The sequence below is a fragment of the Pecten maximus genome, chromosome 3 (assembly GCF_902652985.1).
Source record: "Pecten maximus chromosome 3, xPecMax1.1, whole genome shotgun sequence".
In the NCBI taxonomy this organism is placed as follows: Eukaryota; Metazoa; Mollusca; class Bivalvia; order Pectinida; family Pectinidae; genus Pecten; species Pecten maximus.
In genome coordinates this window covers 32,067,180-32,211,358 of record NC_047017.1, presented here as the reverse complement: position 1 = coordinate 32,211,358, position 144,179 = coordinate 32,067,180, and the positions used below count along the sequence as shown (strand labels likewise).

Here is a 144,179-nt window from a genome sequence, read left to right as displayed (position 1 = left end):
ATGAAGAGTATTTGATTCTACCATATCTGAGAGTAGAGAAGAAGATTTTTGAAATTTCAGTCAATTTGACCCTTTTTGGACCTGCCCACCAGCCCCTGGGGGTCAACCAGGGCCAACATGTACATAACATCAAACTGTAATCCCATGCTGATAATTTGAACCAAGTTAGAATGAATTCCAATACAAATCCAACAAATAATAGTCAAAATGTGATTTCCTTATATAAACTATAGTAAAGTTTACCCCCCCCCCCCAGGGGCAAACGTGAGACCCCAGGGTCATGCAATTCACAATTTTGGTAAAGCACCTTAAGACCCTTTCATCTATAAAGAGTGTTTGACTCCACCATATCTGAGAGTAGAGAAGAAGATTTTTGAAGTTTTAGTCAATTTGACCCTTTTTGGCCCCACCCCTCAGGCCCCTGGGGGGTGGGGACCATATAATTCACAATTTTGGTTGACCTTCAGCCATACAAACTTCCTGCCAAATTTCATTGAATTTTGTTGACCTTTAGCCATACAAACTTCCTGCCAAATTTCATTGAATTTTGTTAAGTGGTTTTGGAGAAGAAGTCGAAAATGTAAAAAGTTTACGGACGCACGACGGACGACGACGGACAAAAGGCGATTAGAATAGGTCACTTGAGACTTCGTCTCAGGTGACCTAATAAAAACTAATTCCATGGATTTTGTTAAATATAAAGACTTGGTTCATCAACCTCATACTTGAAATTGTTCATTATATATACTTTCCATTTTCAGTTTTACTTCCCAAAAAAACCAAATGAACAAGCCTTATAACCACCAACAATGTATCAGATGGAGGATACAAACAAAAAGCTACCAGACTCTTCAATGTAATTTTCAACAATGTTTTCATTACCTTTTAAACTTCTCAGGGTTTGTCCTTTTCAGCTGATTAAGCAGAGCATCGTCCTCATCATCCCCATCAGGCTTCAAGCTGCCATCTCCCTTACACATCTGTGCGAATGTTGAGTACACATCTAAGAGACTCAGAACATTTTGTTCAAAGGTTTGAACTCATTATGGAACCCTAAGGTTTAAAACATTAATACCAGGATTTCTGCTAACATGGTCATGCCAGAAAAATAAGGTAGGTAGGAACTCTTTATTTTCTATTAAAAGTAGTTTTTACTATTATATATATAAGGTTATATACTAGTAGACAAGTAATTCTGACTTGAATAGTCTTTCCTTGAAAATGGTCAAAAAGAAAAAACTTCAGAGAAGACACAAAAACACAAGATCAGAAGGGTTAGTGGAAAAACAGGTGTTTTTTTTGTTATAACATTAACTGTATGGGTTTATCTTTCAATGTTATAACATCAACTGTAAGGGTTTATTCTTCAATGTTATAACATCAACAGTAAGGGTTTATCCTTTGATGTTATAACATCAACTGTAAGGGTTTATTCTTCAATGTTATAACATCAACAGTAAGGGTTTATCCTTTGATGTTATAGCACATAAATTAAGTTTGCTAGTTAATACAAGATGAACACAGGTTCTCACTGTACCGTTATAAGCTGTGACTGGAACAGTCGAGCAAAGTGGACATGGTTAGCAAGCTCTGTTTTGAAGTTTACAAGTGCTCGTATCTTGTCTCCGAGGAAGGCAGCTACTGACCATCCAGAACTCATGTGGTTGGCTTCCCATTCTCTCAACAATTCATAAAATGTGTCTCTGTTTACAAAAACTTTAATATTACTAATATACAAACAAGTTTGAACACATTTTAGGGCTGTGCAAGTAAAAAAATTGCCCCACTGAGGTATTTTATAAAAATTCTAAGCTTGCACAGATCTTTGAATTGAAAAAAAAAAAAAACAGAAAATAAATGTTACTAAATCTTTAAATGTCGTGTTAGAATGGTAATTCTTTAAAGATGTTTCTATTCAAAAAATTCAAATTTATCTTTTTATCACTAAAAGAATATGGCATTATTAAAATACTCCATGTCCTGTATCAGTGACAAGGCATACATATACCAAAATTAACTGTCGTTTGTATTTACTATATCCTTTATCTGTTGTTTGTATTTACTATATCCTTTATCTGTTGTTTGTATTTACTATATCCTTTATCTGTTGTTTGTATTTACTATATCCTAACAAGAAAGCAGGATGAAACCAGCATAAATTTTACTTTAATAGACTATGTCTGCAATATCTACTACAATATATCTTTCACTTTTTGCAATATAAGAAATTTTACCTTTGTTTCTTGAAGAGGTGGAAACTGGCATCATTTGGGAAGTTTTTGCGGTTGTCTGTTTCTGCTTGGAATGATACACCTCCTATTGGAGATTTGGGGAAGGCAGGCACAGGCTATTGATCAATTAATTAGTAAATTAATAACAATCTAATCAGTATTTTCTTTTATATATGATCAATACACTAGATTACATTAAATTTTCTTTTAATTTAGATTATCTATACATTTAGAATTTAGACACTAGGATTATTGTTGAAGATGATAAAGATCGTTGAAAGCTACCTTGGGCCCCAGATCATGTTCTAGGATCATCCAGTCTGTAAGTGTTTCAGAGAAGACAGCTATTCTCTGGTTTTCTGACAGGAGTCGCAGAGTGCATCGGTCTAAACACCTCAGAAAACTGAAAATAGATAATACTCGGTCAACTACAAATGTATATACCTTTAAAAGTAATGGGCTTAAAATGAGATTTAAACCTCAGAAGACAGTTTCACAATAACAGCTGATACTTTCAAATGAAATTTCCAATTTGAGATAAAGTTATCTAAATTGTGATAGTGTAACTATGTCCCTACAAAATTCCTAAAGGGTTCATATCATTGCAATGTTACACACCCGACTTGTGACTCCAGTACTTTGACAGCAAAATAGACAGCATTGTGAACAGAGCAGAAAAAGTTGGTGTCAATCATATCTGGAACAAGATAATGAAAATCATTCATGTCGTTTGTAGTCATGGACTTATAAATTAATATAATACCATAGCAATTAATTGTATACTTTTATCCACTTTTTTAACAGTTTTATTATACTTGCAATTACACAAAAACATCTGTTGTATGGAATTAATGTATATTTTCAGCAAATCACCTGATACAGTTGTTGTCAGTTAATACTGCTTACGAACTGTATTCTTAAGGAATGTTCAATGGTCAGTAATGTTGATTTCAGCCACGTCCCATTAACATAATGCCTGGTGATGACTTACCCAGCCCGCCAGTACTGGAGACAAGCTCCACATCAGCACTCCGGGACGTCATCAGCTGTACCACAAAGTAAATCTCCACGGCAAGATTGGGAAGCAAGTTATCTGTATCATAAAGCACATTATCATTGGCAAGATAAGACAGGAGTATGTCTGTATCATAAAGCAGACTATCATCATACAGTAACATTGACATTGTGAAACCATGTTGCATTATACCAAATACTACACAAAACAACCAACTAAAAAAGACATGAAGGTCTTGTACGATATGGTGATCAAAATACAATAGGATATTAATAGTAATCATCAAAATAATAAATTCACATGATTGTATATTCTACTTGCATAAAACCGCCAGGTGCGGGGCTTGCTACACTATTGGCAGTGGGAGGGATTTCATACCCTGTCGGAGAGCAATAAAGGCAGTGTATGAATGTTCGTTCTAACAAGGAACAAGGAGCTTTTGTTAACTGATTTAGAGGAACATGTAGATCTTTTCAAAGGATTAAAACAACGAAAACTTTCTCTTTAACATTCTATCTTACCATGACAATGGTATTATGGGCACATTATTTCCCAACTCAAAACTCTTTTTTCAAAAATAATGTCTTTCTAAATATGAACAAATTCATTGCTAATACTTACAAGAGGCCCATGGGCCTTAACGGTCACCTGAGATTTGAAATATTTCAGTTTATTTAATTGACCCTTTTTGCCCCCCCCCCCCCCCCCCCCCCCTATCAGCCCCTAGGGGTCAGTCAGGGCCAACATATGCATATTATCAAACTTTCATTCCATGCTGAAAATGTTAACCAGAATGAATTCCAATAGAAATAAAACAAATAAAAGTCAAAAATGTTATTTCCCTATAAAAACTTTAGTAAAGTTTAGCCCCACCCCAAGGCAAACTTGAGACCCCAGGGTCCTGAAATTCACAATTTTGGTAAAGAACCTTCAAACCCAGCCATCTATGAAGTGTATTTGATTCCAGCATATCTGAGAGTAGAGAAGAAGATTTTTGAAGTTTTAGTCAATTTGGCCCTTTTTAGCCCCACCCATCAGCCCCTGGGGGTCAGTCAGGGCCAACATGTGCATGCCATCAAACTGTCATCCCATGCTGACAATGTTTACAAAATTAGAATGAATTCCAATAGAAATAAAATAAATTAAAGTCAAAAATGTGATTTCCCTATATAAACTATAGTAAAGTTTAGCCCCTCCCCAGGGGCAAACGTAAAACCCCTGGGTCATGAAATTTACAATTTTGGTAAAGCACCTTAAGACCCTTCCATCTATGAAGAGTGTTTGATTCCAGCATATCTGAGAGTAGAGAAGAAGATTTTTGAAGTTTTAGTCAATTTGGTCCTTTTTAGCCCCGCCCATCAGCCCCTGGGGGTCAGTCAGGGCCAACATGTGCATGCCATCAAACTGTCATCTCATGCTGACAATGTTTACAAAATTTGAATGAATTCCAATAGAAATAAAATAAATTAAAGTCAAAAATGTGATTTCCCTATATGAACTATAGTGAAGTTTAGCCCCACCCCAGGGGCAAACGTGAAACATCCGGGTCATGAAATTTACAATTTTGGTAAAGCACCTTAAGACCCTTCCATCTATGAAGAGTGTTTGATTCCAGCATATCTGAGAGTAGAGAAGAAGATTTTTGAAGTTTTAGTCAATTTGGTCCTTTTTAGCCCCGCCCATCAGCCCCTGGGGGTCAGTCAGGGCCAACATGTGCATGCCATCAAACTGTCATCCCATGCTGACAATGTTTACAAAATTAGAATGAATTCCAATAGAAATAAAATAAATTAAAGTCAAAAATGTGATTTCCCTATATAAACTATAATAAAGTTTAGCCCCTCCCCAGGGGCAAACGTGAAACCCCTGGGTCATGAAATTTACAATTTTGGTAAAGCACCTTAAGACCCTTCCATCTATGAAGAGTGTTTGATTCCAGCATATCTGAGAGTAGAGAAGAAGATTTTTGAAGTTTTAGTCAATTTGACCCTTTTTGGCCCCGCCCCTCAGGCCCCTGGGGGGTGGGGACCATATAATTTACAATTTTGGTTGACCTTTAGCCATAGAAGCTTCCTGCCAAATTTCATAGAATTTGGTTTGTGGGTTTTGGAGAAGAAGTTGAAAATGTGAATTGTTTACGGACGCACGACGCACGACGGACGACGGACGACGCACGACGACGGACAAAAGGGGATTAGAATAGGTCACTTGAGACTTTGTCTCAGGTGACCTAAAAATGTACCGGGTAACCCAAGTGATTTTTGATAGTTTAACTGAATTTGTTCGCTTTATCGAAAGCTGCATCAAAAATCACCTCTTCTGTTATGAGATGTAAGCCGTCAAAACTGGTGACACAATGAATTTTCGGCTAGGAATATATTGTTTGGTTGGTTTCATTTGCTTTCGGTCTGAAATTTTGTTGTTGTTGCTTACTGTAGACTTATAAACACCGAGATACACAGCCAATAATCCAGTCTTCGATATGGGGTGGGAATTTGTTATACAATACATAGAGAATGTGGTTATTGTACTTGTTATTTCCTTAGCCTATTACTCAAACCATTGCTGTTTAGTGTTTAATGTTCCACCTTGATTAATAAGAAAATTTTATGCCTTAAGCTTGACCTAAAATTTGAGCATAATGTTTTATAACTGAATATTTTAACCTTAATGAAAAAAAATATATATACAGTATATATAAACCATTATCAAACCTTTGAGACATGAGGAATACAGTTCTGCGAGGACATCCAGTTTATCTTTGTGTGTCACAGATGAGGGGTCAGCAACAGTTATCTCCAGGACAGAGGTTGACCTTTCCAAAAGCTTTGAAGGTGTCATAGGGCCACCAGGAGATGCTGACAGCCTAGTTAGCTCTCCTTGTTGAAGTCTCTTGGCTTTTTCTTGTCTGTAAAACATAAGAATGGTTTATCTATTTAAAGAAAACATAAAACGAGACTTTTTTAATATTATATCCAGAAATTCATACATTGTCAAGACAAGGCTTTGTTAAACTTATCAATCAACAGATCTGATACTTTCACTAGAATTAAGGTTAGTCCCATGCAAATCCAGAGTCATTTGAATAATGGACAGGAGACACATCATATGCATCTAGCTTATGGAGAGTTGAGTCTCCTGCAACAAATTATGCTCATGACAAAATTTGGTGAAAATCCCAATATCAGTACAGAAATATTTTGAAAAGTTGATCTCTTTTTTCTCTCTTCTAGACACCGCTCCAAATGGGACCAGGCCTTCCATCAACAACATTCAGTCTCTTCCATACAGTAATGCTTTCAAGTAAAATTTGATCAAAATCCACTAGGCTTAGAATGATTTATATACATAATTTTGAATGATATACACAGCATGTGTGCCATGGCAGAAGTACAGTGGTCCTTTAATGTACCATGTCATCTGAAAAGAAGCCTTACTTTAATAGTTCACGCTCCTCTGTCAGGGACCCTCTCCTATCTGTCAGTCCTGAAGTTTCACCAACAAGCATGTGGGTGTCAGTTGTACTTTGTGCGGAATCCAGGAAGATCTTGTTGTTATGCCATGCCTTGTTGCCTTGGATTGGTGTGGGTTTGATGCGGCGTGAGGGCACCTGGTTGGAGTCTGTGCTCTCTTCAGATAAAGTCGTAAAACTGATTCTACGAGACTTTGTTATCACAGTTGGTTTTGTGTTACCTCTTGGTGTTGCATCAAAGTTCGGTGAATTTTTCATGTATGGCGTACAAAGTATTGATTCCTCTTTCTGATCATGTTTTCTAATAATAAAAAAAAACACACGCCATGATTTACTATGATCATACATTCATTAACACATGTGGTATATATTTCCAAATGGCAATTCCATAAGTCAAATGTTAAAAAAAAGAAGATATACATAGTATCCATGAGAGTTAATTCACCACCATTAACACTGAATATTTTGTCCATATACTATGATAAAGCAACTTTACATGACCATAACAATATTTACAGGATTTCTTTTGTGTTGCTGAAGTTCTTTGGTTGTACTCTTACCTCTTTTATGGACACTATACATTTCTATTTGAAATAAAAACTTAACAGGTAGTATTTTCCAATGCGACAAATAATAATGACTAAGTCTTCACATACAAAAACATCCACATGTACAGCCTCATTATATTCCTTCAGGGAATTTCCTACCATAGAATAGGGGTCTGTTAGATGGACCCATTCGCTTAAAGAAAATCTTGTGAAAATTCCCAAAATAAAGGTCAATTTTTCAAGATTAAATATGCTTGATGTGAAAAGACCTCTTACAGATGTAAATACCAAATGAAATAATAATAATAAAAAAAGAATTAATGTAATATTTATTAAGAAGAACAGGAATGTCACTTTCCTCTAGATCTGTTTTCCTAATTTCACATTTTGTTGAGTGAAAAATTCCAAATTCAGTGAATCACAGACCAGGAGAAAAAAATTGTAGGAAAATCCCTATACTTTTTAATCCATAGATGGCATTATTGACAAGTTTTATTTAGTTCTATTTCTAATGTTTTAACAAGAGTACAGGACAGCTCACCTGACATTATCTTCCATATCACCTCCCATTGGAGGGAAGTCATTGACACTGTTTAGACTAAACACTGGGGCTGGTTTTGTTATATCAGTTCTATTAGCCGAGTGACGTTTTTTTCCACTGGATCGTTTTCCACTACTAACAGGTAATGGGGAAGGTGAGTTATCAAATGAGTGATCTTTCCGTCCAGCAGAGTATGGCGAGTTCTTTTTAGAATTTTGATTAATGTCCACATCTGGGGAGACAATAAATTCCCCCAGACTAAACCTCTGCTTTGCTCGTTGACCATGACCATCTGGTGTGGCATTCAGCTGTCTACTGCCACAGTGTGGCGACTGGCGCTGGTCCCTGCTCCCTGGGGTCCTATGCCCTCTACCTCGTCCAGATCTCTCTGTTGATGACGGGGTGTTTTTCCAAATTCCAGGTGAATCAATAGAAACATTTGGAGAAAATACAGAAGCTGATGTATCACGGATATCTTCTAAACCGTCACCAGGACTTGATCCAAATAACTGTATCCTCTTACCACCATCTTGCCTTCGAGAATGAACAGCCTTTTTAAGTTTTTGAGCTGACGGTGTTTTGGCAGGAGATGGATTTGCAGAGCGATTGGATTGAAGAAGATGGAGGGTCTGGTCACGAAGATAATTAAGAAAAAATGGCACAAATTCTTGGTCAAGTTTTGAATACTCCTTTAACTGGTTCGGTACAAATTTCTGAAAGTAATAATAAATATAAGAGTTTTAAAAGTTAATTGTATAATAGTATAGGTTATGTGATGCAAAAAACCTTAACAGCAGCATAGTGAAAATTTCATGTAATTTAGTTATAGATTGTCTTGCAAAAGTGAGACAGTCTTTATTTTCCGAGCTATTCACAAACTTTGGAAGGGTAAGGATTTTTCGTCTGGTATTTTGCAGACAAATTAACAGATGGAATAGAACTTAAATATGGTGGGGTTAAGTGTTTTAGGATAAATAAATATCTAATTAATTATCCATATCCATATATATATAAGTAAGGTACTTATGTGTCCTGTCAAGACCGTTTTATTTTGTCTATAAACCAATATCGTATCTCAGAGTCAGACTTAGAAATTAGTTTTCTGATTGTGGTACAGACCATGTTACAACTTACAATCACAGGGTCATGTCTAGTCTTACATTAAAAATAGCCAAAAATACCTATACAAAAAGTCTTTATACATGTATATAACTATTTCTGACTATCTTTTAACATAAGACAAGACATGCCCCTGGGTTACAATGAAGATATAAACATAACATCGTGAGAGCCGTTTTATGAACATAACCTTTCGTGATTAGTTTCTTCGAGATAAAAGAATCGTGTCATATTAAAAGTATATGTTAATCAAGGGAATGTAAATAGTAAATTAAGTCTTACACGATCCGTTCGATTCTTTAACCAGAAAACAACGACATCAGAGGGTAATTTGCTGATCCAAGAGAAGTTCCAATACAGCGGCCATGTTCCCGCCATCCTTTCAAAGCGAGACTTCCGGTGACATATTATATATTTCGGAATACATATAAAAACATAATATAACGGAACCGGAACGAAACGTATACCGTTTCTTCAGTAAGATTTTACGGGCTTTTTAATTAATGTTATCATTCAGAGTCGTATTTCCAACTACGTAGCTCTGTCTAATGAACATATATGCCAGTATTGCAAAACTGCAAAATTACAGGATACTTACTAATATACATATCACATTCTAAAACAACAATTCAATATGAAAGGAAACAATGTCAACTCACAGGGGCTTGGCACGATTCTCCAAATGATGATCCATATACATGTATATATATATATATGCATTATAGTGTTCGTGAAGTAGTCTTCCTTCGCCAATTGTGTTACTATATGATATATATATATATATATATGGAAAATTGTGCCAAGCTCCTGTGGGTCATCCGGTGTACCTAATGAGTGACCAGGGAGTGTCCAGGGACATTTTGCACGCCCAGGAATTCGTTATTGGAGATTTTTTAATAATTTTTTCTGTAACATACTTATGAGACCATTATCTAACACCATGCAAAATTTCACTTCGATCGAATGATTACATAATATGGAAATGCACCTCTGAAGTTGCAGTGCAGCGTGCACTCGGGTGTCGGGCGCGCCCAGGAATTCGTTAATGAAGATTTTTTAATTTTTTTTTCTGTAACATATTAATAACATCATTATCTAACACCATGCAAAATTTCACTTCGATCAAATGATTTTATAATACGGAAATGCACCACTGAAGGTGCATTAAAGCGTGCATTTGAGTGTCCGGGGCGTATTTGACACGCCCAGGAAGCCGTTATTGAAGATTTTTTTTTTTTCGGTAACATACAGATTATACCTTTATCTAATATCATGCAAATTTTCACTTCGATCAGACGAGTGCATAATACTAAATTTTACCATTAAATCTTACGATGTTACGATGAAGTTGCCCTGTATTACGGCTGCGGTTGGCACATGAGTGTCCAGGGAGGTTTTTACACGCCCAGGAAGTCGTTGATTTGTATTTTTTGATTATTTTTTCTGTAACATACAGATTATACCTTTATCTAATATCATGCAAATTTTCACTTCGATCAGACGAGTGCATAATACTAAATTTTACCATTAAATCTTACGATGTTACGATGAAGTTGCCCTGTATTACGGCTGCGGTTGGCACATGAGTGTCCAGGGAGGTTTTTACACGCCCAGGAAGTCGTTGATTTGTATTTTTTGATTATTTTTTTCTGAAACATACAGATTATACCTTTATCTAATATAATGCAAAATTTCATTTCGATCAGACGAGTGCATAATACTAATTTTTACCATTAAATCTTACGAAGTTACATGGAAGTTGCCCTGTATTACGGCTGCGGTTGGCACATGAGTGTCCCGGGAGGTTTTTACACGCCCAGGAAGCCGTTAATTTATATTTTTTTATTATTTTTTCTGTAACATACAGATTATATATTTATCTAACACCATGCAAAATTTCACTTCGATCGGACGAGCGTATATTATTGTATTTTGTTACTGAATCCAGCCTTCGGTGATCACTTCATTGTCCAGGCCATTTTATATCTACCTGTGATCTGACAAAGTAATTCCGTAGCGCCGCCCACCTGCGGTGTGACCGGTAGTTGTATTGGTTTACATAACAACTTGACATGTCCCTGTTAATTGAAATATAACATATTGCAACCCGGAATAAAATACGAATAAAAACTTACTATTTCATCAGTTACGATTATTCCTTCAGTTACAGTTTCAGTTCCGTAATTAGAACGTTTAATAACATCGTAAACTTTGAGTTCTAAAATAAATACGAAAATCATACATTCCAAGTTAAATACGAACATTATTTTTTACAATATAAATAGTTTTAATGAGTGACAAACCCGCGTGTTCGGCTAATCTAGCTAGACACTCGCTAGATAACGTACAATCAGAGGCAAAAATATATTGTTTTAGTATTCTAGTACAATTAACGACTAAAAATAAATATATCAATTATTTATCAATCTCCTGCAAATCAAATAGAATATAACGCATTATGACAGAATTAATTGTAACGTTATAACTCCGTTGCCATACCTGATAAATGTATTAAAATCGGCTATGGACTTATTTAACATGCCCGTATTCTGGTTCGCCCAATAGGAGAAAGTCGGAGGTTTGATTTTTGCGGAAAGGTTATAACAATGTAAATTGTAAATAGAAAAACAACCAAGGACCTTTTAGGGTCGTTCAAGGATTACCACACATATAATCAGGAGAATTAATTTTAAAATTTGCTCTGAAAAGGTCATAGTTAAGAGAGCTAGCACGGTTCTTCAAACGGCTATGCAGTATTTTTAACATGCGGGAGCCACACACCAAGATGCCTTTATTATTGGACACTTCCTAGGTATATTTCTTTTAATGAACTTCTAAGTAGACGAATCCTTTAATATCTGGATCGTTCCAGTTTGATGGACGACGGAAAGAAGGAAATACGCATATTTTCTAATCGAAAGTTAGGTTGTCTCAGATGATGGGAATCTAAAATATTACGGATTCCTGCTAATCTTTCTGGCATGATGTCACAAAGAACATTTATATCTATACCATTTTTGGTAGAGAAGAATAAAGACATTTTCTGCGTTTCTTCTATAAATCGGCAAAAGTTCCAGCCTATCACAAGGAGACTTAACACGAACACACCACAGCCTCCCAAAACACACATACGCACTCACCACACGCATGTATGTCGCACGCACGGGAGGCTGTCCTTAAATGACCTTAGCTGTTAATAGGACGTTAAACAAAATAAATCAAACCAAATTATGTACACGTCTCTAATATGTCAATTGTGGAATTCCAAATCTGAAACCTGAAATAAAATACTTATAAAAACGTATTATTTCATCAAAACCATGAATACATTCTTACAATTTCGAAGTGATCAATAAATGCATTAATATTTTATAAAACAATAATTGACCGAGTCAAGTGAAAAAGATCATCTATCGGTGACTCCGCCCACCTGCGGTGTAGTCTAATTGGATTAGTTTATATAACTTTGGCGCCTGTCTAGCTGTCAACTAACCCGCGTCTCCGCCTCACTTGTGTTCAATGGAAGACGAGTGACAGATGACGAAAGCCATCAGTAGGCGGAGTCACGTAACTAACAAATTAGGTGTCGTGCTGTTTGTCCCTCACCATCAGTTTGCTTATTTCTATTCTAATATAAAAAGAATATTTTGTTGCTACCAGAAACATGAAAAAATAAAGTCATTTTATTACCAAATGTAATTTTCTGCATCTTGTACTGCTGCAACAACACGTGTACAAAAATGACCGTTTGTTGCCCGAGTGAATAATCATCAATTACTGTTATTGATGACTACGTAATACCACCAATTGGCTTTTTGAAGTGCAAGTTCTATCGATTTAAGTTGTGCATTTTCGAGATTTTTTAACACATTTCGTGAAGGGGTCGGCTTTGAAAAGGGCCGTTTTTAGAGGTACTGATCGTTTATTGTCGGAACAATGTGGTAGGGTAGGGTTTATCTAGATCCCAAGAAGATGGTTCTAATCACACTAGGTATCAGCCCAATATGGTCGGATAAAAATAAAATCAGTGGCCTTTTTATTTTGGATATAAGGGACTTAAGATTTTTAATTGATCTGTCCTTGGTTAAACAAATGTAGGAGTATAGTATGTCCCTGCATGTACAAACTTGTACACATTTATCTTCCCGAAATGGCACGAATTATCACCTTTTATTTCAGTTAAAATCCATCGACCGTTTTTTTCTATTATTTGATACGAATCTCGTATCATGATTCACAATTTGGTTGCAGACTCTAACTTTGAAATACTGCAATACATTTTAACAGATTATAATATTTTTTACACGCGGACTCCTCTGTACACTCCATGTAAAACATTTATTTCATACAGTTTTCGATGCCATTTCACATTCTTATCCCATATGCACGTTCTTTTTATCATTATATCAACAAGTTTTTATCAGTATTTCATTTCGAGTTTCAAACTTTGAAATAGATTTTGAAGAACTGTTTATTGGATATAGGACAGTTTCCAATGGCAGTTGACTGTTTTATTTGTATTTCATTTCAGATTTCAAACTCTCTAATTTATATGATTATAATATACACGCATTTCACACGCATTTCAAAAGAATCATATGTTAGATATGGTTTTTTTCTTCCTTTAATTTCTCTTAAAAGTCTGTTGTCTAATACCTTTATTTAATACATTACTGTATCATTTTCTATGTTATACTACTTGTACTTATACTTCCTTGCTGTGTTAACAATCAATGTTTGAAATGAGAAAAACAATAAATAATATACTTACACGAAAGAAACATCTACATATGTGTACATGTATTTGTTTTAATTTACTTGTATACTTTAATTCTTACTACGTTTCTTACGACGTTGAAACAGAATCCCATTTTTTAGGCAAATATATCTTTTATAACCAAGAACATCAAAAACTTTATAATCATGACAAAACAGTGAATGCTGACTTTCTAAATTACTGATATGATTCTAAATTTTATTTCTTAATGACAAAGGAGAAAGTACAGCCGGTTTTAGCTAGCACAATATTTAACCTTTTAAAGAAGAGACAGGACAGGAAAAAGGGTAAGAAATGCCAAGACAACTGCCAAAAAAATGAAAGTTTAGGATACTCTAAAAGTAAAATTTGTTTTTTTCAAAAGGTCTCACACAAAGTTTAAACACTCTAAAGGGAATATTGCAATAGAAAAAAATATATACAAAATAAATTGATTGTAAGCTCTTATAAGATTTGTAATTATACTGTTAAAAGAAATAATGCTGCATATTAAAAACAAAAATCACACTGTACATAGCATTATTATCAGACAATCCTGTCAGAATTTTTCACATCAGAATAGTTTTACAGCAGTTTATTAAAAAATGTAATTATATAAATATCCAATTGAACAATTTATCAATAACTAAGTAACTAACAACAACAAAAATTAACTAAAAGTCTAAAACAGTTAGTATATATAACTCATGTAAAGGCATTCAATAAATAAATATCATAAAAAATAATACATTAATAAAGATGAATAGATCATGACTTACAATAATTACTATGCAAATTAAAATGCATGAATTGGTTAAGATATTAAGTTATTATCAAACATTTAATAAATAAATATCATAAAAAATAATACATGAATATAGATGAATCAATTATGAGTTACAACAATAACTATTATGCAAAGTACAATGCAGAAATTGGTTAAGATATTAAATCATCATCAAACATTGTGACATTATTCAGTAAAAAATACACATAATATAAGTTTTATAATAAATAACATCTTCATCTATAATCAAATAAATAATGTTTTAATGCAAAGTGAGGAAATTATTCCAAATAGTATATTCTGATTTTATACTTGAAAAACTTTATCATAAACAATATCTTAGTGTTAAGAAATAAAATAAAATTATGGAGAGTCAAAAAAATAAAGTAAATGTGTTACATATAGCCAATATATTAGTTATACTCATTATAAAATAAATAAATAATGGACTCTTTGTAGAACCGCGTCCTCATCGCAGTCTGGTAACATTCTTATTTTAACAATAGAGTTACTTCCCTTCCAATCTTTGGAGTACACTACTTCGTAAGATTTAACGGTAAAATTTAGTATTATGCACTCGTCCGATCGCAATGACATTTTACATGGTGTTAGATAAAGGTATAATCTGTATGTTACAGAAATAATAATAAAAAAATATAAATCAACGACTTCCTGGGCGTGTAAAAACCTCCCTGGACACTCATGTGCCAACCGCAGCCGTAATACAGGGCAGCTTCATCGTAACATCGTAAGATTTAATGGTAAAATTTAGTATTATGCACTCATCCGATCGAAGGTAAATTTTGCACAATGTTAGATAAAGGTATAATATGTATGTTTCAGAAAAAAATAATCAAAAAATATAAATCAACGACTTCCTGGGCGTGAAAAATACGCCCCGGACACTCACGTGCTGACCGCAGCCGAAATACAGGGCAATTTCATCGTAACTTCGTAAGATTAATGGTAAAATTTAGTATTATGCACACGTCCGATCGAAGTAAGATTTTGCATGATGTTAGATTATAAGACTCTTTCATATGTGTGTATGTAGGATAGGGATATTCCACCCGAGGGGTCACAAAATGTGGTGAAACCCGAGGCTTGCCGAGGGTTTTACCACATTTTGTGATCCCGAGGGTGGAATATCCCTATCCTACATACACACATAATGAAAGAGTCTTTTTCTCTCATATCATTACCGAATTTCTGGCGAAAGTGTCCCTCAGCCATCCATTTTCTTCAATTTTTTAATTTCTTTATTTGACGTTTTTACTAAATATACTTGTGATATTCTGAAAAATCAGACCCTATTTTGACAAACTATGTTTGAACACAAATTTCATTCATTTTGTGGTTAAGTGATGAACGAATGAACAATTCGCCGATAAAAATTACCGTAACTTGACCGACTTTTACGTGGCCGTGATCAAATTGTCAACATCCGAGAAGAAGAAGTTCTATCAACAATACTGAAAGCCAACGCTGAAATGAGTTTTCCAACTTCACATATAATTTGATTTGCACCTCGACATATTTAATCAGTTCACAGAACACACTGTACTTTTAAATGTCAAGTCAATTTTTTTTTATAAAATACTACGTCACTGCATGACGTCACGACTGTCATTGGAATTCCATTCATAGTTCAAGGATATTGAGAGTGATGTCGATCTCGATCGCCATGACGCGGCGATGTTTCGTGGCTGGTAATTTTAAATTCACTGTGATTTTGGCAACTTCGTGTGTGAACCAGCGAACAGTGACTCTATACGAGTATCCGATCTTTTCTGTGACATAGGATTATATGTGTTTAACCGGTTGTCTTGATGGAATGACGAAGGTATGTCAGTCGATAGGCTAACGATGATCATATTGAAAGGCTAGGATGGGAGTTAGTTTTCATGGTTACTCTACACAAATATAGACTCTGAGTTACAATTAAAATAAATATTTTTTTATGAACATCGAGGGGTGTCATTTTTACCGAATGTTCGTTCATTTAAGAGCCAATTCCCAACTTCCAAATACACAGGTTACTGAGTAGGCCTAACGGTTACTGACAGTACAGTAGAGTAAACAAATTCCAGGCCCCCCTGCTGACGCAAACGGAACCGTTTCATAGGTTGTGACGTTTGACATTTTCTTTTTTATATTTTTTTATGTATGGCTTTTATTTTACTTCCTCTCATTGCCAGGTGATTGTGTGTGTTTACATGTTTTTAATGACAAATGACAAATCTGTCGGGTAAGCCAGTCTGTACTGTACTGACTGTTAACAACAGGCCTGTAGGCGTAGTCTAACTGTTTGTTACAGTAACGGAGTTATATGTTCGCTCAGATGAAATGTCTAATCGTTTAACCGTGTAGCCCTATTGATTTACTGCTGATATGATATATATTTATCAAAGAATGTATGTATTTTTATAGTTAAGTCCAACGTTTCAAAACCGACACCGACGATAAGGACTGTCGGATGTGAACACAAGCAGACGACGTTGTGAGAGTTGTCCCCCTTGAACGCAGATCAATCCGCGCGCGTGAAATGCTATGTAAGATAGATTTATCTTACATAGCTATCTTACATGGGCAAACTCTATCCAACATGGCGAGATATGAGAGAAAAAGGTTTAATCTGTATGTTTCAGAAAAAATAATCAAAAAATTTAAATCAACGACTTCCTGGGCGTGTAAAATACACCCCGGACACTCCGAGTGCACGTTGCACTGCAACTTCATCGGTGCATTTACATAATATGCACTGGTCTGATCAAAGTGAGATTTTGCATGGTGGTAGATAATGGGACAATATGTACGTTGCATAAAATTTCAAAAAATCTTCATTAACGAATTCCTGGGCGTGAAAAGTATCTCCCTGGACACTCATTACTCCCTGGTCACTCATTAGGTACACCCGGGTCATCTAATATTTAAGGCATCCTAACCCATCTATTTAACTGTCACCAAGATTGCATTTATGTTGAGTTTTATCCATGTAAAGTCCGAAATTCAATATTGATAGGATTAGTTATTTGTAATATTTGAAAAGATATGTAATTTATTTTGTGCGATTCCAAATAAAGTCACACTGATATTTGAACAGGATCATTAAATGACGTGCCCCCGTGACCAAACATCGGGATACCCTGGTCGTATTGTTCCGACATCTTTCCTGCCATTTTAAGATATTATATCATCCATACCATTATATCAGGAAATATATTCTATATTATCTATCATCATCCACAATTGCATCCCGAGATCAGAGACAAAAATATTGAAAATTGTGAGATCCCCGTTCAATATGTATTGTCACATAAACACAGACGTGCAGGCTCCTTTTTTTTTAACGGTCGTATTACCCGGTTAATCCGGATTCTGAGATGGTCACCCAAATACCCGGACACCTGAGATGGTCACAGCTATTCCGGACACTGATATTTATCTAATAGTCACAATCACCAACTGTTCCGGACATTGAGACGGTCACCCAACTATTACGGACCCCGAGACGGCTATCCAACTATTCCGGACACTGAGATGGTCATCCAACTGTTCCGGACACTGAGACGGTTACCCAACTGTTCTGGACACTGAGACGGTCACCCAACTGTTCTGGACACTGAGACGGTCACCCAACTGTTCCGAACACTGAGACGGTCATCCAACTGTTCCGGGCACCGAGATGGTCACCCAACTGTTCCGGACACGGAGATGGTCCCCCAACTGTTCCGGACACGGAGATGGTCCCCCAACTGTTCCGGACACTGAGACGGTCACCCAACTGTTCCGAACACTGAGACGGTCATCCAACTGTTCCGGGCACCGAGATGGTCACCCAACTGTTCCGGACACGGAGATGGTCCCCCAACTGTTCCAGACACTGAGACGGTCACCTTACTGTTCCGGACACTGAGACGGTCACCCAACTGTTCCGAACACTGAGACGGTCACCCAACTGTTCCGAACACTGAGACGGTCACCCAACTGTTCCGGACACGGAGATGGTCACCCAAATACTCCGAACACCGAGATGGTCACCCAACTGTTCCGGACACTGAGACGGTCACCCAAATACTCCGAACACCGAGATGGTCACCCAACTGTTCCGGACACGGAGATGGTCACCCAACTGTTCCGGACACTGAGACGGTCACCCAAATACTCCGAACACTGAGACGGTCACCCAAATACTCCGAACACCGAGATGGTCACCCAACTGTTCCGGGCACCGAGATGGTCACCCAACTGTTCCGGACACGGAGATGGTCCCCCAACTGTTCCGGACACGGAGATGGTCACCCAACTGTTCCGGACACGGAGATGGTCACCCAACTGTTCCGGACACGGAGATGGTCACCCAACTGTTCCGGACACTGAGACGGTCACCCAAATACTCCGAACACTGAGACGGTCACCCAAATACTCCGAACACCGAGATGGTCACCCAACTGTTCCGGACACGGAGATGGTCACCCAACTGTTCCGGACACGGAGATGGTCACCCAAATACTCCGAACACTGAGACGGTCACCCAACTGTTCCGGACACTGAGACGGTCACCCAACTGTTCCGGACACGGAGATGGTCACCCAACTGTTCCGAACACTGAGACGGTCACCCAACTGTTCCGGACACGGAGATGGTCACCCAAATACTCCGAACACCGAGATGGTCACCCAACTGTTCCGGACACTGAGACGGTCACCCAAATACTCCGAACACCGAGATGGTCACCCAACTGTTCCGGACACGGAGATGGTCACCTTACTGTTCCGGACACTGAGACGGTCACCCAGCTGTTCCGGACACTGAGACGGTCACCCAAATACTCCGAACACCGAGATGATCACCCAACTGTTCCGGACACTGAGACGGTCACCCAACTGTTCCGGACACGGAGATGGTCACCCAACTGTTCCGGGCACGGAGATGGTCCTCCAACTGTTCCGGGCACGGAGATGGTCCTCCAACTGTTCCGGACACGGAGATGGTTAACCCAACTGTTCCGGACACGGAGATGGTCACCCAACTGTTCCGGGCACGGAGATGGTCCTCCAACTGTTCCGGGCACGGAGATGGTCCTCCAACTGTTCCGGACACTGAGACGGTTACCTAACTGTTCTGGACACTGAGACGGTCACCCAACTACTCCGTACACTAAGATTACCACCCAAATACTCTTAGCGCTAAGATGTATCTAACGGCCACACTCACCCAAATACTCCGGACACTGAGACGGTCACCCAAATACTCCGGACACTGAGACGGTCATCCAACTGTTCCGGACACGGAGATGGTCACTCAACTGTTCCGGACACTGAGACGGTCACCCAGCTGTTCCGGACACTGAAACGGTCACCGAAATACTCCGGACACTGAGACGGTCACCCAACTGTTCCGGACACTGAGACGGTCACCCAGCTGTTCCGGACACTGAGACGGTCACCCAGCTGTTCCGGACACTTAGACGGTCACCAAACTATTCCGGACACTTAGACGGTCACCAAACTATTCCGGACACTGAGACGGTCATCCAAATACTCCGGACACTGAGACGGTCACCCAACTGTTCCGGACACTGAGACGGTCACCCAAATACTCCGAACACCGAGATGGTCACCCAACTGTTCCGGACACGGAGATGATCACCCAACTGTTCCGGACACTGAGACGGTCACCCAACTGTTCCGGACACTGAGACGGTCACCCAGCTGTTCCGGACACTGAGACGGTCACCCAAATACTCCGGACACTGAGACGGTCACCCAACTGTTCTGGACACTGAGACGGTCACCCAGCTGTTCCGGACACGGAGACGGTCACCCAAATACTCCGGACACTGAGACGGTCACCCAACTGTTCCGGACACGGAGATGGTCACCCAACTGTTCTGGACACTGAGACGGTCACCCAACTGTTCCGGACACGGAGATGGTCACCCAACTGTTCCGGACACGGAGATGGTCACCCAACTGTTCTGGACACTGATATGGTCACTCGACTACTCCGGACACTGGGATGGTCATTCAACTACTCCGGACACTGATATGGTCAACTAACTACACCGGACACTGAGACGGGCACTCAACTGCTCCGGACACCGATCACGAGAAATATGTAATTATGGTCATGGCGGTGACCTTATTCCTCAACCTTCTCCAATCAAGCTGAATTGCTTCTACCGGACTAGTATTCTCCAATGACTCTGTATCGGTCCAAAAACCTACGTATAATCTCATATCAAGAAATAACACAACTCCGAAATAAATTGCAAAGGCTCGACCACGCCGAGTGCTAGTTCGTTTATTATCGACAAATGTATCCAATACTCTTATACATCAACATACATGTACACCACTCTCTGAATTTAACCACCAAAATCTAAGAAAATATTAAACCCCTGAAATAAAATTCCTCCTTCTCCCCTTGTTCCTGACAATACACTGGAAAAATTCAAAATACATACTCGTAAAATAAAATAAAATACGTAACACTAGCACAGGTGTTTAGCCTTCAACGTGGTCTCGCTGAATGAACAATGCACGTGCGCTACCTGCACACCTGATTTCTTACTCGGGAACTTTCGGCACTTTCCGCTACCCGACACGGGTACGCCACCCAGCGGCCCTCTCCATAATAGGAGAAAACAATTTCATTCTAATTCATTGCATTCAACCGAAAGAAATTATATTTCTCCAATGACTCTGTATCGGTCCGAAAACCTACGTATAATCTCATATCAAGAAATAACACAACTCCGAAATAAATTGCAAAGGCTCGACCACGCCGAGGCTGAATCAAAGAAAGGGAGAAGGAAGATCTTTCACGGAAAAAAAAACAACAACAAAAAACAACTTGTTATATGCCTATATTCTTAGATACTAATAATCTCTGCTCTAAAGAATCTTTAACATAGCCATCTTTGGCGTTTTCGGAGCGCCATCTGCCGTGTCGTTTGAACATTCTGTCCGCGATACCCGCGTTCGCCGCGCTGGTAGCTCCACCAGATCTAAGACTATGCAGGCCATACCGTTTAATATCCGAAACAAACGGACTAAAAGCCTCAATAAACAACTCTCTCATTCTCGTGTAAGATAAAGGTCTATTACCGCAACGAAAAACATACCCGCTGGATGTTTTCGATATCGTCTGAAAAATGAAATCATCAGAACTCAGATTACACATACCGAAAAACCGTTCGATATTAGACACAGGGCACAGCCGAGTGCCCGTTCGCGCAATAACTACATGATCCCCGTCTCTATAAATGTCAGTCTTACTCTGATGAATTTCAATCAACATATGTGTCTCAAACATCTGAAAATCACGTTTTTTCAAAGCCAAAAGCTCTGAAACTCTACCCTAATAAGCATGCACATACAGTTCGCTGATTGTATAAGTTAATGTCACCATTAAATCTGTCAAACATCTTCCCTAAAATCTCCGGAGTAATTGGATCCTTTTTAACTTTTGGGACGGATAAACGTCTCTTAGCTCCTTCCAGAATGTTCCTAACTAGATATGAATCAGTTGGCGATGGAATACCCACAACGTTATGGGCCCACTTGATACTGTAAAAAGCTGTTAAAACAGGACTGGGAGTACTCACTTGCTGTACTAATGACGCGATATATAACGACACCTGAATAGATTTGGCGGGAAAGCAGTCCCTGTCCGTCAAACCGTTGCTTTTGGCCCACCTCCTCCATCTTAGAAACCCGTGATGATACATCTTAGCGGTTGCAGCGGCTTTACACTCTGTCAACAAGTCCGGTAGTAAAGCTACACTGTCGGCTAATTTACCCGGCAAACTCGATAGATCGTCTTTGAAAGCCTGCAAAAACATATGTATAACAAAATCTAAATAATCATGAAAGCATAGAATTTTAGCAAACACAAAGAAAATAATACAAATCACACTCAAGTCTCTTTCTACTAACAGTACCAGTACATACATTTACTAGCGTCCAACCTAACTATACCGCCACCAGCTACTACATATTAGTATTGCCACCTCGAAAGTCCAGCCTCAAAGCTAGCATTTTGAACGGGAGGTCCACGTTTCCGAATAAGAATTTATTCCCTCTCCCGGGGTCATACGATTCCTTGTTAGTAGGACAAATTCACCATACCCACCACCTCGCTAATGTACCCGTCACCAGTAGGACATAAAAAAGGCCAAAAACTCGCGGACCTCCATAACGGTACCACCATAGTCCCATACGCACAACACTGGCGCATATACTTTAGTACTCTATGTACAATACACACTGGGGGTACAAACCACCCGTTAATACCGAACCAATCGGCAGTAAAGGCATCTACACCATGCCCGCTCATATTCCAATGACGGGAATAAAAAATGGACAGTTTTGTGTTAACATGATTAGCAAACCAGTCAATCTCATGAGGGCCCCACAACCCTTCAAGCCACTGGAAAATATCATCAGAAACTGACCAATCATCAGAATCTACCAATCGGCTAAAACAATCGGCCTGATCGTTCTGATCCCTAGGGATCCATTCAACATCCAGTGAAATATTTGCCTTCAAACAGGCATTACAAATAGCATAAGCGATATCCTGTAAACAAGGCTTCATACTGCCCCTTGATACTATACGTACCACATTCTGGTTATCTGTGAACCACTTAACTCTTTTGTCTCTAAACACATGTAATATGGACAAAATAACATTTTTCACAGCGGCAAGTTCCCGCCAGGTAGAACTTTGAGCCTTCTCTGTATCCGACCACATCCCATGAGCGGTCCCATTGGGCGTATCTACCACATAACCACCATATCCAGAGCTACTAGCGTCGCTATATACAACAGTATGAGAGGAATAATCTTCACTAAAATTCTTCACATTCAAATCATGTATATTATCCCTCCAAAACTTTAACTGTTTCACACTCTCATCAGACAATGTGATGGTACCTATTCCAGGACATACATGTAGCTATGTCTATACTTAGACTTCTGGTCATAATGTATACTACGTTTCCTACCACATATGACATTGATACTATCTGCCCTACGGTAGAAGCTACCTTACGGACATGAACTTGTCCAGACTTACACGTATCCCCTAAAACATCCAGTATATACCTGGTCAGTTTGTTTAATCTGGGCTCTGTGATACTTAACGTACCTTCTACAGTATTGATAAAATTTCCCCAAAACACCAAATTCCTAACAGGTAACCAGGTCGACTTTTCGGGCTTAGGTACAAATCCACTAGCTATCAGGTCAAGTTTGACCTGACTCGCCATGCGTGCGCACTCATGCTCGTTACTATGAACGCCCAACCCGTCATCCAGGTACATGAGTATTTGTTTACCTTCACCACGCCATTTCTTAACTAAAGGTCTGGTCACTTTCGTGTAAATATAACAAGCTGTACTCAACCCAAAAGGCAATACCATGAACTTAAAAAATCTTACTTTGCTCTCATATTTCCATGAAAAACCTAAAAACTGAGTGTGTGGCTCAAATATCTCTAAATGATGATATGCTGAATGAATATCAAATTTAAAACAGTAACTCCCTCTCTTGATAAATTGCATTGCAGTTCTCATGTCTTCAAATTTCACACTCGCTTTCCACAAATGAGTATTCACATGTCAGGACACCCCGGGCTTTTATGAATTAGTTGTAGACACTGTCAATAGTTTTGGGAATGATAATATTATTATATGTGGAGATTTTAACCTAGTTTTAGAACCAAATTTAGACTACGATAATCATTATAAACATGTAAATAATCCTGCAGCCAGAAATAAAGTCTTGGAAATCATTCAAAGCTATAGTCTAATTGACATTTTTAGGGAGCATTATCCAGAAACTAGACGCTACACTTGGCGAAAAGTAAATCCTATAAAACAAGCAAGACTGGACTTCTTTCTAATCTCCGAAACTCTTCTTCCTAGTGTTAATAAGTCCAGGATTGAACCAGGCTATAGATCTGATCATTCTATTCCAACGTTATCTTTGACTTTGAATGAATTGAAAAAAGGGAAGGGGCTATGGAAATTCAACAATTCTTTATTATTTGATTCTGAATATTTGGAAATTGTTAAATCTTGTATTGAGGAGGTTAAGCTGCAGTACTGTTTACCTGTATATAATTTTGACTCTCTTAAAAATATTTGTAACAGTGATATACAATTTTTAATAAATGATCAATTATTTTTGGAAACATTACTTATGGAAATAAGAGGTAGATCTATATCCTATTCATCTTTTAAGAAAAAAACAAGCTAATTTACATGAGGACAATCTTAAGGTGTCCATAGAATTATTAGAGACGGAAACTGATCCTGACCATGAAAAATTAGACAGATTAAGAAAGGATTTGGAAACGATACGTGCTAAAAAAGTTAAGGGTAGTCTAATTAGATCGAGGGCTAAATGGATTGAGGAGGGGGAGAAACCATCATCATACTTTTTAAACCTAGAAAATAGAAATTTCACTTCTAAGATCATACCTAAAATACAAGCAGATAATGGTGATATTATTTCTAAACAAGAGGATGTTTTGTCTGAAGTAAGATTATTTTATGAAAACCTATATAAGTTTAGAGAGACCGATAACATTAATCTAGAATTACATTTAGAAAACTGTAATATTCCAAAGTTAAGTGATATTGATTCTGATAGTTTAGAGGGTAAGATAACTTTTGAGGAAGCGGGGAAAGTGCTTAGAGGTATGAAAAATAATAAGAGTCCGGGGTCAGATGGTTTTACTTCAGAATTTTTTTTATAATTTTTTTGGAAAAATTTAGGTTGTTTTGTCGTGCGCTCTTTGAAACATGGTTTTTTAGCTGGTCAGTGTTCAGTTACCCAAAGACATGGAATTATTGTATGTATTCCCAAGGGAGATAAGCCTAGCCACTTCTTAAAAAACTGGAGGCCAATTACACTCCTGAATATCGCCTATAAAATTGCTTCGGGGGTAATCTCACAAAGAATCAAAACAGTATTAAGTAAAATTATCAATGAAGATCAGACAGGCTTTTTATCTGGTAGGTATATAGGCGAAAATATCCGTACAGTGTATGATGTGATGCAATATCTTAAGGATTTAAATATTCCAGGTATGTTGATGTTAGTAGATTTCGAAAAGGCCGTTGACTCGGTTTCATGGAAGTTTATTGATAAAGTCTTAGAGTATTTTAAATTTGGGCCAGAAATAAGAAAGTGGATAAAATTATTTAACAATAATGTATATGCTTCAATTAATCAAGGGGGAAATCTATCAGAACGTATCAATAATGAAAGAGGTTGTCGTCAAGGGGACCCAATAGCTCCTTACATTTTTATTATATGTGCAGAAGTGCTAGCTGCAAGAATTAGAAATAATAATCTTATTAAAGGTATTGATGTAGATAATGTACCAATTTTAAATGTACAATATGCTGATGACACCGGGTTGATACTTGATGGGTCAGAGAGGCCACTTAATGAGTCTTTATCAGAGCTGAATAATTATGCAAAAATTTCTGGGTTAAATATCAATACTAGTAAAACTCAAGTTATATGGTTAGGGAGCTGTAAATATAGTGATGTAACATATAGGCCAGATTTGAATTTACAATGGGGAAAAAATAGATTTACATTTTTGGGGATTGAGTTTTCAGTTGACTTGGATCAAATACCAAAAATGAATTTTGACAAAAAAATTGTAAAACTCAAATCAATTCTTACATCGTGGAAGAGGCGGAGCTTGACTCCGATTGGTAAAATCAATATTATCAAGTCTTTATTAATCTCACAACTAAATTATTTATTCATTGCGTTACCAAACCCACCAGAAAAAATTATCACTATGATAAGTTCTTTATTATTTGACTTTTTGTGGAATGGTAAATGCCATAAGATCAAAACAGACGTTATTATTCAAAATTTTGCAGATGGTGGGCTCAAGATGGTTGACGTGTATGCTTTCATTCATTCATTAAAGCTGGGTTGGATTAGAAGATTATTTATGTCTTCAGGCAAATGGTATCTGATACTCAAGTCAACTCTAGATTTAAATAAGCTATATAGTTGTGGGAAAGAGTTTGTAAAATTATGCATATCAAGGTGCCACAATAAATTTTGGAAAGATGTCTTTAAAGCATGGGATAAATTAAACTTTTCTGAAGATATGAGGCTAAAAAGACAAGATTGTATTCTTAAAACACCTCTTTGGTACAATAATGACATTAAAGTTAACAACAAATTTGTCTTCTATCCCAACTGGTATATGACAGGTATCTTAACTTTAAATGATTTGATGAAAAATTCTGAAAATCTAGCCTTTCTTTCTTTTGACGAATTTATACAAAAATTTGGAATTAATACTAATTTTTTACAATATCATGGATTAATATTGGCAATAAAACGCTATTTAAGAAATCTCGAGTTAAAACCAGAGAAGCTTTCACACCCTTTTATACCACAATTATTAGAAATATTTTTTAAGAACAAAAAGGGTGTGAAAGACTTCTACAGGTTTATAATAACTCCAACAACAACTCCTACAGGTACTAGGAAATGGAATTTGAGCTTTAACTTTGATAGAGAAATGTGGTTAAAAATATATAATCTTCCCTTTAAGGTAACAAAAAAATCTAAATTGATATGGTTTCAAGTCAGAATTATTCATCATATCTTAGTTACAAATACCTTCCTTCATAAGATAAGAATAAATCCTAGCCCTATGTGTACTTTATGTAATATGGAAAGGGAGACAATTATACATTGCTTATGGGAATGCAAGGAGGTGCAAACTCTTCTTCATAAATTTGAAACTTTGTTAGATTTGTTGTTTATACCTTTTGCATATAATAAAGACTCATTTCTTTTTGGAATAGTTTTACAAAATTGTAGTTCTGTTGACAACAAAATTTTAATCATTATGAAACATTACATATATAAAACCAGATGTCTTAGCAATTCTTTGAATATCAATGCTCTCATTAATGTAATTAAAGATAATTTTGTAGTCCAAAAATATATGTATAACAGTCTTAGTGACCATGGTAAAAGACAATTTGATTTAGGCTGGAGGAAGTGGAAGCCTTTATTGGATCTATGAGTTGTATTAGTCTTTTACACATCTTACCCTGGTCTTAAACTTATTGTTATATACACTGTATTATTATATAAATACAGGTAACTTACTTTTCTTTTACTTATCTTCTATTATTGTATATCATAACACTGACTGTTGTGGTTTGTATCGCTGACTAGCCAGTGATTTATCAGTATTTTATCTTTTAATACATATTGTATTACAATATTCTTGTACATGCATGTATGCAATAATTACATGTATGTAATTAAGAAATGGTACCTCCTCCTCTCTCTTCCTTTCTCTCCCTTCCTATCTGTCTTCCTTAGTGTGTCTTCTGCCTTTCTGTCTGTGAGGGTGTGTGTGAGGATGCGTGTGTGTGTATAGGTGTGTGTGTATATATATGTGTATGTATGTACATGTATGTTATGTATGCAGGATCTTCCCTGACACTGGATTCATGCGTGCTATACGCAGAAAATCCATCAAGGCCTCCCAAACTAAACGTCTCTGCACTCTGCATCCTTAGGATGTACTGTTAATTCTAAAATCTGTCAGTTGAATGCAGAAAACTTTTTTGATTTTTTTGATTTATTTATAAAGGACCTTTTATAACAAAATATGAGGGAAAATCCTGTTTATGTTATGTTTATTTACGCTATGTTGTACTATGTTATGTCATGATGCTACATATGCAAGTGTATTTGTTATGCCTCGCTATGTATGTATATATGTGTGTATGTGTGTATGTATGTATGTGTGTGTGTGTATGTAGGTATGTAGGTATCTATGTATGCTTGTATGTATGTATGTATGTATGTATGTATGTATGTATGTGTGTATGTATGTATGACCTATCATAGCATACACAATGATCTTTTGAATGCTGTGGGTGCGAGTGTGCAAGTGATTGTTTGTTGATGTCTATTTATGTATACCATGTAAAATGTTTGAAAATAAAAGAAATATAAAAAAAAAATATTCACATGTCTTAAATCTAAAATTAAACGCTTTTTGCCTGAATTTTGTACAGAAACTGTCAATGGATTGACAACGACAGGAGGAGTGTCACACTCCACAATTAACGATCTAACTAATAAATCATCAATCGCCTCTACTACAAAATCGCTCTGTCTAAGAGCCGATACATTGTTTGTCAAAATTGCAGAAGGAGGTTCCGTATAAAATTAAGGGTATCTTATAACCTGATCTTAAAGTTTCAACAATGAACTCGCTACTACCAATCTCCTCCCAGAACTTAACATTGTTCCTCAATCTACCCCTAACGATTATATTTGCTTGGCCCTGCTCGTACTCATAATAATCTTCAGTAAATTCTGAAAGTTTATTATCTACTGGTAATTGCGCATGACCATTCAAAAGATACTTATCTTTCACAAATTGCCCCTCATCACGAGGCTTTGGCCGTCCAGCTGCCGCTGCTGTTCCTGTCGAGTATGATTTCTAATTGGATGGACACTCGTTCCTCCAATGGTTGAAAGAGCCACAGGAATAACAGGCTCCATTTTGTCCCCTCCGTACGTATGGCCCCGAGTTTGCGTGGTAAACGGGAGGTCCTGAAAACCATTCCTGCACGGAGGGCCCCCGAAAGGGCTGCTGATGTCCACCAGAACTATTGCCGCCATGCCCCATGTTATACACACCACTCCGACTGCCAGACTGTTTTTTAGTGTTAGCAGTTTTTGCCTTCCTCTTCTTGATGGCCCTGTTTTCTGCCCTGTTGATTTTGCCTTCATCCTCGCTGTCGCTGGCAATGGGATTGGCCTCATACTGTCTAACAGTCTCCCATCCACCTTCACTCGAATCGGCTATTTTAATTAACTTATTTCGTCTTGAAACTTTCTCTTTCAGGCCGCGTAATAATTCGCGAGAATATGAAAACTTGGAATTGTCTATAGCCCAAAGTACCTGGTCAAACTCTTCTTCTAATTCAGTGTTAAAACCAAACTGTACTCTGTTCCCTTCGTACTTCCACTTGTACGTATGTTCAGTTTTTATGCGCTTGACTTGAGAGGTTACTGCTACTGTCGCGCCTTTCACTTCCTCTCGAATATCGTCGAGTTCCTGAGACAATTTTGCGTCTATAGCGCTAATATTCTGAGCTTGTGCCTGAACAGCATTCCAAATGTCTCCAAGACTTATACTGGAAGAACGTGAGGCACTCGAGGTGTCACAAAGATGTACCTATATGGCTATATATTGAATGGACAGGTGATGGAAACACGTGTGCTGGAACAGGCTCTTTATTACATAATATATGTAGTAATTTACACACCTGTAAGAATATCACTTTAACCGGATTGGCCTAGATTTACGTGACGTGTGTGTTGATGAGACAGAAGACGCTTACTATTCTGCGCCTGGGTTCATTCTGTTAGTTAACTAAATTACAACAGAACAGTTTGTAATAAAGACGTCGTCACGTGATGTTGACGAGACGTGATATTGACGTGACTTGGTGATGACGTGATTTTGACGTGACTTGATCCTGACGTGACTTGATGTGGACGTACGAGACGTGATGTTGACGTGACTTGATGTTGATGTGACGTGATGTTGACGTGACGACGTGACGTGATGTTGACATTATACTTTGAACTAAGTATTGTTCATTAAAAAAAAATTTCCTCTCAGGAATCTGGATCAGCAATCATATATGTTTTTTTGGTTTTATCAACAATGTTTTTTTTTATAGATATGTATGTTAAAAAGATACATTTTCCATTAGGAAATAGATAGGCTGATATCTGTAAGTATTCATAAATATCAAACAAATATTACATATTTTTTCTCTTCAATTAACAAATATAATCAATGATTAAAAGCTCAAAAATAAAAAATAAAATATTGATGATTTGCATGCAAAATGTGTAAGTGTTTTTTTCTCCAATCAACAATATAATCAATGATTAAAAACGTCAAAATGAAAAAAAAAAAATGGAAAATTATTGATGATTTGCATGCAAAAATATATTTGTGTTTTTAAAGATTTTTTATTAATTATTTTTTACAGTTTCAATCAGAAAGGAACTTTGTGAAATCCCGTGCAAAAGAAATGAATTTTATTGTAAATTTTGAAAAAATTGTAAATATTCTCGATGGTATTAAAGAGACTTTTAAAAAACACACAATAAATTAAAGAAAAATTAAAATGATAAAATAAAACTAACCATCGCTCATCCTGATTTGAATACCCCCATCATCATACCACCAAAACCTCAAATTACACCTGAACAAGTCATGGAAAAAAAGAAAAAAACTTTCAATAGCAACGAGGATCTGAAAGTAGATGAGAAATTTGTTGTAACTTTAGGCCTTTTACAAATCCCTTCAGGAGAAGGCAGAACTCATTTAACGAATTTAACAAAGATAAAGAATAAGCATAGCATGATATTAATAAAAGCAAAATATATGTGTGCTGCAAGAGCGATTTTAGTGGGTTATGCAAAACAATGTGTTAAGGATAATGATAGTGTCAAAAAACAACGTATAAAGCATAAGCTGAGTTCTTTTTGATTACTTTTACAAAAAGCTATGTGTGATAGAGATTATTATAAAAACAATATGTAGTAAATCTCTAAAACAGACTGTGGCTGCCAGAAACCTGATGCTTAAAGTAGGCTTACATTCAAATAAACCTGTTGCATTATGTGATTTAAGAAAATTTGAACTATTACTGAATATTGAAATAGGTGTTACTAGTTTAGAATGTCAGAACCAATTGATTAAATATGCCAGAAGATAAAGATAAGAAAATGATGTTTCTATATCATCATGATGAACATTATGATACCATTGGAAGTATGTCTGGATTTTTTAATCAAAGTTCTTTCTGTAAATTTTGTGGAATACTATATTGTATTAAGAATAGACATAAATGTGAACATCATTGTAGGATATGTTACAATGAAGATTTTTTTTAGACTATTAATTTCCTACCCATGAAATTAGCTGCTTTACCTAAAGATTTTGAATTGAAAGAAATGCAAAAAGGTTACTTTCCATATCTTTTCAATACTAGCGAAAAAAAAGATTATGTAGGACCTTATCCTGATGCGAAATATTATTGTATAGATCAAAAGTCTATAGCAGGTATACAGACATTTTTAAAGTGGTATGAAACTAAAAAAGAGGAAGGTTTTTATCTTCAAAAAGAATTATTTGATTATCCTCATTCTGATGTAGATATATTAAAATGAGCCTGTTTAAAATAATGAGATCTAATGATAGAAAATTCTCATGTGGGTCCTTTTCAGTTTAAAACAGCTGCTGGTGTAGCCATGCACACTTGCAAACATAATTATTTTTATGTTGAACTATCTGATATTATTATAACTGAACAAGATGTAATTGATCAACTTCACATTCTAAATAAAAACAAACCAGCTGGACCAGATGGTATTTTACCAGTTATTATTAAACATATCTCGCCATCTTTAGTGTATCCACTTAAATTATTGTTTAATAAAACATTATCTACTGGAGAAATCCCTGATATTCTAAAAGTTGCTAATGTTACTGCACTTTATAAAGGAAAAGGTGAAGTTAGTGACCTTAATAATTATAGACCCATAGCGGTCACATCTGTCTTTATTAAAATTTTAGAAAAAATTATTTTTAAATATACATATAATTATATTTCAAGTCATAATATGTTAAGTGAACATCAGTCAGGTTTTCGACCCACCGACTCTACAGTTAACCAGTTAACTGATATATATAATACTATAAGTAGTACATTAGATCAAGGCAAAGATTTGCGCTTTGTTTTCTGTGATATAAGTAAAGCTTTTGATCGCGTATGGCATTTAGGTCTATTACATAAATTGAAATCTTACGGTATTAAAGGTAAATTATATAATTGGTTTAAGGCTTACTTATCTGACAGAAAGCAAAGGGTAATCTTTGAAGGGTATCAGTCTAGCACTAAACCTATATCGGCAGGAGTCCCTCAAGGATCTGTCCTTGGTCCATTTTTGTTTCTTCTTTTCATTAATGATATTACTAATAATATAAACAGCAATATAAAACTCTTTGCTGATGACACCTCTCTATATGTAATAATACAAAATAATAATGATTTAGATACACCTTCTTCACTGCTTAATAATGACTTAGCCTCTATTTCTGACTGGGCATATAGATGGCAAATTCTCTTCAATCGTAATAAAACAATAGCTATGAACTTCAGTCGTAGACAAAACATTGACTATCCACATCTTTTGTTTAATAATAATCTAATTGTACAAAATGAATCTCATAACCACTTAGGGCTAACCTTTAATAGTAAAGGAACATGGGCGGACCATATTTCTAATGTGTATCAAAAAGCTAACTCTAGATTAAGTTTACTTCGTGTATTAAAAAAATTAGTTGATAGGAAAACCTTGAAAACTTTATATACTTCATACATAAGACCAATATTAGAATATGCTGATGTAGTTTGGGACAATTGCACTCAAGCCGAATCTGATCTTCTTGAATCTATTCAACTGGAAGCCATGCGTATAATAACAGGTCTCAGAAGAGGTACTTCTCACCATATCTTATATAATGAAACTCAACTAGATCCTTTAAGTAAAAGAAGACAGAATCATAAACTTGTATTAATGTTCAAAATTATTAATAACTATACTCCATTGTATCTCTCTAATATTATACAACCATATTTAAATGTAAACAATATATACACCTTTAGAAATAACAGAGTATTTAATATACCACAGTCACGAACTAATAGCTACATGAAAAGTTTTTTTCCTTCAACTATGACTATGTGGAATTCACTTGATATTTCCATTAGAGACTCTATTACAATTTCTTCTTTTAAATGTAAGTTAAAAACTACTAATGATATAACTATTTCTGAACTTTTCATTAATTCTGCTCCCAGACAACTTAACATAATTTTATGCCAACTTAGAAATTTTAAAAGTGACCTTAATTATGATAAACATTTTGATCACCTGATTGATAACCCATCCTGTGTATGTGGTGCTCCTAGTGAAGATTTAGTGCATTTTTTCTTTCAATGTCCCATGTATTCCAATTCTAGGCACCATATTCTATCCATCTACAACTTGTTAGGTTATATAAATCTTCAATGCCTAGTGTGTGGCATCATTAATGCTCCTGATCATTTAAATATCTCTATTCTATATCATGTAAACTTATATATTAAATCCTCAAAACGTTTTTCTGTGTATAAATAAGAAACTATATGTAATACTGTCTTTAGTAGTAATACAATTATATACATTTACTCAACTATTATAGCAAGTTTGTTATGTTAAATATTCATCCTTATAACATTCTAGTATGAAAGTATGAATGAATGTGTGTGAGTGAGTTATTGTTGTTTATTACATTACATATAACTTTTCATTTTAGGCTTGGTGGAAATATGTTGTGTCTTCACTTTATCAAATAATAGTTTTGTTTTCTTACTAAGTAATTTTGAATAGTAGTTATCTCTATAATTATAACACCTATTCTATTTAATTTCATGATGAACATATAATTCCTTACAGTAATCCCTTTTTGAATTAGATACTATACATGTAATGATATATAATTTCTGTAGAAATAATAAAGTGAAACATATCATCTTTCTACCAAGCCTAACCGGAAGTAATAGAAGAAGACTGATATAGGCATTGCGCCTGTTGTCTTATTCTTTTGACAATACTTTGTATTTATTTATATTTGTATTGTTAATAAAATATTTCTGAAATGAAATAATTATTTTATGAGAGAATTTCACATTTTAACTCTAAAAAATGTGGTTAAAGTTAAAGCTATTAAAATCAATGGTCAATATATATTGTAGATGATTATGTCATAGATGTAGAATCAATATCGAAAGCTGAATTCCTAAGATCCGATTTTGGTAGGATACCAGTACAGGGATATACCGCCGGAGTAGCTTATGGAAAGCATTCAATGGTTAGAATGGGTATAACATGTGACAGGAAAAAATATTAGACATGCACTCAATAGTCATGGAGAAATCAAGACAGGGAAATATTTTGTAGATAGCATATGCGATAAAGAAATCTGTGAATTTAATGGGTGTTATTATCACTCTTGTGAAACTTGTTTACCTCATAATAGAGAGAAAGCAATATTTTCTCACAATAAATTGAATCAAAATGTCAATTTCCAAAACCATCAAAATTAAATTATATATCTAGAACAATGAGGATACACTGTTCACTTGAAATGGGAACATACATTTTTAGAGGAATAAATAATTTTGAAATGCAAGAGTTTGTGAGAAATCCAGACAGATTAGCATGTTAACATGGTAAAGCGATTGTTAGATATGGAATTTATTTCACACGAGTAAGTTATTTTTTAAAAGTTACAAAAGACACGAACTTTAGCGTGAAATAAATTCCATATCCAACAATCACGAGTCGTGTGACCTGTTTCTACCACACTAATATCGGCTTGAATCAAAGTGTACCGGTGACGTCCGGGACCCGGTGATGTGACGTCATTCGATTATTGCTGTTGTCAATAACAATTGCAGCTTGGGTCAATGTTCGAATTCTTGACCAATCAAGAGACCGGAAGGTCATATACCACTACTGATATTTTATCCAACAGTCGGCACAAACACGGCATATTGTGATAGAAATACTATACTAGCATACCAAAAGTCAATATTTACATTTGCACTGCAGCCCCACAGTTTTCAACCTGAAAAGATAAAATCAAAAGAAAATACAGTTCAAGAAAGGTATGTGACTTTTATATCTGAAACCCAAGATACAAGGGGAGAGAATTGATGGCTTCTATATGCTCCCACCCGCAAAATTCGGCAGGCATTCAAGATGGCGGCCAAATTTGGGGAGGAAAAAACTCATAGAGCCAGCATATATCTCCTTATATTAACCTCGCGTGAATATATTCTTTATTTTCAGGTAAATATAAGATTTTGTCAAATCCTCTGAGCGACCTTTAGACCAATCAGAGACAAGGAAATATCAAAGTCATATAACAAGACTTGATGTTAACGAGACGTGATGTTAGCGTGACTTGATGTTGACGTGTCTTGATGTTGATGAAAGGTGATATTGACGTAGACTGGATTACCTGCCGTAGTTTTTCTTTTCTCCACTAGGCTTCGCTTCGAAAATACGTATTCATGAGCGCAGCCTAGCGGAGAGAAATGGTACTAAGGCAGGTAATCCAGTCTAATATTGACAAGACGTGATGTTGACGTGTCTTGATGTTGATGAGACGTAATTGTTGATGAGACATAATGTTGATGTGACGTGATGTTGATGTGACGTGATGTTGATGTGACGTGATGTTGATGAGACATAATGTTGATGTGACGTGATGTTGATGTGACGTGATGTTGATGAGACATAGTGTTGATGAGACGCGATGTTGATGTGACGTGATGTTGATGAGACGCGATGTTTACATGGCTTGATGTGACTTGACATAGTCAATAAAGCTGATGTTGATGGTAAAAAAATAATGTGTTTTTGGCACAAATCAAACCGTTGATGGAATGAAATGACAAAGGATGATTTTAGTTTCGGTCCTCAAGATCACATGCAAAAAAAAATGTACAGTGGCTACGACCTGAGGGTCACTAGAACTTGTTGATTAAGATTAAAAAAAAGGCCCTTTCCTCTCTGTTTTTTCCATAGGTCTCTATGCAAACCGAGGCTTTTTATTGCTATAGAGAATGGCCACATATGTATCTATATATAGACTATGTGTATATTTCTGTCGGCTATAGGCTCTAGAGAGTCGCCATATATGTATAGAAATTTGTATATAGGCTATAGGAAGTCGCCAGAAATGTAAAGAACCATCAATATTTCCATATGCTATAGAGGACCGCCATATGTAAATTCCCTAGACTGAAAGTAACCAACTAAATAAATATAAGTGATTTATTTCACCATTTGAACAACTTTCCCTACAACAACAAACTTATCCTATACAAGGAAAGAATGAGTATGAAAATCAGTTAAACAACACGTATATGCAATAATTTGGACAAAATAATAAGTTAAGAAAGGACAGATCTATTCACCTTTGGGAAACGTATGGTTACTTATTTCGGCCGTCTCGCGTTGTCGCTCTCCTTTGAGCTTTCGCTTGACCACTAAATGAAATGACTCTTTTACTTATAGTTTGGTAATAAGTGCACGGATGTTACAGATAATAACGTATTGGTATGCGTCCAAAGAATATATCATTTCAAGTAGGATTTTTATTGTTGGGACCAAATTTTCACTTCGTATTATCCGAGTTTTTCAAGTTAACGAAGTTCCACTGTAATCTTTTCAGAGGTTCAAAATCTCGACACCATTCAACGACGTCGGTGGCCATATTTCTGTCTACATTGTCACTCTGCCGGCTACAGAAACAGGGTATCATAACGGATAATATAATTTGATAAAATAGATATCGATACAAGGATACTTGAAAATTACATCTGAAATGTAAGTAGAACTACTAAACTGTTGCCATATATGTATTGGATATATGGACTTTAAAGTGGAAAACAGATAAACAATTGTTACCATGAGATATTCTGTTTATCTGTCACTCAGACTGCATTCATACCAACAATAAATACAATCCGGCTCATTGGTTAGTAAGGTTAACAAGACGATCGCCACGTAACGTCAACTATCAAATGGGATGCAGAAGTGATCAATGCACACCGATGTCACGTGACTGTGACGTCAAAGTGATACTTTAATTAAGACAGCGAGATGTTCTAACTACTTATTTACCAGTAACCATATATTTTCATTTACGATTTCAATATAATGACAATGTGATATATTGATGTACATGTAGTAAAGCAAAGCTTTATGTAAATAGTCTAATTCTGACTAATAACAAGTTATACTGTCTTTTCTTCAGGGACAATGAAGGTTCCAAGATTCCTAGTACTACTTTGTACTTTAGCCCTCGCTCTTGTCTACGTGATGGAAGTACGGCGCGTCGGTAATATGACTATCGACGACAACACATCCGGAAACAACGCCGACGTGAAGGATATTGCTTCACGTGAAACAATGTCCAGTTCACATCGGATGCACGTGCGAAGGTGGCTAGTGTTAATGTACGTCAGAAGGTGGCCAGTGTTGTCTCACGTGCGAAGGTGGCTAGTGTTGATGCACGTCAGAAGGTGGCCAGTGTTGTCTCACGTGCGAAGGTGGCTAGTGTTGATGTACGTCAGAAGGTGGCCAGTGTTGTCTCACATGAGAATGTGGCTATTGCTGCTGCGCGTGAGAAGGAAATCAGTGTTCCCTCACTTGAAAAAGTAGAAAGTGGTAGTTCACATGTGAACGTAACGACCATTACTAGTGAGTCGAAAACGAACTTAGTTGGCAGTAACGGTATCATCACGTGGTCCCCAGGGTCGGTCGGATGGGCTAAGGAGGCCGACCATTGTGACGTTGGTAAAGATTACGCGTTGGGTCATCTACGAAGTCCGATTGACACTCCTATCTACGTGTATAAAGAGGATATTGACGAGGTCGTGTCTGGGTCGATACTAAAAACCGGAATATGGGAAAACGAGCTGGTGGAGAAGTTACGAACATACCTTAGTAGGGATCCTGACCTAGTCATGTTAGACATTGGGGCTAATGTTGGGGTATTCTCTTTGATGGCAGCCAAGCTGGGAAGGAGAGTTTTCTCTATCGATTGTCTCACCGGAAACGTCCACAGACTGTGTGCCTCTGTTTCGGCCGGAAAGTTATCAAAATATGTTACCATCGTCCACAACGCCATGTCAAATACGCGGGAAAATGTGACATTCGGTAAATATCGAGGAAATATTGGAGCCACTTATGTGAAAAAGCTAGACAACACCAATACTGACCAAAAGGATGTTGTTATGTCCATTCTATTAGATGATTTGTTAGGTTTATATACATTCAAGAAAGTTATGATAAAGATTGACGTGGAAGCATTTGAAGCAAATGTTTTCCGCGGAGGTGAAAAGTTCTTCTCCGAAGTGCAGGTCGATTATCTCTTAATGGAATTCAAATATCACCGTGGCAGAAACAGCGGGAAGTTCGTTTTTGATTTCTTATATAGACACAATTTGGTCCCAATGTTGAAAGCAGGAATAGACCGGAAGCCGTCGTCTCTAGAAGGGACCTTTACGTGGCCAGAAGATGTATTGTGGGTAAGGAAGGATTTGGAAAGTCAGGCTTCCCTTTGATGAGGAATTGCTCTTCCATGTAACATTTGTATTATCGTGGCGTTGTAGTAGTTTTCCCTTGTTTTCAATTATGGATGATAATACGAATAAGATAGCGGTTTGATATCGCCACATCCAGAGACCTATATATGCCTACTATCGGTCTGATATATCTGAACCGAGAGGCAAATGTTCTTCTGATACTCGGTCTAAAGGAAGTCGTATACTCGACTGTAGTGTCAGGTTCTATGTTCTTATGGGCGTTGTTGGTTCGATAACAGCTTTCTAATTAAAAGTTCTTCACGTCGCTTTGATTGTAAACATAATATTATATTCATATATTATTCACTTTGTACAGCGTCGTCGGGTACCCACGGTTGAGTGCACTACGATACGCTACACGTATCACTCGTGGGTCAGCTTAGTGAAAAAGTATCGTTTCAATGACGTCAGTCTATGAATAGAAACCAATCATCATACTTTATTTCCTCCGGTTGGAGATTTTAAATACAAGGAAATCGACATAAAAAAGTAAATGAACAGAGGAATTAGAAGAAAACGCGAAAAAAATATGTATATACATCGAGATGCAAGCGCGGCATTGAAAGGGATTTTCATGTCCGCGCGAAACAGTTACGTTGGGTTAAGTCAAGACATTACGACAGACATCGCGTAACACGAGCGACAAATCGAACAGATTTCATGAGGAATTGTTCATAGTCTGTATCGTCAATGAATGGAATTCCTGTATTGGCTCCTAATATGGTGCGGGTGAAGGCAGTAGCATCCATTCTCTCAATGAAAAGGAATACAGTTGGACCGAAGGTAATGAGAATATCTTCCATAAAGCTTTGTTTTAGAGCAATATTGGCTATACAATCAGCACACAGATGAATTACTGCGACGTCATGAGACATTGTGCAGAGTGGGCATTGTTCATCGGCAAGGCCACTAGGCAGAGCCAACACAGAACATATATAATAAATGTTTTGCATATCGGACGGAGACTCCGCAGCATGCCACAAGCTATATAGGTCATATGAGCAATGAATCTTTTGGAAAAAGGAGAAGTCATTATCATTTGCCATACGTTCCTTGAGAGCCGAGTTTCGTAGGACCTAATAGTGGATTTCACTATGCGTTTCCATTGGGACTTGGTTGGAAATATGTAAGACCGTAGATATGTCTCCAAATGATAAAGAAGATTGTATTTCCGGAGTACTTTAACTATATCAGGGAAATATCCTTTATGGTTAGCTGGTGTGTTGGGTAACACTGAAATATATAAATGTAGACGTATGGTAAAAATTTGCTTCGGCAGATAGGATTGGTCCATAGCTATCATTTTTTGTAGAAACAGTAGTTTCCTCCGGTCGACTTCTGCTGAGATTCTGAAAAGACCAAGTATAGGTTCGGCTATATCTGACCTTGTACGACGTGGTAAACCAAGTATGAGTTTTACAGCGTAGTGTTGAAAGCAAGCAATCTTGGAGATTTCTGTTACAGTGAGATTAGTCCAATGTTCACACCCATACAGAATCGACGGTAAAACGACTTTCTTGTAGAGACTGGTTTTAACAACAGGACTTATTGCAGATAAGGAGGGAGCTACACCAACAATAGAATGTAAGGTTCTTCTACCTTTATCACAAGCGTTGGTGATACGTTCGGCGTTAGACAGTTTGGACGAAAACACTGTACCCAGGTGAGTTTGGGAGTGTGAGATATCAAGGGTATGATGGCCTAGTGTCCATGTTTCATTCGGATTCCTTGGAATGTAGTTTCCGATTACTAAAACTTTGCACTTTGTATCACTGAACTCGAACTTCCACTTTATGCTATATTCCTGACAAATGTTCAACAGGTGTTGTAGCGAACGCTGAGATGTGCTGATGAGGGTGATGTCATCTGCCAGAGTTGGATTCCCAGAAGGGACCCTATCGATAACGGCGCCATGTTTGCTTTTACTTAGATAGTCAAGTAGGTTATCAATAAACGTTTGATAAAGAAAAGTAGATAAAACACCACCTTGTCGGACTCCAGATTCAACGGGAAACCAATGTGACGTCATACCCTGCCACGTCACGGCGCTCGACATACCCTTGTACGCCTCGCGAATGGTGTTAAGCAGATGGCCTGTGATGCCGACATTAGTGAGTTTACGAAAAAGGCCTGTGTGCCAGACGGTATCGAAAGCCTTTTTTATATCCAGGAATGCAACAAACACTTTGCTACCTAACTCTATGTTATGAAAAATTGTTTCTTGCAGAGAAAATGTGGCAGTTGTACAACTGAGAGACTTGCGGAAACCATTCTGTTGGTCGTTTGGGAATGATAAAAGTGAAGTCTTTAGACTGTCATGAATTCTGTTGTTGATCACCGATTCAAAAAGTTTGTATGTACAGCATAAGAGAGTAATTGGCCTGTAGCTTGCGGGATCACCGCGAGATTTGTTACCGCCTTTGAATATGGGAAGAATTATACCTCGTTTCCATACATTGGGCACGTGCTCAAGCTCCAGACATTTGGCGAAGAGTTTTTGAAGACACAATATCAGAGTCCGTCCTCCATATCGTAAATACTCGTTTTGAATAAGATCTACTCCGGGTGCTTTGTTGAATTTCAAACCTCGGATAGCGCACTCAACTTCGTCGAAGTTTATATTTCTGTTTAGATCATCGTGATCGAAAATGTCCTTAGGGTCATCAAGTTCGGCGTCGAACATTTCTGCCGGCCTAGAATTAACCTTATAAACAGACTGGAAGTAATTACCAAAAGCTTGCGCAATATCGACGGGAGAGCGTAAGGTTTCGTTACCGACCTTAAATGGTGAAACTTTGAGACGTGAAGGACGTTTTAGAAGCTTCAGTGCTCTCCAAAATGTCTTGCTGTCAACATCTGCAGCATCATTCAGATCTTGGTGAAGACTTCGTAGGTGTTCGTTATAGGCTGCGCATTGAGTATTCTTGAATATACGTTTCGCTAGTTTATATTCCCTGGTAAGAGGGATGATCGGGTCCACGTGGTTTACCTTCAGACATCCACTCTCTTCGTCGCGCACGAGCAGTCTTGTGGGCAGATTTCACGTTGATGTTCCAGTAAGGCTTCAACTGTGGGTTGTATCTTGACATAGGGATACACGAATATGCACAAGCGATCAATGCGTCGGTAATAAGCGTGTGGAACCTGTCAATATTCGCTGGTTCGTTGATTTCGAAATCTTGAAAAGACCGTAGGGTGCTGTTAACAGCGAGCTGATACCGGATCAACTGATCTGTAGAACATTTACTCCAAAGAGGGTGTGAGGTAGGGGTTGGAAGTGCAGATCGTTGGATCAAAGGAGATTTGATAACACATTCCAGAACTGCATGATCAGAGGCGATATCGGCATCGGCAGAGGAAAAGACTCTGCATGATTGAATACAGTCGAGCATCGTGTCTGTCACAAGAATATAATCAATGGTAGTTTCAAGAGGTAGATACGTATAGGGAAGGCCACTACACAAACCCGATTTGTTAATCGGTATAAGGTTGTTGGATGAGATGAATTCGCGAAGTAGGCTTTGCTTACGACGCGCCGAGTAAGAAACAGGTAAGGTGTCATATTGTGCGTTGAGGTCGCCAATCACAGTCACATCTCCAAGCTCAGAGTAAAAACGGACGACATCACTAAGAGTTTCGACCGCTTCGACATATTGGTTAACGTTCGAGTCGCTGGGCATATAAACACCAAACAAATAAAGAGGCGTGGAATTACCTCGATGTATATTTAATCCAAAAATGTGATTAGACCGGTTGATACCATTTCCCTCCACGGTGTTACAAAGATTTTTGTTTACTAAAAATATCAGGCCACCGGACCCACAACAGATAGTTTCATAGTTCGCGTCCGTGGAACTCGGATATGTGTCAAAATGTTCGTGGATACTATTTGGAAAATCAGCACATTGCTGCGAGAGGCGTAGTTCACAGAGGAAAGCTATGTCGTATGAGTTCGCTGACAGTATGTTGTTTATACAAAAGGATGATGAGATGATCCCTCTGACATTCCAAGTGAGAATAGATAGTGACATGATAATCCAAAGACTTACCGAACACGAGTAAATGTTAATAATATTGCTGGTCATAGCTTTCTTTAAAAGAGTTCACTGGATTCGACGATACTTTGTCACGCCATAACTTGTTACGGATCCATCTCCTACATTTGATCTCCCTTGGCCAAAAGTCATCGCTTTCAAGCACACACGCTTGATCCTTCGGTACGGAAACTTTTGCAGAAAGCAAGCCGTTTCGCGAGTTGAAAATGTTAATTCGCGATACCGAGACACCAGCTGATGTTAGGTATTTTTTAATACCTGTTTCAGTGGAAGATTCGCCGATGTTACCAATGTAAAACTGGACAGATTTGGCTCTACGGGCTCCCACAAAAATGTCACTAGTTGTCGAATTATCCAAATCCTGTGAGGAAACTGTTGGCCGGGCTTCTCGGCTAACGACCCTAACGGGGATTTTATTTACAGCGTCGGCATAGTCAAGAGGAGGGGAAACTTTGTTTTGTTTTCCCTTGGATTCTATAGTCGACATGTTACGACATGACTGCCTGCAATCAGTATCAGGACATGAGGATCCACTAATGTTGTTAACTTCGTCGTCGGAAGGAACGGGATGAGCGGCATATGTACTCGATAGTTCATTGCGCGTATCGTCTGCCGTAGGAGAGGGCTCACGTATGTGTGACTGGCCATGTTCAACAATAGCATGAGTACGCGTGTCGGTGTGGCTATTGTTAGGTGTTCGCGACCCACTACAGGTAGTATTTACCTGTCCGTCGGTAGGTACAGAGGCACCAACAGGGGAGTTGCTCAGGTGTTTTGAAAAGTTCCTTTGATTTTTCTTAAGATCTACAACAACTGACGAAAGAGAATTCACTTTTGATGAACGTTTTTCTACATCCTTACAGAGATGATCGCGATCATAACCGTTTCCAGATGATGGCGCGGACGATAAAGCCTTTAGACTAGAGCTAAACTTAGTTAGTTTCGAGCGCGACTCCTCGGTATGACCCTCTAATTTAGTCTTGAGCTGTTTGTTATTTTGCTCAAGTTCGATTATCTTACGTGCAGATTCTTTTTCACGTTTAAGACAAAGTTTTAATTCCTTTTCAAGGGAAGAGACCCTTTCAACTAAGCTGTGGACAGTGCTTGTCAGCTCCGTAACACTATGGTCGACTAGCACTGTGTCGGGCGTACAAGTAACAGAGTCAAGTTTCGAACGTTGACGCGTAAAAATGGTACCGATATCAGCTTTGTCGCCCTGGAGAAATTGATACAGTGTGTAGCAGTCTCTGGCGTACTTAACGGCACTCGATCCCCCTTTTGAAGTACTTTTCCTAACTACAAGGTCTCCTTCAGGGCACCCCTCTATGGTCCTCGCTCTATTCAATAGAGTCGTTCTATACCATGTTATGGAATCGACTGAATTATGAGTCAGTTTCAATAATGTACGAACATATGGATCTTTGGCTAGATTAAAGAGTTCACAATCCAAACTTTGAATGAACGCCTGGTCGGGGATACATGAGAGAGGCGGGGAACCATTTAGCAAACTATCATGCACTGTAATGTCATGTTCAGTATCACACACATGCATACCGCTATATACATCCGGATCATAACAATCGTTAAAATCATCAGACCCCTGGGAAATCATGTCAAAATTTTGATCATTTGCCTCACCAAAGTCCTGTAGCGGAACATTTTGAAGCTCAGCATACTCCTTAGGGTTAGTATCTTCACTTGTAGGCGATTTACCTGGAGACGGTGTGTGGACACCATCGGACGTATCCGCCATCTTGATTTTTTTTTTTTTATTATTTTTTTTTTTGATGATAATACGAATAAGATAGCGGTTTGATATCGCCACATCCAGAGACCTATATATGCCTACTATCGGTCTGATATATCTGAACCGAGAGGCAAATGTTCTTCTGATACTCGGTCTAAAGGAAGTCGTATACTCGACTGTAGTGTCAGGTTCTATGTTCTTATGGGCGTTGTTGGTTCGATAACAGCATTTCTAATTAAAAGTTCTTCACGTCGCTTTGATTGTAAACATAATATTATATTCATATATTATTCACTTTGTACAGCGTCGTCGGGTACCCACGGTTGAGTGCACTACGATACGCTACACGTATCACTCGTGGGTCAGCTTAGTGAAAAAGTATCGTTTCAATGACGTCAGTCTATGAATAGAAACCAATCAACATAACCCTTTCAGAATAAGAAATCTCCAGTTTAGAGAGGAAGTAATTGAAAAAAAAAATAATACATGTAGCAATATGGCTGCGCAAACATATATTGAGGAACTCATCCTTCATGTATCTTGATTTAAACGAATATAACCAAGTACGGCATTGCTTGTGGTATGTTCAGAACAGTCCATGTGTGCGTAGCATGTAATTTTGGACTTGTGGGTCTTTTGTCTGACACTTTATGGGTTGTAACCTAAAAGTTGATACATTATTTTTTTAATTTTAAGATAAATTTTGAGTTCCGTTAAAAGAAATTGTGAAAATATGTTGAGCTAGTACGAATTCAAGGAAAGTGAACGGATCAGCCGATTGAATTATATATACTCTTTAACTACATGTTGTACGTTGTAATAAATATAGATACACATTCTGACAAACTCGACAGTATAGGTTGTACCACTTGTGTTCCTCCATTTGACATTAAATACATGTGTGCGATATGGATTTTATAAGCAGCCCCTTTTTTTACGTGGTATGAATGAATTTAAAATAATTTCCAGGAAATTGACAATAGTTATACTAAAGAACTATCTGAATGACCTGCTGGTTTTTATTAGTGAGGCTAGTTCCGGTGTCGTCCATATACTGGGGTATGTTGACTCGAGGCCTCGTTATTCAATTGTCGATAAAGGAAACACTTATATACACTCATGTAATATTATCCAGGTTAACGTCGGTTAAGTGTGTTATATTACAGTTTCTTAATGTTAGACATGTAGTGTTTATATAAGTCATATGTTTATATATCTATATAAGGTTGAATTTGCTATTGAGTTGGATGTTGAGACAAATTGAATGAACTCCGAATCGGGTCATGTCAAGATGGGGTCAACGCAAATGGAAATTTCACATTAGTGTCGGCCCCCACTCCAATTTATTTTATTTTTTTCCCACCATATGTAGATACACGAAAAAAAACCGTAATCGAATTTAAAATGATTAATCATTATATCAACCGGTAGTCGTAGTGGACCTCCTTGCATACACCAAGTTGAGTGAAGGGGGTACCCTAACGAAATAGTTAATAATTTTCACAAGCAAATGTAGATTTAAAAGTCAATTATAACAGTTTACAGTGTATCAATTCACTGTTAATTTGACACCAAATGTGTCATATTGACATACATGAGGTAAACAAAGTGATAAATTAAATTAGAAAAACATGCAAAAGTTTCATAAACTTTAAAATGTATTCAGTATTGTCAACTTGAATTAGTAAATATGTTACTTTCAAAAGAATCAATTTGAGGAAATTTTAAAAGCGCTGGTGTTGAGCGTGTGAGATTGACGGTAGTGTGACCAGATGGTGTTGAGCGTGATTTTGACGGTAGGGTGACTGGAGGGTGTTGAACGTGAATTTGACGGTAGTGTGACTGGATGGTGTTGAACGTGAGTTTGATGACGGTAGTGTGACTGGGTGGTGTTGAGCGTGATTTTGACGGTATGGTGACTGGGTGGTGTTGAACGTGAGTTTGACGGTAGGGTGACTGGGTGGTGTTGAACGTGAGTTTGACTGTAGTGTGACTGGGTGGTATTGAGCGCGAGTTTGACGGTAGTGTGACTGGATGGTGTTGAACGTGAGTTTGACGGTAGTGTGACTGGATGGTGTTGGACGTGAGTTTGACGGTAGGGTGACCAGATGGCCTTGAGCGCGAGTTTGATGATAGGGCTGGCGGATACTTTTGTGTGGTAGTATGAGAACCTTTAGATCAGTACATAAAGAAAATAAAACAAAACCGTTAATATTGCATTTTTTAAATAAAGTCAACGAATAATAAAAGTTAACATACCGTTTTCCACAGACTTAACATAAAATAAGAATGATGTTGGTTTTCCTGTTTAATACGACTGCAAATTGTAATCTAATCCGAAGATCAGAAATCTTCGGATTAATTTTAATCAATCAGGTGAAATCTGGTCACCATTTACAAACTCATAAGATTGATTTAGAGTACGCTGTCATGACGTCAAGGTTGGCCCTAGTTATGTCTAATGCTACGTTTCCTTCGTGTAATCATACATGGACACAACAGTCGTTTCGCTTTTGATCTAAATCTGCTGTCGAATAATCCGTATATGAATGGGTTCGTCACGTGATTGAGGAGATACATGCGGTACAGGAAGTAGCACAGCTGTATCTGTGAGTTAGACAGTGAGCTCCAGAAGTCAGGATCCAGCGACTCCAATAACATTAGGACCACGCGCGGGATGTATGACACGAAAAAAATCAGAGTGATCGTCATAAACATGTACGTACAGCGATGAACCCGAAAATGGTTGTAAACCCGCTCTCGCTGTAGTTTTTCACGAATATTGTCAATATTTTCACGTAAAACATCAAATGAACGTCTTTTGATTCGTTTTTCTTCTTTCTCGTCTTTGGTATTTTCTTGTTTACTATTTTGATCATTAATCTCACAATCGCCTATCGATTGATCATCCATATCCGGTTCCGGAAATGGTATTTGGGACTCTAGATCCGTTTCCGTCGGTGTTGGAACACTATTCGAACTCTGACCTTCTGTCGAAGGTGATGCTGTAGAATAATCCTTTCGCATCGTCACTCTGTCCTCATCATCGTCACATGACATAGAAGTATTCGACTTGTCGGAATATTTAATTTTAACGTGTGTTTTTGTGTTCTTGTGTGCTGATTTTCTGTGACGGAGGAATTGATGATATATTACCCGAGCTATGAGGCCGTATAGGACAGCCATTGTAACAATACCAAAGACAGCGGTACCGAACAGAATGACGTTATAGATGAGGAGACCCTGAACGAGGTATGGATTGTCGTCCCGCTTCCCACACCGTATTCCCGTCATGTTGGCCAGTGTATAGGAATGAATCTCGCCATAAAACAGGACGGTCGGGCTTGACACTAGACACGCACTCACAACTGTTACTATCAGGGCTATTTTCTTCCACATAGAAGTCATCTGTGCTTCAAAAGGTCTGCACACTTTAAGAAACCGCTGTAAGCCAATCACAAGCAGCAACAGGCTTGAAGAGATGGATGTTGCCTCGCTGAGAAACCACAAGGTTTTACATAGCGTATCGCCATAGTATATGATAGGTAAAATGTTTAAAGACATGGCGAAGCTGTCTCCTATAGTGCAAGCCAGCACGTCGAAGCATGCGAGGAATGGTATGAAGAATCGATTATCACGCTTGGTCTTGAGCTTGAAAGAGTAAACATATATGACGAGGAGGTTACCAAACAACCCCGCCAAGAGATAAATGGCGAGGATCACATCGTTTGGGATGAGGAGACGAGCCAGATACGTGTTTAAATCCTCTAGTGTATCCTGGTTGTCAACAGGTCCAGCAAACACTGGTGGAGAAAGGGTGGCCATACCCAAAAACAAGTTGATTATGTATATCCCATTAAGTTGAATATGTTAATCAAGTCACATCATAACTTAATGTAAACCCCAGACCACGTCTTCCGACAAAGTCACTGGGAATCACCGGAAGTACATCTCCGGCCACGACCATTCACCCGCTCTATACATATAAATATATCGGCTACACACAGTACACAGCTTTTAACATCATGTATATGATGACATCCAGACATCGTCAATTTATATCATGGGCATATACTTCATACCACAGGGACCTGAGAATGTGGTAGTCTGTGTGTAACTAGACTTTCCCTAGTGTGTATAGCACATTTATTTTAACTTTTTTGTATGGTAGGGTGTGGGGCGGGCGGGGGATTAAAACAATAACTAGGTAACAATGACACCCCTCGGTATGGTTCATATAATTATAGCATATTTTCAGAAGGATTTTTACCTAACTTTTTTTTATTAGTTTTGTCAAATGACTAATTCTTAATAGATAATAAAACTGTACAAAATATTTGTATGACATCCGGCCTAACCATAATAAAGGCTTCCCTGTCAGTTTACGTCACCCTCGATTCTCAGTTCATGTAATAATTTATACGAGATACGTCGACTACTGACGGACATACCTGCAATAAAGGGTTTTAAAGGTGAAGGCCGACGAGGACATTGTGTTTAATGATCTCGATTGGAATACATTTCTTATCCAATACGGAGAGATGCAGTACCATTGATTGCGACAGTGGTGTGATTTGTCTGATGACTTGTCATTGAAGCAGAAAAGCTGGTCTTATTGTCATTGTATTTTTAAAGTAATTTTTTTTTAAATCCTGTGTCATTTTAATAAGTTGTAAAGTGGTAATTTTTACAAGGTATTGTAAAAGATGAAAACAAGACAAAACACACTCTCTATATAAAATAAAAGACGTCTTTAATTGTCGTTAGGGTGCCCAGATGTAGTGGTAGGTTAGGTAAACTAGTCCCATCAATAACACCGACAGTAACATGTTCTTCCAGTTCTCCTTCCGTAGCTTCTTCAGTTCACCCTCTGCAAAATATGTGATAAACGTCATTTCCTGTTTATAAACTACCACCCTTACGAACGGCCCATTCCTAGACCAAACAATCTAACCACCAATGCCACTTCCTACACAACCAAACAAAGCTTTGTAAAAGAGAGAAAAAGAGACGGAAAATACAGTAACTTTTAGGATTTCTGTGATGGTGGTATATCAGAGAGAGAAACATAAAAATGGATTAAAACGCAAAATACGAAAGGGTGGTGCAAATTTGGATACAGACGTTTACAATGGGAGTCATCACATGTCACGTGTCATTGTCTATTTGACTAACTATGCCTTGTCATTGTCAAGTCGACTCACTATGACTAGATATTGTCTATTTGGCTCATCATGACTTGTCATGGTCCATTTGACTCATTATGACTTGATATTGTCTATTTGACTCACTATGACTTGATATTGTCTATTTGACTCACTATGACTTGTCATGGTCCATTTGACTCTGTATGACTTTATACTGTCTATTTGACTCACTATGACTTGATATTGTCTATTTGACTCACTATGACTTGATATTGTCTATTTGACTCATTGTGATTTATCATTGTTGTTTCGCCCGTTTTCAGTATAATGTGACCGGGTGGGGTGTCCTGCTGGGAGTCTTCTGCAGTTTGCTTCAGTGAGGTAGCACTATAAATCGGCAAACGTTCCGGCCTATCACAACGAGACTTAACACAAACATATCGCAGCCTCCCAAAACACACATACGCACTCACCACACGCATGCATGTCGCATGCACACACGGCAGTCCTTAAATGACCTTGGCTGTTAATAGGACGTTAAACAAAATAAACCAAACCAAACCAAACTATTTGACTCGGTATGACTTGATATTGACTATTAGGCTCACTATGACTTGTCATTGTCTATTTTACTCACTATGACTTGTCATTGTCTTTTTGACTCACTGTGACTTGTCATTGTCTATTTGACTCACTATGACTTGTTATTGTCTATTTGACTCACTGTGACTCGTCACTGTCTATTTGACTCAGTATGCCTTGTCATTGTCTATTTGACTCAGTATGACTTGTCAGTCTATTTGACTCACTGTGACTTGCCATTGTCTATTTGACTCAGTATGCCTTGTCATTGTCTATTTGACTCACTGTGGCTTGTCACTGTCTATTTGACTCACTGTGACTTGCTATTGTCTATTTGACTCACTGTGACTTGCCATTGTCTATTTGACTCACTGTGGCTTGTCACTGTCTATTTGACTCACTGTGACTTGTCACTGTCTATTTGACTCAGTATGACTTGCCATGGTCTATTTGACTCACTGTGACTTGTCACTGTCTATTTGACTCAGTATGACTTGTCAGTCTATTTGACTCACTGTGACTTGTCATTGTCTATTTGACTCAGTATGCCTTGTCATCGTCTATTTGACTCACTGTGACTTGTCGCTGTCTATTTGACTCAGTATGACTTGCCATTGTCTATTTGACTCACTGTGACTTGTCACTGTCTATTTGACTCACTGTGACTCGTCACTGTCTATTTGACTCAGTATGACTTGTCATTGTCTATTTGACTCACTGTGACTTGTCATTGTCTATTTGACTCGTATGACTTGTCATTGTCTATTTGACTCACTGTGACTTGTCATTGTCTATTTGACTCAGTATGACTTGTCATTGTCTATTTGACTCACTGTGACTTGTCATTGTCCATTTGACTCAGTATGACTTGTCACTGTCTATTTGACTCACTGTGACTTGTCATTGTCTATTTGACTCACTATGACTTGTCATTGTCTATTTGACTCTGTATGACTTTTTACTATCTGTTGGACTCACTATGATTTGATATTATTTCTTTTTACTTACTGTGATTTGTCAGAGTCTTTCTGACTCGCTTTGCTTCTTCTTTTAGATCATTTCTAAAACAAAAAAAGTTTGAGCAATAATCCAATATCCTAATACAAGCAACACTTATATAATTATCATGTCTTAAAATCATGGTACTCAACAGTGTATAAAATATATGTAACTTTGTGTTTCCTCTTAATAATTTTTTTTATTGATTTGTTCAACTAACAAAATATGACAACCCTTTTTCTTTTTTTGATCAATCCCAAAATTAAATATTAACAGCTACACAGGGACAAAAAGGCAAATTTCATGTTTAGGTTAACATGATATATGAAATTTGGGAAAAATATACATAAACCATTCAAGATAGTGTCAAGAAACTTCACCTTTCAAACTCCAAGATGGCTGTCTGTCAGCCATTTGATTTTCTGGTTTCAGTCTCAAAATTGAATATGCACAACAAGGGATCGGGACCAAGGTAAACATATATTATGGCATTTTAGAGATTCTCCAAGTATTTCTTAATGATAGTGACAACAAACTTGCATCATTCCAAATCTAAGATGGCAGCCTGTCAGCCAGTTTTCCCCAATTAGTTTCATAATGAACACACTGTACTAGAACCTCAGGGCAAAATTAACACGGATTTGAACTTTCAAATGTCAAAAACCAAGAGGAACAACTTTCTGACATTTCGTTTTTTTCCATCAGTTTTAAAATTGAATTTAACAAGCAAAATAAGGACCAAGATTATCCACAAAATACTTGAAATACTTCTTGAGAAATAGTGATAACTAACTTCACCTTTAAACAAGAGATCCCAGAGGGATCTTGGCGCCCACCATTGAATGATCTTTATAGGTTCTATGTCAGATTGATCTTCTCTCTATTTTTCCCTTCCTTTTACTAATCTGTGCAAATTGAGATATCCCTCCAGTACTTTTCAAACAAGGGAATCCTAGCTATATAAGAAATTTGAGATTTAACGATAATGGCTGTTTGTTTGCCAGGTTGTTTTCAGGACAGACTGGTCCAAAAATGCAATACAAGGGACCAAGGGGAACCTACATATGAAATTTGAGAAAGATCCCTTCAGTACTTTGAGAAATAGAGATAACAAACTTAATTGTCAAATCCAAGATGGCGGTCTGTCTGCCATATTGTTTTCCAATTGATCTCAAAATGCAATAAGCATAATGAGGCACCAAGGGGAACCTCCATATGAAATTTGAGAAAGATCCCTTCAGTACTTTCTCAGAAATAGCGATAACAAACTTCAGTTGTCAAAATCCAAGATGGCTGCCTATCGGCCATGTTGTTTTCAGATTGGTCTCAAAACGCAATATGCATAACTAGGCACCAAGGGAAACTTACATATGAATTTGAGAAAGATCCCCTTAAATACTTTCTCAGAAATAGTGATAACAAACTTCAATTGTCAAATCCAAGATGGCTGCCTGTCGGCCATGTTGTTTTCCGATTGGTCTCAAAACGCAATATGCATAAAGAGGCACCAAGGGGAACATACATATGAAATTTGAGAAAGATCCCTTCAGTACTTTCTGAGAAATAGCGATAACAATCTTCAATTGTCAAAATCCAAGATGGCTGCCTGTCGGCCATGTTATTTTCAGATTGGTCTCAAAATGCAATATGCATAACCAGGCACCGAGGGGAACCTACATATGAAATTTGAGAAAGATCCCTTCAGTACTTTCTGAGAATAGCGATAACAAACTTCAATTGTCAAATCCAAGATGGCTGCCTGTCGGCCATTTTTTTTCCCTATTGGTCTCAAAACGCAATATGCATAACTAGGCACCAAGGGGAAAGATCCCTTCAGTACTTTCTGAGAAATAGCGATAACAAACTTCAATTGTCAAAATCCAAGATGGCTGCCTGTCGGCCATGTTGTTTTCCGATTGGTCTCAAAACGCAATATGCATAACTAGGCACCAAGGGGAACCTTCATATGAAATTTGAGAAAGATCCCTTCAGTACTTTCTGAGAAATAGCGATAACAAGAATTGTTTACGGACGGAGGGACGGACGGAGGGACGGACGGACGGACGACGGACCACGGACGCAGGGCGATTTGAATAGCCCACCATCTGATGATGGTGGGCTAAAAATCCAAGATACCTGCATATCACCTAGTTTGTTTTTTCTGATCAATCTCAAAACTGAATAAAAACTTTAAGATTTCTCCAGTGCATCAATAATAAATTAAGCACCTACTTCAGGGCTAAACAGTGATCAGATGCAGAGACATGAAATGCATATATTAACATATAGAACCTATTTGCATCATTACCAAGGCCCACTCAGGTTGATCAAACAAATACTCCAATACTATAATGCAACTGAGAATTTTCCAGTCAAAAGGATAGTTATAGGTTATAGATTATGAAATTTTCTCAGTATGGAAACCATGTACCTAGCCTGAGTTCCCTCTGGCCCCGACACCATGGATGTCTGGTGTAGCGGCCTTACACAAGAGATGGTGTCAGGGCCAGATTGTTTGTTTGTTTGTTTGTTTTTGTTTAACGTCCTATTAACAGCCAGGGTCATTTAAGGACGTGCCAGGTTTGGAGGGGGAGGAAAGCCGGAGTGGCCGGAGAAAAACCACTGGCCTACGGTAAGTACCTGGCAACTGCCCCACGTAGGTTTCGAACTCGCAACCCAGAGGTGGAGGGCTAGTGATAAAGTGTCGGGACACCTTAACCACTCGGCCACCGCGGCCCCTGTCAGGGCCAGAGGAAACTCGGGCTATTATGTACCCTACATACCCCAGGGTTGGTCAAGGCCTTGCATGCTCACAAAAACCCAGGGATGAGTCAGTCTTTTTTTTTTTTTTCACCATATACGTCGACTTACCTATCTGGGTCGGTCATGTCATCATCGAGGCGTAGAGAACGCTCAATCACATCCAAGCGTTTTTCACATCCCTCAATCTCAGTCTCTACTGCTGCAATCTGTCACATGATTCAAGATGTTTTGTATCATAATACATAAATTAGTAACATCATTTATACCTCTGGGATTAACAAATCACAGACAAAACTTTTTATGATGTTGTATATGATGTCATCTGACTATAATCATTGAGTACGTATTAGCTGCAATCATGATTGTAATGCACTGAACTATTATTAATTTATTAATGCATAGATAACCATATATAAAAAAAAGACTAAATAGTTTCCCCAAATGCATGTACATGCTACAGGCATCAGTATTAATCAGGCCAAAGGGGAATAACTCCATTAGTCAAGAAGCGCTTATTTCTCGATTCATAATTATGCAAATAAGGTTATTATCATCTTTTACTACTGAATCGTGATCCACGGGCAAGCAAAACTCTTGGACCATTGTAAATAATTCATCCAATAGTTCACTGTATTAACAATTACATATTTACTTTTACATGAGGTGATTGTCCCCAAATCGTTCCAATATCTTCAGTTTGATTGGAAAGTCATTATTATATCGCAATATATACACAACTTTCTTTTCAGCACACACATTCACCATAAATTTATAAATATATAACGGCTCACAGCAATTGTATGCCCACTAGGCTTAAGCTAACATTACCTGTTTAGGATGTTTTTGGTATCACTATATCAGTTGTACGTTTTACATAACTTTAACGTTCGATGCTATTTGGTGCTGGGAACCAGAGGGAACTCAGGCTATTCAACAGGCATCCTGAAAAGTTCTCTAAGGTTATCAATGTACTCACCTGTGTCGCAACGGTTGTCATTTTGTTGGCGATGTGAAACAAATCTTAACCGGGATTTTGGACACGTTGTCTTTATTTACATCCAAGTTGAAATAATGCTTGCTTTGAGCCTTCCATCAAAACGTTGTCGAGACCTAGATGAATGACTATCACACCAGAGGAGTGCATACTATAGAATAACATATACTGAGTACATTGTACTACATATTTCCAGAGACATTCTTTCTTTCTTTGATATAAGCGACAGACAATAGCTGTTTGTGTAGTAAGTGTTGCATATATAAGATAAACGGGCTAAAAAGTGCTTGTTAAGGGAACTATCCCATTTGCAGTTTTCTGTAATGTAATGTTATTGTGTCTTGTTGAATAAAATAATGTTTAAACTAAGGGAAGGAAGTTCCATTGCGTTGGAAGCGTATTAGTCTCACATAGAAATATACATATCGTGATTGTGAAAATATTTTATCTGGCGACACCACTTAATTATCTGGCGGCCGCCACTTAAATATACGGTGGCTGATTGAGGACACCCAAACATTAAAGTTATAACGACCTAGTATCTCGTTGTGATAACTATTATATCTGGCGGTTCCATATCTTATCTGCTACGGTTATCTGTGGATTGCATTGTAGCCTAATTGCAGTGAATTGTTCATAGAAGGATGGAAAAATGGACTAGGACGGGAACACGATAGACCTGTCACGACGGTCGTATATAAACGTCTTAATATAGATAGTTGGTGTATAACTAGACATAATGCGTACATATCATACATAATAAATTCAACACTTGTATGCGTAATTTTATTATTATCATTATTATTCATTATCGATTACCACAATCACGCAGCGTGGAAATTGTAACATATAAAAAAAAAAAAAATGTCGCCACACAACTAGCAGCTTTCTATTAAGCGGTTAAATATGTATTCTGCTACGGCAATCTTCTGATTGGGTATATCATAGAAGGAAGGACAGAAAAAAGACAGGCAAATGGACTGAAGGACGGGAATACAATATACCTGTCACTAAGACGGTCGTACATTGTATATAAACGTCCTAATATAAATAGTTGGTGTATGAGTAGGCTTGCATATCATGCACAGTCAATTCAACACGTGTATGCTTACTATCATTATTATTCATTTTCGATCACCACAATCACGCACTAGAAACTGTAACATAAAAAAATATGTCGCTACGTAAATTGTATGCACAACTAGCGGCTGGCAGATAAGGTAAACTATTTCAGTGGCGACCGCCAGATAAAATATTTTCACAATCACAAAAAAAAAAAAAAATATATCTTTGTGAACCTTATATATGCTTCTGTACTACGGCGTAATAGTATTTATTTAACAATTAAACTTGTTAGATTGTATTTATTGTCAATATATATATATGCAATCTGGGCGACAGATGAATTGAATGGCGCCCGTTAGGGCGTTTGATTGTTATATTTTACATATGTTAAAATCTGCATTTCTTAAATGAATAAGTTATTTATTTTCATCAATTTCCTTGTATGTTCATTTGAAAGAATAACATTTTCAACATCCTTTCTTTGACTGAGTTGCACCAATCTGACACACAGTACAAAGCCTTTCCGTGACGATGATCAACATAGCGCCAAAATGACGTCATAGTAGCGCAATTGTTCACAATCGCTGCGTTTGATTCCTTCGTAGCGAAGCATTTCCATGACGTAACAATTATGCCATGTAATTTTGACTGCATCTATACCTTCATAGATGCAACCCAGATTAACATTGAGGAAATAGGAGACTGTGGTGCAAAATGTAAATATGTAAGTATATGTCTGTAGTTAAGGTTGTGTCGTGTCCACAGCCACTTGCATAAAAATAAAAAAAAATTTTTTTTATTTGATATGGCAGTGGTATATGTACCATGGAAAGTTTGAGGTACTTTACAGAGTACACATACCACTGTCATATCAAAAATAAAATAAAATAAAATAAAATCACATTTTCTATTCAAGCGCCTGTGACAGGGATGAGGACATTAGTACAAGTGTATGGTTTTGTGATAATGTAATTGTGTAGAACAGTATAAGTCTTGTGCTTGTCTGGAATGTCTCCCCACATTTACAAAAAAACTACGAACACCGAAGAAAAAAAAAAAAAAAAGTAAAAAAAAAAGAATTACGTTCAAACTACCGGCTTCCTTTTTCGTTTTTTACTGACTTCATATATGTCCCCATTTTAGAGGCTATACATACTAAATGTTGTAAAGTTAAACACTATTATGGTAGTCATTATTTTAGCTCTGTTTGAAACACTAACTGTTTGTTAGGTTTTGTTATTTTGTCTATCAGGTAAAAGGTAGAAAAATAGCGTATATTTTGATGACGATAAACACAACTAACCTTCCAGGCGATAGTCCGATACTGTCACAAACATCGCTGGCACTTGTCAGTTACCGTTTCATATACGAGCAGTTTACAACACTTCACAGTAGATATCATCAAAGCTTTGTCTTTCTGTCGTATTTCATCATCTTTGTCTCCAATTTTATATAGGCTGTGTCAGTTGACCTTTACAGTCAGTTTCTCCTTTTTCTGTCTGTCTCCAATTAAGTGTTCCTTTTTACTTCTTCCTCTCGTGATGTCCACTGCCCAGTGAAGATTTAGAAGTGTGGGAATACCAACATTCGAACGAAACCGGAATTGTAGCTAAAAATCGACGAAGCAACGGCAGATATATATTTTTATGGATCCCTTAAGCCCTTGAAAAAGTACAAGGAAGATGGGATTATAGATTCCAGAAGGGCCTTAATTCGGCACCCGTGGAATCTACATTTAACCCTTGTTTAGTCACATTTTCAAAAGAGAACTATGGTGGTGACAGCGTCGCAAATATCTGACATCATATTTTAAACAGAAAATTAGTACATGACTACAAGCCAGAATGACCACATTCTCTTGCATTTCATTCTGTGTCTGTAACATCCGCCATCTGGGTCTTAGTCGTCTGTTCTAAAACAAATAAAACAAACTGGTCTACTTCGTTGTGTGTTCTTCATGTTTTTGTTTATTACGCCAGATCTTTCACTGTTACTTGTGGAGATCTTCTTCACCTTCTATAATGTTGAAGGTGGCTAATAAGGCCCACTGACTTTATTTGCTATGGTTCAATTGGGTCTTTGTGGATATTTCGTGTGGATCAAGAGCCACATGATTATGTATCATCTTATAGAGCGTGCGTATTCTTGCCTTTGTTCCTCGAACGGCTAGGGGTTCCCAGTTCAGAAATGTTATTATGTTGGTGACGTGGTCTGGCTCTCTAATTCTGCACTGGTTGTATACATACCGTGCAGCTCTTCTCTGGGTGTTCTCAATTGCAAGGATTTGGTTTGATGTGTATGGTCTCAACAGGTGGCTGCATGTTCTAGTGATGGTCTTACTAGAGTAGAGTATGTTGCTTCTTTAATTTTCCAGGCACAGGATGGCATGTTACACATTAAAAAGCCCAAAGTTTTCTTATTGTTCCAATTTAGATCAGAATTGATGGTGACCCCTAGATACTTTACGGGCTTTACATTTCTAACATTTCACCATGTAATGAATATTAGAACTTATAGGGGATGTTCTTCCTAGAGATATTATTGACAGCACACTTTTTGCCATTAAAGTTCAGCTGTCATTTCTCCTTCCAAATTTAAGTGATTTTAGATCATTCTCCAGTTTCTGACAGTCTTGCAGAGAGAGATATCAGTAAAGAGGAGACAATCATCAGTAAATATCTTGATATCAAATATGATATAATTTACAAACTCATTTATAAATATATATATAAAAAAGAAGTTGGCCGACCATTGTTTCTTGGGTTCAGGGGCGCTTTATGAGAAGGTTCCATTTAGTACCACGTTTTGCTGTCTGTTGCTTATAAACAAAGAAAATAGGGCGATACTAATAAGCTGCACAAGTCTATTAAGTGTCCCAGTCATGTGGCTTGTGGTTTTTACTAGCCTTGTCCCAGCCCTGTGGACAGTGGACAATAAGCGTTTACGAGGAAACAATCGAGTGTCTCAGGTGTAATACCAGTTCAACGCCGCATCACTTCTACATGATAACGTCATATCAACGCACAGAAAACGGCTTTAATTTGAAACAATCAGAAAATGTGCAATTGTGAACAATTTTACGATTTCTACACAAGTATGTGAAATAAATAATCCTAAATTTGTGTTAAAACCATTTCATGAGCGTGTCATTTACGATGATACGTGGAAGTATAGTATTCCTTCTAGGGAATTCGGCTAAGGTGACGTCATTTATACGATAAGCGTGAAATTCAAAAGCAATTTTTTATTCAGTCACAAAAAGTCTATATGAATGTAAATATAATCATTGAACTGTTACCAAATGCCAGTATACAGTCGATATGAATACAATTTATTTGACAGACAAACATTCATGACGCAATCACATTCCATTTATCTGTCACCCAAGTTGTATTCATATCGACTGTGTACTAACATCTAGTAACAATTAGATGCTTGAATAAAGAACGGCTGGTACATCCATTGTCCTGATCTGTGACAATTCTTCTGCTTCTGATGCCATGGACAGCAGTTAAGTTTCTTTTTGTGTCCCTTAAGGTATAAGAGAGTGTTTCCATATAGTCAAGGATAACTTGCTCAACTTATTTGAGGTTGTAATGTCCAGGGAGTGTAGTTCGACCAAGTAATCGAGAGCTATTTACCCATCATTGGTCATTCTTTAAAACGACATCACTATTAACTAATCTCGTTGATTGAATTATTTTCCTTTATTCAAGAGTGAGTTTTGTTTCGGGATTACATGTATACAATTAGAAGACATTCTACATTGAACAAAACTGTATACTTAGATTTAAAATTCACAAATGAAGCACGTGGATGACACAATGTAAACTGAGACGATTGTTGGTGTGATCTCTGACTAGAAGATATTGGTGGATCTATTTGTATCTAACAGTGATCCAAGAACAAAAACAAGGTACCAATAATTTTGATTTTCCCTCTAGCTTCTCTTTTGGATTTTCACCCTTTAGCACCTAGATCTATATTACTGTATCCATTGGTTGATATTTAGATATGCTCTCAGACTTTATACATATTCATATTGTCCGTTTATGAATGAATGTAATCTCCAAGCGATGATATATGGATAACGTTGATTTTATTATGTGCATTACGTATTGCAAATAGTACCTGTTTCTACAGCCAGTGAAAGGCATCTTAATAGTTAAAGTTAATTGTTCCTGTTTCTACATATATGAATAAGTGTGACCTTTGTAGCTTGTATACTGTTAAACCACAAAATAATTCAGTGATCGGGGATAATAAGTGTGTGTCATCTTAATAGTTAAAGTACATTGTTCCCGTTTCTACATATAGGAGTAGGGATGACCTCTGTAGCTTGCATACTGTTAAAACACAATATAATTCAGTGATCGGGGGATAATAATTTTGTATCAGTAGTGTTACGTGATATATGTCTCTCTTGTAATTTTTATTTGTTTGGTCGCCAAAATGTTAAACTTTATATGCCGGGGATATTGCAGGACATTAATAATTGTATATGTTAAACATGATAAACCTATTACTCATTCAACAGTTCATTCAGGCACATGCGCAATATATATAACCTATTCACAACTCTGATGCGTAAAAACCTCCAAAACGCAGGGAGCCGCTCTATATAGTCGTTATAAGGACAGTCCTGTATTCATAATACGAATATATTCTTATGTCAATTACAAAAACAGGAGGAACTCTGACAGTGTGATGGATGGCTATAACGTTTTAATGAAAAATTAAAAAGAAATAATGTTAATTCTACCAGGCGTCTGAATAAATATACATGCTGCCAAATACTATACGCCAGCATTTCGTGTAAGGGTGCTCAGGTGGTGCGGTTGTCCATTTAATCATCATGATGTATGCCGTTATCCTGTTATTGTCGTCCTGGATCTCATTTTCAGCAGCCATATTACCAGGTAAATTTTAATCAACAATTCAGTGGCATGGTCTCCTAATCTATTCTTGATTACGTACTTTTGAATAACCATTAATTTATAGTTTTGATTTGATAACATTTATCGGTTTATATCGTTAAAATGAGCACCAGGTTTAGTCGGACAATATTAGAATAAGACAAGGTTGCGATAATTATTCAATATTATTTTACATTGTCTAAACATTATCTGATACTATTTAACATTGTATAAACATTATCTAACATTATGTTTTGTAATAGGCTAGTATACATGTATTTGGTTTGAACATTTTCTGTCGCATTACATGCATATTAAAGCAAGTCCGACCTGGTATACCTTCTAACGTAACGAGGCTTCCATTACTAACTGGTCCTCACTAGCACCGTTCTTGTAGAGATATGTCACGCTGTTTGTTATGCACATTACTAGAACTGGATGTGGTGTATTCCTTTGTGATCTATTGACAGGGTTTATACAGAATCACATTGGTAAACGGCAGCAACAAGGTATCAGTCTTATCAAACTTACACTAACGCATTGCCAAATTAATATATATATAGTCAAGTTTAAAATAATATTTTCTAGATTTCATAAGAAAATATTTGAGTCGTAATAGAAATATTTTATGGAAAAAAGCAATTAGAAATATTGATTTAAGTGTAAAATCCATTGAAACATTATTTTAATTGCAAAAAAATCCATTAGAAATATTGATTTATTTACACAAGTCATTGATATATCAATTCAATTGCAAAATCCATTCGAAATGTTGATTACATATTTAATCATGTACGTCTTGCGTAATATATAAATGAACATCGGTTTTTTATACTATGGATGTTGCTAATGATACATTTGATCACGTACTTGCTATTTGATAGTGTTAATATAGAATGATGACATGTATCGCCTTTTACATAGTTAACATTCTTGGTGCATGCACTCGATCCTCCTCAGCTCAGAAACCACATGTACTAGTGGCATATACTATCTTTCCAAGTGAAACGGTCGTTTACTAAGCGAAAACTGTCCATTCGATGACTTTGAAAAATCTCTAACCACTAAAACGTATGCCCTGCCGATTTCATGACTTTGAAAATCTCTGATCACTAGAACGCAAGCCCTGTCGATTACATAACTTCGAAAGTGTCTAGTAGCCGATGGACAAGCATAGCTCGACTGTATTTAAGGTCGTGATACAAAACGCTAGGTATAATGCCTTTGACAACTTGATCCGGTGTGTTTGATATTCGGATGATCATTAAGGTATAACACGAATCGCCACTGCTGATTTGATATCATTTGATATTATACCTAAGGCAAATTCGATAAAGTTATTTAAGAAATAATACATGAGTCAAAGTTGATTATTTCTATTCTACCATGTACTGTTTAGTTCTGAGATCTACCTCTTCCTAATAGAAAAACGGCAACGAAACCCCGATTTCGGAGGGGAAAGATTGTAACAGCCGTGACTCACGTGCGTGTATTATTGACACGAGCGTGTATTATTGGAAAATAATACATGGTTTTAAACCAATCAAAAAAATTGTCGTTGCATAGCAAACATGGTAGAATTGTGAACAATACGTACGATGGATAGCTGTTACTGGATATAATACATTATGATTAGTTGATATACATTTGAAAGATACCCTAGCGGGAAAAAAAATCTAATTAAATTCATATCTTAATGATAAAGTTTTCCATTGTCCGTGCGCGCCTGAGTTGAGATCGAACGAAAGGTGGTTGTGTACATGCCTGGTTTTTCACGACTTTCGATATATACATGCTAACCATTGTCTATGATAAAGGGTCTGTGTTTACTATGAAGAGTTATCCTTCCATGGAACAAGGGAACCCAGCATTACAAGGTAAGCTACAACATTCAATGTCAGTCTTATCTCAATTAGCGGTAACACGTTTATGTAAAATAAGACGCATTCTTGGCAGCAGAAAGCTGTATATAATTTGCATGCACCAACTATAAATTGACAGCGGTGCATTTGACAACATTTTGACACATTGATAAACCATTCCACTTATAAAAAGCCACTAATGAATAACTCCGTATATATTGATATTCCAGATAGTAATTATAAACGAACAACCCGTGAATATATAATGCTAATCACTCTCTCTATTGTAACCTATAAAAGGGTCTATCTTTGACAACATGAAGAATTTTCAACCTAGTGAATCAGTGACGCAGCCGACACAAGGTAAGTCACGTAGCGCCTTCACGTGACAGTCCGTAGTTAGGGCGCAGTACTGGCAGTAGCTATAATATGCACGTCGCTTGCTAAGTTGTATGATTACTCCTGTGTAACATGAGTGAGGTGAATTTCAATAAGGTGATCTCGTTCACCCCCGACCACCAATGTCTCCCGTGTCAAAGACTTCATATAGACATGTTATGCTAATGACCCATCATGTTGCCTAAAGGCGCCCGAAGGAAAAGAAAACAGTTAAACATGGCCAAACACAAACAACAAGTTTATGTAATTAATAATACTTTTTGTGAATTATCAATTTTACATTTTCAATGAAGTGAGACAGAAAGCAATTCTTTCATTTTGTTTATGTTTGAATATAAATTATGTTGTAAACCATTAAACGGAACACGAAGCCGCATAGTGTAACAACATAGACTGTACATTAATCACTATAACATCCCCCTTTGTCAGCCCTGATGCTGGATCTATTGTTTAAGAGTGAAGCCAAAGGGTCTGACCAGTTATCACCCGATCAAACATTTGTTAGAGTAAACTAAGTGTTTTTACCGAACAATCTGAGACCCTGACGCAGTTCATAGATTAACCAAACATATCAAGGGTTTCTACGCGGATAGTTTCTATCTCACATTATGCAGTCAGTCGCCGTGTACCTTTATGCTCCTGATCATGGTCGTGTCAAACGTAACATATACAATTAGAACACATTCTACCATGAACAAAACTGCATACCTCAGATATGAATTCACAAATGAAACACGTGGATTGTTTGTGTGATTGTATTAGTGATGCATTTTAAATGGTCTATTTGTATGTAACATTGATCCACGAACAAAACCAAGTTACCAATAATATTGATTTTCCCTCTAGCTTCTCTTTTGGATTTCCACCCTTTAGCCCCTAGCATCACTCGCAAGTCAGAGAAGGACGGAACAATTGTATAAAGCTCCTTTATATTATTTTCGACTGTATCTATTGATTAATATTTAAAGATGCTCTCAGACTTTATATAGATTTATATTGTCCGTTTATGAATCGATGTAATCTCTATTCGATGATATATGGATAAGGTTGACTTATTTATGTGCATCACGTATTGCAAGTAAGTACCTATTTCTACAACCTATAAAAGGGTCTGTCTTTGACAACATGAAGAGTTTTCAACCTGGTGAATCAGTGACGCAGCCGACACAAGGTAAGTTACGTAGCGCCTTCACGTGACAGTCTGTAGTTAGGGCGCAGTACTGGCAGTAGCTATAATATGCACGTCGCTTGCTAAGTAGTATGATGACTCCTGTGTCACATGAGGTGAATTTCAATAAGGTGATCTCGTTCACCCCCCGATCAACAATGTCTCCCGTGTCAAAGACTTCATATAGCCATGTTATGCTAATGAAAGGCGCCCGAATGAAAAGAAAAACAGTTATACATGGCCAAACACAATCCGTTTGGTGTATTATTGATCCTTTTGATCCAAACTATTACGTAAGATCATGTCTGATTCGTTCACAAACGCCTGCTTTCTTTGGTTGTTCGGAGTTTTAAGTCCTTGCGATAGCTAAGATCATAGGGGGTCCAATAATAATAATAATGGATCTGCTGTCGGACATTTTATAGTGCTATCACACTGAAACGTCATGCATGGACACGATAGCAACATCCCACTCGGTCACATTATACTGACAAGGCTCTAACCATTCCTTACCAATATCCCACTGAGTGGTGTGAGTCCATTTCGAATATATCAATGCAGGCCTTGCAGGGAACATTTACAGTTCGGTATTGGAATCTGGAGCTACATCGGGATTATTACGAAAAAGTAGTGATGCTAAATACACACTTTGCTTGTTTTAAATGTGGGATACAATCTAAAAGTTCGTTGCACGAGTGAGTAACAGAACTCTGTTTACAAGTATTTTCATACGTTCATTTCTGTAGTTAAATAAGTAAAATATAATCAAGTCCAAGATATCCCGATTTATGGTATACGACCAGCTAAAAGGACCACGTGTTTACGAAATAAACAGAATTTTGCCGTACGATTTCTCAAAAATCTACTCTGCTCGAATATTAAAATCTTGGTAAAACCTCAAAAATAGCACTGCTTAGTTTAAAGCAGTGTAGATCTTTAATGTAAAATTACTATCACCAAGAATCAGCGATGTAATATTTCCGCGGACCAATATTTCCACAAACGATATATAGATCATTATTTTTTATTATTATAATATTGGCTGTGGCTGATATTCTGTGATTTGTTGATGAAATAAAACTGTTAAAACATGAAATGGAATTTCGTTTATATTTACTTGTATAATCGACTGTTAAGGAATAAATCGGTAAAATCTTACGCGAGCTGCCTGCTATACTGTGGCAGCGGAGATGATATTTTAGTAGTCATGTATTGAAAGCTACATAAAGCGTTCGTTTTAATAGCAAAGTTTGAATGAATGGAATGAGCAGAGTAACAGAAATTCCGTCATAATTCCAAATACCTGGTCTCAAACAATAGGTGTATTGTGATTAATAACATCTGCCGCACTAGCCGATCCGGGACAGTACTGTTATCAAACGTCTTTACTATAAAAACGGACAAAACGAGGAACATCAATCACCAAAAATACGGACACTAACGACCGACATAATAACAACACAAACTCAAACGACCGACATAATAACAACACAAACTCAAACGACGGAAAAAGGAACAACACAAACTCAAACGACCGACACAGGAACATCACACAGTCAAACGACTGACACAGGAACATCACACGGCCAAACGACTGACACAGGAACATCACACAGTCAAACCACCGACACAGGAACATCACACAGTTAAACGACTGACACAGGAACATCACACAGTCAAACGACTGACACAGGAACATCACACAGTCAAACGACTGACACAGGAACATCACACAGTCAAACCACCGACACAGGAACATCACACAGTCAAACCACCGACACAGGAACATCACACAGTCAAACCACCGACACAGGAACATCACACAGTCAAACGACCGACACAGGAACATCACACAGTCAAACGACCGACACAGGGACATCACACAGTCAAACGACTGACACAGGAACATCACGCAGTCAAACGACCGACATAGGAACATCACAAAAAGTCGACTAAAACAAATGTCAGCATGCCTCATGACGACGCCAATGCACAACAAACATCAAAACGATAGACACACGATATCAGTCATCACCAAAATACTGACAAAGGAACATCCTACAACAATAGTATTATGCAAATCAAGGCCACTTACTGTATACCTAGCGGCCTGTGATTTCATTGTTCTCAACAGAAACAGAATTATATTGAATGATAAGGAATTAAAACAGTTTGGAATTGTGAACCCAACTATGTGGACTAAGTAGCAGTATGGAGACATATTAACAGTAGTTAAAACACAATGTGTCACTTCTCAGAGCCTCGCGGCAGTAATAAATTCTCTGATTTCCGCCTTATTCATTGTACCATATTTACATTATGAAGAGTATGTTGTTATTAATGACAGCCGTTGGCATGGCGTGTGTAATATTATGTAGATTTTCTAATTGTCTATATCCTACACATGTACATTATAGCTTGTATCTGCCTACTACCGTGATAATCAGGTCACTGTATTTAGAGGTTGCATGCGGAGCACGGTGGAATTGTGAATGCGAGCCATTTAGTCTATGGATCACCTTGTTTAGTATGCATGTTAGTCAGGAAGGTGGAGGATAAAAGGCCGAAGTCGGCAGTATAAAAATGTCACTACATACCCCCTCAAAAGGCTTCGTTTCACCCAGTATCCATTGCCTTTGATATGTCGGTCAATGAGACCCCGATATCAGTAAACAGTTTGAGAATCATTTGAGTAGTTAACGTTTCTATCAGTAAAAGCAACAGTTAGCTCCCTTTAAAGTCCTAAAAATGTATCTATTTTGGAATCTCATGGAAATTCAGGCCGTTTTATAACATAATAGCAGAAAATTTAACAAGTGACAATTTGTGTCGCCTTTAAAACTTTACATAACGTAATTTTTTCTTTTGAAATCCGATATTGAATATAATGTAATTTATTTAATTATGGGGCTCTAGGACCTCCCCATGTATATTTTGACATTTTTTGGACCTAATTTTAATCGCCTCAGGAACATTGCATCAAAACTATAGGCGCTTACGATCGAGTGATATAATATATATAGAATGAGTTAACGGCATACAAAGGAATGACTATGCCTTTTTTGAATGAAAAATCTAATGTAGACATAAAGGGTGCTATTCAAGTGGAAATATGCCAAAGTATAAGTAAATCATACTATCCAGTAATTTAATACAGTGAGTGTCAAATTTCATCTATTTATGTAAAACTAGCAAATTACTTAGTGAAAGATAAAGGAAACGTGAGTTTACCACTGTGACGCTTTAATTCACTGGTAACATTAATTCACAGAATTAATTAAATTATTTATGACTTCAGGTCATTCTATTCTTTATATACATGAACGAAAGCGGTCTACTATTTATTTCATACATACATTATACAATACAAGCACCACGTACAATATACAATACAAATATCACGTACATGATACGATACATAATGTTCATTACACAATTCATTACGTACATTAAACAATATATTACATACATTATACAATATATCACTTATATTATACGATACACATATCACATACATAATACTATACAGCATGTTCATTACACAATTCATTACGTATATTACACAATATACTACGTACATTATACACTATATTACGTACAATCATCATAGTGTGTTAAGGAATACATACACAACGTAATGTTACACTGAAACAAATTATATATTCATGAAGATGTATGCTCACATGTCTGATGAATTATACATATCTTCAGTTTTTATGTTTTCGAATCAAATACTTAAATCTGCCAAACCTATGACATCAATATTAAATTCAAATACATGTCAGAAGACACTAATATAATTCCACATGCACATATTGCGAAAGTAACATTTGGTTTACAGATGATACGAAAGGAAATTCATATTAGGCAATGTCACCCGGTGCTTGATAAGTATTAAATTATTCCTTTGCTCTGTGTTATTTATTTTTATATCAAAAGATGAGACGTTTCTCAACTCTGCCTAGCAGTCAATGCTAATCAGATCATAATATGATATTGCTATGCGTTATCAGTACGGTAGAGTGAATCTGTGTTATAATTACGGTAGAGTGAGTCAGTGGTATATTACGATAGAGTGAATCTGTGTCATCATAACGGTAGAGTGAGTCTGTGTTATCATTACGGTAGAGTGAGTCAGCGTTATCATTACGGTAGAGTGAGTCTGTGTTATCATTACGGTAGAGTGAGTCTGTGTTATCATTACGGTAGAGTGAGTCAGTGGTATAGTACGGTAGAGTGAGTCAGTGTTACCATTATGGTTGAGTGAGTCAGTGTTATCATTACGGTAGAATGAGTCAGTGTTATCATTACGGTAGAGTGAGTCAGTGTTATCATTACGGTAGAGTGAGTCAGTGTTATCATTATGGTTGAGTGAGTCAGTGTTATCATTACGGTAGAATGAGTCAGTGTTATCATTACGGTAGAGTGAGTCAGTGTTATCATTACGGTAAAGTAAGTCAGTGTTATCATTACGGTAGAGTGAGTCAGTGTTATCATTACGGTAGAGTAAGTCAGTGTTATCATTACGGTAGAGTGAGTCAGTGTTATCATTACGGTAGAGTGAGTCAGTGTTATCATTATGGTTGAGTGAGTCAGTGTTATCATTACGGTAGAATGAGTCAGTGTTATCATTACGGTAGAGTGAGTCAGTGTTATCATTACGGTAGAGTGAGTCAGTGTTATCATTACGGTAGAGTGAGTCAGCGTTATCATTACGGTAGAGTAAGTCAGTGTTATCATTACGGTAGAGTGAGTCAGTGTTATCATTACGGTAGAGTGAGTCAGTGTTATCATTACGGTAGAATGAGTCAGTGTTATCATTACGGTAGAGTGAGTCAGTGTTATCATTACGGTAGAGTAAGTCTGTGTTATCATTACGGTAGAATGAGTCAGTGTTATCATTACGGTAGAGTGAGTCAGTGTTATCATTACGGTAGAGTGAGTCAGCGTTATCATTACGGTAGAGTAAGTCAGTGTTATCATTACGGTAGAGTGAGTCAGTGGTATATTACGGTAGAGTAAGTCAGTGTTATCATTACGGTAGAGTGAGTCAGCGTTATCATTACGGTAGAGTAAGTCAGTGTTATCATTACGGTAGAATGAGTCAGTGTTATCATTACGGTAGAGTGAGTCAGTGTTATCATTACGGTAGAGTGAATCTGTGTTATCATAACGGTTGAGTGAGTCAGTGTTATCATTACGGTTGAGTGAATCTGTGTTATCATTACGGTAGAGTGAGTCAGTGTTGTTGCTACTTTTTCCTGAATCATTACACTTTTGAATGTTTTTGAGTAGTTATTTGCATTTTATACCGTTAGTTTTTTGTTATTATATTTGTTTCTGTCCTATTTTATCTATTACAATACATTTGCATTACAATAATGCAATGACATATTTTAGTAGCAATATGCGATAAATATAATAAAATTTCCATTCCACATTTGAAGTCGAAATCAAAAGAAAATAAATTAACTCATAAAATACACTCAGTGTAATGAAATATTGTTATCGCTTAGTATACAAGCATTAAGAATACGAATAAACAAAACAAAGTAACAGTTAAGGACAGCGTTTTAATTGGTACTAAATTATATGTTTTTATTTTCGGATGATGTTCCTCGTTAGCACTGCATGGTACCATAGGATTAGCGCCAAAACCAGCAAGTAAGTAATATCACTAACATATAAAATATATCTAGAAAAGTTATAGAACATATCTGGAGTATTTATATAACATGTCTGGAGAAGTTATATAACATCTTAAGTTATATAACATCTTTAGTTATATAACATATCTGGAGAAGTTGTATCACATATTTTGAGAAGTTATATAACATATCTGGATAAGTTACTATGTAGAGTGGAGAAGTTATATAACATGTCTGGAGAAGTTATATAACATGTCTGGAGAAGTTATATAACATATCTGAAGAAGTTATATAACATATCTGGAGAAGTTATATAACATATCTGAAGAAGTTATGAAAAACATATCTGGAGAAGTTATATAACATATCTGGAGAAGTTATATAACATGTCTGGAGAAGTTATATAACATGTCTGGAGAAGTTATATAACATGTCTGGAGAAGTTATATAACATGTCTGAAGAAGTTATATAACATATCTGAAGAAGTTATATAACATATCTGGAGAAGTTATATAACATGTCTGGAGAAGTTATATAACATGTCTGGAGAAGTTATATAACATATCTGGAGAAGTTATATAACATGTCTGGAGAAGTTATATAACATGTCTGGAGAAGTTATATAACATATCTGGAGAAGTTATATAACATGTCTGGAGTAGGAGAAGTTATAATAACTGTTGGGCAAACAATGAAACTATAGATGAACCCATTGTACAACTATATCATTCATAATGGTTAAGAACTTGAAAAGCTTGAAAATTGATTCAGGTCGCATTTTCAATATTCTAATCAAAGGTTAGAATTTGGATATGGGTTTTATTGAAATCAAATAAGCATTGATTGGGCTGATATCAACAGTAAAAAAGGTTACTATTAGCAGAAACATTGGGTTTATATTAACAGTTAATTGGGTTGACATTAACAGTAAACACTGGGTTGATATTAACAATAAATTAGGTTGATATTGATAGCTAATATTTTGTTGATATTATTTGTAAAAACTAATATTAGGAGTAATCCTAAGATTGACAATAACAGTAAACATGATGTTGATATTAACAGTAATCCTAAGATTGACAATAAAAGATGATGTTGATATTAACAGTATTTCTCAGATTGACAATAGCAGTAAACATCAGGTTGATATTAACACTAATCCTAAGATTGACAATAACAGTAAACATGAGGTTGATATTAACAGTATTTTTCAGATTGACAATAACAGTAAACATGATGTTGATATTAACAGTAATCCTAAGATTGACAATAGCAGTAAACATCAGGTTGATATAAACAGTAATCCTTATATTGATAATAACAGTAAACATGATGTTGATATTAACAGTATTTCTCAGATTGACAATAACAGTAAACATGAGGTTGATATTAACAGTATTTCTCAGATTGACAATAACAGTAAACATGATGTTGATATTAACAGTATTTCTCAGATTGACAATAGCAGTAAACATCAGGTTGATATAAACAGTAATCCTTATATTGACAATAACAGTAAACATGAGGTTGATATTAACAGTATTTTTCAGATTGACAATAACAGTAAACATGATGTTGATATTAACAGTATTTCTCAGATTGACAATAGCAGTAAACATCAGGTTGATATTAACAGTAATCCTAAGATTGACAATAACAGTAAACATGAGGTTGATATTAACAGTATTTTTCAGATTGACAATAACAGTAAACATGATGTTGATATTAACAGTAATCCTAAGATTGACAATAGCAGTAAACATCAGGTTGATATAAACAGTAATCCTTATATTGATAATAACAGTAAACATGATGTTGATATTAACAGTATTTCTCAGATTGACAATAACAGTAAACATGAGGTTGATATTAACAGTATTTCTCAGATTGACAATAACAGTAAACATGATGTTGATATTAACAGTATTTCTCAGATTGACAATAGCAGTAAACATCAGGTTGATATAAACAGTAATCCTTATATTGACAATAACAGTAAACATGAGGTTGATATTAACAGTAATCCTCAGATTGACAATAACAGTAAACATGAGGTTGATTTTTATAATTGTTTTGAATAATGTTGAATTCAGTTACTCAGCCACCACCGCCAGAAAAAATGGAGAAGCACGTAGGGGACTGGACACTGGTGTACAGGGCCCGTGCAGAGAATGAACGTGAAGTTGCCTTCTCCTATGTACACCCATTTGGTACCAACGAAATGAATGCCCTCCCCGGTTGTTTGTCGACAAGTGGATCCGCTAAATGTAACGGTAACTACCGCCATAGCGCCATAGACAAATGGAGGTCCCTCAACGTTAAGAGGGTAAGTTCTCTGACATTTATGTATATAATAAGTTTGTCAAATTTCCTGAAAGAGATAATATCATGGGTACTGGTTACTATGGTGATACTGAATAATTTGAAAATCATACTCATAATTCTAAAACAATACTTCAAGTAAAGGTCACTGGCACAACTAAAAAGATGATCTGACATTTCCCGATATTGACCGGGTGAACAAGGCATTTCACAAACACAGAAGAAACAACCCCCAAATTAGGTGATAGTATGTTGTACCAATAACATTGCTTACCGAATTAACTTAGCTTTATGTCAACCCATCAATATAGAAATAATGTACAAAACACATGTGTAACCTATCAGTACACAAGGAATGTTCAAATTACACATGTTTCTGATCAGTACACAAGTAATGTACTATTAACAAAGTTTGCCTTGCTTTTTCGATTTTGAGTTACCGCGGGCGTTTCATCCCACAGTTGCAATGTCATTATGTATGTATATCATTCTGTATTTACAGTGTAAGTAACTACATTCCTCTATCAAATGGCGTCAAGTGTTTTATTGTGCTAACGAATGATTGAATACAATTGAACAAAAATACCCGAATTAATTTTGTTAATATAAACAGATCAATGAAAGCTCAAATTGTGATGTCACTTACGGTTCATTAAAACCTCAAATTGTGATGTCACTTACAGTTCAATAAAACCTCAAATTGTGATGTCACTTACAGTTCAAGAAAACCTCAAATTGTGATGTCACTTACAGTTCAATAAAAGCTCAAATTGTGATGTCACTCACAGTTTAATAAAAGCTCAAATTGTGATGTCACTTACAGTTCAATAAAAGTGATTTTTTTATGTCACTTACAGTTCAATAAAACCTCAAATTGTGATGTCACTTACAGTTCAATAAAACCTCAAATTGTGATGTCACTTACAGTTCAATAAAAGCTCAAATTTTGATGTCACTTACAGTTCAATAAAAGCTCAAATTTTGATGTGACTTACAATTCAATAAAACTTCAAATTGTGATGTCACTTACAGTTCAATAAAAGCTAAAATTGTGATGTCACTTACAGTTCAATAAAACCTCAAATTGTGATGTCACTTACAGTTCAATAAAACCTCAAATTGGGATGTCACTTACAGTTCAATAAAAGTTAAAATTGTGATATTACTTACAGTTCAATAAAAGCTCAAATTGTGATGTCACCTACAGTTCAACAAAAGCTCAAATTGGGATATTACTTACAGTTCAACAAAAGTTCAAATTCATATATTACTTACAGTTCAATAAAACCTCCAATTGTGATATTAATCTGTACAATATCAATATCCCTAATTCATTCATAAATGAGGATAATGTCGATTAGCTAACCAGTATTTTTTTTATATAGAGACAGTGCATAGAATAATTTAGCGTAATGCTTCTAGTGCAAACAAGCACTTAAATAATTAATGCTTCTAGTGCAAAAAATCACTTAAATAGCATAACCGCGAAAGTATGTAGGTGTACAGTAGTGTATTTGTTAGTGGTAAGTTAACGGCAATTTGTTACATGTTATTTGTATTTGTAAAATAACATATTCTTTGATTTTACCTAGGTAAAGGTAGAGTTATACAAGGGCTCTCTTCCAGTGGCATTTATAGTTTTCAATGGAACAAACAGCGGAGCAACTAGTTGGTTTAACAGGAAAAAGGTACTGTCTTCTTCCTGGACAGATATAATGTCTCGTGGGGATTACTTCAGTTTCTTTGGTCGCAAGTAAGTACGCTATATCACAGCATGTGTTATGTAAGTGAGTGAGTGAGTGAGTGAGTGAGTGAAAAATACAGCAGTCATAGTCCTTTTATAATGTGGATACATATACATATATATATATATGTTTAATAGCGGATGGTGATGACCGGTCGAAATAGGCCGGACTCAATTGAAAGGCACAGTCATTACTAGCCAGAATTGGTCGGAACTAGTTTATTTGATACAGTGGTGCATTTAGTAGCCGGAATAGGTCGATAGTGAAAGCTAGTTTCAAGAGGAATAACCATTACTAGATAAAATTGGGTCGCGACTTAAGGTTTGATTCAATAGTATTGTACATCACTAGACAAAATGGGGGGGGGGGGGGGGGACTTCAAGTTTGATTAAATAGTAGTGTACATCACTAGACAAAATATGGAATACGTCAATGGTAAAAAGACTTCGGGATTCATAACTACCAGAAGTATGATAGTTGTTTGTTTAGAAATATAGCACTATCACGGTACTTTTTGGATTCTTTTTCACGTATGATACCCTCTTATTAAGAAACCACAACAACGAATATATATGATCAGTTTGTGATTATAGATTAAGGAATTAAATGTTTTTGTCAAAATAGGGACGAGCTCGTCAACCGTCGATTATATATCAACAAGGCATCAAGCTCCTGCAAGGACGACATAGGCTGGATGATTGTTGTTGAGTCTAAAGGAGAGTGTCCCTATGATAACGCTGCCAAACATCCAATATTCCTCTATTCCAGCCACTCCACACAAAGCCTTTATATGGAGCGTAAGTATGGAGATACACACATACGGATAGGGGTCTAACACTAATATAGTTAGTATATAAGTTGTCTATACAAATAGTTAAATATATGACAATCATGAGACTTCCCTTGTAACTCTGGATATGGTGTAGGGAAAATAATAGGCTCATCCGCCCGATGAACGACCTATGTACCAGAGACTGTACCCAAACTGATACACGTCCTTTGTATCAGGGGCTTGGTACAAACTGATACACGTCCTTTATGTCAGAGGCTAGGCCCAACTGAGACACAAACTGATACACGACCTTATGTCAGGGACTGGGTACACACTGATACACGTCCTTTGTATCAAGGGCTGCGATCAAACTGATATGCGTCCTTTATGTCAGAGGCTGTGACCAAACTGATACACGTTCTCTATGTCAGTGGCTGTAAAGAAACTGATACTTACCCTTTGTATTAGATACATAACCCTTGTGTCAGATGCTGTGGTAAGCTGATACATGTCCTTTGTGTCAAAAGCTGCGACCAAACTGGTACATGTCAGAGGCTGAGTCGAAACTGATACATATCCCTTGTGTCAGATGCTGTGGTAAGCTGGTACATGTCCTTTGTGTCAAAAGCTGCGACCAAACTGGTACATGTCAGTGGCTGAGTCGAAACTGATACATATCCCTTGTGTCAGATGCTGTGGTAAGCTGGTACATGTCCTTTGTGTCAAAAGCTGCGACCAAACTGGTACATGTCAGAGGCTGAGTCGAAACTGATACATATCCCTTGTGTCAGATGCTGTGGTAAGCTGGTACATGTCTTTTGTGTAAAAAACTGCGACCAAACTGACATATATCCTTTGTGTCGGAAGCTGTGGCAAAAATGCTACACGAGCTTCGTATCAGAGGCTGCTGTCATGTCTTTTGTGTTAGGAGAGGCTATGCCCAAACTGATATACGTCCTTGTTGGATTCAGAAGCTGTCAAATCATCCCTTTAATCTGTATAATAGAGAATACATGTGCACATACTTCCGTCAAACTGTCCAGAATAGGCGTCTTCTATAACCTAGATGTAATGCATATTGTCTCAGAAGTTAGGAATTGGTCAAATATGGCTTCGAAATGGGAGAAAAATATAAACAAAAAGAGAGAGAGAGAAAGAAAAAAATAATCATGAATTTATATTTTTGCAATTGTACTTTTTAAGTTGATGTTGGAGTTGACATCTTAATGCATTTTCAGATGATCTTGTTCTATTTGCAGATGGAAAACAGGCCGAAGTGCTCGCAATTTATGTGGACGCCGAGGAGCTCAAACCACCTCCACAATATAGAGTATAGTGTTGAGCAGTTTACACCGACTGTTAGCTGATCAGTGATATCAATCATTTGTACCTGACACATTTCTTCCTGATTTAAACCGATTTCAAATATTGTGAGATGTTTCTTAGAAATAACAATACTATCCGGGAACAGCATTTAAACTGGCACTATTTCAATTATTTTCAATTAAAAAAGTTGTTATCAAATGGTGTTAATATCGTTCGTGAATGATTTTACACGAAAAAGATATTTAATTTATACATTAGAACATGCTCCCTGCAAACTTCTCTAAGGAGTGAAGGCAGTAGGTATGTTTGAATATTTCTCAGACACAAATGACAAATTAGGTTGCATGGAAAAAATCGACAGCAGACTTAAGCATAATAACATACTGTATCATGTAGATATTTAGTCCTTTTAGAGTTCAACGGTACGCTACACCCATGGGAATAGCTCCTTTAGATATGAATTAAGTTATCAGAACACAACAACACTGAAATAAAATAGACTGAAATAGAAGATAATGTATTCTGTATTGCATTTGCCAATTTGTCGTTAGTCACCCAGTCAAAGAACAGCTCTAGGTGTTTTAAGTAAAACAAATTAAAAACGGCTGCCTGTTACTTTCGGTATCAATAAGCCTAGAGAGCAGTCTAAATCTATTAGCATTTAATAACATAAGCCACTACAAAAATCAATCTTTACGCTACTTTTATAAAAAAAAATGCAGTAGTCACAAAACATTGAAAGCGCTATTCTAGATACGAAATTAACACATTTCCAACGTTGCCACAAGGGCTCGTTCTCGAATTTTGAGAAGTGCACGACAACACTGAATGTCCAGCTTTTAAAAAACCTTTGGGAATTGGGGGTATCGACATGGTATATACTGGAATTTGAGTGTATTGGTTATTCACTAATGTCTAAGGCATACCGTAAAACAAAACATCCGTCAGGACGACTTTTCATTTAGAGTTTAGAGCCGTTATTATTCTGAAAATGACGAAAAAACAGATAGTTTCAAACAATCACAAATTACACAATAGTGAACCGCTCCAATGTGTACACAGGTTTGTGAAATATATAACAAATTAAATTTGTATAAGCTTGTCGTTTACGATGACAATAGGAACTATGTTAGTTCTTCTGGAAAATTCGGTTGTTCTTTCGTTTGAGCTTACTGGCGTCATACGATATGATTCCAAAACAGTTTTTGTTTCAGTCATGAAAAAAGAAGAAAGATAAAAATATATGCCCGTATACAGTCGATATGGGATAGTGAGTGTGGAGATTGAAACTCCAAATAACGAGTATTTGTATTGTTTTTCAGTCTATATGTCTACCTTCCAGACCCATTGATATTTTCATTGAACACACGGTGATACTTGAGTCGTTGACCGAAGTTTATTCCAATAAAGGGAGGGTTGTGGTGATTGGTGACCTAAATGTCAAACTTAGAGGGCATAGACGCACGTTTGAAAAGAATGAGAGGTCATCTGTATTCCAGTCCTTCTTAGATCGTGTCAACCTGATATCTGTGAATATACAGGCTAAATGTATTCGGTCCGAAATATACTTTCTATCCAACAACAGGAAACTGTTCCACAGATGATCATATTCTGGTATAGTGTAGCATTGAAGATCTGGTAACGTATTGTGAAATATTACATAATGTGTTTGGTTTTCCTAAACTATACGTATAAGGTATATCATACTAATGCACGGCAAAAATGACTATTGAACACCTGTGACGCTTCGGACAGCCATGGTGACTTCTAGGCCTACAGGAAAGTCGAGACGACAGTGATTCTAACTGTGTTTTAGCGATTATGTAATAAAACAAGTATATCATGAGTGTGTGTGTAATATTCCAGAATATTTGACACGAGGTAATGGTAATCGACCGATGTTCTATAGTACGAGGCCGAACCCATGATATATTTGTATAATATTAGATGATGATTCGCATAACTTTTGAGGATATCTGTCATACATTCTTTAGCGCTACCTATCTCTGCACCTTATATCACAGGGCCAGAATGTGTTCAATATGACTAGAAAAAAAAGTGAAAGATACAAGTGTTGTTAAACTTAATACAAATTGTCTAAATGAGATCTTGAGTTCTATCAGCATCCCGCGTGACAGCATAACTGACAAAGATATCGAGGAATGTTGTGTTCGTATTGTGCTCACTGTTAGGAAAACCGCCGATGTAGCATTGCCAAAGAGTGTATTTAAAAGTTATCTAAAACCGTATTGGAATGCAGATTTTACAAAGTTACACGATATCTTGGCTATAAAAAAGACAAAACTGGATTTCCGAAGGTCGACCAAGATCAAAGAATGCTAGCTTTCTGATTTTTAAAAAGAGTAAACTTTTCGTAGGAATTTAAGAAATCCGTTCAACGTCTATATGTCGAATCAATTTTCAGAAATAAACAGATGTGGTGAGGCATATCATAATCTTTTATGGCAATTATATGAACGTAAAAGACGGAAGCGGAAGAATTGCCGAGCTGATAAACAACGGTGAGTTATGAAAAGAACCAACAGAAATATTAGATGCTGGGAAATCCCATTTTGAAATGATATTTTAAGATAAACCAAACGATCTTTTTTATGCAGAATTTAAAAATCTTATGTTAACAAATATACATACAATTGAATCTAGGGCAAAATTTGAAAAAAGATAAATTCCTTACAACGGCTGTCATACCAACAGAAATTGCGAGGCTGTGCAAGAAACTTACTCCAATAGAGCGGGAATTGATATTTTTCAATATGGAAATTTAAAATGAATACATACCAAGACAAGAAATTATGATCACTTTTCCCAACAGACAGCAGTGCGCTTACCAAAATAACCTTTGTAGCCTATGTACAACATTTACCTTTCAAGAATGTATTCACTACAATATGTAAAATGGTCCAAATATTTATGTCGCTTTTTTGAACAATTATGAATTGTCAAATGAAGATATCGAATATTTCAGTCTAACAAATTTAAGATTTTTGTATCAAATGTTTAAAATATATGAACCACTTTATTACTAATAATTATCCAATGCCTTTTTCACTTGAAAAAACAAATGAAAATAAAAAAAATACACATGGTCCTTTTCCCCCAGTATGTGCATTGGCAGTAGTGTTTCTGTAATTTATCATATAAATGGCCTTAGTTGTACCTACATTGAAGATTAAAAGGCTCAAATATGTAGGAAACACTTTTACATTATTTAACGAGCAATGACGTCTAGATGATAATTGGGTTTTACAATGTATATGCATACAAACAGTGCCAGTTCCATATCCTCGAAGATTTTAAAGTATCACGGTAAGTAATTATCTATACCACATACGTATTACGATAAGTTGTTGTATACACGATAATACTGAATTTGGCTAATCAACATAAATTTGAATTGAGTTTCTGTATCTTGACATACATGTATAAGTTTTATGACTAAGTCTTTATCATAAATTGTGCTGTCACCTAAACATGTCGATGTTTAAATGGCAATTAGTTTAGTTAGATGTAGTCGACGTAAATTATGTTTGCAAATTTACTTCTATAACAAAAAGTAGAGGTCCATTTACATAAACTGATATTAATCACAAATAGAGGTCAATTACATCTCCGTATTATCGTAATAATCTTATTATCGGAAACCGTTCCATTATCTCATACACATACAACTAGTTATGCGATACAATACTATAGTTTGGCTTAATAACGCGAAACAAAATTTGCTCCATCGAAAATGATCCCAACTGACATTCGTTATATTCATGTAAATCACACAGAACAGGAAAGCTTTTTAAACACATGGACCAATATGCTACCTATTACGTACGATAACAATTAAAGTCTGTGAGAGTTAAAAAAAACAACCAAACTTGTCTTCTTATCTGTCAGCAGCTTTCGTAATTAGACTTTTGAACTAGATATGAGTCAACGAGTATCAATCCAATTACGGCTGTATATATTTCGGGTCATTATAGAGTAGCTCGGCAAAAGGGGATCAATTTATTTGTATAATTGGGCAAAAAAGTGGTATTTGGTCCTGATTTTGAGTTTGGTACTTGGATCGGCCATATTATTGATATATATCAGTGTGGTATAAAGAATATTGATAAAGGTCAGCATGACTAGTATAAAATGACTTACGTCGGTTTGGTATGAAGTATATGGTTAAACGTCGGTTTGGTATGAAGTATATTGATGAACGTTAGTTTGGTATGAAGTATATTGATGAACGTTAGTTTGGTATGAAGTATATTGATGAACGTTGGTTTGGTATGAAGTATATTGATGAACGTTAGTTTGGTATGAAGTATATGGATGAACGTCGGTTAGGTATGAAGTATATTGTTAAACGTCGGTTAGGTATGAAGTATATTGATGAACGTTAGTTTGGTATGAAGTATATTGATGACCGTTGGTTTGGTATGAAGTATATTGATGAACATCGGTTTGGTAAGAAGTATATTGATGAACGTTGGTTTGGTATGAAGTATATTGATGAACGTTGGTTTGGTATGAAGTATATTGATGAACGTTAGTTTGGTATGAAGTATATTGATAAACGTTGGTTTGGTATGAAGTATATTGATGAACGTTAGTTTGGTATGAAGTATATTGATGAACGTTAGTTTGGTATGAAGTATATTGATGAACGTTGGTTTGGTATGAAGTATATTGTTGAACGTTAGTTTGGTATGAAGTATATTGATGAACGTCGGTTTTGTATGAAGTATATTGATGAACGTTAGTTTGGTATGAAGTATATTGATGAACGTTGGTTTGGTATGAAGTATATTGATGAACGTTAGTTTGGTATGAAGTATATTGATGAACGTTGGTTTGGTATGAAGTATATTGATGAACGTCGGTTTGGTATGAAGTATATTGATGAACGTTGGTTTGGTATCAAGTATATTGATGAGCGTCGGTTTGGTATGAAGTATATTGATGAACGTCGGTTTGGTATGAAGTATATTGATAAACGTTGGTTTGGTATGAAGTATATTGATGAACGTTGGTTTGGTATGAAGTATATTGATGAACGTTAGTTTGGTATGAAGTATATTGATGAACGTTGGTTTGGTATGAAGTATATTGATGAACGTCGGTTTGGTATGAAGTATATTGATGAACGTCGGTTTGGTATGAAGTATATTGATGAGAGTCGGTTAAATTTGGTATGAAGTATATTGATGAACGTCGGTTTGGTATGAAGTATATTGATGAACGTCGGTTTGGTATGAAGTATATTGTTAAACGTCGGTTTGGTATGAAGTATATTGATGAACGTTGGTTTGGTTTGAAGTATATTGATGAACGTTAGTTTGGTATGAAGTATATTGATGAACGTTGGTTTGGTATGAAGTATATTGATACACGTTAGTTTGGTATGAAGTATATTGATGAACGTTGGTTTGGTATGAAGTATATTGATGAACGTTAGTTTGGTATGAAGTATATTGATACACGTTCATGAATTCCCCCTCGGGTTGTGTTATCTTTGTCACACCCCAAGGCAGGGAAATATTCTATTAATCTTCTTGTCAGACATTTTGTGTTTTAGATATTATCTCCTCGTCAGACTTTTTGTATTTTAGATATTAGAGTCTATCTCCTCGTCAGTCTTTTTGTATTTTAGATATTTTCTCTCATATATCGCCATGTTGGATAGAGTTTGCCCATGTAAGATAGCTATGTAAGATAAATCTATCTTACATAGCATTTCACGCGCGCGGAGTAATCTGCGTTCAAGGGGACAACTCTTACAACGTCGTGTGCTTGTGTTTACACCCGACAGTCCTTAGATTTATTATATCGTCGGTGTCGGTTTTGAAACGTTGGATTTAACTATAAAAAAAAACATATTCTGGGATAAATATATATCATATCAGCAATAAAACAATAGGGCTACACGGTTAAACTTATAACTCCGATAATTACTGTACAGTAGACTAGGCCTAGGCTACAGGCCTGTTGTAACAGTACAGTACTGTACAGACCGGCCTACCCTACAGGTTTGTCATTTGCCATTAAAAACATGCAAACACATACAATCACCTGGCAATGATAGGAAGTTGAATGGCCTAAAAGCCATAAATAAAAAAAAAGTTTATTTAAAAAGAAAATGTCAAACATCACAACCGATGAAATTAATGGTTCCGTTTGCGTCAGCACAGGGGACTGGAATTTGTTCACTCTAGGCCTACTCAGTAACCTGTGTATTTGGAAATTGGAAATTGGCTCTTAAATGAACGAACATTCGGTAAAAAAAGACACCCCTCGATGTTCATATAAAGAAATATTTATAGAAATTGTAACACAGAGTCTATATTATATTTGTGTAGAGTTACCAGGAAAACTAACTATCACCCTAGCCTTTCAATATGATCATCGTTATCGACTGACCTACCTTCGTCATTCTACCAAAAAAAACCGGTTAAACACATATAATCCTATGTCACAGAAAATATCGAATACTCGTATCGAGTCACTGTTCGCTGGTTCACACATGAAGTTGCCAAAATCACCGTGAATTCAAAATTAACACCCACGAAACATCGCCGCGTCATGGCGATCGAGATCGACATCACTCTCAATAGCCTTGAACTATGAATGGAATTCCAGTGACAGTCGTGACGTCATGCAGTGACGTAGTATTTTATAAAAATGTGACTTGGCAATACAAAGTACAGTGTGTTCCGTGAAATGATCAAATATGTCGAGTTGCAAATCAAATCATAAGTAAAATTGGAAAACTCATTTCAGCGTTGGATTTTTCAAAGTATTGTTGATAGAACTTCTTTTTCTCGGATGTTGACAATTTGGTCACGGCCACGTCAAAAGTCGGTCAAGTTACGGCAATTTTTATCGGCGAATTGTTCATTCAATCATCACTTAACCACAAAAGGAATGAAATTTGGGTGCAAACTTTGTTTGCAAAAATCAGGTATGATCTTTCAGAATATCATAAGTATTTTTAGTAAAAACGTCAAATAATAAAATTACAAAATTGAAGAAAATGGATGACTGAGGTACACTTTCGCCAGAAATTTGGTAGTGATATGAGAGAAAAAGACTCTTTCATTATGTGTGTATGTAGGATAGGGATATTCTACCCTCGGGATCACAAAATGTGGTAAAGCCCTCGGCAAGCCTCGGGTTTCACCACATTTTGTGACCCCTCGGGTGGAATATCCCTATCCTACATATACACATATGAAAAAGTCTTATAATCTCCTCGTCAGTCTTTCTGTGGATCAGATTTTTTCCCTTGTCAGTCTTTTTGTGGAAAAGATTTTTTTCTACTCGTCAATCTTTCTGTGGTATATTATATTATCTCCTCGTTAGTCTTTTTGTGGTAAAGATATTTTATTCTCGTCAGTCTTTTTGTGTTATATGTATTATCTACTCGTCAGTCCTTTTGTGTTTTATATATTATCTACTCGTCAGTCTATTGGTGTTTTATATATTTTCTCCTCGTCAGTCTTTTTGTGTTTTATATATTATCTACTCGTCAGTCTTTCTGTGGTATAGATATTATCTCCTCGTCAGTCTTTTTGTGTTTTATATATTATCTACTCGTCAGTCCTTTTGTGTTTTATATATTATCTACTCGTCAGTCTTTTTGTGTTTTATATATTATCTACTCGTCAGTCCTTTTGTGTTTTATATATTATTTACTCGTCAGTCTATTTGTGTTTTATATATTTTCTCCTCGTCAGTCTTTTTGTGTTTTATATATTATCTACTCGTCAGTCTTTTTGTGTTTTATATATTATCTACTCGTCAGTCTTTTTGTGTTTTATATATTATCTACTCGTTAGTCTTTTTGTGTTTTATATATTATCTACTCGTCAGTCTTTTTGCGTTTTATATATTATCTATTCGTCAGTCTTTTTGTGTTTTATATATGATCTAATCGTCAGTCTTTTTGTGTTTTATATATTATCTCCTCGTCAGTCTTTTTGTGTTTTATATATTATCTACTCGTCAGTCTTTTTGTGTTTTATATATTATCTACTCGTCAGTCTATTTGTGTTTTATATATTTTCTCCTCGTCAGTCTTTTTGTGTTTTATATATTATCTACTCGTCAGTCTTTCTGTGGTATAGATATTATCTCCTCGTCAGTCTTTTTGTGTTTTATATATTATCTACTCGTCAGTCCTTTTGTGTTTTATATATTATCTACTCGTCAGTCTTTTTGTGTTTTATATATTATCTACTCGTCAGTCCTTTTGTGTTTTATATATTATTTACTCGTCAGTCTATTTGTGTTTTATATATTTTCTCCTCGTCAGTCTTTTTGTGTTTTATATATTATCTACTCGTCAGTCTTTTTGTGTTTTATATATTATCTACTCGTCAGTCTTTTTGTGTTTTATATATTATCTACTCGTTAGTCTTTTTGTGTTTTATATATTATCTACTCGTCAGTCTTTTTGCGTTTTATATATTATCTATTCGTCAGTCTTTTTGTGTTTTATATATGATCTAATCGTCAGTCTTTTTGTGTTTTATATATTATCTCCTCGTCAGTCTTTTTGTGTTTTATATATTATCTACTCGTCAGTCTTTTTGTGTTTTATATATTATCTACTCGTCAGTCTATTTGTGTTTTATATATTTTCTCCTCGTCAGTCTTTTTGTGTTTTCTATATTATCTACTCGTCAGTCTTTCTGTGGTATAGATATTATCTCCTCGTCAGTCTTTTTGTGTTTTATATATTATCTACTCGTCAGTCCTTTTGTGTTTTATATATTATCTACTCGTCAGTCTTTTTGTGTTTTATATATTATCTACTCGTCAGTCCTTTTGTGTTTTATATATTATTTACTCGTCAGTCTATTTGTGTTTTATATATTTTCTCCTCGTCAGTCTTTTTGTGTTTTATATATTATCTACTCGTCAGTCTTTTTGTGTTTTATATATTATCTACTCGTCAGTGTTTTTGTGTTTTATATATTATCTACTCGTCAGTCTTTTTGTGTTTTATATATTATCTACTCGTCAGTCTTTTTGCGTTTTATATATTATCTATTCGTCAGTCTTTTTGTGTTTTATATATGATCTAATCGTCAGTCTTTTTGTGTTTTATATATTATCTCCTCGTCAGTCTTTTTGTGTTTTATATATTATCTACTCGTCAGTCTTTTTGTGTTTTATATATTATCTACTCCTCAGTCTTTTTGTGATTTATATATTATCTACTCGTCAGTTTTTTTTTGTGTTTTATATATTATATCCTCGTCAGTCTTTTTGTGTTTTATATATTATCTACTCGTCAGTGTTTTTGTGTTTTATATATTATCTACTCCTCAGTCTTTTTGTGTTTTATATATTATCTACTCGTCAGTCTTTTTGTGTTCTATATATTATCTCCTCATCAGTCTTTTTGTGTTTTATATATTATCCACTCTTCAGTCTATTTGTGGTATAGATATTTTCTCATCGTCAGTCTTTTTGTAATCCAAATATTATCCCCTCGTCTGACCTTTTGTGAAAAAGATTTTCCCCCTCGTAATCCTTCTTGTGGTGAAATTATCTTCTCGTCAGTCTTTTTGTGGTATAGATATTATCTCCTCGTTAGTCTTTTTGTGTTATAGATATTATCTCCTAGTTGGTCTTTTTGTGGTATATTATATTATCTCCTAGTTGGTCTTTTTGTGGTATAGATATTATCTACTCGTTAGTCTTTTTGTGGTATAGATATTATCTCCTAGTTGGTCTTTTTGTGGTATAGATATTATCTCCGTGTCAGTCCTTTTGTAGTATAGATATCTTATTCTCGCCAGTCTTTTTTTGTAGAAAAGATATGATCTTTTCTTCGGTCTATTTGTGGTATAGATATTATCTTCTCGTCAGTCTATTTGTGGTATAGATAACATCTTCTCGTCAGTCTATTTGTAGTATGGATATTTCATTCTCGACAGTGTTTTTGTGGTATAGATTAATAGAATATTTCACCCCCTTGGGGGTTGAGACAGGGGAATCTCAACCAGAGGGAAAGATTCATAAGTTGCCAAACACACGTGTTTGACAGCTCAATTATTTTACCCGAGGGTTGAGATTCTCTTGTCCCACTTCCATGGGGGTGAATGATTATTTTTTCCTTAACCTGTTTACCCTCTTATGTTTCTAATATTGACGTTGCATCAATGCAAGGAAATGTTGACGTGACGTCATTGTACTGTTGCCGTGACGTCATGGTATTGTTAAAGTGACGAAATACAATTGTTAAGAACGTGAAAAGAGCACGTGTAGATTGTCTTTTCCCTAGGGTGAGGTAAGAAAATCTCACCCCGGTAAAACTTCGGATATCCCTGTCCAGGGTAAGAGAAATTTTATTCTGGTCAGTATTTTTGTTGTATAGATATCATCCCCTGATCAGTCTTTCTGTGGTATAGATGTTATGTCTTCGCCAGTCATTTTATGGTATAGATATCACCTCCTCGTCAGTCATTTTATTGTTTAGATATCACCTCCTCGTCAGGCTTTTTCTGGTATAGATATTATGTCGTCGTCATGCTTTTTGTGGTATAAATATTTTATTCTCGTCAATCTTTTTGTGGTATGGATATCATTTTCTTTTCATTCTTTCTGTGATTTTTTTTTCGTGTTTCGGAATGATGGATATATGTATATTTGTGTCTTGCATTTTTATTGATATTTTTTATTTCTACATATTTAGAAAGAAACTATTACACTAGCTTTTGTTTATCTTCAGTATAGATATCTATGTTCCTGCAGGATAAGTAAACGTTTAGTGTATAATTGTATGTTTTCATAGCATATTTACTTTTAGTAATTGATTGATTAATTTGTTTATTAAAGAAATAGAAATAAAAAAATCACTTTAATGACATTTTATTGCATGTATGTTAATTCGTTCCGCAATTCAATGTTTCACAAATTCATGAGCTTAGTGACCTGGAGGACAATCACAGACAGGCTCTTTGATAGTGACCGTGGCATTTCCGTGATCCAGCGAAAATGAGGCACAGTCCTTGAGAGTTTCTTTTCCCGGCTTCAGTGTCACGTGACCATACCGCCCGGCAAAGTGGATATACGTCTGGGCCCTCGTGGTGTAGACAAAATAATTGCATTTATTATTGTGCTTCGATTTGAAGATACATCGCCCAGTGAGTTTCACAGTCGCCACACAGTCTTCGGTGGATTCCGCTACATCGCAGGTTGTCTCAGCTGACAAATACAACATAAACATTTTCATATACATGTACTTGGTCAGAACAACACATTACGAACAACATACTATACCGTATCGTAAAGAGTAACATATCTATATACCACGTACACAACAGTGTACCCAAACATTGACATAAACATTTACCCTGTAGACATCAACCCCACGATCATTCGCTTTACGTAAACAGTAACATATATATTTACCCCACGATCATCATTTTACGTAAACAGTAACATATATATGTAACGCAGTTGCGTTCCGCTCGTTTATTTTTGGACTCATTCCGGAAAATTGTAACATCCGGTTACGTAAGATACCCGTGCTGCTGTGGGGTCAATCACTTTTCGTCCAGGTGTCAGCAGGGTAAGTGGTGTTGACTTTTAATCTGTGAAATTAATTAGATAACCGTCGCCCATCCTTTCCTAAATTTCATATTAACTTGTCTGCTGGATATTATTTGCCACTATCGTACATGTATTTTTATTTCCACGTGCAGTATTTTGATGTATTTTCGATGTATAGAACTTTGTTTAATTTGAGTCTCGTGTGCCGGTGTCATGTCGGAAGTCAGGTTGTTGCTTGAAGGAGTTATTCCATTTTGAGAGCACTCGCGGAGTGGCTAGTGAATATTTCCGCCTCTCGGGCTGTTTCTATACCGGTTAAGCGAGGGATGGTTGTTGGTAACCTCGTTAGTAGATACGGGAGAAAAGACGGGTGGTTAGCAAATGTTGTATTCTGACCGGACATGCCACGTGCTTGAGACTCGGGGTAAACTACATTTATTTCATTTATATGGTTAGTTGTGATTAAACGATGGTTGGCATATGTTTTAGGCTAGACGTATATAATTGTGAATTCCTCACTGTGCCTCACGGGTATTATTTTGGTACTTTGTTATTTTTACACATGTTAATAAATTGTTGAACTTTATATGACGAGTCTATTTTCTTTCTCACCAGTTTTCCAAATATTGTCTATTACTTGAAAATTCATTTGTATTTGGAATCTGCAAGCGAAAGCGGCAGTCGAACCCTGGGCAAAAACTTGGTAGCAGTCCGACACACGTGGCACCCCTGCGGTACACGTGCTGCGCGTTACATATATCTACCCCGCGGACATTATCACTGTACGTAAACTGTAACATATATATCTACCCCGCGGACATTATCACTGTACGTAAACAGTAAAACATATATCTACCCCGCGATCACCACTATACGAAAACAGTAACACATTTAGCTACTCGCCGATCATCACTATACGTAAAAAGTAACACATATATCTAACACGCGGACAATATCACTACACGTAAACAGTAACACATGTATGTAATCCGCGGCCAACGCCATTTATAGTAACATTAGCAAAACTCTTACGTGTGCATTTGTTGTATCCATCTCCAGTGAAGCCAGGCTCACAAACACAGTTGTAAAACCCATCGGTTACTTTACATGTTGCCCATTTATTACAGCCCTCCCCCGAGTCTATAGTCTCAAATCTGGCAGTGTTTCCTCTCTTGACACATTTCTCCACTCTAGTACAGTCACTTGTACGACGAATGGAGTCAAGCTAAACATACAAAACAGTAAAACTATTAGTGTTGTATTGTCACATAAAACGGTAAAACTGTTAGTATTGTATTGTCACATAAAACAGTAAAACTGTTAGTATTGTATTGTCACATAAAACAGTAAAACTATTAGTGTTGTAGTGTCACATTAAACAGTAAAACTGTTAGTGTTGTAGTGTCACATTAAACAGTTAAACTATTAGTGTTGTAGTGTCACATTAAACAGTTAAACTATTAGTGTTGTAGTGTCACATTAAACAGTTAAACTATTAGTGTTGTAGTGTCACATTAAACAGTTAAACTATTAGTGTTGTAGTGTCACATTAAACAGTTAAACTATTAGTGTTGTAGTGTCACATTAAACAGTTAAACTATTAGTGTTGTAGTGTCACATTAAACAGTTAAACTATTAGTGTTGTAGTGTCACATTAAACAGTTAAACTATTAGTGTTGTAGTGTCACATTAAACAGTTAAACTATTAGTGTTGTAGTGTCACATTAAACAGTTAAACTATTCGTGTTGTAGTGTCACATTAAACAGTTAAACTATTAGTGTTGTAGTGTCACATTAAACAGTTAAACTATTAGTGTTGTAGTGTCACATTAAACAGTTAAACTATTAGTGTTGTAGTGTCACATTAAACAGTTAAACTATTCGTGTTGTAGTGTCACATTAAACAGTTAAACTATTCGTGTTGTAGTGTCACATTAAACAGTTAAACTATTAGTGTTGTAGTGTCACATTAAACAGTTAAACTATTAGTGTTGTAGTGTCACATTAAACAGTTAAACTATTAGTGTTGTAGTGTCACATTAAACAGTTAAACTATTAGTGTTGTAGTGTTACATTAAACAGTTAAACTATTTGTGTTGTAGTGTTACATTAAACAGTTAAACTATTAGTGTTGTAGTGTTACATTAAACAGTTAAACTATTAGTGTTGTAGTGTTACATTAAACAGTTAAACTATTCGTGTTGTAGTGTTACATTAAACAGTTAAACTATTAGTGTTGTAGTGTTACATTAAACAGTTAAACTATTAGTGTTGTAGTGTCACATTAAACAGTAAAATCATTAGTGATGTTGTGTCACAGATGTACAAAGACACACGGAATATACCAGTGTGAATATTTGTGGATGGCATTGTTGTTACCAACAAAGGTCGTCTCGATAGTACCTTGTAATATCTGCCGTTTTCCAGACATCCACAGTCTCTCTTACGGACACAGGTGTCTCCACTTGCGATAAACCCGCGTTTGCACACACATCCGTCTACTTTGGGTCGTTTGCAGCCACGTGCTCCTTTCTGGTCAACACACGTGTTTGCACACCCTTTGGTAACGGGTCGGTACACAGATTGTTTGGGGCAGTTCATGCTTTTTTCTGCAATAGGAACATGGCAAGTTACCTTGTGTAAATGCTTTATGATCATGTCGATGACTTAATTAAGCAATGAACAGTGGTTTTAATGTTGTTATAGTCGATATGGCAGCAAGATGTATGGTGGGCAAATGATAGATGGCACGCGCAATATGACGATGCTCACATTAATGTAACTTCATCATTTAATGGAGTAACCATGTCGTAAATGATGACGTCATTAATTTTGACGCTAATTCTAAGGATCAGTGCAGATGGCGCGATGGAAAACTGTCATAAAAGTTTACATTTTCTTGCAAGTATGTGAGAAAAATAATCAAACATGGGTCTGTTCCGCGAACAAGGCTACCTCAACCATCATGTAAGAGTTTAGCTGGACAGCACTCGGCAAGCCTCGTGCTGACTGGCCAAACACTTACACCTGGGTTGAGATATCCTTGTCCACGGAACAGACTCGTGTTAGATTTTATTAGTCTTCCTCCGTTTAACATGGTAGGTTACGCCGAAAGTTTACCTGACACAATAACTTGTTGGCCAGCTTTGTAATGTTTAATACTCCTAATACTCACTGCACATTCTCGTTCTCCATCTCGCCAATTTGTTCATCCTGCTGCACCATGCTGCGTATCCCTCTAACACGTTACATAACACCTGATCTCGGACTTTTCTGTTCTTAAAGCTATCACAGTAATCTTCAACACAGACATTGTACATTTGTTTTGCCAGAAGCGGGTCTGCCTTGATGCACTTGAGGAACTTAGAACGTTTGACGTCAGGGTGAAGTTGACCACATCGACCACGACTATCGACTGTTTTTCTTTGTTGAACTTTACACGGTTTAAGGTGTGTCTACGTGGCAGCTGCAGGTACCACAGAAAAGAACAACTCAATAATTGAAGCGTGTGTTGGTAGCATCGATGTTTGCGTATTAAAACGGCATTAGTAATGTAATCTTATTGAATACACTAGTCCTATTATAGTGTGTGGCGTGTATCTCTACGACCTGTATCTAAATACTGAATCATTTGTTGTTTTTTTGATAGATAAGTTAAATCATTTTTCGTGTTACGATATGTAAATAGTCTTACCAATATGATTAATAACTAATGAAGTCTTACCAATATGATATATAACTAATGAAGTCTTACCAATATGATATATAACTAATGAAGTCTTACCAATATGATATATAACTAATGAAGTCTTACCAATACGATATATAACTAATGAAGTCTTACCAATATGATATATAACTAATGAAGTCTTACCAATATGATATATAACTAATGAAGTCTTACCAATATGATATATAACTAATGAAGTCTTACCAATATGATATATAACTAATGAAGTCTTACCAATATGATTAATAACTAATGAATTCTTAACAACATGATATATAACTAATGGAGCGAAGTAGTATTATTATAACAATATATTAACAAACATAAATTGTAACAGGGACCATTTCATATGTCGTTCAAATTACAGAACGGTTGTAAATGGTGCTAGCAAAATCTCTATCAATGGGAGTTATTCAACAGTTGCACCCTTTTCAGTAACCAAAATAGTTGCAATAGCTTTTCAAGTATCAAAGTACACCTACATACTAAATTTGAACAAAACGGGACACTATCATAAGCTCAGGAAATCAAAAGTCTATTTTGTTTAACCATAGAACGGGGATTCTATCAGTATCAATATTTTCAAGATAAGCTAATAAACAAATCTCAATTTCAACCAATCGAATGCCAATGCTTTGTTTCCATTATGACCAATCGAAGAGATATGTCATTTTTATTTTGACTTACGGTCAAACACATCCAGGTAAGGTAACCTCCGCGACGGAAGAAATCAGGCAAATTGAAATATCATCCGTACTTCTTTACAGCTATTATTTGGAAGAGAGTTTTACCAATGTCATATACAGATGCCTTTTTGAAAAATTGGAAGTAATGATATGATAGAGACTTTGTAAACAATATGTATACTCTTCACCTATATAAAAACATAATTTTTAGAAGGAAGGACTTTTTACACGATATGCCAATACTTACAATGTTGGCTTCCCATCCACCATGGTAGGTATCACGTAACTGTTTCCGATCTCATTATCTCTGTTGGTAGATTCAGACACATCAGTACCATTCCGAGTAAAGTAGTCATCATGCTGATCGTTACAGTTACCGCACATGCCACTTAGTCTAGGGCTGTATCCGGACGGAACCTCTACCAGCACTGTAGCCTTGCCGCTCCACTGAACAGTGACGTGGCAGTCAGTCTCTACCAGCGTGTATATTCCACTTCTAGATATCCTCAAGGCCCCTGTCTCACTCTTGTACGGTAGGTCCGTGTGCAATTCGTCCACCTGCAAGGCAGCATACTCAAATGCTAAATACTCTTCGATGCATATATATGGTTTGACAGAGGCGCTTCTTTTAAAAACATATTGATGACATTTTGGCAGCGTTAATAATAGCAATACATGTATTAAGGTTCATCGGATTCATCAGAATATGCAACAAGAATGGTAATAATTTTCTGATCATAATGTCTCCCAGGAAAGTACTGCTTAATATGACAACAAGGAATACAATGTGTGACTAAGATTTTGAAGTAAAATAGCTTTATATATCCGGTAAGAAAGAAAGTTGGTAGAGTGAGGACTAGGAAAATAAATTATAGTGCGGGTGATTCCATGAGATAATAGTTGTTAATAGGTGTATAGAGTTCAAGTTCTATAGGAAAAATAACGAAGTTGGTAGAGCAAGCGCATAAAAATGTATTTATAGTAACTGAGGCCCAGGTTTTGATCCCAGAGGGGTGAAACCTGTACTTGAACAAGAGATGGTAGTGGCCTCAATATTGACCCAAGGTTGGTGAAATCTGAAATTTAACAAGAGATGATTGTTGTTAGTAAGTGTATTAGATTCCTTATCAGGACAATATATTAATTAATGTACTATGCTGATCATGGACTTCAAAAACATTATATTTATAGTAGCAGCGACAAGAACAAAAATTTTGATCAAAGGTTGAAACGGAATTCCGTAAAAGAAGATGATAGTGGTAAGTGTATGAATATGTAGGGAAACATTGGAAATCGGTAGAGAGAGTAATTCGAATTCTTCTTATTGTAACAGTGACCTCATTTTTTCACACCACATCGTTGATATACGAATTTGTACAAGAAATGATATCTGTGAGTACATGTATGAAGTTTCGGGACAATTGGACCATAAGCTCTTTATCTTCCTCAGCGACTCGTCGCGAGGGGTACTAATATGTGTAAAGGCTAAATACAGTGTAAGTAATAATAATAATATCTATACCAGGTTTAACGGCATTGCGCATGATAGAATGTATCAAGTTTCAACGCTATTGCTAATCATAACAATACATACAGGATTTGAAGTTCGGTGTTTGGGTATCGTGTTATTATATCTACACTGCAATACTGAACAGATTTAAACAAATCGTAACCACGATCTGTCAAAGCAACGCCTGTTTAATATGTTATATGTTATTATCTCTTTCAGTATACATGTACATACAAATTATTATGGAATATAACGAATTGTGAAACAACGATCAATATACTGTATTTTTTCTTACTGTACCGCGCGTAATTTTGTCGAGTTATATTTTTGACGATATTTTCACATGAATATGTACCGAGTAGAGTATGTTTACCCACAGAGCAGTCACGATTCACAAGCTTGGTGATTCTAGCTCGAAGCAGTTAATTACGATGGCATCACAAGGGATATGGCTTTGACACACGAGACGCTTTCGCGTAGGGACTTGCTGTCCCTGTACATTTTTTTGGTTGTGAAATGCCCCGTTCCTGCAAAACTTCATTTTCTTTGTTTTCCCCATGTCACTGTATTGCACACGATTGTCGAGTTTATAAAAAAAAACTCAGTTCAGAACCACTGAAAATTTCCGACGTAATCACTTACTTGGACAATGTAATCAAGGCCAACATTCCATCGAAATCACCTCGGAAGGTTTAAGGAAAGTACAAAATTGGCTGAACACCTACAAGGCATCAGGGCCAGTACCAACAATAACACAGAAAGGACTGTCCATAGAAATAGTTCCAGTCCTAACACTAATCTTCCAGACATACATCCAACACGGCAAGATAACATGACATATATCTGTTCCATATTTAAGAATTAGGCTAAGGACCAAATGGAAAACTACAGACGCGTATTCCTGTTATCTATCAGTTGTTTGAGCAAATAATTTGTAGCAGCATGACAAAACATATGAACAAACACAACATTTTCAGATATGAACAACACGCCTTCAGAGGCGGCGCTTCTGCGCTGCGAGACGTAACTGTTACTAATAATCAATACCTGGCAAAATGAGCTAAACAGATGACATCCTCTTGTACTTTTTCAAGTGTATCACAATATTGTGTCACGTAAGCTACATTCGTCTGTGGTAGACGATGTATTGTTTAATGTATAAGGAAAGGAGGCACACGTTTCTAAGGTAGAAGGTACATCCGTTTGTAGAAGGAGATGTATTGTATACATGTCAAAGATAGGAGGTGCACGTTTCTGAGGTAGTGGATACAGATATATGTGGAAGAAGATAACTTGTCAGTAGAAGATGTATTTTTACCTGTCTACGGTAGGAGAATAACTGTCATTTGTAGAAATAATGTGAATCAAAGGAGATAGTCGGATGTTGGAGAACTATTGTGTATGATAACGACTCACCATAACATCATCTCCTTTCAGAAACACGGTTTGACCATATATTTCGAATAATACGGACTTAATCATGACAGGCCCTCCTTTCACCCCAGATTCATTGTTGACACTGATCCTGTAGTTACACGAAGAATCCTCTGTGTCGTTATGCTCCGACAACAGATAGCTGCAATTCCCGGGATGACGTATCATAGAACCGTCAAACGTCCGGTAGTGTACATGTCCAGACGCGGAACAGGTACAAGGTTCTAAAACAACAAAAAAGTGATGTGACTAAATGTAAACATCAAATAGCGAATATATATATAAATGTTTATCCGTTATTCTACCATGTTTGCTATGCAACGCCAGTTTTGATTGGTTTAAAACCATGTATTATTTTCCAATAATACACGCTCGTGCCAATAATACACGCTTGTGAGTCACGACTGTTACAGTTTTATGTATCTAATATTCAACATTTTAGTAATACGATTACTTTAGCCGAGTGGGCTAATGGGTTAGTCTTTCATAAACCTTTTATCACTACGCGAGTTCGAATCCTACGAAGGCCCTTTTTCTTTTTCCATCAATTTTTTTTTAATTTTCGAAATTAATGCCATATGATAGATGTTCTTGATCGTAATACTGTATTGCCTGTAAAGAAATGTATATTTTATAAACAAATAATGCAATACTCAAGAAATAAATAACAAGGTTTCCCCGGGGTTTCTTTGTCGTTTTTCTATTAGAAAGAGGTAGATCTCAGAAATAAACAGTACATGGTAGAATAGAAATAATCAACTTTGACTCGTGTATTGTTGCAGGATATACAACTCGGACTCGGATATTTTGCAATTTTAATTAATAACTCAGGCCTGCGGCCTTCGTTATTAATTTAATTGCAAAATATCCTCGTCCTCGTTGTATATCCTGCAACAATACACGAATCATCGTTAATTATTTCTTAAGTAAATAAGTGTAAACTTAAATCATATTAACAGAAGTCCCGTTACACTGTAGAATGCATGAGTCCTTAAGCATGTTGTCAGGCAAGGTTCGACTGTTGTACCCCCCCCCCCCCCCCCCCCCAAAAAAAAGAAAACAACAAATCAAAACAAAATAAATGTATAAATAAATACTGTGAGTTGTAAAATGCTGTTACTTACTATGACATTTATAACCGTTGCCGATATAACCCTCATCACAAAAACATTTGTTGCGTTTGCAGGTGCCGTGTTCGTCACACTCCCTCTTTGGTTGCCCACATAGCTCTGTAACACATACATCGTCTATCAGCTGTATCGAATCATGACTAAATCATGGGTTTGCAGTTTCCAATGAAAATGACAGAAAATTAAGTTGAATTTTCAGGTTAAGGATCTGGCGTCGCTGATTCAAATGTGTAGTGATGTCATTTATATTGTGAGGAGTCATCTGTATTGTGAGGATTCATCTGTTGTTGATGATTAGAACATAAATGAAATCCTAAAAAAATATATGCATAACTGAGGAATCAGGACCCTTTCAGGTCTTGACATTCTAAGACAATGTAACAGAAAAAGAGAAAAAACAGAATATCAGGACTATCAGGCCTTGACGTTCTTAGATAATGAAAGAGATAGATTGAAAGTCTATTAATCAGGGCTCTTTCTAAGATGATGAAGAAGTTTACGTACACTGATGCATATTCTTACATGGCGTATCATGAAATGTTAAATAATACATGAATATCTTTCGTCTATAAGTGCCTTGTCCATAATTAGATTTTAATATTTACTTTTACATTCCACAGTTGCATTTCCATAGAAGCCTCGGTTACACTTGCATTTGTTTCGATTGCAATTTGAAAACTTCACGCACTCGTGTCCACCACAGGTATCTGAAATATACATATCGATACATACATATAGCAAAGACATACAAAATTATCCTTAGTCATAACCTTAACGTAAACAGTAGTGATCAACACCTCACAATGAAACAGCAGGATGAAAACCCTATCACAAATGTTTTAAGCAAACGGGAATACCAACCTGAACAGTTAATATGACCGATACCATAGTAACCCTTCTGACACACGCAACGGCGATTGTGTAAACAGTTAGCTTTGTCAGCGCAGGTCTTGCTTCCGCATATCACTGAAAAATAAAAAAAAATTGAATCAAAATGCACAGTTTGTATATTTTCTACGTGGTAATTATTGCATTTTGTTATATCTGTGGCTATGAGTCAATACAAAAATTGTTGTTCATGTGTGTTCACAGCTTACTCATTTTTTACAGTATTTTTGGAAATTATTAACCTTATAAGCAAGCCCACTGGTACTTCTGACATAAGACTATATCGTCAGCATACAGAATAATAAACATTTTTACAAAAACGCCATAGTATCCCCACATGTCTCTATAAGAAAATTTTCCAAATACAGCAATGCTAACATCTTAATCATCAATTCTACAATTACTATATATTTTAATTTGGACTTTCTAAATGTCATAAATAGAATTGTTAATTCCTTAATTGCTTCCTTATCAACATTCAGCTTCTACAAATATTCATATAGCTCATCTATTATCAGATCAATTTTCGCTTAAAGGATTCCAAAATCGTTTCGTTTTCCTAATTTCATCTTCAATTTCTTCTTGGTGGATGTTGTGATGATTTGATATTGGTAATACCTATGACACTATATGTACACTTGTCTACCATAGCTCGACGAGATATTATTTGGATGATAGTGATATTGATACGTACGTTTACACTGGTTATCTACCATTGTATACCCCTCTTCACATTGGCAACTGTAGTTACCCGGTGGACTGTTCACACATTTGGTTGATGCTGGACAATTGTGTGTGCCGTCAGTACATTCATTGATATCTGTGATGTAAATGCTTTATATCAATCATGGGAATATCGACGTGCAACCAACAGCAGTTGTATATAAATAGATAAAATTAGAAAACATCACCAAAACATAAAACAATATACTGAATATATTGAATAGGATTGACTGTAACCCTTGATATAAAGTAAGAGGCCAAAGGGGCTTAACGATCACGTATACTCTTAATTGATTCAGTCAATCTGACTCTTTTAGGACCCACCCATCAGCCTCAGTCTGGCCAACATGTGCATACAATCAAAATGCCATCAAACATAGATAATTTTTACCATTTTTTTTATCAAACACATAATACCCAAAAGGTGAGTTCCTTATATAAACTTGAGACCCCAGCGTCATGAATCTAGCTGACACATATCTCTGTATCTATACAAAATTATGTAGTTAATATGCACTGATTATCCTTCATCTTGTAGTCCTGGTCAAACCGACATGTATAGCATCCTGGTGGAGAAGGGCATATCACACTAATGAACTAATTGATTCTAGAAAAGTTTAGTTTTGGTAGCTTCACTTATGCCATTTGACATCCCCATAAACAAAGATGTAAATATTGTAACGAGACCTGTTCTGTCTATTTGTGTACTATAGAGAACAACCAACCAATTGAAAAAAATAGACATTTGAAAAATCCCCTGTGTAAAGAAAGTTGAGCCAGGGATAAAACATCTGGCAGTCACTGATTGGTCAGTATGTTAAGAAGTAACAAAATAGATATGTAGCCTGATAGATAACTATCAATAAGAAATGTTGATATAAATTTCGTAAGTCCGATTGAATTTTCCCCCCCAAAACGTTCAGGTCATAATAATTAACATATAAACATTTCAAATTTTGAGAATTTTTTCTACGAAATTCACCCACTTTCAAAATGGCTACCATGGAACAAAATTTGAGCTGAAGGACGACCTGTTTTTTGATAACGTGTGATATGAGACCCTTAATTTTTGTTTTAAACCATAATTGCCATATTGAATTCAAAAATTTTAATGATATCCTCCAAAACGTTAACACTGCAGTCTATGAAACAATTGGTTGGTCCCTTTATCATTCTCAAAAAAATCATTCTTTTACAGACATGATTATAAGTGTTATTACAGTGTGTCCATTTGCCATCCTTTCTGAAGTTAAACTTAAGTGCTTGTGGACTTAAACAGATTGACTGTGTCATCAGCAACGAATATATCAGCATTTATAAGTTCTTTTTCCTGAAAAAAAGGCATATTCTGTTTTCAGTTTATTGAAACTGTCAAATTGACATACCATTTTTGCCCTTTTATCTAAATTACTCAGATCATTAGCTATTTAACTGCAATTTCGTTTCTATTATTATCAATTAATCATAGTGAACAGTATCATCAATGAAGAGTGTTTGATTTTTTATACACATTAACAATATAAACGGACCCAGGACCTAGCCTTGTGCTTCAGGCTCCAGCTGCTTTTACGTTAATGAATGTTGAAAACACCTTTTATTGATACTCATCAATGTATCCTGTCAAAGCCTTTTCAAATTGTATCATAGGATTTTAATCAATAAAGAAAATCCACATGCCAAACCTTATCTTACATGTATCAATAGCAAAAAATAAAAATCTAATTCCAATGTTTTGGTCCGATTTATTTACAATGGTGTCTGATTTACTTATAAATTATTTGCTATGTTATTATATCACACTCTTCGAAATATTCAACAAATATCTAAAAGTAACAATTTACTGAAGCAATGTGTAATACATAATGGTTGATACTTAGTTTGCTATAGGTACACGGTGAAAAATAGAAATGTTTAACGCAAAGATTACTTGCGAATAACAGAAGACTTCTTTAATTTCAAACGAGAACTTGAAGGCATGTGACACGATTGATAAGTACTAGAAGGCGTATGACATTACTGACGGGTACTAGAAGCCTTGAAACACAACTGACGAGTACTAAAGGGACCACAGAACCAAATCAAAAATATATGGTGGGTTTTCCCCGTTTGGGCAGGAGATTTAATAGGAAGGTGAATGCATCGGGGCCTACTGATTGGATATTTAGGTGAAAGAGGTTTCCAAAGTTTTATGTGTGGGCTGGGCAATACATATGAATGTAAAATATATATAAAAAAAATTCCCGAGCCTGTTTTTGTCAGGGGGAGTTAATTAAGTGTGTATTTTGTTGTTTAGATGATTTTTTGGTGCTGAATTCAATACAAGATGGTGGCCCCCATATAAAAAAGTTCCAATCTGTAGAATTTTTAATCATTCTATTTACAGGTTTCCGAGATGACATTCTTCAAAATTATGGCTAGTGGACCACTGTTGAAAACTCCATTTAAGCAGTAAAGTGGTAAACTTTAACATTACCGTCTATGGGAAATCATTTGGTTCCGTTGTTCCTATAGGGCCTGTAACATTACTGACGAGTACTACGAGTCCAACAGCAGTACAGACGATGGTTATTTAATTTGGTGCTTATATATATAACTTTATTGTAAAAAAAAATGTGAAATGTAACAAGATTTAAGTTTTTTCTCCAAATTATTTTCAATAATGTTTTATATATATTTTTTATATATTTCAAATAACTATAAATCGTTAGATAAGAAGACAAACTAGTGCTTTGTTATCATATCATAATCCTCCGAATACTAAACATATATCTAAAATTTTTAATTATTTTACTGAAGAATAGTGTAATAGATTGACTAATAATTAGTAACATCATTGTCGGAACCGTTTCATGATGATGTTGATGAATATCACCACATTGTGCTCTAAAGATAATCGTTGACCAATATGACGTGTTTTTTATACTAATGAAATTAGATGTCATAAAAACTACAAAATCAAAATAAATACAATACTAGAAATTGTCAATGACACTTTCACACCTTTGACAATCTTAAGGGATGATTTACCTATGACCTTGAATGTAAGTAAAGGTCATTCATTTAAACAAACTTGTTATATCGTTATTCAAGCATGCTACAGACCGTATATATCAACTCCCTGGGCCTCTCGGTTATTCAGAAATCGTTTCAAGGTTTTAGCCAATTTGACACCTGTGACCTTGAATTTAGATTAAGGTGATACATTAGAACAACAAAAGCCTGTTACTGGCCAAATATCAAGTCCATAGACCTATTGGCTTTTTAGAAGATGTCGTTTAAAGATTTATTTATGATTGGGCAATCATAAAAAAAAATTAAAATGGCGTACCATCTGAACCGGAAGTGCTAAAAAAATTTGAAGATTCCAAAATAGTCAGAATGACATACTGCATTGATCTAAATAAAAATATTTTAGAAATGAAAAATTGGAAATTTGCACCTCATAGCAAACTTTTTTATCTGCCCTCTGACGTTAAAATTTCTAGTTATTAAAATTAGCGCCAGACATTATCTACAAATAACATAATTACGTGACCTCTGTAAAATGAATCCTTTGTGAGTTATGGCCATTTTAAACTTTTTAATACATGACGTCATGGCGGCCATATTGGATTTGAGACCGACCCCATGATAAGAAGGCTTGGTCAGTACCATCTAATAGTCATTTTGTCAAAGTTTGTGCAAACTGAATATGTATGTGTGTGTGAGGGTGTATGTTTGTTGATCTGAATATTTACACGTGTATAAGAGTATTTATGGTTTTATATGTACTTACCATAGTTTAATTGATGATGATAATGATGATATTAATTATGATGAGCATGATGATGAGATTATGATGATGATGATGATGATGATGATGATTATGATGGTGAGATTGTGATGGTGATGATGATGATGAAATTATGATGATGATGATTATGATGGTGGGATTATGATGATGATGATTATGATGATGAGATAAGGATGATTAGTATGATGATGATGATGATGATGATGAGATTAGAATGATGATGAGATTATGATGATAAAACTATGATGAGACTATGATGATTAATATGATTATGAGTATGATTATGATGATGAGATTGTGATGATGATGATTATGATTATGATGATGATGATTATGATGATGAGATTGTGACGATGATGAGATTGTGATGATGATGATGATTATGATGAAGAAAGATCTAGTTATATTGATGATGTGAAGATGATATTATGATTATGTAAACCATAGCTATTGGAATTGTTGTGTGTTTGTGTGTGTGTTTCTATGTATTTATGCATTAAAATGTTTTAAAAAATATAAAAAAAAAAATATTAAAAAAAGAGATAGATGTTACCATCGGAATACTTAAAAAAAACCAAAAAAAAAACAGTTGTTCTGTATCCAACTTTCAATTTGTTTTGGAAATAGCACTATTGTCTTGTTTGTCCTTTGTACGTGCAATTCTTCGAAGACACTGACAATACTTATGTATTCTAGTATTAATTAATCAACATTGCTATTTGTTTTTATAATCTCCAAATATTAAGTCCCTTTTTTGAACTTTTGAAGAAGATGTCGCTGAATTCTTCATGTGATAGACTGTGATAGGTTTAAATGACAAATAGTTGTATGATGCAGTTTTATTTAACATTTTTCATAGGGTTGACTTTTGAGTAAATATATATTTGATAGAGCTATTCATATGTTATATACTCCCTAATAAACGTCAATATAATCTCCTGTCGGAAACTAATGGAGTATGAGCGATCGTTAAATCGGTGGGGTTAACTCATTGTGCCACACAATGTGACGGGAACAACAACAGGTACTATTAGTATACTCAATGTACCACGTAGCATTGCTTTTGTCCCCTCATCTACAATAGTTATGTTTAATATCGATTTGTAGTTGTGCAAGCCAATAAAATGATATCAATGTTAAAAAAAAATTTGTGCTAAATTTCAAGGTGGAACTCGAAACATACTTAGTACCAAATAGAACCAAAATATTCAAAATGGTATACTGCGTTAACGACAAATGTTACCGAAAAATTAAACATATCAAAATCATCAGAATGACATACTGCATCATACTATGGAAATTTGTTTGAACAAATTTGAACAATGAATATTTTCTAAAAATAGACAAACTTAGCCCCTCGCGAGCTTTTTTATTTGACCTTTGACCTAAAGGTTGTAATAATATGAATGTTAGCCCCAGACTAAATGTACCATAATAGTATAACATTACTTTAGTATCTTTAATACTTTTTGAGTTAAGGTCAATTTAAACGCTTTAAGAATGACGTCATGGCGGCCATATTGAATTCTTGACCTGCTTTTCAAAGTTTTTGACACATGTTCATACCTTGGCCAAAGACAATTAACCTAATCCTTACCAATCAAAAGATTAATACGCCACAAAAACGACAGAAGAATAATTAGAATAAGAATAAGAAACATAACGAAAACAATAGGTCTTTTCACAATTGGTGAAAAGCCCTAATGACATATTTTTAAAGAACAAACAAATATATACCGATCAATACATTAATATTACTTGCCTTCACATATTTGACCTTTCATTTTGAATCCGTCTTTGCATTTACAGGAGAATCCGGGAGTTTCGTTAGTGCACTCAGCATTTTCTGGACACGCGTTTTCATCTTGGGAACATTCGTTGATATCTGAACGTGGATAAAGATGCCATTGTTATGGTGAAAGACAATTTCGAAGCTTATTTTAAGTCAACATATATATATTTATAGGCGTTTTTACCTGTGTACACGCATATATATGTGGAACAAATCTTGATGATCAATGATCAATCATTTTCCTTCTGCATTAGCTTCCCCGTGATTTTAAATATAAACATTTGGTTAGAACAGGATGAACAGGTTTCAACAAATAGCAATATAGTAAACAGCGATCTAAAATCTGACAAGAAGGAAGAATTCGTACTGAAGTTGGTGTGAATGCGATATCTAGTTAGAAACAATTTATTATGTAATTGATCATATATGGTTAATTGACATTTTGTTTTGTTATCTGAAGTTTTAGAAAAATAAATATGCTACTCGTATCTGAAACAAGATCTATTTTTATACAGTAATGTTTCACGTAAAGATTACTTTCGAGTACTAAAAGGCTTGTTAAATTACAGACGAGTACAAGAAGATCTATAACAGAACTTACGGCTACTAGAATGTCTGTAACATTACCGACGAGTACTAAACTGCCGAATTTATTACTTTTGACGACTAGAAGACATGCTGTGATACAGACAATTACGAGAAGGACTGTAATATTACTGACAGGTACTATACAGCCTGTTACATTACCGATGGGTACTATACGGCCGCTAATATTACTGACGGCTACTATACGACCATTAATATTACTGACAGGTACTATACGGCCATTAATACCACTGACGAGTAATAGAAGGCCTCGTATATTTCAGATGAGTACTAGAAATCCGACAGCATTACTGACGAATGGCAGTTTCTATTTATTGCTTGGTATACGTTATTACTAATTGTGCTTATATCTGCTTTCTAAAAATATATTCTAGTATGGAAATGATAAAGCTATATCGTATAAAAAATGTGTGTTAACTGTGATGTATTTGGACATGATATATAGCTATATCACAATATGTGTATGTTGTATGTAATAAGATTTAAAATTTTAGTACAATTTTTTTTCCAATAATGCCATTTATTCCAAATAACTGATTAAGGTAAATCATAAGGTATGTAGTGCTTTGTAAATAAATCACACTACTCCGGATATTAAACCAATATATAAATATAACATTTTAAATTATTTCACTGAATTATTGTGTTGTATGTATTGGCTGATAATAAGAAATGTCATTATCAGAACCTTGGCTTGATATAGCATGAATGTCGGCTATTTTGCAAGAGGATTGTACTATAACTGTTTCTAAAGTCTTGTTACAGAGAAGTGTGGGAGGTCGTGTTAGTGTGTCATCTGTGTCATCAGTTTTCAATTCAATGACCATAATGACTGAAATTTGTGTTGATGAATATCACTACATTGTCCTTTATAGATAGTAGATGCACATTTTAATGTGGTTGTGTTGAATGGTTATGTAATGAGAGGTCAACAAAATTACAAAATAATAATACACGTATATACAATTCAATATATATCTAAATATCAAACTTTGTTTACATATAGAATAATACATTAATTTTACTTGCCTTCACATATTTGACCAATCATTTTGAAACCGTCTTTGCATTTACAGGAGAATCCGGGAGTTTCGTTAGTGCACTCAGCATTATCTGGACACGCGTTTTCATCTTGGGAACATTCGTTGATATCTGAACGTGGATAAAGATGCCATTGTTATGATGAAAGACAACTTCAAAGTTTATTTTAAGTGAACATATACATACATGTTTATAGACGTCTTTACCCGTGTACACGCATATATATGTGGAACAAATCTTGCCAAGTGTATTATTTCTTGTCACCTATAATAATTAATGTTGTGTTTCTTTTATATATACGTATATATGTCATCACCATTCATTATAATTGCTGCCATTGTATATATCATCTCATACTTGTATATGGAAAAGGACGATATATAAGTTGAATAACTTGTGTCCAATTCCTATTGAATTTTTCAATAAAAATATGTTTAAACTAAACAAATCTTGATAATGATCAATCATTTTCCTTCTACATTAGCTTCCACATTATGTTACGATCCACATGGTTTTATATATAAACATTCGGTCAAAACAGGATGAACAGGTTTCTATAAATAACAATATAGTAAACAGCAATCTAAAATCTGACAAGAAGGAAGAATTCGTACTGAAGTTGGTGTGCATGCGATATTAAGTTAGAAACAAGTTCTAATGTAATTGACCATATATGGTAAATTGACATTTTGTTTTGTTATCTGAAGTTTTAGAAAAATAAATATGCTACTCGTATCTGAAACAAGATCTATTTTTATACAGTAATGTTTCACGTAAAGATTACTTTCGAGTACTTAAAGGCTTGTTAAATTACAGACGAGTACAAGAAGATCTTTAACATAACTTACGGCTACTAGAATGTCTGTAACATTACCAACGAGTACTAAAAGGCAGAATTTATTACTTTTGACGACTAGAAGGCATGCTGTGATACAGACAATTACGAGAAGGACTGTAATATTACTGACATGTATTATAAGGCCTGTAACATTACTGACAGGTACTATACAGCCTGTTACATTACCGACGGGTACTATACGGCCGCTAATATTACTGACGAGTAATAGAAGGCCTCGTATATTTCAGATGAGTACTAGAAATCCGACAGCATTACTGACGAACGGCAGTTTCTATTTATTGCTTGGTATACGTTATTACTAATGGTGCTAATATCTGCTTTCTAAAAACATATTCTAGTATGGAAATGATAAAGCTATACCTTAAAAAACGGGTGAACTGTGATGTGTTTGAACATGATATATAGCTATATCACAATATGTGTATGTTGTATGTAATAAGATTGAAGATTTTTGTCTAAATCATTTCCATTGGTGCCATTTATTTCAAATAACTGATTAAGGTAAATCATAAGGTATGTAGTGCTTTGTAAATAAATCACACTACTCCGGATATTAAACCAATATGTTAATATAACATTTTAAATTATTTTACTGAATATTGTGTTGTATATATATTGGCTGATAATAAGTTACATCATTATCAGAACATTGGTTTGATACAGCATAAATGTCGGCAATTTTTCAAGAGGATTCTACTATAACTGTTTCTAAAGCCTTCTTACAGAGAAGTGTGGGAGGTCATTATAGTGTGTCATCTGTGTCATCAGTTTCAATTCCATGACCATAATTCCTGAAATTTGTGTTGATGAATCAGGATGATCAGGATTATCAGGATGAACTATTATCTATCCATTTACGTTTGCATTATCTGTCAAACTATGCTACGAATTACAAGATTTGAAATCTATACAGTTGATTGGAACAAGATCAATAGGTTTTCAATACATAGCAATAAAGTAAACAGTGAACAATCTGACAAGAAGGAAGAATTCATACTGAGGTTAGCTTTAGTGCGATATTAAGTTAGAAAACATTTTATAATGTTATTCATCATGTACAGTTGATTGCCATAATCTGTTGTCTTCTGAGTATTAGAAATATTAAATATGCTACTCGTATGTGAAAAAAATTCTATTTGTATACAGTTAAGTTTGACGAAAAGACTAGTTTCAAGTACAAAAAGGCTTGTTAAATTACAAACGAGTACTGCTTGTGGGCCTTTATCATGACAGACGAGTACTATATGTCCTGTAATATTACTGACGAGTAATAGAAGATCTGTAACATTACTGACTGGTACTATACGTCCTGTAACATAACATACAGGTACGAGATGACCATTAACATGAATGACGAGTACTAGAAGGTCTGTAACATTACTGACGAGTACTAGAAAGTCTGTAACATTACTGACGAGTACTAGAAGGTCTGTAACATTACTGACGAGAAGTAGAAGATATGTAACATTACAAACGGGTACTATATTTCCTGTAACATAACTTACGGGTACTAGAAGATCATTAACATAACTTACGGGTACTAGATTACCATTAACATTACTGACGAGTAATAGAAGGCCTGTAACCTTTCTGACGAGTAATAGAAAGCATGTAACCTTACTGACGAGTAATAAAAGGCATGGTATATTTCAGATGAGTCCGGCAGCACTACTGACGAATGCTAGTTTCTGTTTATTGTTTGGAAAACATTATATCCAATATTTGGTTCTTATATCTGCTTTCTACCAACATATTGGGTGTTTTCTAAGAGGATTGTATCATAACTGATTCTAAAGTCTTTTTCATAGAAGTGTGAGAGGTTGTATTATCTTGTCATCTGTGTAATCAGTTTTCAATTCAATTACCACAAAGACTGTTATTTGTGTTGATGAATATCCCTATATTGTCCTTTATAGATAATCGGTGACCAATATGATGTGTGTTGTTTAACACTTATGACATGCGATACGACTAAAACTGCAAAATACTAATAAATACAATATAATATATATTTAATCAGATAACGTTATAGATGTACAGATCAATACATTCATTTTACTTGCCTTCACATATTTGACCAATCATTTCGAAACCGTCTTTGCATTTACAGGAGAATCCAGGAGTTTCGTTAGTGCAATCAGCATTATCTGGACACGCGTTTTCATCTTGGGAACATTCGTTGATATCTGAACGTAGATAAAGATACCGTTGTTATCAAGAGAGGCAACTTCAGAACATATTCTAAGACATCATTTACTTGTGCATAGACATCTTCATATAATGAAGGACACGTATATATGTAGAAGAAATCAGGATGAACTATTATCTTTCCATTTACTTTTGCCTTATCTGCCAAATTATGCCACGGACTACAGCATTTGAAATATATACAGTTGATTGGAACAAGATCAATAGGTTTCAATAAATAGCAATAAAGTAAACAGCGATCTAAAATCTGACAAGAAGGAAGAATTCATACTGAAGTTAGCTTAAGTGCGATATTAAGTTAGAAAACATTTTATAATGTTATTCATCATATACAGTTAATTGCCATAGTCTGTTGTCTTCTGAGTATTAGGATAATTAAATATGCTACTCGTGTGTGAAACAATTTCTATTTGTATACAGGTAAGTTTCACGTAAAGACTAGTTTCAATAACAAAAAGGCTTGTTCAATTACAAACGAGTACTGCTAGTGGGCCTTTATCATTACAGACGAGTACTATATGCCCTTTAACATTACTGACGAGTAACAGAAGACCTGTAACATTACTGACTGGTACTATACGTCCTGTAACATAACATACGGGTACGGGATGACCATTAACATGAATGACGAGTACTAGAAGGTCTGTAACATTACTGACGAGTACTGGAAATCTGTAACATTACTGACGAGTAGTAGAAGGCATGTAACATTACTGACTGGTACTATACGTCCTGTAACATAACACAAGGGTACGGGATGACCATTAACATGAATGACGAGTACTAGAAGGTCTGTAACATTACTGACGAGTAATAGAAGGCACGTAACCTTACTGACGAGTAATAGAATGTCTGTAAAATTACTGACGAGTAATAGAAGATATGTTACATTACTGACCGGCACTGTACGTCCTGTAACATAACGTACAGGTACGGGATGACCTTTAACATTACTGACGAGTAATAGATGGCCTGTAACATTAATGACGAGTACTAGAATGTCTGTAACATTACTGACGAGTACTAGAAGGCCTGTTACACAACTTACGGCTGCTAGATGACCATTAACATTACTGACGAGTAAAAGAAGGCCTGTGGCATTGCTGACGAGTACTCTACGTCCTGTAATATAAGTTACGGGTACTAGATGACCAATGCCATTACTGACGAGTAATAGAAGGCATGTCACATTATTTACGAGTAATAGAAGGCATGTGATATTTCAGATGTTTCCTACAGCATTACTGACGATTGCTAGTTTCTGTTTATTGCTTTTAAGACATTACATCTAATATTTCGTTCTTAGATCTGCTTTCTACTAACATACTCTAGCATGAAAATGATAAACTATATCGCACCAAGTTGTATGGTGTGTGTAATAAGAGTTAAGATTTTGGTCCAAATTATTTGCAATGGTGCTATATATTTCAAATAACTGATTTACGTATGTCATCAGGTAAGAAGACAAAATAGTGCTTTGTTATTATATCACAACCCTTCGGATATCAAAACCTATATAGAAAATTAACATTTTAGATTTGTTTACTGAACTATTGTGTAATAGATATTGGCTGATAATTAGTGACATCATTATTATAAAATTTGCCTAATAAAGCATGAATTTTGGCTGTTTTCTAAGAGGATTGTATCATAACTGTTCCTAAAGTCTTTTTACATAGAAGTGTGAGAGGTCGTGTTATTTTGTCATCTGTGTAATCGGTTTTCAATACTATTATCATAATGAATGTTATTTGTGTTGATGAATATCCCTATATTGTCCTTTATAGATAATCGGTGACCAATATGATGTGTGTTGTTTAACACTTATGACATGCGATACGACTAAAACTACAAAATACAAATAAATACAATGAAATATATATCTAATCAGATAACGTTATAGATGTACAGATCAATACATTCATTTTACTTGCCTTCACATATTTGACCAATCATTTCGAAACCGTCTTTGCATTTACAGGAGAATCCAGGAGTTTCGTTAGTGCAATCAGCATTATCTGGACACGCGTTTTCATCTTGGGAACATTCGTTGATATCTGAATGTAGATAAAGATACCGTTGTTATCAAGAGATGGCAACTTCAGAACATATTCTAAGACATCATTTACTTGTGCATAGACATCTTCATATGATGAAGTACACGTATATATGTAGAAGAAATCAGGATGATCTATTATCTATCCATTTACTTTTGCCTTATCTGCCAAATTATGCCACGGACTACAACATTTGAAATCTATACAGTTGATTGGAACAAGATCAATAGGTTTCAATAAATAGCAATAAAGTAAACAGCGATCGAAAATCTGACAAGAAGGAAGAATTCATACTGAAGTTAGCTTTAGTGCCATATTAAGGTAGAAAACATTTTATAATGTTATTCATCATATACAATTAATTGCCATAGTCTGTTGTCTTCTGAGTATTAGAAAAAATAAATATGCTACTCGTGTGTGAAACAATTTCTATTTGTATACAGTTAAGTTTCACGTAAAGACTAGTTTCAACAACAAAAAGACTTGTTCAATTACAAACGAGTCCTGCTAGTGGGCCTTTATCATGACAGACGAGTACTATATGCCCTTTAACATTACTGACGAGTAATAGAAGATCTGTAACATTACTGACTGGTACTATACGTCCTGTAACATAACATACGGGTACGGGATGACCATTAACATTACTGAAGAGTACTAGAAGGTCTGTAACATTACTGACGAGTAATAGGTCTGTAATATTACTGACGGGTACTATATTTCCTGTAACATACCTTACGGGTACTAGATTTCCATTAACATTACTGACGAGTAATAGAAGGCCTGTAATCTTTCTGATGAGTAATAGAAAGCATGTAACCTTACTGACGAGTAATAAACGGCATGGTATATTTCAGATGAGTCCGGCAGCACTACTGACGAATGATGGTTTCTGTTTATTGCTTGGAAAACATTATATCCAATATTTGGTTCTTATATCTGCTTTCTACCAACATATTGGGTGTTTTCTAAGAGGATTGTATCATAACTGATTCTGAGGTCTTTTTCCATAGAAGTGTGAGAGGTTGTATTATCTTGTCATCTGTGTAATCAGTTTTCAATTCAATTACCACAAAGACTGTTATTTGTGTTGATGAATATCCCTATATTGTCCTTTATAGGTAATCGGTGACCAATATGATGTGTGTTGTTTAACATTTATGACATGCGATACGACTAAAACTACAAAATACAAATAAATACAATAATATATATATATATATATATCTAATCAGATAACGTTATAGATGTACAGATCAATACATTCATTTTACTTGCCTTCACATATTTGACCAATCATTTCGAAACCGTCTTTGCATTTACAGGAGAATCCAGGAGTTTCGTTAGTGCAATCAGCATTATCTGGACACGCGTTTTCATCTTGGGAACATTCGTTGATATCTGAACGTAGATAAAGATACCGTTGTTATCAAGAGAGGCAACTTCAGAACATATTCTAAGACATCATTTACTTGTGCATAGACATCTTCATATAATGAAGTACACGTATATATGTAGAAGAAATCAGGATGATCTATTATCTATTACATTACTTTTGCCTTATCTGCCAAATTATGCCACGGACTACAAGATTTGAAATCTATACAGTTGATTGGAACAAGATCAATAGGTTTCAATAAATAGCAATAAAGTAAACAGCGATCTAAAATCTGACAAGAAGGAAGAATTCATACTGAAGTTAGCTGTCGTGCGATATTAAGTTAGAAAGCATTTTGTAATATTATTGATCATATACAGTTAATTGCCATAGTCTGTTGTTTCCTAAGTATTAGAAAAATTAAATATGCTACCCGTAACTGAAACAATTTTTATTTGTATACAGTTAAGTTTCACGTAAAGACTAGTTTCATTTAGAAAAAGGCTTGTTAAATTACAAACGCGTACTGCTAGTGGGTCCTTATCATTACAGACGAGTACTAGATGTCCTGTAACATTACTGGCGAGTAATAGAAGATCTGTTACATTACTGACGGGTATTATACGTCCTGTAACATAACTTACGGGTACGGGATGACCATTAACATTACTGACGAGTAATAGATGGCCTGTAACATTAATGACGAGTACTAGAATGTCTGTAACATTACTGATTAGTACAAGAAGGTCTGTTACACAACTTACGGCTTATAGATGACCATTAACATTACTGACGAGTAAAAGAAGGCCTGTAACATTGCTGACGAGTACTCTACGTCCTGTAATATAAGTTACGGGTACTAGATGACCAATAACATTACTGACGAGTAATATAAGGCATGTCACATTACTGACGAGAAAAACAAGGCATGTAATATTTCAGATGTTTCCGACAGCATTACTGACGATTGCTAGTTTCTGTTTATTGCTTGAAAGACATTCCATCTAATATTTCGTTCTTAGATCTGCGTTCTACTAACATATTCTAGCATGAAAATGATAAACTATATCGCACTAAGTTGTATGGTGTGTGTAATAAGAGTTAAGATTTTGGTCCAAATTATTTCCAATCGTGCTATATATTTCAAATAACTGATTTACGTATGTCATCAGGTAAGAAGACAAAATAGTGCTTTGTGTTATAATATCATAACCCTTCGGATATCAAACCTTTATATAAAATAAACATTTTAGATTAGTTTACTGAACTATTGTGTAATAGATGTTGGCTGATAATAAGTGACATCATTATTATAACGTTTGCCTAATAAAGCATGAATTTTGGCTGTTTTCTAAGAGGATTGTGTCATAACTGTTCCTAAAGTCTTTTTACATAGAAGTGTGAGAGGTCGTGTTATTTTGTCATCTGTGTAATCGGTTTTCAATTCTATGATCATAATGAATGTTATTTGTGTTGATGAATATCCCTATATTGTCCTTTATAGATAATCGGTGACAAATATGATGTGTGTTGTTTAACACTTATGACATGCGATACGACTAAAACTACAAAAATATAAATAAATACAATAAAATATATATCTAATCAGATAACGTTATAGATGTACAGATCAATACATTCATTTTACTTGCCTTCACATATTTGACCAATCATTTCGAAACCGTCTTTGCATTTACAGGAGAATCCAGGAGTTTCGTTAGTGCAATCAGCATTATCTGGACACGCGTTTTCATCTTGGGAACATTCGTTGATATCTGAATGTGGATAAAGATACCGTTGTTATCAAGAGAGGGTACTTCAGAACATATTCTAAGAAATCATTTACTTTGGCATAGACATCTTCATATGATGAAGTACACGTATATATGTAGAAGAAATCAGGATGATCTATTATCTATCCATTTCCTTTTGCCTTATCTGCCAAATTATGCCACGGACTACAACATTTGAAATCTATACAGTTGATTGGAACAAGATCAATAGGTTTCAATAAATAGCAATGAAGTAAACAGCGATCTAAACTCTGACAAGAAGGAAGAATTCATACTGAAGTTAGCTTTAGTGCGATATTAAGTTAGAAAACATTTTATAATGTTATTCATCATAAACAGTTAATTGCCATAGTCTGTTGTCTTCTGAGTATTGGAAAAATTAAATATGCTACTGGTGTGTGAAACAATTTCTATTTGTATACAGTTAAGTTTCACGTAAAGACTAGTTTCAACAACAAAAAGGCTTGTTAAATTACAAACGAGTCCTGCTAGTGGGCCTGTATCATGACAGACGAGTACTATATGCCCTTTAACATTACTGACGAGTAATAGAAGATCTGTAACATTACTGACTGGTACTATACGTCCTGTAACATAACATACGGGTACGGGATGACAATTTACATGAATGACGAGTACTAGAAGGTCTGTAACATTACTGACGAGTACTAGAAGGTCTGTAATATTACTGACGGGTACTATATTTCCTGTAACATACCTTACGGGTACTAGATTACCATTAACATTACTGACGAGTAATAGAAGGCCTGTAATCTTTCTGATGAGTAATAGAAAGCATGTAACCTTACTGACGAGTAATAAACGGCATGGTATATTTCAGATGAGTCCGGCAGCACTACTGACGAATGCTAGTTTCTTTTTATTGCTTGGAAAACATTATATCCAATATTTAGTTCTTATATCTGCTTTCTACCAACATATTGGGTGTTTTCTAAGAGGATTGTATCATAACTGATTCTGAAGTCATTTTCCATAGAAGTGTGAGAGGTTGTATTATCTTGTCATCTGTGTAATCAGTTTTCAATTCAATTACCATAAAGACTGTAATTTGTGTTGATGAATATCCCTATATTGTCCTTTATAGGTAATCGGTGACCAATATGATGTGTGTTGTTTAACATTTATGACATGCGATACGACTAAAACTACAAAATACAAATAAATACAATAAAATATATCTATATCTAATCAGATAACGTTATAGATGTACAGATCAATACATTCATTTTACTTGCCTTCACATATTTGACCAATCATTTCGAAACCGTCTTTGCATTTACAGGAGAATCCAGGGGTTTCGTTAGTGCAATCAGCATTATCTGGACACGCGTTTTCATCTTTGGAACATTCGTTGATATCTGAACGTAGATAAAGATACCGTTGTTATCAAGAGAGGCAACTTCAGAACATATTCTAAGACATCATTTACTTGTGCATAGACATCTTCATATAATGAAGTAGACGTATATATGTAGAAGAAATCAGGATGATGTATTATCTATGTACTTACTTTTGTCTTATCTGCCAAATTATGCCACGGACTACAAGATTTGAAATCTATACAGTTGATTGGAACAAGATCAATAGGTTTCAATAAATAGCAATGAAGTAAACAGCGATCTAAAATCTGACAAGAAGGAAGAATTCATACTGAAGTTAGCTTTAGTGCGATATTAAGTTAGAAAACATTTTATAATGTTATTCATCATAAACAGTTAATTGCCATAGTCTGTTGTCTTCTGAGTATTGGAAAAATTAAATATGCTACTGGTGTGTGAAACAATTTCTATTTGTATACAGTTAAGTTTCACGTAAAGACTAGTTTCAAGAACAAAAAGGCTTGTTAAATTACAAACGAGTCCTGCTAGTGGGCCTTTATCATGACAGACGAGTACTATATGCCCTTTAACATTACTGACGAGTAATAGAAGATCTGTAACATTACTGACTGGTACTATACGTCCTGTAACATAACATACGGGTACGGGATGACAATTTACATGAATGACGAGTACTAGAAGGTCTGTAACATTACTGACGAGTACTAGAAGGTCTGTAATATTACTGACGGGTACTATATTTCCTGTAACATACCTTACGGGTACTAGATTTCCATTAACATTACTGACGAGTAATAGAAGGCCTGTAACCTTTCTGATGAGTAATAGAAAGCATGTAACCTTACTGACGAGTAATAAACGGCATGGTATATTTCAGATGAGTCCGGCAGCACTACTGACGAATGCTAGTTTCTGTTTATTGCTTGGAAAACATTATATCCAATATTTGGTTCTTATATCTGCTTTCTACCAACATATTGGGTGTTTTCTAAGAGGATTGTATCATAACTGATTCTGAAGTCTTTTTCCATAGAAGTGTGAGAGGTTGTATTATCTTGTCATCTGTGTAATCAGTTTTCAATTCAATTACCATAAAGACTGTAATTTGTGTTGATGAATATCCCTATATTGTCTTTTATAGGTAATCGGTGACCAATATGATGTGTGTTGTTTAACATTTATGACGTGCGATACGACTAAAACTACAAAATACAAATAATTACAATATAATATACATCTAATCAGATAACGTTATAGATGTACAGATCAATACATTCATTTTACTTGCCTTCACATATTTGACCAATCATTTCGAAACCGTCTTTGCATTTACAGGAGAATCCAGGAGTTTCGTTAGTGCAATCAGCATTATCTGGACACGCGTTTTCATCTTGGGAACATTCGTTGATATCTGAACGTAGATAACGATACCGTTGTTATCAAGAGAGGCTACTTCAGAACATATTCTAAGACATCATTTACTTGTGCATAGACATCTTCATATGATGAAGTACACGTATATATGTAGAAGAAATCAGGATGATCTATTATCTATCCATTTCCTTTTGTCTTATCTGCCAAATTATGCCACGAACTACAACATTTGAAATCTATACAGTTGATACAATAAATAGCAATAAAGAAAACAGCGATCTAAAATATGACAAGAAGGAAGAATTCATAGTCTGTTGTCTTCTGAGTATTAGAAAAATTAAATATGCTACACGTATCAATTTCTATTTGTATACATTGAAGTTTCACGTAAAAACTACTTTCGAATACAAAAAGGTTTGTTAAATTACAAACGAGTACTGCTAGTGGGTCTTTATCATTACAAACGAGTACTAGATATCATGTAAAATAACTGACCGCTACTATATGTCCTGTAACATAACTTACGGATACTACATGACCATTTACATTACTGACGAGTACTTGAATGCCTGTAACATAACTGAATGGTACTATACGTCCTGTAATAACTGACTGGTACTATACTTCATGTAACATAACTTACGGGTACTAGATGACCATTAACAATATAATACAGACGAGCAATAGAAGATCTGTAACATTACAGACGAGTACTAAAAGGCCTGTAACGTTACTGACTGGTACTATACGTCCTGTAACATAACTTACGGCCACTGGATGACCATTAACAATATAATACAGACGAGCAATAGAAGATCTGTAACATTACAGACGAGTACTAAAAGGCCTGTAACACTACTGACGATTATAGAAGACCTGTAATATTTCAGATGAGTCCGGCAGCATTACTGACGAATGCTGGTTACTGTTTATCGCTTGAAACACGTTATATCTAATATTTAGTGTTAAAATATGCTTTCTTTCAACATATTCTAGCATGAAAGTGATATAACTGTATCGTAATACATTGTATGTTGTGTGTAATAAGTGTTAAGATTTTGGTACAAATTATTTCCAATGGTGCCATATATTACAAATAACTGATTTACGTATGTCATAAGGTAGGAAGACAAACAAGAGCTTTGTTTGTAGATCAGAACCCTCCTGATATCAAACCTATACATAAGAATACCATTTTGAATAATTTTTGGACGGCCGCCTTTCGGTCATTTCGTGTTCCTGATCAGACTCACAATTAAGCGAAGACGTATAGAAACTAAGAGGAACACAAACATCTAGTGTTAGAAAAGTATATATTAGGAAACAGTGGTAGGATGGTAGAACTATACTCGTAATAAAGTGAATCTTAAATGTTGAAGAGAATGGAAATGATATAGCTACCTGGTTTAGTATAGAACTGAGTAAACTAGCCTTAACATATTGAAATGTATATTCAGTGCTGAGTGTAATTGAGACAAGATGGATATTTAATGATTATGAGTAAGGAAACCTGATGACACACCTGAACAGTTTTTGCCGTCGCCTGAAAAACCGATTTTACATTGACAAGAAAATCCAAAAGCTTGGTCCGTGCATTCCGCATTTTCTGAACAGTCATGATTTCCATTTTGACATTCATTTTCACCTGAAAGAGAAACATTTACTCTAAGAATGTAAAGTAGATGTCCAGTGGGATGTGATTGAAGCCTAAACAGACATCTAAAACTGCGACTCGTAGGCTCTGATTTCTGTTCTCATACAACACAAAATGTAGGCTCGTCTTTGCTTGGTCGCAAACTACTTTTATTGCATAACGAACACTTACACTTCTTTATTCCCAGAGAAATTTAATGCCAGATTATGATATGTATGATAACGTTGGTACTCGTGAAGTTGAAAGTATTACCTCGATTAAGTTCATAAACGTTTGATATCAAAACTAAACAAAATAACGCATCACTCCTTACCATCAGAAGGTATCGCAAAAGGTCCCTCTGTCGGCTCTGGTCAAACAAAATAAAAAAAAGAAATTCATGCTATGATACATTAACGTTTTATTATGAGTTTATTTGTTCACACTCTCTGGCTAAAATGGTGTCACGTGATATCATATTGTCTGACCGATTAACAAACCAAGTGTGTCTAAAAAATATATATCAAGAATAATATCCAAATAATAATATTGTCCAAAAATATCAAGTATCTTGCACGCAACAAAACATAGACAAGCAATACCTCTGAATTTAAGAAAATAGCATAATCCTTAGTAAAATATTATCATTTAACGTAAATTAATTAATATGTAAGAAATTGAAAGTTATTGATATAGAAAAAGAAAGAATTTAATATTTAAAATTGTTCAAGAGGGAGGTCGAAATGTTCCGAACTATGAATAAATAAATATATTGTAAATATATAAACTAGCTCTGTTTTATCATGCGCTCGAATATTTTGTTTGGTAAATTTGGTTTCTAAACTATCTATTTTTTGTAAAGCCGAGCAACCGCAGGTGATTTGATTTAAACTCACATAGATAAATCAAGGGAGTTGATTACCCCGAATACAAAATATGAGATTGAGGATGAAAGCGAAATCAAAGAGGAAACCTATTCGGGTTATGGAAGAACGAAGTTCATTTAAAAATGTTTACATGGAAATCCAATGAAAATTTCAAAAAAGTGTAGTATAAATCTTATCGGTTAATGGTCAGTAACCGGCCTCCATACAAAACAGACAATACCGAGACTTTCAAAATATCTTATTACAATGATAATATCACAGATGTTGTTCTTGGATTGGCAAACACATATTGAATTACATATCGGCGTCACAAAGATCAAACTGTACCCCAAATCTATTACATGTGTTTTAATAGGGTCATGAAACAGTTTCATCCCAACTTAGAACAGTATGTTTGCTGCTTCACAAATGGCAATTTCTCTCCAGATTGTTATCTGTCTCCAGACAATGTCTGAACGTCTAAGCTGCTTGAAATGGAAGTCGCACTGGATCTTTCTTAATGTTTGATGTTTTAATGACGTTTTCATCTTATTTCCGTTTTCAAATAGACTACAGTTGTTCCTATTTAACCGACTTCATGTTCGATCAGACACGTTTGGAAAAGGGTAACATACTTTAGATGATTCAACTTCCGGTCTGTTGTCTAATTACCTAAATTGTCATTGGATCAGTGACAGTTGCAACATTTTACTCCTCAAAAAGGAAACATTACTGAACTATATGCGTTTGAAATTATATCAGAGACATGAACAGGAGTATGAATATGGAGTGTAAGATTGACGCGTTAAGATAACATTTTGTTCCAAATGTATGTAGTGACGAATTGTACTTACCAAAAAACCCACCCGAAGGTCCCTCGTCTATGACCATTTGTGTCTCTGGAGGATAGAAATATGTTGTTTTCATTACACCAAAGTGCATACTTTTTTATCTACAATATATACGTAGGTGTGAATAAGTTTATATTGGCAGTATAGCGTAGATAGTTGTGTTTCTTTATTTATTAACGATATGGTATAATAAAGATGTGCGGACCTAGGCAGTCTTTCATATGTGGCTGTATAGGTTTATAAAGTGAGAGTCTATCAGATGAAGATGTATGGATTTCTATAGCGAGATTATGTCATATAAATTCTATTTACAGGTTTTCGAGATGATATTCTTCAAAATTTTGGCTACTGGACCAGTGTTGAAAAATTCCATTTAAGCAGGACGGTGGTAAACGTTAACATCAGCGTCTATGAATCATTTGGTTTCGTGGTTCCTATGTAGATATATGGATTTTTATAGTGAGAGTCTGTCACATATAGATATATGGATTTTTATAGTGAGTCTGTCATATGTAGATGTGTTGATTTATATCTCGATATTCTATCATATATAGATTTATGAATTTTTATAGTGAGAGTCTGTTATATGTATATGTATGGATTTACATCTCGAATTATGTCATATGTAGATGTATGGATTTATATAGCGAGAGTCTGTCCTATATAGATTTAAGGATTTTTATAGTGAGAGTCTGTCATATGTATATGTATGGATTTATATCTCGATATTCTGTCATATGTAGATGTATGGATTTATATAGTGAGAGTCTTTCATATACAGAAGTATATATTGACAGTCTGTCATACAAAGATGTATATTGACAGTATAATATTTGTAGGTATATTTGTTCTCCTATATTACGCTCTCGGCATTTTAATTTATTAAGATTTTGAACTTGGATCCGAGCTACTCAATTATATTGTGTCACGTGATATTTTGTTAATGCATTCAAGAATCGCTTCGACGTCATAACGTCATGATTTCACGTACAGACAGCTGCTGAAACTAGATTTATCAAAATGATGTTCTCCCAGCGCATTGCAAAATATTATTGATCAATGTAACGACTTTTTGACGGTAGTTTAACACAAAACTGTCAGTGACGTGCATTTCAAAATGTTTAAGGTAAAAGCCGATCGATTGAAACAATTTTAGTCTCACGTAATGCATTTCTGTTACTATTTAGATATCCGTAATTAATATTGTATATGACGGTAAATTCACAATACACAATGTACATACTAAAAATACGTCGTCTTGCAAAGCGTTCCAAACAAAGGCTCTTAAACCCGACAGTGTTTTGTTTACAGGAAGAAGATGCCAGAACGCTCGTACATACGCACATAAAGGATGGACTAGATTCGATACGCCGCATAGAAAAGTGTACGTTGTTCCGCACATAGTCCGCGATTCTTCAATTTATGGATTAAAGAATTGCAGGCATGTTTGAAAGATGTCTAACTTTAACGAGTTTGTCAACTACTTCTACCTGACCAAATGAACATGAAACGAATATGTAAAAAATATAAATCTTAATTTTGAATATTTGGTAGTGACTTTCTAACATGATGAAACTACACCTTGATTACATATATTTGTTATCACATGTAATTAAGTAGAATTTCTACCGTATCATTGTGGTAGAAACAGTTCACACGACGTCTGGATATGGTATTTATTTCATTGGAGTTTTAGCTCGTGGTCTCTTTAATTTTTAAAAAAATGATATAAATATATATATACTTTATCCGATAACCACTTGTTATGTAACCTTCATATCTTCATATAATTGACAGTATAAAATATGGGCTTGCTGATGCTTGTATTGACCGTCTGATATAACATTGATCATTTGTAGGTATATGTATTTATATATTTGAAGATTCACATAAAACATGAGGTCTGTAATGATGTTTATATTTACACCCAAACATTTATTTGCGTCTTAATGATTATAAAAAGGTTTTCAGTGTATCTATGTATAATGAACCGTTAAAGATATTTCGTATGATTTGCTTTATATACAAAACAGGGATTTTTTTCTGTAAAAAATCGTCATGGGTCAATAGTTATGCGTATGCTCCTAACGTCTTATTATTTATCTTTGATGATTTGAGGCTTAATACGTTATCAATGTGATGTCACACTTTTGAATCATGTGACGACACGGCTTTGAAACATGTGACGTCATGTTAATGATACATGTGACTTCATGACATTGCAATACGTGGCGACTTGATATGTATTGATGAATAGCTAATGCAGTTGATCTTTATATCAGAATCCTTTGAGTCGACCACACGACTAAAACTATTATTCGTCAAAGGAGTAAACGACAATCAAATGTATAGTGTATTATTACATAATTCATTGTTTTTATCGTGTACTTATTGACATATGGTACCTGAGGTGATCATAAATCATTTAATGCTATCTACGTACCTTCGCATGCGCCATTAACCATTTTATATCCATCCACACACTCACACCTATAAGTTCCTGGCGTGTTGAAACACTCCGAGTTGTCGATAGAACAATCAGCAGTGCCCAGTTCACATTCATTGATGTCTACAATTAAAATGGAGGTATTATTTGAAAACCCTATCATTTCATTTCCTACAAGATCTTCATAGTTAAGATTCGTATTAAACATCAATGTGTTCTAACGGTATTGAAAAAAACTTACTAAAATTCTTTTCCTTTTCATTATAAAAAATATTGTGCTATCATATCATCCTCGTTATACCATATTAAATACTAGTTAATCATCCTTTCTACACCATATACGTTACTGTACGATGATCCTTGTTATACATTGTTATACCATGTAAGAAACTGTGCCACACATCCCTGTTATATCATTTTAAATACTGTGATTTCATCGTCTTTACACTATAACAAATACTGTAGTATCATATTGGTTATACCCTGTTAAAATGTTTATAACTGGATTATCATCCGTGTTATACAATGATAAATACTGTGATATCATCATTGTTAACCTTCGATAAAAGATTCTTAAATCAATTCTCGTTATACCATGCAAGTAACTGTGCCATAAAACCTTGTTATATTATGTTAATTACTGTGATATCGTCCCTGTTGTATCATTTAATTACTGTGATATCGTCCTTGTTACATCATCTGATTACTGTGATATCCTCCTTGTTATATCATTTAATTACTGTGATATCGTCCTGGTTATATCATTTAATTACTGTTATATCGTCCTTGTTATATCATTTATTTACTGTTATATCGTCCTTGTTATATCATTTATTTACTGTGATATCGTCCTTGTTACATCATTTGATTACTGTGATATCGTCCTTGATATATCATTTTAATTACTGTGATATCGTCCTTGTTATATCATTTAATTACTGTGATATCGTCCTTGTTATATCATTTAATTACTGTGATATCGTCCCTTGTTATATCATTTAATAACTGTGATATTGTCCTTGTTATATCATGTTAATTATTGTGATATTGTCCTTGTTATGTCATTTAATTACTGTGATATCGTCCTGGTTGTAACATTTTAATTACTGCGATATCGTCCCTTGTTATATCATTTAATTACTGTGATATCGTCCTGGTTATATCATGTTAATTACTGTGATATCATCCTTGTTATATGATTTAATTACTGTGATATCGTCCTTGTTATATCATTTAATTACTGTGATATCGTCCTTGTTGTATCATTTAATCACTGTGATATCGTCCCTTGTTATATCATGTTCATTGCTGTGATATCGTCCCTTGTTATATCATTTATTTACTGTGATATCGTCCTTGTTATACCATTTAATTACTGTGATATCGTCCCTTGTTATATCATTTAATTACTGTGATATCGTTCTTGTTATGTCATTTTAATTACTGTGATATCGTCCCTTGTTATATCATTTAATTACTGTGATATCGTCCTGGTTGTAACATTTTAATTACTGTGATATCATCCTTGTTATACCAAGTAAGTAACTGTGCCCTCACCCATGTTATACCATGTTAAATACTATGAAATCGTCCTCGAAATATCATAATACATACTGAGCTGTCATCCGTGTTATACTATGTACGTAACTGTATTTGTTATATCGTGCTAAATATTGTGACACCATATAAAATACATAGTAATGATTTTTTTTGCCTAATCCGTGCTAAACATGGACTCGTCTGGCATTATGGTCATTTACCCCATACTCAGTAGTATCCAAGAATTAAATATTACCCTTAAAAGTCCAGGAAGAAATAATGCTTATTTCATGACCCAATTTAGGACTAAAAAAGGCTTTTCCCATTACAACATACACAGTACTAAATATAAACATAAGTGGACAGGACCAGCATCACTCGAAAGCATGATGAATGACGTCAAACACTTACCATCACATGATTTGACGCCATCACCTTTGAACCCAACAGGGCACTGGCACTTGAAGTTACCATCGGTATTCACGCATTTAGCAGATGCTATGCAGGCTGACCCTCCAGGAGAATATTTTAGGAAAGGTTTGCCATTGTCGTCTATGCATTCATATGTTCCTGAACAGTCTTGAACTATGGGATCGCCAATCTATAAATAAATAATGTATCAAAAATAAATTGAATTAAAACAGTCGTGGGGATTTTGTCGATGTGGCTCAATGGATAATTTGTCTACGATAGATCAATGAAGAGCTTGTTGGGGGTAGATCAATAAGCTCTTTGTGCAAGGTCACTAATAAATTGATAAGATATAGTTCCTTTATTGATAGGGTACCTTATGGGGCATTGGAGGAGCTGAATACAATTGTTCTTCGTTTACCCGTATCAAGCAGACAACATATATGTAATTAATATGTAGATTATTAAATAAACTACACTTTGTGTGTTACTACTCACTCGAATGTGTGTACCATCATGCATAAGACAGCCACACTCGCTTTCCTTTATACACTTGTCGCCACTTAGGAGATAACCCGCCTTACAAACACATCCTTCGTACGGCGGTGTACATGTCTCTTCTGGGGGCGGGGCGCCACAGGTAGGCTGGCAGCCAACAACTGTATCTCTATACTCCATGTTTACCCCGCAATTTGTACCTGTAAATATGAAAATTTGCTAGCAGGTTGTTTAAGTTTCCAATATATATATTATCAGGGTACGTAGCAATTAAAATCCACGATACAAATTTGAATCATAACTGCACCAATGAAAAGCATAGATGTTAGGTCTTCTGGAGCTGATGACGATTTTAATGCTTTGATACTCAGATAATATAGACTCTTAATTAATCGTTATTATGAACGATTTTTCGTTATTATCTATTGATAAGAATTTATTATTCAAGTAAAGTGTAACCTTAGAAATAACCCGGCGTATACGCCCGTTTCGTTAGCATGCATGGTAATGCTAAAGTGTAGGCCAATATTTGCTCAGCTACATATTTTAGCAAACAGGTCATTAATATTAATACTATATAAATTGGAAATAGGGATCAACAACTATCTTCTATTCATTTAAGCATTTTTGTGGATTGAACAACAGGCTACCTATACATAAGTTTTCTCCACAAAAAGTTAATTAATTAATCAAGTTAGATGGAGTAAAATGGACAATAATATCGAAAACAAGCATAAGCACCAAAATCATACAAATGAAAGGGATTTTGTAAAGGATTTTTACATTCATTTTGACATGTATGGATGTTCTTCGTATTTTGATGTATTCCTATCTAGCCTGTATCAGGATGACACTTACAAACGTTCTCAATCAATAGCGGAAGATATATTTTATTTGTAAGGCAGAGTGATTTAAAAAAAACTTTACGTTGATGCAATACTAACGTAATTTCAATAGTTTAAATAAGATGATATCAGCCCATAATGTAAAAACTGACCTCACATTTGTAACATCGCTTTGATTGGCTTTTACAGTGGCGTAATAATTTCTTAGAGAAAAGCGTCCATCAATAAAACTACACTTCATTCTTATTTTTGTGTATTATAGCTCCATAACATGATATATATATAGAGAGAATACATGGTCAGTGTCTTAAAATATAAGCTGTATTTTGGTGAGGGTAAAGAAAGACAAAAGTGGCGAGCCTTGGCGAGCCACTTTTGTCTTTCTGTCCCGAGCATCCTGCAACAGTCATAAAAATAATCATCCAAAATAATCATTTTGAAGTGAAAGGCTGTCGAAAATGACAGAAATATGTTCGCATTTTAAACGTAGTTTCACTTTGAAGTAGGTCAGTCGAACTGACGCACGTGCTAAGATTCCAAAATACAGCTGTTTTCCGTCACTGCCGTATACAGCAAAAATATATACGGTGGGTGTATTCCGACAATGCGGTGGCAGTGGCAGGATACATATATATATATATCTACCGCAATATGCTGTGTTGTTCCACTCTCAAGCCATTGTATGAATGTGCCGACTGTTTGATATATATATATATGTGTGTGTGTGTGTTATATTCGATTATTGGAATAATGACCTTCCGGTCTTTTGATTGGCCAAGAATTCGAATATTGACCCGAGCTGCATTTGTTATTGACGTCGTCAATAATCGAATAACGTCCCATCACTGGGTCCCGGCCGTCAACCTGTACACCTTATTTGTATACCAGAAATGAGACTCGGCTACGTTTCCTTTGATTAGCGCCGATATTATTATCCCCTTTTGACGAAAGTCGGGGAGGGGATATAGCGTTCCGTTCGTACGTAAGTACGTAAGTGCGTATGTTCACTTTTTGTCAGCGCTTTTGCGACTTATTTTTGAACGGATTCTGACCAAACTTCATATATGGGTCCAGCATGGGAATACCTCGAACGAGGTCGTGTTTCAGGGTGCCAAGAACAAGGTCAAGGTCAGCGTTATTTTCTATAGAAAATCTTTGTCAGCACTCTTGCAACTTCATTTCTGAACGGATCCTGACCAAACTTCATATATTGGTCAAGCATAGCAATACCTCAAACAAGTTCGTGTTTCAGGGTGCCACAATTAAGGTCAAGGTCACCGTTACTATTTATAGAAAATCTTTGTCAGCGTTGCTGCGACTTCATTTTTGAATGGATCCTGACCAAACTTCATATATTGGTCCAGCATGGCAATACCTCAAAAATGCTTATATATGCATTTAGATACACACATAATTATAATAACTATCAGGACATGAAGTTGCTAGTGTGATGCGTAACAAGATACTGTTGAATGCATAACAATATGTACCATATTTAACTGGCAATGAACCCATGCCTTATAATAAGCCCATCCATGTCAGTTCAGTGCAAATGACAACTGATATTATTTCAATGTCCTGCAATAACCCCACCCCCCCATTTTGCGTCAGAGTTCATGTGTTAGCAGGCGAGGGGATTTGTATCGTTTGCGATGCCTTGTTGTGTTAGAAAAAGGTCACACGACTTGTAATTTTTGGATATGGAATTTATTTCACGCTCGTTAGTAATTTTTCTAAAAGTAACGAAGGATACTTGCTAAAGCTGGTATCTTTTGTAACTTTTAAAAATACCTTACTCGTGGGAAATAAATTCCATATCCAACAACCACTCGTGTATCATCTCTCTCTCTCTATATATATATATCCTTTAATATAAGGTAATATATGTTCTTAATTGGTCTCGTAACACAAAATACAAAAATGACTGTCGAATGACGGACAGACAATAGACGCCTAACTAAAGCACATTTCGATCGACTTTAGAATCCAATGAAGAAGTAAAACTTACGACATCGTGCCATTGATCTCCAACCAGATACTGTTATTCCATATTTTTCTCTGCAAAGTTCCGCATACATTTCATAGACACCACAAGCAGCCTCTCTCATTTTTGTCGGATTATTCCGCAATGAACAAGCATCAGTAAAACATGAGCTTGAGATATATGTTGCTTCTGCGATATTACGGCTGATGCAAGCATAGAAAGGACTAGTGCGCAAAGAAAATTTGTTTGAAACATCTACCAGATTACAAGCTAGACGGTTGATGATATTCTTGAATCTAGGTGGACATGGTGAAACTGGTACCAAACACCTGTAAAAAAGATGTAGTTATAATGACATCTTTCTTCAAATGGTAAATTATATCTGGTATTTAATTACATTTAGCATATAACCAGAATGATTACATATTTATTAGGTATTATACACATAGTAGCATGGTTATGAATGAAAATATTGTATCTTATCTATATATGTTGTTATCCAAAACCAACACGTATCGAGTTCCGAATGTTTTACATTTGTTTACGTGGAAATGTTTCTTATTGCCATTTTTCTGTATTTCACCACTTTAGGCCCAGCTTGTGTAACTATATATATACATTTTACCAATGGTATTCCACCTAAGATGTTTTCTGATTAATTATAATAGACCCTCGGCGAATTGATCATAGACTGAGGGGATAGTTTTCACAAACATAATGATATTTTTCGTTGTTTGCTTACTAAAATTGCGTAACTGTTCAATGTTCTATGTCTACATGTAATCGTTTGTAATTTACCTGTGTCTTAATAAAGGGGCAGATTGCCTCAAAAATTAAACAATTTACTTGTCTGTTCTGTCGTTTTTACTATTAACAAATATATATATGAAGTAATTTTGTCTTTTATTTTGTAGTAACATCATTAACATCTATACTTAATCGAGATATCGAGTGTTATTGAACATAAATGTGCCTTATGCAATCTTTTGTGAAACTCAAATTGTAAGAGTTGTATCAATTAGTCTAAAAAAGGTTCGCCGTAGCAGCGTAAACGCGGCCTAGGGTAAAGCGGGGAAAGTTACTACATGTGCACATACTGAAATTGCGTTTGTGCTTTTGAATTAATGACTTTTTTTAGGTTGTAGAAATTCATTGTCGTGTGTTTGTATTCTAAGAGGGAATATCTCCTTTATAATGTTGTGTATAATAACTCAACCAACGATTTTTTATAAAAAGATATACAGAAAAATAACTATCCTGAACTTGAAAGTGTTTAAAGAATCAGAAAAGAAATAAACAGACTTATATTGCTGCTTTTGAAATATTATATATATATTTAATAATGGTTCTACTTGGCTACGGTTCCTGAACACTTTTCTTACATCTCATGAACGAATATTTGTTAAAAAAAAGAAAGAAAGCAGCTGAAGTTATAATTGTAATTCACAAGTAATGAAGAACTAGAATAGCAAAACCCTCTAAAATATAAGTACGCTAAACCGGATTCGTGCTTTCCACATTAGTTGCCTTAATTTCAAAATTATGTATGATAAAAAATACGCTATTAGGAGAATGGCTATGGGCTTACCTGTCGTTGGTATTTGAATTAATACCTCTATATAGGATTTTTCTACGAATCTACATAAATTTATTCGTAAACGACGCGGAGATTTGAGATTTAACATCATCCCTTGAAAACGATTTTCATTTGTTCTCAATTTCACAGAATTTCTATATAATACTTACACACGATTTGTACTGACGAACACTTTTCAACATTTTAAAACCAATATATTTACCTTTCATTTTTATATGCTACAATTTATCTTTGACTGCTTTCGAAACTATCCCGATTGAAAATAATAAAAAAAGAGACTTCATATATATACTTATATTGTATTGCTGTCCAATGATAACGGGATACGGTAGAAAAAAAAAGTTTAATCCTTTAGTTATGCTTTCATCTCATCAATGCAAAACGTTTTAATCCTAGAGTGTTCAGTAAGATCATAAACTTGTTCAGAAAAATATAATGACATCTTCCAATAACACATTTGTTTAGATTGATATTGTATCTTTATCAAGCTACAAACTATCAGCTCTAAGTATTACAGTGGAATGAAATAGTGTATTCTATGTATTCATCCTCGAATGTGTAACTGATCTAGAGAAAAGTATCTAGTGACATTTCGTGCCTGTAACCTTCACCAAGCAAATGACTAATACTAAAATTTATTTACACTAAAATAAACTGTAACGGCAATGACAATTTTGACGTATAATCAAAACATATTCCCAATTGTTATTTTTCCCTTTCTACCGTGATAACAAATTCAAGTTGATTCGATATTCGAGGATTTGTCCATATTATAAGGATTTCTGTGAAATATGTCATTTAATATTATTGAATAACAACTGCCCTTATATTCACGGGAAATATTGAGAACCAACAAATGTATGATTACAAACATAAGCAGGCATTGTTATGTCATTTTTAAATGATCGAAAAAAAAAACAATAAAAAAAATGAGAAAAGTTATTTCCATTCACGTTTCTCGTTGAACTTTGTACAAACATTCCAATAATATCGACCTAAATGACAAGAAAAACAAGTCTGTACTTACTGTGCGTTCGTCAAACTATCCGAAGGGTCATAGACACGATATTTACTGATTTCAGCACTGTTCCGCACGATGTAGTCATCATTCCGTAGGTTGGTGCAGTCTCCACATATTCCATTTAAATCGTTTGCTTTATTTTTTGGAACCTGTACAACAGCATTCTTACGACCGTTGAAAGACACTTCGATACCACACTCCGGTGCTACAACGTTGACATGGCTTCCTCTCCTGGTAATATAAACTTTCCCGGATTGGGCGCGGTATGGAAGTGTAACTAGCTTGTCATTAACCTGAGGAATAATTGAGAAATGCTTAGATTGGGAATATGTATGTTTTTCTGGAATATTACACCCTAGTCAAGGTTGATTTGATATTGTTGCTACCCATTTAATAATTCCCGTCAATGACTCAACCTGCTAAAGGACAAATTGGCACAGCATATTTTATTAGCGACTGGATTTGGCATAAAGGAACTGTTACGGAAACAATATAATTTGCCTTATTTGATAATAATAATGTGTAGCAACCTATTAGACGACCAATGCTGAAAGTCAAAAGACTGCTTTAAGGCATGTGATATTCCTACCAAACGTTGGCCAATAAGATTTATTTATATATGAGTTAGGGTTCATTTTTGTGTCTACTTATCCAAATCATTATTGAATAATGTTTCATGCTGACAAATGATCAAATAATCTTAAGATTATGATCCACTGGATATGATTAGTATAAGCAGTAACAATCAGTGAACCGCTGCACACATACTACATATTCATATATTGGTTTAATCCATATTAAGTTCGAACTATGTTTTCGTTTACACGACGGTATTATGTCGTTGTTTTACAGAAAACACAATTACCACCACAAACGTAATAGTTTAACACATGTTCAAATAAATTCTTACCTTGACTCTTTTCTTCTGTAAAAGTTCAATGGTATATCCATATATTTCCATTGCCACGGAATGAGCGAATGCCCCGCCATTTCTCCTTGAAGACAGCTTGTTAGTGATTGTAACAGAATATGGACATTGTTTTGTAGGATCGTTTACTTCAGATAGAATGTATTTACATACACCTCCGAAACTCATAACATCCCCGTCAAACTGTTGATAATGTTGGCTGCCAAATACCCTACAGGTACACATCTCTAAAAACAAAGCTTTGAATAAATCGGAAGCAAATGCTTACGCTTGAGACTAATTTTCGATTCTGAAAACTCTTCTGACAAAACTTGCAGCATTACTTCATATATGCGATGAGTCATTTCTTCGTACTTATTAAAAATAATGCTAACGACAAACAACATTAACATATCTTGCATGCAGTATACATGCCCATTATTGGGAAATATTGGCATTGAAATAAAGTAATTATTAAAGACAATATATGCTGAGATGTTTGACTCAACGAGTTGGAATAAGAGAGGCAACAAAAACCATAAATCATGACATATACAACAGCATATCCCTATTAAAGCGTGAAATCACCGCTATAAGATAGCAAGCAATATAAAGACAGATAATTCTCCTATAACATCTGATACTTTTTAATATTATTCTTTTGTTGTTTACGTTTGGGTTTTTTTTGGTTTTTTTTGGTTTTTTTATTTACCCTTCCATTATTATTACATAAAGAGGTATGTTCGAAAGCAATATAGTCTGAATATATGTACTGGTTTCTTCGTTTTGCATAGAATATTTTTTCTTCCCATTACATTCAAATTGATACTTTTTGGAATAATTAACAGCAGCTTTTAAGACCGATAATGTTTTTCTTTGCAGCAAATAAGTATTACCCATCAACAATTTCTATTGAAAATCTGTAGTGTTTGTCAGATACTACCGTAAATGTATTTTAGTTCGATTAATCAAAATATAGTATAAGTCCTAATTAAATGAATTTAAGAGTCATTAAGTTATTAATTAATTGTTATTTTATACAATCTATACAAAAGACTTTGGAGGGCACTCACAAATAAATATATAGTTACGAGATATGCAAAAATGAATTTTGAAAAGGAATACATTAATTGGTATAAAAAGAGGAGTTAAATCAATTATTATATGGCAAGAGAACAAATATAACATTGTCTTGATATATAACTCAGAGAGAATACCTAAAAGTGGATTTTCAGTGTTTGGTTATATAGTGACGATCATAGAAGATATCAGTCCGCTCACTTTCAAATGTAAAGTCAGATAACGCGATAAAGTTTCTTCACTTATTGGTTACGCATTTGATAAGAAGAGAACCAGGTTTCATTAACTTAAACTACAAACACAGCGAAGGGAACTCAATTGTAATAATCTAAGGATGCAAATACGACGGACAAAATAGATAATTAACTCAATGTTGACTTGGTGTTAATGATTGTTTTTTTCTAACCGTAACATTCTTTTATTGGATTTCCACTCATTCCCTCTGGACATCTACATCGTCCGTCATCACATTTAGCATTGAAGCCACATTCTGGAGTACACACAGCTGAAAACAAATTCATAATTAAAGAACAGCTAAGTAGGACTTGTGTGTTTATTTCCACAAACGAAAACAAATATGGCACTGATCTGGTCGCCTAGATAAAATGATGTGATAACCGTTATACAACATGGTTTATGTTACAAGTGATATGTGATTTTATTTTCTTTTACCGTGGTATTTTTTTCTTAATAAGTTCCCATTTTATCTTTAAAAACTAAATTACCTTCTCCAATACAAGCTTCGACATCAGCTGACATACAGCCTTCGCTAATCCAGATGTTTTTCTCGTCAAATCTTATCATAGCTTTGTCACACGGCTTACTGCTATCGCTTCGGGACCAACTGTAAGGTACATTTATGTCTAAGATGCGGCCTTGGCCATTCATCGGGCAGGCTATTTTCTGTCCGATTTTTCCATAACATGATATCGTCTGGGTTGAAGAACACTCTACAACGAATGGTCATCAGAAAGTAGGAATACATCTTTGTCTTTATTAAGGTAAAATAAGCATTCTACATTCTTCATATTTTATAAATATATATCATTTTTTCCTTTTGTTTTAACCAATTTAATAATTCAAGACCATTTGTTTACATTTTGTAATGGTACTGTCACACAAGCAAGTACATTTTGTTTGATATGGTGCATGTATTTATATTGTTATAATTTTATGGTAATCAGTCATGTTTCACAACTTGTATGTTATCATAGATAATAGTCATTAAGGCTAGGCGGAAATACGTCACAGATAGATAAGCTTTTTACAGTGACTGTCATGGTTTGTCCCCACGTAATTTGTAATAGAAATTCCAAAGTCATATATCAGTTGAATCGGCATCAGATGCTTAGAAAATCTTTCCTTTGTGCATGTTTCTACCTTATTCTGTTAAAAATTACTTATTTATTGTTTATAATTATATATGTTTTTAGTTGGTATTATCGTATCGTATGTTTTTTCAAACGGTCAAAGAATCTTAGTATTTATTCGGTCCAGTCAACATTTTTTTATTGGTTAAGTAGGAACAATAGTATGCACAAACTTACCAACTTTCTTTTGTTTATAACACACTTGAAACACACTGCCACAACCCTCCTGAATAATGGAGATACTGTTTTTATTGTTATCATACCAATCGGATTCAAAGCAGGATTCCGTAGTCCCCGTTATTGGTGCGTATACTTTGATCAATTCCACGTTGCCATCTTTGACTGAACATGTTCCTTTTTCGCAATGCATAGTCTCATCCATAGCACCACTCGGACAAGAGAACTTGGTCTGTTTATAGCAAACCACGAACTCACTACCGCAACCAGTTTGTAAAATGGTAATGCTACTTTGTGAAACTTTAAACCAGGCAGCTTTGAAACATTCATCTTTGTCACCCGTCATGACTGGGGCAACGTTTTGAACTATTGTATATCCGTCTCCAATAGCACAGGTTCCTTCACTACATATAATAGTATTTTCCATGGCACCACTGGGACACACATAAGCTGGCTTCTTTTCTGTTATCAAAATATAGTACAGTGTTGTTTAAATATTAACATGTGAAATGAATAATGAATGAAAGCACATCCTGCGCTTTCGAAAAGTGATTATAAGATACATTTCTTTTCTGCATATACAAAATTCATTATTAATCATGAAAAAACAAATGCGCCAGAAATGATGAATTTTACCCAGTGAATTGAGTTGTAATAACAGTTGTAATAAACAACTTTTATTCAATGAGAGAATTAAATACATGATTTTTTTTACTTCATTCATGCATTTATTTAAGACGTTTAGTTACAGATCATTTAAAAATAGAGGTTATACAAGTTGGTAAAACTGTTTGAATTATTGATATCCGGGAAATATCCCTAGTATATAAAGAAAATGCTCATTATTGTTCAAATCTCTTAATGACAAGGCCGTGGATGTTCTTTGTCACGTTTGTATAGGTTTCAAACAAAAATATACTTTCTATAAAAGTAAAGGATTGTATATAAAATGTAGGGCATCTATTTTATTGAATAATTTAGAAAGTTTGTTGCTTTTATTAGCTATTATTGGTATTAAGATATGTCTTACCCCTATCATTGTATTGATAGATTATACTTTCTTCCTCCCACTTCATGACGAATCATCTCGTTTAATTTTGTTTAAAAAAAAAATCATCTGTAAAATGCTCTTGCGACCTTGTTCTTGAAACTTAGATATGTTCCATTTTTTCGATGCTCAGATTAAATCAAAATTCAAAGTATTAGACCAATCAAGTTAAGACAGAATTTAGATGCAATAAGACAGACCGAGGAACTGGACATGTTTTTGTTGTTTTTAAAATCTTAATGTACTTTAATGAAACATGTTGCATATTAACAATGTTCCTCCAAGGAAATTAAAAAATGTTATTTTTGAGAAAAAAAAAATTATATAAATAAATCATGTATATTTACTTTCACAACAGATATTACAAAACTCATATATCTATCTATATTAGCAGTTATATTTCATGACAATTCATATTATGCTTCTGGTTTTTAGTTTTTGCTGGAACACGTAATGGTCTCCTCTTGACATCCTGTGTGAAGAAATTGAATGACAAAATAAGAATTTCTTCCAGGGACGTGTTAATATAACGCTAAACAATACCGAACCAGGAACATGTACATTGTCTATTTGATTTATATCCTTGGCCAACGGCAGGAATGACATCGGAGTGGACAATGATTGTGACGTAACAAAAGGAATTACTTAGCGAACATGTATGTCAACTTTGTGAAAGTAAACTAATTATGTTCGGCTATAAAAAATATGCAAACACGTCTGCTACAGGTACCTGTACATTTTCCTTTTTTGTCAAGTTGAAATCCTTCTTGACAAACACATTTCCCTTTCACTCTTTCCTCATTCTTTCTACAGCCTTCTTCCGTGGATTCTGAAAACGAAAAGTACAAAATACACTTTGTAATAGTTTTTATATAACCAATCATCGGAATTTCAGGTTTGTAAATGCATTTTTAACTAAATACGATTGAATATGTGTAATAGTCATGACCTCATGCGTCCAGATGTGGGTGGATTTTTAGAACGAGAACAGGTAGTTGTAACTTCTCTTACTGGCCAATACGTCGGTAAGTATTTAGATTACAGCCGTATGCTATTTCAAACATGCAGGAAGCTTAATTCTAGGGGTTACATTTCAAATAGAATTCCAATGCTCCATCATAGACAAGTGTATTTATCAACGATATGTTCCTCATCCCACGCCATGAAGAATCGCCTCGTTTATTTTTATTTAAAGCATGGTCTCCTATTAACATTGTTCTGAAAACATAAACATGTCCGTTTATTTTGGTGCTTACATCAAATCTAAATCTAAATAATTTTAGTTTGAAACATAATAATGTCCAGTTTGACTGACATAGGGACTGAAAATGTTTTCTTCGTTCGGAAATACAGGAAAGAGACATGACGATGATTGAGACGATAGCATAAATGGTTGTGCCAATATATTCGCCAAAAACAACTCTGCAACACCAGGCCGAATTGATACCTGGGCAGCGTTAGAGTATGAGTTTTGATTGTTACCTGTCCGTGTGTCTCGTTCTTGTTCTTTTGCTTGTTTTAAGGCAACACCATATCTACGTTGATATCTAAATGTACTTTAATAAAACGTTTCATATTTATCATGTTTTTCCAAAGAATTTACGTGATTTAAGAAATTTGAACATTGAATGTTTGTTTATAAATAAATAAATCATGTATATTTACTTTCACAATGTTTTCCGTTTCTCTGATAACCAGGAAGACAATCACACTGTTTCGTGCGTTCCTTTGTTACACACACTGCGTTATTTCCACAACCATCACTTTCGTTCTGAAGTGTCATCGTCGCCGACTCTGTTCCGTTTCGTTGACACATGTACTTCTTTGTACAGTCGTCCGTTACGAACACATCACCTATCTGTTAAAAATTAATGATAGTCAATACTCTTCAATGCCTAAAGCATGTTTTATTTTACAGAAGATTCCATTGATAAACGAATAATTAACAAATGCTCATTAAGGAGGTTTGATGAAAATGTTAAAAGATAAATTTTAATGGATCACACGTCCTTTTCAGTTAACATTTATCGGTATCGATGTAGATTTTTGATATTTACCTTGAAATATTTCTCATTAAACGAACATCCACAATCTTTGGGCTCAACACACGCTTTATCATCTAGAACGTATCCCTCTTTACATACACATGTATCAGCCACTGGTAGTTCACTGATATACTCGGGCGTATCTTTTGCGTCAAGGCAAGTCTCTTGGTACCCATCCGCCGTGTGACGGTATATCTCATTTTCCTTACATGTCATAGCTTTCAAAATAGAAAATAAATCTCTGTTTCATTACATCGTGTCGTATTTTATCCGGGTACAAACATATTTCATCATCATTATTTTTATTACAAGCATGCCGTTGATAAGCATTTATATATTTCTGAATTTAAAATGCCTTCTTACTTTGCCCCGAATTCATTGAAAATTAGATAATGTTATTTTTATGAGGTCAACAAGTATTTGGAACTGGGTTCTAACATTTTTCTTGTGCAACAGACACAACTCATTATAAACACTTAACACAAAAGGAACTATTCCGTTTAATGAAACCCTTCTTTCATCCAGCTGATTACTCAACTTCTCAGTAAAAACGCCTCATTTAAACAATTATGCCAGCATATAATCACACTACTTGAAAAACAACAAAATGATTAGCATGTATGTAACAAACAATTTCCTAATTATTAATGTAGCATATCGATCGTGTTTGGCAGCTTTCACCACTTATTTAAACATATACATGCAAATATATGGAGTAGCACTTGTTTATACTTCCCTAATAACGATGAATTTTCATTTTTTAAGAATTGTTTATGAAATAGTATTCCTTTACAAATGTTTAAGTTTGTTTCGAAAAAAAAGAGAGAAAGAGTTAATTCTATTAGAAAAAAACAAAGCAAGAAAATAACCACGCAGGGACATTGAAATGGCAATGTAATAAAGCTTTGCTCTTTTTTTTTCAATAAAACCTCGATTGAATACTATGTAGAAATATGTATTACGAACTTTTTTAAGAGGCTACATAGAAAACACACACAAAAGTAATAAAATAGAAATATTTTGGAAAAGATGCAGAGACCAGGGATCGAATTCTCATCAAAATGTTTCCCCGCCAAAATCTTACACTTTTGAACAATTTGAATTTCATCCCTTAGATAGGAACTTGGCATACGTGTATCTTGCGTATCATATGCATATTTCAATACATTATGCCATGAAATCTATATACTCATTATATAATTCAAAACCTATTACAATAAACAAAACAACACAAATACATGAATAGTATTTTCTTATATGTTTGCGAAGCAGACGACATTTTTACATGACCACAGAACTAGAATATTATAATATATTATATCAAAAGGAAGAATACTAGGACAATTACCTCTTTTGGACGACATTGGTTCCATTGGTGTTGTATGCATAAGGGCATCTGTTATTTAGGTCTCCGCATTATATTACGCTTCACATTAGGACGTTACAGTTATACTCTTGACATTTGGCATTGCCAACCTTGCACGTCTTTTATATCCATTGTCTTACTTTAAATGTTCATATCGGATTAATTTCAAATACAATAATGAAAATCGAAATACTTACGACATAAACTTGGGGTTCTCCAGTTCGGATGGAAACCGATCTCCACCAAATAAGAAGCAAAATCCTCGATAGATGAGCATTCAGCTGTCTTCGGGTTTGGATTTGTTCGCATGTAAGCACACACATCAGTGGTACAAGAACTATGTACTTCCCGAGCTAGCAATTGAAGTTGTGGATCGTTCTTTACAATACGTTGAAACGGGCCGTCATCTTGCAATAAGATTCCACAAAATTCAGGAGAACTTGCGATCAGTAGCATATCTTCATTACATTTGTCGAACGGGTGCTTTTCAGGTTTACAACTGGAAAAGTACATCATGAGCACTGTAGTATTTTCTCGGATTGATTTGTTCTTACTTTAAAAAGTTGGACAGAATAACTTGATTATATATAAAAAAGATCAAACAACAAACACACAAACAAATAAACAAAAACACAAGGAAAGATAGTTTTTGAATATTGATTACATGTATATATTATTAAAATACCACATTAATGTGACCAAGAACTCACCTCCTCATTCTCATGAATTAACATTACATTAATTATTCCCGCGACAGTACAGCGGGAATTGTCTCAAATGACACCGTAAGGTGGTCGTGTTTGGAGTTCTCGGGGTACTTGTTTGGTAATGGTCACGTAATAGTGTAGGGTCAAATTCTAGCTTCCTTTGAAGCAGTGTGTGTTGTATAATATATCTTCAAGTTATAAGCATTTTACTTTAATAAGAACCTAGAAATATATAAACATATTCGGTCCACTGTGAACGATACATGAGCGGCTATGCTTTCTCAATTGGGCGTTTTAATATCCGACAAGCTTGGGGCATTCGAGGGAAAAGTTAAAGCAATTGAAAATCTCCAACGCTCAACGTTTGTAAATTCGCCTGACATCAAAGGTGACGAAAAGGACAAATTCGCAATAAAGAGTTGCGAAGAGCAATGCAAGTTTAACGAGAAGGTTGTGTCCGAATTACAGTCGACAGAGGAAAGTTCTGCCTACGATACGCAGGCCTCCCTCAAAGGAGAAGGTATGGATTTACTCTATCATTGCCAGAAGTTGATACACACTGATACTTCAGAGACCAACCAACCAATTGTTTTCCCATACACTTTAGTGTTAACGTTTTGGAGAATTTCATTTAAATTCTTGAATTCAGTATGACAATTATGGGTTATAACAAAAGTTTAGGGTCTGATATTCTCGAAAATCTTAAATGATTACCTATTAATTGTTATTACCTGAACTTTTGGGGAAAATATCAATCGGACTTACGAAATTAATATCAACATAGTTATCTATCAGGCTACAAATCTATTTTCTCGCTTCATAATATACTGGCCAATCAGTGGCTGCCAGACATTTTATCTATGGCTCAACATTCTATACACAGGGGCTGTTTCAAAAATCTATTTTTTCAATTGGTTGGTTGTTCCCTATAAAGGCAGGTTGGAAAGTCGCGGAAGAATGTGTCCATCCACTGCGTCTCAAACTCTGGCGACGAAAAACGGATGGAACGAGCTCGGTCTTAAGCAGACCTAAACAATAAGACCGCAAAGTTGACCGAGTCCCGCTACTCGCAGTATCAACAGGAATACTTTGGGTATTCTACAGAAGCTATCAGACCGTCGGACGAAGTCGCGCCATCAAGAAAGGTCAGACGTGATGTGTGCTATGGTTGTGGTTGTGCCGGAAACTGGAGTTCAGAGTGCCCAGCTTTGCCATCGACAGAACCGAGTAGCGGTCAAAAGATAAGTACACGTTTCATAGCAGCAGTAAACCGCATGCTCACCTGTGGATTGTTTTAAGCGTTGGAAGAGTAAAGGGGTATCTGGCTGCTATAATATCTGTTATAGTCGATGGCTACAAGTTAGCATTTGACGTCTGATTTAAAATCTGCCTATAATGTTGTAGAAGTATTTAAAGAAAAAAGATTTTCCTGGATTTCGAGGTAAAAATGGGCGGATTAAACCGATCGTTTGTCTCCAGCGTCTCACCATTAGGTATTTCTACCGCTGGATATATTCTTACGACAGGTCGTCAAGCATCTGCACGAAGAAAGGCCAGCGACTAATAATGTACTTAAATGACAGTATTGGCGTCCACGATAGTACTGACTGGTCTAGCTAAGCTGTTCTTAATTTAAAGGAATCTTCGACAGACTTTTTTTCCATCACCGAGGAGAAGTGTCATTGGGGCCGTCTAAGTTCATCACATGACACGTTTACATGTTTGCAATGCGAGTGAGCAGCATGGTTAAGTTTGACAGAATGATGTTTTTGATAAAGCAAACAATGGCCCTGGTAAGTGATAGAAGTCAGGTATTGTTCTCTGCAAAATACATTGCCTGCAGTACAGGGTTCGTTATTTCAATGCAGGGTGTTATAGGAACATTGATCCGAGTACACACATGTGAATTGAATGTGTGTTTGTTAAAGAGGATAAGTTGGACCTGTTATATTACTTATGGACAAGAGAAGCATAAGTACTATTGTTTGGGTTGGTAGTGGTAAGTCTCATTTGCAGACGGACGGCTGCTTTGAAAAAACGAATGTGCTCAGACAATATTACGCTCGAAACACAGTGGTTACCGCAGGACGAACACACAACCACCGATTTTCTTAGTAGATGTTCAGATTGTAATGATTGTTAAGTCAGTGCATATGTTTTGAGTTCAATGAATGCAAATATGGCCCTTCCGAAGTTGATCGTTTTGCTTCAGATTGTAATGTGAAAAGTACACGTTTTAATTTCCGATGGTGGCACTTCACTTCACAGATTAACACAGGACATGGCTGATAGACTTTTGGACAGTAAAAACGTCTGTACTAACAGGAAACACTTCAAAGTTTTGTCATAAATGGAGACAGTTTTGTCCATCGCACGAATGTTCTGCTTTACCAGTGAAGCTGGTGCATGTTGCAATGTCTTTGAATGATTTGCAGGATGCACACTTTTCTGATAAGGTGATATCGTCTGTTGTTTACGCAATCAAGTGGGTGCATGATATCAACGGTCTCATCGATACAACAACTAACATCTTTGTTCAGATTTGCTGGAATGTTCGAAAAGGACAGCACTCAAGCCATTTTGTAAGAAGGAGCCGTATTTGTACTTGTATTGTTATTTGGGAATGGAGGGATAGAAGACCGACAAAAATGCTGCATGTTACATTTTTTACCGAGAAAATCTTTGTGTGCACACTTAAATGTTAGTATCAACAATTAATTCGTATACATATTTTACTTTCTGAAATATGCTACAGTTATTCTTTAGTTTTCAATGCTTTTAACATAGTGCAGAAGATGTATTTTCCATTACTTACTCATTCTCAGAATCCGAATCCTGAACAACGTAGCTGTCTCCGATCAATGTGTCCCGAAACTTTTCGTCGGACACATCTGTTCCGTTCTTTGTTTTATAGTCATCCTTTTTACCATTACAATCCCCACAAAGTCCTTCCATCTCATCGGCGTATGAATTCGGTACTATGGTGCGTACGTTACTTCTTCCGTCCCACTTCACAACGACATTACATCGCGTTGTCAGTATGACGTATCGACCACTGAGACTGACAGATATTTCCTCATCGGCGTAAGGTATTCGAATAAGCTCGTCATCTATCTGTAAATCATAATACATTAAGAATATACAGACAGACGAAGGGTACAAAAATAAACTTCTATTGGCAACATCCACAACTATTATGAGGGGGTTAGAGAATCCAAAAGTTCGGAAACCGATAAAGCGTTCACTTTTGTATTTTGGATAGATTGCATCAGAGGTCAAGTATTTAAACGATTTGACGAGTACTTTTCAATATAGAAGCTTATTTTGAGAATCCTATAACGAACAACATTCATAATTTACCTAGGATTTAATCAACCACAATTTCCTCTTGTGATTGCTATACCTAACATGTTGTTTAAATAAAACTATATAAGTTTCATCGTCACCGCAGTATTGGCACAGGTGTAATAACGTACTTGACGTCTATATGAATAAACATGATAGTTTTAAGACGGAAAACGTATTTCAGTATGTTTAAATATTACTCAGCAAAACACCCCTCATTGGGCCTTATCAAAATCAGAATGCGAAACTCAGGCTTTTACCTCTACTTGTATTGCAAATATTAACATTAGAACCGCTGCGCTTCGATGAAGCGTGGCATTGTTTCATATTTCCCGATCGAGACACAATTAGGCTTCACTCAATACCCGTCACAGGTGTTGTTTCAAGGTTGACTAGCCTGACCTCGTGTTCTAATCGCTCAGGTAAGACCGGTTTTCAGAAGTAATTTTGGTATACTTTAACAGGAACCGGACACAAAATCGGTCCGGTGTTCGGAATTCAGAAAGATCGGTATATGGAAGTTTTTGAATACTATGATAAAGAAGGACCGATTCCGTCACAATGACAATTCGTTCGGTATTCAGACATGTTCGGTTTTTAAAAGGTTCGGTTTTCGGAAGTTGCACTGTATGATAATATTTATATTATGTTAATTTATCAATCCATTTTTACATTTGAATGACAAAGCAATTGTATTAACTATTGGTCTATCAGATATTTCTCGATACCAAAGTCAAACAGCATTCCATACGATTGAGTATATATAAGATTTACGATAATGGCGAGCCTCTGTCTTAGTACCCCGTCAGCAACGTATGTTTACCACGATATCCCTACCCATCGAATCGCAGGTACTGAATCCGATCAAATGATTGAGTTTTTCTTTTACATCCGCACGATTTACAGTCACGTCATCAGTTTAAATCATGATCTATATATAGTAAAACAAAACCGATTTTTTTTTTATAAATTTTGAACTGGTAAATATGAGGGATACTTTCACAGACATAGTTTACATCTATCGGCATTAATACTATCAATATAAAATATAAAAATGAGAAAATTGTAGACTAACTATCTTTAAAAATGAATTATTTTGTGGCAATACATTGTTATTTATTATAGTTACTAACCTTAACATCTTTTCCAGGTAGAAGTTCGATACGTTTACCAAGAATTTCAACAAGAACCTCTCTTGTGAAGGATACGTGTGTTTTCCCATTACGATGCTCATTCTTCACCTCTATGTTGAATGGACACTGGTTGCTTGGTTGGGTTGATTTCGTGAGAGTGTAGTTACATGCTCCCATGAAGTGGATCACTTGTTTATCATAAGTAGTATAATGCGGATCCCCGGACGCTGAACACTCACATACGGCTGTTCAGAAAATTACAGGTACGGTTTATATAAGAAAGGCAATTGCTTAATTAAAGCAGGTACATTGTATACTGTATTGTTTCAGATTACACGTCTTACAGTCTCCTATGTTTTACAGAGTTCGCATGAGATAATTCTCGACTAATTATAAGCTCAACGTTTTCTTAGCATGTCGGTTATATCCATATATAGGTATTTTTTTATCTAATATCCAATACAGATTTTCATTACACAAAAGCATACCTTCGCAACTCTCCATAGGGTCCCCGAAGTATCCTCTCTTACATAAGCATTTCTTCCCCTTTTTTTCGGCATTCTGTCCACATGTATTCGGATCTTTACATTTACCTAAAGATGGAACAAAAGCGTTATTTGTGTGATCAAGGATTATTATATGAAGGCCTTTAAGATCACAAAAACATTTTATTTTTCTTATTTTGTTTCCATCATGGCGATAACGCTCATTAACCAGATTTACTCCATCGTCCATGCGTATAAAAGTATTGATAACACGGTAATAAATGGTGGAATAACGACTAGAATAATGTTTAATCTTGATGTTTTATTAGATTCTCACCTGATTTTGTTAGTCTGAACAATCCACGGCATCCTTTCTTTACCCACAACTTTCGATTTCTTAATCCAAAGCTTTTTCTCGGAATACATCTTGCGTTCGAGTATTCTTTCACTAGAGATACTTCCGAAAAACGTTCTTCAAGACGACATCTTTGGAATCGTTTATTCTTACTTTTACATTCAACTGTTTTTACACAATTCGCTGATAATTCTGTTAAAAAATATAAATATATATATATAAGAATTCAAAATGAATATT

The 144,179-nt window shown here is 35.5% G+C and overlaps 6 protein-coding genes and 1 long non-coding RNA gene across 10 annotated transcripts in view; 1 reads left to right on the top strand and 6 right to left on the bottom strand.

Annotated features, from left to right (window-relative positions):
• LOC117323922 (codanin-1-like) overlaps window positions 1-9,319 on the bottom strand; it is a 27,137-nt gene extending 17,818 nt beyond the window's left edge. For both annotated transcript variants that reach the window (XM_033879454.1, XM_033879455.1), the window contains exons 1-10: window positions 9,209-9,319; window positions 7,808-8,520; window positions 6,684-7,019; window positions 5,961-6,154; window positions 3,223-3,324; window positions 2,850-2,928; window positions 2,517-2,634; window positions 2,235-2,347; window positions 1,538-1,703; window positions 883-980 (exon numbers count right to left, since the gene is read on the bottom strand). In XM_033879454.1, the coding sequence (XP_033735345.1) occupies window positions 883-980; window positions 1,538-1,703; window positions 2,235-2,347; window positions 2,517-2,634; window positions 2,850-2,928; window positions 3,223-3,324; window positions 5,961-6,154; window positions 6,684-7,019; window positions 7,808-8,520; window positions 9,209-9,304 (2,015 nt within the window). In that variant the 5' untranslated portion in view covers window positions 9,305-9,319. The remainder of the gene's footprint in view (window positions 1-882; window positions 981-1,537; window positions 1,704-2,234; window positions 2,348-2,516; window positions 2,635-2,849; window positions 2,929-3,222; window positions 3,325-5,960; window positions 6,155-6,683; window positions 7,020-7,807; window positions 8,521-9,208) is intronic.
• A 36,552-nt stretch (window positions 9,320-45,871) lies between these two features.
• Window positions 45,872-48,549, bottom strand: LOC117323921 (alpha-2Da adrenergic receptor-like). The gene has a single exon (XM_033879453.1). The coding sequence runs from the start codon at window positions 48,413-48,415 to the stop codon at window positions 47,039-47,041; it is 1,377 nt and encodes a 458-aa protein (XP_033735344.1). The 5' UTR covers window positions 48,416-48,549; the 3' UTR covers window positions 45,872-47,038.
• A 771-nt stretch (window positions 48,550-49,320) lies between these two features.
• LOC117322845 (coiled-coil domain-containing protein 167-like) lies at window positions 49,321-55,189 on the bottom strand. The gene is made up of 4 exons (XM_033877787.1): window positions 55,058-55,189; window positions 54,190-54,287; window positions 51,328-51,380; window positions 49,321-49,460 (listed from the first exon to the last, which is right to left on the bottom strand). The coding sequence occupies exons 1-4, from the start codon at window positions 55,076-55,078 to the stop codon at window positions 49,354-49,356; spliced, it is 279 nt and encodes a 92-aa protein (XP_033733678.1). The 5' UTR covers window positions 55,079-55,189; the 3' UTR covers window positions 49,321-49,353.
• Window positions 55,190-60,933: 5,744 nt separating this feature from the next.
• On the top strand, window positions 60,934-76,501 carry LOC117323920. Of its 3 annotated transcripts, XM_033879450.1 has the most exons (10): window positions 60,934-61,059; window positions 61,527-61,565; window positions 62,874-62,933; window positions 63,219-63,281; window positions 64,426-64,488; window positions 70,111-70,149; window positions 72,228-72,460; window positions 74,049-74,209; window positions 74,826-74,998; window positions 76,233-76,501. In XM_033879450.1, the coding sequence occupies exons 1-10, from the start codon at window positions 60,996-60,998 to the stop codon at window positions 76,307-76,309; spliced, it is 972 nt and encodes a 323-aa protein (XP_033735341.1). In that variant the 5' UTR covers window positions 60,934-60,995; the 3' UTR covers window positions 76,310-76,501. The 3 variants fall into 3 exon arrangements, with proteins under 3 accessions (XP_033735341.1, XP_033735343.1, XP_033735342.1); XM_033879452.1 differs by lacking the exon at window positions 64,426-64,488; XM_033879451.1 differs by lacking the exon at window positions 61,527-61,565 and having other exon boundaries at window positions 60,949-61,059.
• Window positions 76,502-87,167: 10,666 nt separating this feature from the next.
• On the bottom strand, window positions 87,168-95,424 carry LOC117323917 (alpha-tectorin-like). The gene is made up of 6 exons (XM_033879449.1): window positions 95,210-95,424; window positions 92,531-92,841; window positions 91,043-91,333; window positions 90,271-90,476; window positions 88,900-89,092; window positions 87,168-87,519 (listed from the first exon to the last, which is right to left on the bottom strand). The coding sequence occupies exons 3-6, from the start codon at window positions 91,185-91,187 to the stop codon at window positions 87,239-87,241; spliced, it is 825 nt and encodes a 274-aa protein (XP_033735340.1). The 5' UTR covers window positions 91,188-91,333; window positions 92,531-92,841; window positions 95,210-95,424; the 3' UTR covers window positions 87,168-87,238.
• A 1,538-nt stretch (window positions 95,425-96,962) lies between these two features.
• On the bottom strand, window positions 96,963-98,048 carry LOC117323918. The gene is made up of 3 exons (XR_004531859.1): window positions 97,940-98,048; window positions 97,219-97,323; window positions 96,963-97,064 (listed from the first exon to the last, which is right to left on the bottom strand). It is a non-coding gene; the product is annotated as an uncharacterized LOC117323918 (long non-coding RNA).
• Window positions 98,049-103,515: 5,467 nt separating this feature from the next.
• On the bottom strand, window positions 103,516-136,764 carry LOC117322715 (fibrillin-1-like). The gene is made up of 13 exons (XM_033877654.1): window positions 136,561-136,764; window positions 136,169-136,361; window positions 135,234-135,332; window positions 133,456-133,917; window positions 132,634-132,858; window positions 132,315-132,413; window positions 130,832-130,977; window positions 129,928-130,214; window positions 127,571-127,632; window positions 124,475-124,674; window positions 123,977-124,166; window positions 122,024-122,149; window positions 103,516-103,646 (listed from the first exon to the last, which is right to left on the bottom strand). The coding sequence occupies exons 1-13, from the start codon at window positions 136,762-136,764 to the stop codon at window positions 103,516-103,518; spliced, it is 2,424 nt and encodes an 807-aa protein (XP_033733545.1).
• Between the last annotated feature and the right edge of the window lie 7,415 nt (window positions 136,765-144,179).

What these genes read in the sequence shown, in the direction of transcription:
- LOC117323920 (XM_033879450.1), top strand. Translation starts at nt 60,996, where the DNA reads ATGATGTATGCCGTTATCCTGTTATTGTCGTCCTGGATCTCATTTTCA. An exon ending in TTCAGCAGCCATATTACCAG is followed by an intron (nt 61,060 to 61,526) that starts GTAAATTTTAAT and finishes ATCTATTGACAG; the next exon opens with GGTTTATACAGAATCACATT. An exon ending in ACAAAGCCTTTATATGGAGC is followed by an intron (nt 74,999 to 76,232) that starts GTAAGTATGGAG and finishes TTCTATTTGCAG; the next exon opens with ATGGAAAACAGGCCGAAGTG.
- LOC117322715 (XM_033877654.1), bottom strand. Translation starts at nt 136,764, where the DNA reads ATGACATGTAAGGAAAATGAGATATACCGTCACACGGCGGATGGGTAC. An exon ending in TACAGAAGAAAAGAGTCAAG is followed by an intron (nt 130,215 to 130,831) that starts GTAAGAATTTAT and finishes ATTATTCCTCAG; the next exon opens with GTTAATGACAAGCTAGTTAC. An exon ending in GATAGTTTGACGAACGCACA is followed by an intron (nt 127,633 to 129,927) that starts GTAAGTACAGAC and finishes TCTTTTTTACAG; the next exon opens with GTGTTTGGTACCAGTTTCAC.
- LOC117323917 (XM_033879449.1), bottom strand. Translation starts at nt 91,187, where the DNA reads ATGTACAATGTCTGTGTTGAAGATTACTGTGATAGCTTTAAGAACAGA. An exon ending in ATGGAGAACGAGAATGTGCA is followed by an intron (nt 90,477 to 91,042) that starts GTGAGTATTAGG and finishes TTCCTATTGCAG; the next exon opens with AAAAAAGCATGAACTGCCCC. An exon ending in AAAACGGCAGATATTACAAG is followed by an intron (nt 89,093 to 90,270) that starts GTACTATCGAGA and finishes TTGTATGTTTAG; the next exon opens with CTTGACTCCATTCGTCGTAC.
- LOC117323921 (XM_033879453.1), bottom strand. Translation starts at nt 48,415, where the DNA reads ATGGCCACCCTTTCTCCACCAGTGTTTGCTGGACCTGTTGACAACCAG.
- LOC117322845 (XM_033877787.1), bottom strand. Translation starts at nt 55,078, where the DNA reads ATGACAACCGTTGCGACACAG. An exon ending in GACATGACCGACCCAGATAG is followed by an intron (nt 51,381 to 54,189) that starts GTAAGTCGACGT and finishes TTTTTGTTTTAG; the next exon opens with AAATGATCTAAAAGAAGAAG. An exon ending in AAAGACTCTGACAAATCACA is followed by an intron (nt 49,461 to 51,327) that starts GTAAGTAAAAAG and finishes CATATTTTGCAG; the next exon opens with AGGGTGAACTGAAGAAGCTA.